This window comes from Myotis nattereri, assembly GCF_964212035.1.
Source record: "Myotis nattereri genome assembly, chromosome: 13".
In the NCBI taxonomy this organism is placed as follows: Eukaryota; Metazoa; Chordata; class Mammalia; order Chiroptera; family Vespertilionidae; genus Myotis; species Myotis nattereri.
The window spans coordinates 8,492,345-8,614,240 of NC_138088.1; the positions used below are offsets into that span (position 1 = coordinate 8,492,345).

The following is a 121,896-nucleotide window of genomic DNA, read 5'->3' on the forward strand; positions in this document are numbered from 1 at the left end:
TTATAGGAATTTTTTATATTTCACAAAGAGACACAATCTTTCACCTATGAAATTGACAAAGATACATAGAGACTATAAAATATGTGTTTGGCAAGGGCTCAGGAACCATGAGTGCTATTTTGCTGCTGGTAAAAGTGCAAATTGGTAGCAGCCTGTTTGTGCCAAAATTATTACACAAACCCAATAATTCTATCACCAAAAATTTATTCTAAGAAACAATTAAGGGCCCGCACAGATAATTATTGATGGTTATTTACTGCAATGTTATTTCAAAGGGTGGTAAGATGTAAATGTTAGCAGGGGACACTATCTCTATATATAAAACCCTAATATGCAAATAGACCAAATGGTGGAACAGCTGAACAACTGAACAACCGATCGCTATGATGTGCACTGATCACCAGGGGGTGTGTGCGGAAATGGTGGGCGTCAGCATCAGGTGGCAGAGTGCCGAACATGGTGGGTGTCAGCCCCAGTGGAATGGTGGAGCAGGTGAGCGGGGGTGCCAGACCAAGGCGGGGCGCTGGTCTCTGTCATCTGGGCGAGCCTCTGGTGGTTACTGAAAATTCTTTGCTCCTGGGCACCGTGGTCCCGCCCAGTGCTCACCTGCTGCTGGCGCCTGGCGCTGGTCCTGATCCCTCGGTGCCGTCAGCGGGTGCAAGCGGCAGCTTCCCTATCACCCCTGAGGACTTCTCCACCTCCCCCTGCTCCTGAGGGGCAATCGGGGCAGCAGCCGCTGCTCACACTGCTGACGGCGCTGGCCCCAATTGCTCTGCACCATCAGTGTGTGGGAGTGGCAGCGGTGGGAACAGGACTGCCAGCAGAGAGGGGACTGGGGGCCACTGCGGGAGGGGCTGGGCAGGGGCATGGAGGATGGGCTGAGATACACCCCTGTGCCCACCCCAGCCTCTCGGCCCACAGTTCCTTTAAAGGTGCACAAATTCGTGCACTGGGCCTCTAGTAGCTTTATAAGTCCTAGTGATAGACCCTAGAGCCCTCTGACAGAAGCATCAGTTATGGGGCATGCTTAGCAATGTGCCAGGCAAATAGCTCTGAGGATGACCGGGACCGCTTTCCAACCCATTGCCCAGAGTTCACCCTCAGGCCTATCCTGAGGGTGAACATGGAATAAAGTTCACCCATGGCTGTTTGCTCACTCACCCTGCTCCTGGGGGAGCAGGAATCCTGCTCTGAACTAGAGGCAAAATCTGAGGCAGGAACGCCAGATCCTTCAGCAGGGAGGGGTCCAGCGAGGTGGGGAGGCTCAGGCAGGTGCAGCAAAGCAGGAACAACACAGTTCCAGGGAAGTAATAGATACACACTGCAGTGCTTCCTGGGCCTGCCCCTGCACTGCCAGGGAGTGGCCTTGATGAAGCTCTTACCATGATCTCAGCTGATCTCTAGGATGGGTCTGAGATGAACATGGTCACCAAAGCTCAAAGGAGTCTTCCTTGAGGTCTGTGAGTGAAAACCACAGGCATTCACCATGCTGTGCTGGTCTACGTTCTTTAGACATATTTACTCTTTTAAGGTTCATAACAAGCCAAGGGGGCTGGGAGAAGAGGCGCTCCTCCTGATTCCATAGGAAGGAAGAGGGAAATGCAGAGTCCAGCCCGCTGTGGCAGAGCTGGGTGCCAACCGGGAGTCGTTACTCAGGGTCCATGCACTCGGTCACGGTGGCCTGGACCCAGCTGCCGTCCCCATGGGCCTACCTCACAGGTGTCCAGCCTGGCTCAAGTGCCTTCTCTGCCTCACTGCCTTGCCCTGGGGAGAGGAGCAGGCTGAAGGTCGGTAGGTGAACTGTTCTGGCTGGCTACAGCAGGGCCGCTTCAAAATGTGAAGCTGCTTCTCTTTTTTTAAAATATATTTTTATTGATATCAGAGAGGAAGGGAGAGGGAGAGAGAGAGAGAAACATCAATGATGAGAGAGAATCATTGACCACTGCCTCCTGCACGCCCCCTACTGGGGATCGAGCCCGCAACTCTAGCATGTGCCCTTGACCAGAATCGAACCCTGGACCCTTCAGTCCACAAGTCGACACTCTATTTACTGAGCCAAACAAGCTAGGGCTGTGAGGTTTCTTCTTGATTCCAAGAGTCCCTGTAGGCAGGGCTGAAGCAGAGGAGGACCCTGCAGACGTGTGAGCTTCCCTACCCTGTGGGCTGGATAAATGTGCCTGCGGGCATGAGCCCAGTCATTTATCATCTCACGAGGGGGCGGGCAGCAGGCCCCCTAGGCTCTCAGTGCGGCTGTCTGCTCACGGGGCAGGTCAGTGGAGGGCTTGGGCCTGAGGTGTGACGCGTTCCCCCTGCACAGTTCCGCCTGCACACCGAGGGCAATGCAGTGCCAACACATGATGCAGCAATGCCCAATCTCTGCGGTTTCCGAAAACACACGTCAGAGCCCCGGCACAGAGCTGTGACAATTGCCTTGTTTCTGTTCTGAACTAAGAGCCCCAGAAGCCCTCACCAGTTCCCTGGGACAGTTGTCCCGCGATGTCAACCGACACTGAGGGTCCTGGACCAGGAGGCTGTGTAGTGCCCTTGGCTGAGTACCCACTCCAGTCCTCACTCGGGCTTGGAGGCGGTCCTTGCTTGGACATGCGGTTTCTGTTTTTTTTAGCTTAAAATGGATCTTGAGGCAAGCATGGCAGGAAAGCAGAAACCTTGTGCCAAAGACAAGACTGAATGGCCTGGTTTAATTATTACGGTAACCAGCACTACCAGAATGAAAAGGTGTGAACTTCTGTGAGGTCTGAGAGAGAACTAGGTCACAGGGACATCCCCAAGGGGCAAAAACAGCACAGACAGCAGGCAAATTGACAGCCAGGTTTTCTGAGTCACCTTGTAAAGCGATGAACTCTAAAGCATTCACCATTATAAGATTTTATTAATACGTTGTACATTTTGCATATACAAGACTAACTTCCAAAGGCTGAGCTTTTCTTTTAGATTTTAGAGATTTTCCTACCCTATGGGCTGGATAAATAGGTCAGCAGGTCAGCAATTTGATGATGTGTTAATGAAAAACGTGAAGCTGATTAAATATAGAGGATGGCACTGTGTAGGTTATTTCCAGTCCCTTTGGCACATGATTGCGGGGTCAGGAGAGGGAGCAGGCTGGGGTTCTAGCTCCCCGGGAAGCACCAAGGTGGGGTGGGTATAAGACCCTGCTGACAGTCTTGCCCCCCCCCCCCCCCCCGCTAGTGTCTGATCATAAGGAAGACAACACCAAAAAGTCTCTTCTGAGGAGACTGGCCCCCTGGCTGAGGCTGAATCCCACGCCCCTGAGAGGAAGACACAGGCACAAGGCCTTGGATAGAGTATGTTCAAGGGCAAGCCCTTTCAGGATACACACAAATGTGGTAAAACTACAAACAAAAGCAAGGAAATCATTAAACTTGAGGGCAGAAGTGAACCCAGGGTGTGTCAGGGGGATATGCCCACACCTGGGGCCAACAGTTTGCACCCTTGAGCTGCAGGTGCAGACTCAGGTCCACAGATGGCGTCTCAGATGTGTGCTCTACTTCACAAGTTGAGGCCTTACTGATGAATGCACGGGCCTTATTTATTAGCGCCTCAAGATGCCTTGCTTTTATAACTTCTCATATACATAACATCATTTAAAAAATATGTTTTTATTGATTTCAAAGAGGAATGGAGAGGGAGAGAGATAGAAACATCAATGATAAGAGAAAATCATTGATTGGCTGCCTCCTGCACACCCTGCAACCTGGGCATGTGCCCTGATGGGAATTGAACCGTGACCCCCTGGTTCATAGGTAGATGCTCAACCACTGAGCCACCTAGTTGGGCAATGATATAATATTCTTTTAAGGTGAGAAGCACGATTATATACAAAAACTTCAATCACACAGCCCTTGGTTCTCCCTGACACAATACCATGTACAAATTTGATTCAGGAAAACTCACCTGCAAGATGAGTTAAAGAAAAAGAACCAGCAAAGGATCACTTTGAAGATACCACACACACACACACACACACACACACACACACACACACACACACACAGTAAGCACAAATGGATGCGTAAGAAGACTGTTGCCATGAAGCACCTAAAAAGCCTGACCAAACATCTTGTATCCAATGACACAAGCTGATGAAGGAGTCACCGCTACAAATGAGACCCATGTGGAGACATAAGAGCTGAGGGTGAGACGCAGGACTCAGGAGATGAGAGGCGACTTGGCAGAGCTCAGGAGGGGAAATGCCAAGCAGGGAAATGATGTCTTCTGGGAGCAGGCAGTGGGAACGGAGAAGGGAATCACTTGTCGCTGATATGGCATTAGAGAAATAGTTGACTATTCAGACTATATGCTATCTAATTTTGATTTGAAACATTTACAAGGAGTTTCTCTCCTCACTCCCACCAATGTCTGAGCCCTGTGGACAGGTTCCCTGCAGGAGTGCTAAGACAAACTAAAATTTTAAATGAAATAACACTTGAAATACCTATCATATTGATAATAACAGAATTTTGCTAACACATTTCCTTGGCAAGGCTGTAGATAATAAGCAGGAACTCTCCAATACTGTTTGTGGAAAAATTAAATGGTTCAACCCTTATGGTCAAAGAGGGAAAAGATACCCACAAAGGCTATTCACTGCAGCACCACTTCTAACAGAGAAAGACTAGAAACAACCCAGTTACCCATCACTAAGGATCCAGTTGATAAACTTTGGTGGATCCACTTAATGAAGTATTTATTGTACTTTAAACCAAGGAAGCCAAGAACCAATGTGAAGAGCTCCCACTGGCCAAAAATTGGATAATTTGAGCCAAGAGAATAAAGCCTATTATGGGTAAAAATACAGACTCTGTGTTAAAATTCATGAATTCATAATGGTACCAGAAAAACTGTCTTTGGCACATGCTAGGGACTGAGTTCATTATGCTGGATATCGATAAACAGGAATAAAAAATGTAACCGCCAGCTAGCCCATTTGGTTAAAGCATCATCCCAATACTCCAGGGTTGTGGTTTGAAACCTGGTCAGGGCATATACAAGAATCAACCACCCTAGCTGGTTTGGTTCAGTGGATAGAGGGTCAGCCTGTAGACCAAAGGGTCCCAGGTTTGACTGTAGTCCAGGGCATATGCCTGGTTTATAGGCTCAATCCCCAGTGAGGGATGTGCAGGAGGCAGCTGAGCAATGATTCTCTCTCATCATTGATGTTTCTCTCTCCCTTCCTCTCTCTAAAATCAATAAAAAGAATATATTTTTATTTATTCATTAATATGTTTATTCACTATTTAATCATACTCAGTAAATTCTTATAGCCTGTTTATGATATTCCTGACACTATGCTATAGGCATATAGAAGAATAAAGCTACAGCCCCTCTGGGAATGATGCTTCTCTGATGGAGGGAGAATCACTTCCACAAACTCTTCTAAGCAAATGTCATGTGATTATTTCTAGATAAACAGATTGACATAAGCAGTCAATGCTACCAAATGTTATAAAGAAATCAAAAAGAATCTGGAATATAAGACATGTCATTTATATGCTTAGTATTGAATTTGTAAATTAAAGGTTTATAATGTCTTTTTTTCTTTATTGATTAAGGTATTACATATGCGTCCTTATTCCCCCATTCCCCCCGACCCCACACTCATGCCCTCAAGCCCCTAATGTCTCTATCCATTGGTTGGGCTTATATGCTTGCATACAAGCACTTTGGTTAATCTTTCCCCCTAACCTCCACCCTCCCCTACCTTCCCTCTGAGGTTTGATGGTCTGATTGATGCTGCTCTCTTTCTGGATCTGTTTTTGTTCATTAGTTTATGTTGTTCATTATATTCCACAAATGAGTGAGATCATGTGATATTTATCTTTCTCTGACTGGCTTATTTCACTTAGCATAATACTCTCCAGTTCCATCCATGTTGTTGCAAATGGTAAGAATGCCTTCTTTTTTACTGCAGTGTAGTATTCCATTGTGTAGATATACCACAGTTTTCTAATCCACTCATCTACTGATAGGCACTTAGGCTGTTTCCAGATCTTAGCTATGGTGAATTGTGCTGCTATGAACATAGGGGTGCATATATCCTCTCTGATTGGTGTTTCTAGTTTCTTGGGATATATTCCTAGAAGTGGGATCACTGGGTCAAATGGGAGTTCCATTTTTAGTTTTTTGAGGAAACTCCATACTGTTCTCCATAGTGACTGCACCAGTCTGCATTCCCACCAGCAGTGCACGAGGGTTCCTTTTCTCCACATCCTCTCCAGCACTTGTCATTTGTTGATTTGTTGATGATAGCCATAAAAAATATATTTTAAAAAAGTTATGGAATATTAGAACATACAGGAAGTTACAGATATTGTACAAATGTAAGAGATATTGACTATGATTTTTTTTTAGAGACAAAGGGAGGGAGAGAGAACCTTGATGTGAGAGAGAAACATTGGTTGGCTATCTCCCATATGTGCCTGACCAGGGATGGAACCCACAACCTGGGTATTTGCCCTGACTGGGAATTGAACCTGCCACCTTTTGGTGTATAGGATGACGCTCCAACCTACTGAGCCACATCAGCCAGGGCAGCCACTGACTTTCTGAGTTGACTATTTCCTTTCATTGTTTTTGGACAAGAAAATTACAGATACACCTGAGGTGCTTTCCAACTCTGCAATTGTATTATCATACAATTTTTAAGTGATAAAATATTGCAAAATTTGAGAAAAAATTTGATTTGAAGATAACCTAGAGTCAGTGGGGAGTATTAAAGTTTTGTGATCTGAGAAGTAACAAAATATGTGGTCTATTTACATAAATTTCTTTTAAGAGTATCACTGTAATATATTTTGTGTGGGTATGTGTGTGCTATATATTTTTAAAAATATTTTTATTGATTTCAGAGGGGAAGGGAAGGGGAAGAAGAGGACCATCAATGATGAGAGAGAATTACCAATTGGCTGCCTCCTGCACACCCCCGTACTGGCGATTGAGCCCGCACACTGGCCTGTGCCCTGACCAGGAATCCAACTGTGACCTCCTGACGCTCAACCATTGAACCACACCAACCAGGCTGTTGTTTAAACTTACATCTTTCTGATGATTAGAGATGTTGAGCATCTCTTCATATGCCTATTGACCATCTGTATGTCCTCTTTGGAGAAGTGTCTATCCAGGTCCTTTACCCATTTTTTAATTGAATTGTTTGTCTTCCTGGTATTGAGTTGTATGCGGTCTTTATATATTTTGGAAATTAACATTTATACTGTGGGCTCCCGTTTCATTTTTAAAATATTTGTTTTTATTGATTTCAGAGAAGAAGAGAAAGGGAGAGAGAAGTTGAAATATCAATGATGAGAGAGGATCATTGGCTGCCTCCTGCATGACTCCTACTGCAGATAGAGCCAGCAACGCGAACATGTGCCCTGACCGGAATTGAACCATGAACTCCTGGTTCGACCTCTGAGCCACACCGTCCAGGCTCCCTTTTCATTTTGTTAGTAATTTCTTTTGCTGTGCAGAAGCTTTTTAGTTTGATGTAGTCCCATTTGTTTTTTTCCTTTGGTCCCTTGCCCTAGGAAATGTATTAGTGAAAATTCTGCTACAAGATGTCAGATTTTACTGCCTATATATATTTCTAGGATTTCAAAAAATACCTAATTTTATTGATTTCAGAAAAGAAATGAGAGGGAAAGAGAGACAGAAACATCAATGATTGAGAGAGAATCATTAATTGGCTGCCTCCTGCATGCCCCACTTTGGGAATCAAGCCCACAACCAGGGCATATTCCCTGATTGGCAATCGAACTGTAACCTCCTGGTTCATAGGTTGACACTCAGCCACTGAACTATCCTGGCCTGACTCTTCTAGGATTTTTTTATGATTTCACAACTTACATTTTAGACTTTTATACATTTTGAGTTTATTTTTGTGTACGGTGTAAGTTGATGGTCTAGTTGCATTTTTTTTGGATGTAACCTGTTCTATTTTCCCAAGAGCATTTATTGAAGAGACTATCTTTTTTTATTTAAAAAACTATTTTCATTTATTTCAGAGAGGAAGGGAGAGGGAGAGAGAGAGAGAGAAACATCAATGATGAGAGAGTATTTCTATAAAGGCTTTATAAAGCTTTTTAAAAGATGCTTTCAAACCTCATGTTGGACCACAGTGATTTTAGTGTGAAATAATCCATTTGGGATGAAATTTCACGATGTGACAAATAGAGTTAAAGGAAGTTTTCTGTGCCTCCCTTCAGAGAAATATTACACCCACAGAGTTAAAGTGGATGGCTACCATGTCAGAAGGCTGCACTTCCTTTCGTATGCAAGTGAAATACGCTAAAGCAGTGGTTCTCAACCTTCCTAATGCCGCGACCCTTTCATACAGTTCCTCATGTTCTGATGATCCCCAACCATAAAATTATTTTTGTTGCTACTTCATAACTGTAATTTTGCTACTGTTATGAATCGTAATGTAAATATCTGATACTCAGGATGTATTTTCATTGTTACATATTGAACATAATTAAACCATAGTGATTAATCATAAAAACAATATGTAATTATATATGTGTTTTCTGATGGTCTTAGGCGACCCCTGTGAAAGGGAAAGGGTCGTGACCCACAGGTTGAGAACTGCTGCTCTGAAGGAAACTGAACCTTATTCTGAAGTAACATGATGAGTATTTACCATAAGCAAGACTTAGGTAGCAGGTTCTAACCCTCCAGGCAGAGTGAAGAAGAAAGGCAGTGGCTTAGAGCAGACAGCTCCAGGGCAGCCCTTTCAGAGTGGCAGTTGAAGATAGTCGGATTTTAATCACTCTTTTTTCCTTAGTCTACAGCTGCTCTGTGTGATATAGAGGCCATTTATATGGTACCCACATGACTGTTGAGCACTTGAAATGTGTCTAGTGTGACTAAGGACCTCACTTTTTATTGTATGAATGTATGTATGTGTACGAGTGTCCTGGTGCATGGGTTCATTCACATTGAAAGGAAATTAATTAGAAGATATATGTTAAAATCCCTATTCGCCCTTTCTCTATAATAGAAATGTCAACCAAATTCACGATTGACAATGACAGATTGAACATGCGTGTGATTGGCATCAGTGAGAGCTTTATATGTATTGCCCATGCACGAGTCAACTTAGCCATATATATATATATATATATATATATATATATATATATATATATCAACTTGTTTAATTAGACCTGCTTTCTGATTTAGCTAAACCTTTTCCAGCCCAGTGAAGCACCCCAACTTCTCTTTTAGGTAACTGTCAGCAACTCAGCAGTAAATACCAACATGAAGCAGATTATTATTGTAGACTAGAGGCCTGGTGCATGAAATTCATGCAAGAGGGCGGGGTCCCTCAGCCCGGCCTGCACCCTCTCACAATCTGGGATGCGGCATGCAACAGTGACCATACTTTTCATACAGGTGAAAGGCATCTTGCTGCTGTATGGGCAGCTACATTTTTTTGCCCTGATTATAAAAAGTAGTACGTAACATGATCCTTCTGAGGCAGTAGTACCATTTTCCCCATCTTATGGGTGGAAAAACTGAAGCAGAGAGAAGTGAAGTAATTGGCTTTGTCACACAGTTATAAGTGTCCAAATCAGGGCTGACCACAAAATGTGCAAGCCAGAGTTCATACATGTCATCGCTGCATCATCCTGTTTTTTCAGTGTTAGAGTAGCCTTGCCAGGTTTTAATTTTTAAATCTAAGAGACTGTTCCCAATATATAGGGTAGGGTCCCTAGGTCTGGCCTGTGATCAGGGCCAATCTTTGGGGTGACTGGTGGGGTGATCGGGGGGCCCTCGCTGGCACCTGCCTTGGCTGACCTGGGGCCTGCGGGCTGGGGGCAGCTCCTGCATTGAGTGTCTGCCCCCTGGTGGTCAGTGTGTGTCATAGTGACTGGTTATTCCACCGGTCATTCCGCCATTCGGTCGATTTGCATATTAGCCTTTTATTAAATAGGATCATGCAGGGAGAAAAGGGTAAAACATTTAACTGCAGCAGTGTTTGACTATATTCTGCTCAGTGAGAAAACCTGAAGTCATTTTCAAGTTCCACCATTTCTTACTTCTTTTCAGTCAGGTCAAGTTTGTAAACTTTCTAAATCTTTGTTTTCTTGCTAATGAAAAGAAAATAGGATCCTACTGCGTCTCCTATCTACCTACTCCAGGACTTCTGTAAGGGTCAAATGAGATGAGGCATGTGAGAATGCGTCACAAACATTTGGTTAAACTGTAAAATGTTTTCACCTGGCTATAAAGCAAGTTGGTTTTCTGGGCTGAAGAAACTACAAGAAGGCTAGTCGCTAGGGAGAGGAAGCTGGGCATTGCTACTTGACGTTATTACCTGGCACCCACAGCCACCGTTTCTGGGCTGGGCTGGGCTGTGGGCCACATTTTGTGCTATGGAGTCTTGGCAGCATTGTGATTCAGTGGGGTGTCACTCCAAGGTGGTGGTGGGGCCTGAGTCCCACTTGGGGGAAGCTGAGTGTTGGTTGGTTGGCACCAGGTCTGTGGTGCAGTTTATTTTTAAATTGCCAGTGTGTATCATGGCAGCTCCTGAATTGAGCATCTGCCCCTTGGTGGTTAGTGTGCATCATAGCTACCGGTCAGACACATAGCCATATATCCTATATAATAAAGAGGTGATATGCAAATGGTCATTTCACTGTGACATGTAACGACCGATCAGCAGGAGGGCGGGGCAGTGAGCTAGGAGCTGCAGAGAGCTACAGGAGGGTGGGGCAGCGAGCCGCAATGTGGCGAAGAGCTACAAGCGGTGGTGGGCGGGGAGGCCAGCTGAGGCAAGCAGCAGCGAGCTACTCATTCATGGATTCATGCTCAGGTTCACTAGTATAATTAATAAAGCCCACGAGTGCTGTACCAAATGGCCAGGAGTTGCTAATCCCTAGACACCAGTTTCAGAAATATTTTCTTCTGTCAATCTAAATTTAGAAGAATGAAAATATTCTCACCACATTCACTGCCACTGGATCCTGCAGACAGAGATCTGGGGGTGTGCTGACATGACACACCCCGACTTTCTGCTGGCCTGTGTCAGACACTCCGGGATCTCCTCGAGGGTAAGCGCGGGGTTCCAGCCAGTGAGTGTATCCTGCTCACAGTGCCAGCAGTGGAGGAGGGACACTTTCCTCTACCCTTGAGTTCTTCCTGCTGGTCTAATAATCAAATGGACATGAGTCAGATTAGAAAGAGAGAATAATCAATAATACATATGTATGTATGGGAACCCTGCATACATGAGAGGGTCTGAGGCCCTCATGAACAGGATCCCACAAAATAATGCTTTAATAATTAGTTTTATAATTTTGGTTATTTCCAACTTTTAATTACTTACATGCAATTTCCCAATGAACATTGAATGGTTTTGCTTTCGAGTAGCAGTAAATCCAAATGAAAGTGGTTTAAACCATAAAAAATAGGGCAGAACCTCATATAACATGAAACCAGGGTGGGAGGGTTTCAGGTGAGTTGACAGAGCTCACTGATCCCATGTTTAAAGTGCAAGAGAAAGCCACCACAAAGTCTTAATGACATAGCTGCTCATAAAAGAACATCACACTTGAGACCTGAGCAAAATCTTCCAACAATATTTATTGAACACCTACTATATCCAGGCATTATTCTAGGTGCTGGGGGGTGACAGCAGGGAAAAAATACAAAGAAATTCTTTCTCTGGTGACACATTCTGGTGTGTGTGTGTGTGTGTGTGTGTGTGTGTGTGTCTAGGATAAATAAAATAAAAAGGAAAATGTATGCACACCTTAAAAAAGGACAACAAAGAAAAATAAAAGAAGTTGCAGAAAGGGTGCTGGGCCAATGTTAAGTAGGGTGGTCACTGAGAGATGACTCCTGAGCAAGGTCCTAAAGCAAGTGTGAGGACAAGCCGTGGTGACACCTGGGGAAAGGTGCTCCAGGTGGAAAGGACACAAGCACCCAAGATGGGAGAACAGCTGCAATGTTTGAGGAACAGCGGCCGGCCAGGTGGATGGCACAGAGTGAGCTGCGGGCAGGCCAGGAGAGGGATGCGATGAAGAGGGATTGGGCGGAGGGACCGTCACATGGGTGTGGCATGCACTCCTAGTGAGGTACGGTTCTGTTAACCTTTAACAGGTTCCCTCTAGTGCCACTTGAAGCAGAGATGGTGGGGTTTTAGCAGGCAGGGCTGGGGCATCCTTTAGGAGGCTGTTCTAATAATCTTTTGAGAGATGATGGGGGTTTGGACTGTGGTGGTAGCCATGAAGGAGATATTAAACTATATTTACACAGAAAAGCCAAAAGGAGTTGCTAATGCTTTGGGAATTGGGCTTGAGAAAAATAGAGCAGTTAAGGTCAATTCCATAATTTTTGGAGTGAGGAATCAAAAGGATGTAATGGCCTTTAATTGAGCAACCACAGGAAGAGCCAGTTTGGGGGAGAAAATCAGAAATTTGGATATTAGAATGTGAAGTTCGAAATGTCTCTTAAACTTTAAGTGATCAACCAGGCCGTTGGCCATAGTAAGCTGGAGTTCTGACTCCAGGAAGCAAGACCCAGGCTGGACATGCAAATTCAACATCTGTCAGAATCCACATAGTGTTGGTAATGCCAGGAGAGAGAGATCACAGAGTAGGTGGGTGCAAATAGAGAGAAATGGAGCCCAGGAACGGAGCCATTGGCATGCCAGTACATGGAGGTTGGGAGGATAAAATGAGGCCAGAAAAGGAGGCTGGGGAGAAGGAGAAACAAGTAGGGGAAGTAGGGGATGACCTGAAACAGATGCAGAAGGTGGTTCAAGCAGCTTATGCAAATGCCAATGACAGGTTAAGTCCCATCGGACTTAAGATTAGTCTTTGAACTTGGCCATGTGGAGATCACTGAGACCATGTAAGACCAGTTTTGGTTGGTGAAATTAATTGAAATGGGCTCAAGAGTGATAGGATGGGAATGGGTGTAGACTCTGAATGTAAACAAAATTTTAAGAATAGTTTACTAAAAATGGCAGTAAAAGGAGGCACAAGAGAAATAGAGTCAAGAGAATATTTTAAAAATTATTTTTTATTTTTCAGTTACACTTGACAGATATGATTATATTAGTTTCAGGTATACAACCCAGTGATTAGACATTATATAAATTACTAAGTGATCATCCTGATAAATCTAGTATCCATCTGACTCCACACATAGTTATTACAGTATTATTGATTATATTCCCTATGTTGCACTTTACATCCCCATGACTATTCTATAACTACCAATTTGTACTTTTATTCCTTTCACCCTTTTTACTCATCCTCCTAACCACCCTCCCATCTGGCAACTGTCAAAATGTTCTCTGTATCTGCAAGTCTATTTCTGTTTTGTTTGTTTGTCTATTTATTTATTAGATTCCATTGTTGATAGATATGTATTGCCATTTTATTGTTCAAATTTTAAAAATATTTTCCCCCCTTATTTTTCTTAAAAAAAAATTAAGTAACTTTTTATATAATACTGGTTTGGTGGTGATTAACTCTTTTAGTTTTGTCTGGGAAGCTCTTTATATATCTTTAGGATTTTAAATGATAGCTCTACTGGGTATAGTAATCTTGGATGTAGGTCCTTGCTTTTCATCACTTAGAATATTTCTTGCCAAAGCCACCTGGCGTGCAAAGTTTCTGTTGAGAAATCAGCTGATAGTCTTATATGAGCACCCTTGTAGGTAACTAATGGTCTTTGCTGCTTTTAAGATTCTCTTTTTATCTGTAACCTTTTGCATTTTAATTATGATGTGTCTTGGGGTGGGCTTCTTTGGGTTTATCTTGTCTAGGACTCACTGTACGTCCTGGACTTATATGTCTATTTCCTTCACCAGGTTAGGGAGGTTTTCTGTCATTTTTTTTTTCAAATAGGTTTTGAATTCCTTGCTCTCTCTCTTATTCTGGAATCCTCATGATGCAAATATTGGTATGCTTGCAGTTGTCCCAGAGACGCCTTAAACTATCCACATTTTTTTTTCTGTTCTGATTGGGTGTTTTCTGCTTCCTTATCTTTCAAATCTTTGCTTTGACCCTTTGGTTCATCTACTCCACTGTTGATTCCCTATAATGTACTCTTCATTTTAGTTAATGCATTCTTCATTTCTGACTGGTTCTTCATTATGCTTTCCATATGATTTTTTATGCTGTTGAACTTCTTGCTAAGTTCATCTACTCTTCCCCTAAGTTCATTAGCATCTTTATAATCAGTGGTTTGAATTCCTCATCTAGTAGATTGCATGCCTTCATTTTGTTTAGATTTTTTGCTGGAGTTTTGGTCTATTCTTTCACTTGGAATATGTTTCTTTGTCTCCTCATTTTGGCAGCCTCCCTATGTTTGTTTCTATGTATTGCATAGAGCTGATATGTCTCCCAGGTTTGGTAGAGTGGCCTTATGTAGTAGGTGGCCTGTGAGGCCCAGTGGCACAGCCTTCCAGATCACCCAAGCTGGGTACTCCAGGTGGGCTGTGTACACCCTCCTGTTGTAGTTGAGCCTTGATTGTTGTTTTCACATTGATGGGAGGGTTTTACCTCCAGGCTGATCAGCTGCAAGGACTGGCTTTGACCATTGTGGAGAATCAGCTGTGTGGGGCCCACCCCACAGAGCAGGACTTACTTCATCAGGGCTCTGGTGCCTGCTGAGTTTGCCCTTGAGTGTGTCACTTGTGGAGGCGGTTGCATGGTGCTTTGACGTGGTCTGAAGCTGTCCACTGCACTGGCTCTGGGACCTCGTTGGAGTTGCAGGCCATGTTCAGCTACCACCTGTGTCCTACCCAGGGCCACCTGGCATGATCTACAAAAGCGATCTGCAGATGGCTGCTGCTTGTGCTAGGCTTGAAGGTGGCCAGGAGAGGCCAAGCTGGAAACCAAGGCTGACTGCCACTAGGGCTGGGCCTAAGGCTGCTTAGCAAGAGGTACAGTACAGGACATATTGAGGCTGGGTGCTGCTTGTTTGAGAGATTTTAAGAAAGTCTGAAGCATAAGACAAGACAGGCCATTCATATAGAAAAGCCACTGGAAACAGCTTGGGTGAGCTTGTAAGGTGGGTAGGGCAGGTCTCAGTGAATCAATCATCAGGGCAGAGGTAACGGGGCTAGGTTGATGGAGAGTAAGATTTGGTGCTCACCTGCTGGCTCTGTGTGTGTGGGGGGGTGCTCCAGAAAGAAAAAATGGCTTTGGCCAGCACTTCTATCTGGGAGAAAACTGCCTCTCCAACTTTGGTTGCCTCCTGCTTGCTCCCCAAAGCCATATGTCCCTGGTGCCTTTTGAGCTACTGCTCCAGCACTGGAGCTCAGAGTGAGTGAGTCTGAGTAAGTATGTGCTGGCCCTTTAAGAGGAACACCTGGGACTCTAGCTGTCTTCTGTCTCACTCAGCCACAATCCCTGCTGGTTTTTATAGCCAGAATTATGGGGACTTCTCTTCCTGGCACTAGAACCCTGGGCTGGGGGAGCTGGTATGGGGCTGGGACCTCCTCAGTCCTCAGAGGGAACTTCTGCAGCTGAGATATCCCTTTTGATTTTTAACTGCCACCTGTGGGTGTGAGACCAGCCCATTCCTTACCTCCGCCCCTTCTACCAGTCTCAATGTGGCTTCTTTTTTACATCCTTAGTTGTAGAACTTCTGTTCAGCTAGAATTCAGGCGGTTCTGAATGATGGTTGTTCTGCAAGTTAGTTGCAATTTTGATGCAGTAGTTGGAGGATGCGAGTACCATGTTTACCTATGCTGCCATCTTGACCTGAAGCTCCAAGACAGTATTTTTTTTAAAGGGCAGGATTAATAAAACAGTATTTGTGATTGGTATTAATGATCCAGTTGAAAGGGAACGTGATTCTGTAGGGGTGAGAAGGGATCCTTGCTGAAGCGAGGTAGTGGGCTTACCCGTTTATTGGAGGGGCGGAGTAGTACCATAGTATTGCTGGAGACAGGTGGAGAGGTGGAGTGCTAGATCCAGGGGTGCAGGGGTCACACTGCAGCTGGGGCTTTTCAGACAGCAGCACTAGTGGGCAAGTGTAGCAGGATGTGGAGCAGCTCCACTGTCCACACCCTCTCGTCTACCTTCAGGCCACCATTTCCACCAAGAGCATGAGAAACCATAGCAATGTTTTATATGGCTCACAAAGCTGCAATTCGAGCAGCTCTGGTGGGGCCTTTCCATTTCTGTCCTCTCTGCAGAAGCTGGGGTAGCTTGAAAACCAAGGTGGGAATCGCCTGATGGTTCTGGTTCTTCCCACCCGATGGTTCTGATTCCTTCCTTCCTCTCTCCCATGTCTGGCAGTTGTTGCCTGGGAGATGCAAACAGCTGGTGATCTGGACACTGGGCATCCTCAGGCATTTCTATCTCAGTGGCCTCTAAATGAGTCCCGGCATAGTAGCCCCAGGAGAGTCAGCCTTCTATCAGCTCAGACTTTCAAGGCTCATGTCTCAAGAGAGGTCTAGGACAAAGCTGTGCTGCCTGGTAGGACCAATCTCAGAGGTTGATCTAGGCCAGTGGTTGGCAAACTGCAGCTCAGCAAACCGCGGCTCCCAAGGCACATGCGGCTCTTTGGCCCCTTGAGTGTGGCTCTCAACCGAGGTATGTTCTAGAATCTAGAATCAGATGCTTGGATGCAGTGGTAACAAGCCCTGACCTCATGGAATACACAGTCCAGGTGGCTGTGCCTGCCTCATGGGCTGTGGAAAGAATTCAACAAAACAATGCGTGGAATATAGGCACTCAGCCAGCCTGGCCAGGAGGACTGATTGGAAATGCAGGTAGTTCTTTCATCATCATCATCATCATCATCATCATCATCATCATCATCACTATATTCTCCTCAGTCTCTCCTTCCTACACAGGCAAAAGTAGACATGTTCCCACAAACAACAGTGCCCAGAAAAACCCTAAGGCTGGGAAGTTGCACTTCAAATCAAGAGTTTGAATCTTTTAGGAAAAAAAATAAAAAGAAAGAAAAAAGAAAGAAAGAAAGGAGAAAAACTGGCGGGGAAAAAAGGTAAGAACATTTCAAGCACACCCTCATGATATATATTCACTGTAGATATTCTCCAGTGTTATTTATAATCACTTAAGAACAGTTAGGCCCTAGCTGCTTTAACTCAGTGGATAGAGCATCAGCCTGCGGACTGAAAGGTTCCAGGTTCGATTCCGCTCAAGGGCACATGCCTGGATTGCTGGCTCGATCACCAGTAGTGGGCGTGCAGGAGGCAGCCGATCAATGATTCTCTCTCATCATTGATGTTTTTATCTCTCTCCCTCTCCCTTCCTCTCTAAAATCAATAAAAATATATTTTTAAAAAAAGAACAGTTAGGCTGCCCTTCTGGTGTGGCTCAGTTGATTGGGCATTGTCCGTGCATGGAAAGGTTGCCGGTTCCATTCCCAGTCAGGGCACATGCCCGGGTTTTGGGCTCGATCCCTGGTAGGGAGCATGCAGGAGGCAGCGGATCAATGTTTGGCTCTCACATTGAGGTTTTTCTCTTTCTCCCTCTCCCTTCCCTTCTCTCTAAAAATCAGTTAAAAATCATCAAAAGAAAAAGAACAGTTAAGTCAACCACGAAATTATCAAGGAGCACAAAGCTGTGTTCCTTCCACTCAGAACTCTGTGGCAGGCTTCATGTTTATCATGCCAAATATCACCATGTTTGCTAAGGAGCGTGTCCTTTCTTGGAGATAACATTCTCATTAATGCTAGACAAACACTGCAGGCTTCTGCAGGAGTCCCAGCCCCTGTCACATCTGACCTATGATAGTCGCCCTCCTGTGGAGAAGCCTGGGCTGGGGGCAAGGACAGAGGTAGTTCCATGTGGCTCTGCCCCGCATCCAGCCCACCCCACTTACACCGACTAATGCACCTGTGCTCTGCCTCCAGTCCTCGATCTCCTGGTCCACACCATCCCGCCTCCACCATGTCCCACGGACTGCACTAAGCCTGTCACCTGCTAACACCCTGGGATAACTGGCATAGCCCCCACTGGCACACCTGAAATGGGGTACGTGACACCCCCTCCAAAATAAGGTGCTCACAAAATTTTAGTATCACTGAAAGACGTGAAAGGTAAGTAATGGTACTGTTTTTTTTTAAATTAAATCTTTATTGTTCAGATTATTACAGTTGTTCCTTTTTCCCCCCCATAGCTCCCCTCCACCTGCTTCCCACCTCACCCTCAGCCCTTACCCCCCGCCCCCCACTGTCCTCATCCATAGGTGTACGATTTTTGTCCAGTCTCTTCCCGCACCCCCCACACCCTTTTCTCCCGAGAATTATCAGTCCACTCCCTTTCGATGCCCCGATTCTATTATATTCACCAGTTTATTCTGTTCATCAGATTTTTTTATTCACTTGATTTTTAGATTCACATGTTGATAGATATGTATTTGTTGTTCATAATTTTTACCTTTACCTTTTTCTTCTTCTTCCTCTTCTTTTTTAAAAAACATATTTTATTGATTTTTTACAGAGAGGAAGGGAGAGGGATAGAGAGTTAGAAACATCGATGAGAGAGAAACATCGATCAGCTGCCTCCTGCACACTCCCCACTGGGGATGTGCCTGCAACCAAGGTACATGCCCTTGACCAGAATTAAACCTGGGACCCTTGAGTCTGCAGGCCGATGCTCTATCCACTGAGCAAAACCGGTTAGGGCTTCTTCCTTTTCTTAAAGAATATCTTTCAGCATTTCATATAATATTGGTTTGGTGATGAACTTCTCTAGTTTTTTCTTATTTGTGAAGCTCTTTATCTGACCTTCTATTCTGAATGATAGCTTTGCTGGATAAAGTAATCTTCATTGTAGATTCTTGCTAGTCATCACTTTGAATATTTCTTGCCACTCCCTTCTGGCCTGCAAAGTTTCTGTTGAGAAATCCACTGACAGTCGTATGGGTACTCCCTTGTAGGTAACTAAGTGTTTTTCTCTTGCTGCTTTTAAGATTCTCTCTTTGTCTTTTGCTCTTGGCATTTTAATGATGATGTGTCTTGGTGTGGTCCTCTTTGGATTCCTTTTGTCTGGGGTTCTCCGTGCTTCCTGGACTTGTAAGTCTATTTCTTTCACCAGGTAGGAGAATTTTCTGTCATTATTTCTTCAAATAGGTTTTCAATATCTTGCTCTCTCTCTTTTTCTGGCACCCCCATAATTTGGATGTTGGTTTGCTTGAAGTTGTCCCAGAGGCTCCTTACACTATCTTCATAATTTTGGATTCTTTTTTCTTTTTGTTTTTCCGGTTGGGTGTTTTTTACTTCTTGTACTTCAAATCTTTGACTTGATTCTTGTGATCCTCTAGTCTGCGTTGGATCTCTGTATAATATTCTTTATTTCAGTCAGTGTATGCTTAATTTTATAGTTGGCCCCTTTTCATATCCTCGAGGGTCTCACTAGACTTATTGAGGATCTTACTAAATTTATCAGCGGTTTCTAGAAAATTTTTGAAAAATTTTATAACTGTGGTTTTGAACTCTATATCCAGTCATTTGCTTTCCTCCATTTATGTCATTTGTGACCTGTTTCTTTGTCTCTGCATTTTGGCTGCTTCCCTGTGGCTTTGTGTGCTAGGTGTCCTATAGGGCCCAGTGGCTCAGCCTCTCCAATTACCTGAGGTGGACACTCTTGGTGCACCCCTTTGTGGGCTGTGTGCACAGTCTTGTTGTAGTTAAGCCTTGGTTGTTGTAGTTATCACTGGGAGGAATTGACCTCCAGGCCAATTGGCTGTGAGAATCAGCTGTGTCTACGGTGGGAGAACTTCTGTGCTGGAGACACCCTTCTGTGGCAAGAATTGCTTCAGTGGGGCTTTGGTGCTCACTAAGTCTGCCCCCTGAGTGTGTCCCTTATGGATCTGAGGAGTTGTAATTGGATGGTCCCACTCTGACCACTGGGTACACTGGCTCTTGGATCTCTAAGGAGGTCCTAATTTAGCCTCTGCCTGAGCTTACCCAGCAGGAGCTATGGAGAGATGTGCAGATTCCTCTTCTTTGTTTGGGGTTTGGTGTGCCCAGATGAGGCCCAGCTGTGAAGCAGTGCAAGCTGCTGTGGGGCCTTGGGCCTTCTTTTGGATGTTCTGGGTCTCTCTGACCCAGCTGCAGTTTGTTAGGTAAATTTTAGATTGCAAAGGGCCAGGTCATTCATATGCAAAAGCCTCTGCGCACAGCTTGGGTGGGGTGGGGTCTCAGGGAATCAACAGGGCAGAGCAAACAGCTATGGCTGATCTTCAGCCCTGCCCTAAGAGGCCCCGGGTCTCAGTGTCCCGAGGTAATTGCTGCAAGCACCTCTGAGAGAAAGCCGCCCTCGAGTTCTGCCCATTGCCAGACAGTCCAGTTTCTCCCCGTATGAGTCTGGTCCCCAAAGACTTGCCCGGAACTGGAGTTCAGAGCAGTGGGAGCTTGAGACTCCCTCCTGATTCAAAAAGACAACCGTGTCCTCAGTTGCCAGCCCTTTCCGCGTGCGCCTCTGTACCTCTGCACTTTACTTCCGCAACTCCTCTGAGTCTCAGTGTGCTTTTCCCTTTCCTTCTAGTTGTAGAATTTCCACTCAGCCAGCCTTCCTGTGGTTCTGGATGATGTCGTTTTGTCTTTTAGTTGTATTTTTGAAGTGGTTGTGCGAGGCAGCAATTTCCAGTGTTTACCTATGTCGCCATCTTGGTTTTTCCTTCAATGGTACTGTTTTCACACTGAACCATAGACAAGAATGCAACACAACTTGGTTCCTCTACGTCTTCAAACCATAATCCCAATATCTCAGCATATATTGATGAAGTCCAACCCCTGCCAGGCCTGAGCCTATTGGATCAAATCCCAGCTCCAAGCCTGCCATCCAGGGCCCAGCACTTTCCCATCCCTTCCCCCACCACATCACTCCCACTTGTACTTCAGCCACTGTCCTCCACCCCCTGCTATTCCCAAACAGGCCCTGACCCTCCCTGCCTCTGAACCTTGGAGCATTGATCTTCCTAATTCATTATACTAAGCATAATGGATTCTTCAACCGTAAAGGGGAGATAGTAAGGAACCCACATATACTGCTGGCCCTCTTTGTGCGTACATCCATCAGTGTAGGCTCTTAGGTGTTGCTGAAATAAAAGATGCCAAATCTCAGTAGTACATGACAGCAAAGAATCACTTTTCACTCACATCAAAAGTCCATTGTATTTGGGCCTCAGCTTTGCTCAGTTAGGGCCTCAGGATGAAGAAGCAGCCAGTGTGTGGGACCCACAGGTCTCCCAGATGAGGGACAGAAGCAATGGGAGAACACCACAATGGCTCCTTATGCTATGCTTGGAAGAGGCACATGTCACTTCCACTCAGATGTCTTTGGCCAAAACAAGCTACACGGTCAAGCCTGCTATCAATGGCAGGAAGCATGCTCCTAACGTGGGGGCTGTGGAAGGGGCGTCAGACACTGAACAGATGGAACAGCCCACTGCAGGGCCACTCACCAGGCTGGGCTCCTCTTGCCTAACACCGTTAGGCTCTGAAGGGACTCTGTGAAGTGGCCAGAGGTGGCTCTGTTTTACAGATATCAATGGAGGCTCAGGGTCAGGGGGGCAGCAACTCCATACATCTGCAGCCTCTGTGATGAGCCCTGGGTACTGGCTTCTAACACGGGTTGGGAGCCAGAGGGACCTGGAGATTCCATAGGGATGCCCAGCTCTAACCAGGTTGGGCTGAGGGACATGCAATGACCCAGGGAGACAGCACACAGAGGCAGGTGGAGTTCTCTTAGAGTCTAGTCAGACTGGTCAGAAAGGGGCATGGATGTCTGAGGAGGTGGCAGGACTGCCCACAGGTGGGAATGGGGGTGTCCCAGGAGCATTTATAAAACTGGGTTGGAACAGCCTCCATTTCATTTACCTTACCTGGGGGGTGACGAGTGATAAGAAGACTGGGCTGCCTTTTCCTGCCCCCTCCCCAGATTCCCTATAGACTAATGACGTCACTAGGCATTTGGGTTTGTGGGAGAGAGTGGTTTATTTAATCAGTTTTGAAACACACACTTTTATACCTCAGCATTTCAGAAATGAGGGCACATCTCTCCATTGGCAGCCTTAACTTCCTGTTGGCCAGGAAGCCAAACTCACTTCTTGCACTGTCACTCCTGGTGGCTCAGCTGGGGGACCCCAGACCCTCAGTGTTTCTGTCAGCAAGCCATCGAGGGACCCCTGGAGGAAGTCACTGGAGTCCTGGGTGCTGTGACTCTAAAACATTCTGCTGACACCTTCTGGTAAGATCAGGAAAATTTCAGCATCAACCCTTGCAGAGTGGGGATCAGCAGCATGGAAGAGAATCCAGAACAAAGTAGCAGGCATTGTGCTAAAAAATGTCACCTCAGTCATGCTCTTGCCAGCACAAAGGATGGCATCATGTGGAAAACTGGGCATCGATGTCTCAGAGTCACAAAGTGAATGTCAACACCTCTCTCTGTCAACACACACACACACACACACACACACACACACACACACACACCCTCTGCCCCAGCACAAGGTATCTCCCATTCCCATGACCAGGCAGACTTGCGTTCTCGCCTCTTCTTTCTGCCCTGGGAGGGCCTTCACGCTGGGAAGCAGCCCAGGAACCCACGTCCAAGACCCAGCAGGTGCTTACATGTATGCCTGTTCTTTGCCTTAGACCAAATCAAGTCCTTTATAGTTAGAATTTGTTATTTTCTAAATGCACAAATAATACATGAAAATGTTCTGTTATTTAGAACAATGAAACTGCTCTCTCCTCTGCCCGCAAACTCCCTGCTACCAAGCCTGAGGCACTCCCCACAGGTGAGGTGGTAATGGTTTAGACTGCAGTGGTTCTCAACCTTCTGGCCCTTTAAATACAGTTCCTCATGTTGTGACCCAACCATAAAATTATTTTTATTGCTACTTCATAACTGTAATGTTGCTACTGTTATGAATAGTAATGTAAATATATGATATGCAGGATGGTCTTAGGCGACCCCAGTGAAAGGGTCGTTCGACTGCCAAAGCGGTCGCGGCCCACAGGTTGAGAACCGCTGGCTTAGAGTATGTAACCCTCCAGACAGTTTTTTGTTTAGTTTGCTTTTGTATGATTTGGGTTTCACCTGTGAGTTAATACAAATGGTGTTCTAAAATATACAATATCCCGTGTACTCAGGCTTTTGCTACATGCTTTCTCTATTTAATAATATAATATTGCGAGAATTTGCCATATTAATGCATATAGGATGATTTCATATCTAAACTGCTGAACAGTGATCATTTATTTACGCTTTTCCATTTTTAAAAAAATATATTTTATTGATTTTTTACAGAGAGGAAAGGAGAGAGATAGAGAGTTAGAAACATCAATGAGAGAGAAACATCGATCAGCTGCCTCCTGCACATCTCCTACTGGGGATGTGCCCGCAACCCTGGTACATGCCCTTGACCGGAATCGAACCTGGGACCTTTCAGTCCGCAGGCCGACGCTCTATCCACTGAGCCAAACCGGTTTCGGCCGCTTTTCCATTTTTTTAAAAAAATATCTTTTTATTGATTTTAGAGAGTAATGGAGAGGTAGAGAGAGATAGAAATACCAGTGATGAGAGAGAATCACTGATAGGCTGCCTCCTGCTCATCCCCTACTGTGAATCGAGCCCACAACCCGGGCATGTGCCCTTGACCAGAATCAAACCGTGACCCTTCAGTCTGCCGACCAACGCTCTATCCACTGAGCCGAACCAGGTAAGGCTATCCTTTTCCATTTTGATAGACATTTGGGTTGTTTATTTTATTTTTATAGATGTATTGTTGTTATAAACAATGCTAAATAAAATTATATAGGTTTTAGGTGCATAATTCTATAATACATCATCTGTATATTGTATTGTGTGTTCACCACCCCAAGTCAAGACTCCTTCCATCACAATTTAACTTCTACCCATCCCCTTTCTAGCTGCTAATCACCATACTATTGTCTGTCCATGAGGTTTTTTGTTGTTGTTGCTTAATCCCTTAGCTTTTTCAGCCATCCTGGCAACCTCTCTCCCCTCTGATAGCAGTCAGTCATTTCTCTATGAGTCTGTTTCTTTTTTGTTTTGTTAGTTTCTTTTGTTCATTAGATTTCAAATATGAGTAAAATCATAATGGTACTTGTCTTCCTCTGACTGCCATATTTATTTATTATTTTTGGCTCTTTTTATTGTTTAAAATATTACATATAGTATTACCTGTGTCTTCTTTATCCCCCATTGATCTCCCCCTGGTGATCCCCCCCCCCCCAGGCCCTCAACCCCTAGTGTCTGTGTCCTTTGGTTACTGACTGGCATATTTAACTTAGCATAATGCAGATCTATCCATTCTGTGGCAAAGGGTAAGATGTCCTTCTTCCTTACACCTAAGAAGTATTCCACTGTGTAAATGTACCACAGCTTTTTTATCCACTCATCTACTGATGAATACTTGGGCTGCATCCAAATCTTGGCTATCTTACCTAATAATAGACATCTTACCTAATAACAGGCAAACATGTAAATTAACTGTCCCTCTGCTATGCTCACCAGCCAATCAGGAGACTATGCAAATTAACTCAACAAAGATGGTGGTTAATTTGCAAACGTAGGGGTGAAGCAGCAAAGCGAAGACTGAAGGCTCCGGCCAGAGCAAAGGCCTGGGTCCTGGGTGCCGGAGGAAAACCAGTGCCGGCAGCTAGGGGAAGGGAAGGCCTATTGCACGAATCTCTTTGTGCAATGGGCCTCTAGTCTATCTATCTATCTATCTATCTATCTATCTATCTATCTATCTATCTATCTATCTATCTATCTTTCTATCCAGGTAATATTCAAATTAGCTGGGCGGCTCAGGAGGAGGCTGCATCACGACCGCTCAGGAGGAGCTGCGCTCACAGATGGGCGGGAGGGGGCTGCGTGCTGCCCCCATCCCAGCGGACACACACCAGGGGTGTCAGCGTGCTCCTAGCGGCTACAGCGTGGCTAGGAGCATGCCCCCGGTGGGTGGCAGCAGCAGCTGGAGCGAAGCAGGCCAGGTCCCAGGTGCCTGAGGGAAGCTGGTGCTGGCAACCAGGGGAAGGAAGGCCTATTCTTGCACGAATCTTTGTGCATCAGGCCTCTAGTTGTAAATAATGCTGCAATGAACAGAGGGGTGCATATATTCTTTCAAATTAGGGTTTCAGGTTTCTTTGGACATATTCCAGAAGTGGAATCACTGCGTCATAAGGCAGTTACAATTTTAATTTTTTGAGATAACTCTATTCTGCTTTCCACAGTGGCTGCACCAATCTGCATTCCTACCAATAGTGCATGAGGGTTCCTTTTTCTCCACATCCTCACCAACACTTGTTTTTTGTTGATTTATTGATGATAACTATTCTAAGAGGTGTGAGGTGATACCTCCTTGGGGTTTTAATTTGGATTTCCCTGATGATTAGTGATCTGAGCATCTTTTCATATGTCTATACGCCATCTGTATGTCCTCTTTGGAGAAGTGTCTATACAGGTCCTTTGCCCATTTTTAAATTAGAATGTTGTTTTTTTTTTAATTTTGTTTTTTTATTAGTTAAGGTATTAAAAATGTGTCCTCATCGCCCCCATTAACCCCCAAGAATGTTTGTTTTTTTGATGTTGAATTTTATAAGTTGTTTAGAAGTTTTGGATATTAACCCCTTATCAGATGTATCATTGGTGAAAATATGTTCTCCCATTCAGTGGTTGTCTTTTGATTTTGTTGATGGTTTCCTTTGCTGTGCAAAAACATTTTAGTTTGATGCAGTCCCATTTGTTTATTTTTTCTTTTGTTTCCCCTGCTCAAGGTGATATATTAGAAAATACATTGTTGTGAGAAATGTCTGAGATTTTACTGCTTATGTTTTCTTCTAACATTTTTATGGTTTCAAGTCTAACATTTAAATCTTTAATCCATTTTGAATTTATTCTGGTGTATGGTGTAAGTTGGTGATCTAGTTGCATTTTTTTGGCATGTTTCTGTTCAATTTTTCCAACACCATTTATTGAATAGACTGTCTTTATCCCACTTTATATTTTTGCCTCCTTGGTCAAATATTAACTGACCATAAAGGCATAGGTTTATTTCTGGGCTCTCTGTTTTGTTCCATTGATCTATATGTCTGTTTTTTATGCCAGTAGCATGCTGTTTTGATTCTTATGGCCTTGTAGTATAGTTTGATATCAGGTAGTGTGAAGCTTCCATGAACATGGTATAATATTCTTCCACTTCTTTACATCTTCCTCCATCTCTTCTGTCAATGTCCTATAGTTTTCCCAAGTACAAGTCTTTTACCTCCTCAGTTAAGTTTTTTTCCTAAGGATCTTAATTTTTTGGTTGCAATGGTAAATGGCATTGCTTGTTTAGTTTTTCTTTCTGAGAATTCATTTTTGGTGTATAAAAAGCCATTGATTTCTGGGTGTTAATTTTGTATCCCGCCTGCTACATTGCAAAATTCATTTATTAAATCTGGTAGTTTTTGGTGGAGTCTTTAGGGTTTTCTATGTACAATATCATGTCATCTGGGAATAATGAGAGTTTTACTTCCTCCTTTCCAATTTGGATGCCTTTTATTTCTTCTTCTTGTCTGATTGCTATGGCTAGCACTTCCAGTGCTATAGGGAAAGCAGACATCCCTATGTTGTTCCTGTCCTTAGGGGAAATGATTTTAGTTTTTGCCCATTGAGTATGATGTTCACTGTAGGTTTGCCATATATGTCCTTCATCATGTCGAGATATGCTCCCTTTAATGCCCACTTTGCTGAGAGTTGTTTTTTTTTTTTATCAAAAATGGGTGTTGGATTTTGTCAAATGCTTTTTCTGCCCTATAGATATGATCATGTGATTTTTGTCTTTCAATTTGTTTATGTGATGTATCACATTTATTGATTTGTGACTATTGTACCAGCCTTGCATCCCTGGAATAAATCCCACTTGGTCATGGTGTATGATCTTTTTAATATATTGCTGGATCTGTTTTGCTAATATTTTGTTGAGGATTTTAGCATCTCTGTTCATCAGGGATCTTGGCCTGTAATTCTCTTTCTTTGTAGTGTCTTTATTTGGTTTTGGAATTAGGATAATGCTGGCCTCATAAAAATGCTTGAAAGTATTCTTTCCTCTTGGTTTTTTTTTTTCCTTTTCTTTGAAGTTTGAGGAGTATAGATGTTCTTCTTTGAATGTTTGGTAAAAGAATCCTTTGAAGCTGTCTGGATCTGGGCTTTTGTTTGCTGGGAATATTTTTATTTTATTACTGCTTCTATTTCATCAGTTGTTTTTTGGCCTATTCAGGTTTTGTGATTCTTCCTGATTCAGTTTTGGGAGGAGGTTGTATTTTTTAGGAATCTGTCCATTTCATCCACATTGTCCAGCTTGTTGGCATAGTATTTTCTTACAATCCTTTGTATTTCTGTGGTGTCAGTGGTTACTTCTCTACTTTCGTTTCTGATTTTATTTATTTGGGTCCTCTCTCTTTGTTTCTTCATGAGTCTGGCTAACAGTTCATCCATCTTGTTTATCCTTTCAAAGAACCAGCTTTTGGTTTCATTGATCTTTTGTATTTGTAGTGTCTATGCCATTTATTTCTGCTCTAATCTTTATTATTTTTTTCCTTCTACTTACTCTGGGATTTTCTTGTTGTTCTCTTTTTAAATTTTTTAAATATATTTTTTGTTGATTTTAGTGAGGAAGGGAGAAGGAGAGAGAGATAGAAACAAAAATGATTAGAGAGAATCATTGATCAGCTGCCTCCCCACTGGGGACCAAGCCCGCAACCCAGGCATATGCCCTTGATTGGAATCGAACCCCGGACCTTTCAGTTTGCAGGCCGACACTCTATCCACTGAGCCAAACCAGCGAGGGCTCTTGTTGTTCTCTTTTTAGTTCTTTAAGTTGTAGGATTAAATAGTTTATTGTTGATTTTTCTTGTTTTTTGAGGAAGGCCTGTATTGTTATGAACTTCCTTCTCAGACTGCTTCTGCTATGTCCCAGAGATTTTGGGTGGTTTTGTGTTCATTTTCATTTATTTCCAAGAAGTTTTTAATTTCTTTCTCGATCTCATTGGTAGCTCATTCATTGTTTCATAACATGCTATTTAGCCTCCATGTGTTTGAATGTTTTTGGGTGTTTTTATTGTAGTTGATATCTAATTTCATTCCTCTGTGATCTGAGAAGATGCTTTATATGATTTCAATATTCTTGAACTTGTAGAGATTTGTTTTTTGTCCTAACATGTTGTCTATCTTTGTGAATGATCCATGTGCCCACTGAGAAGAATGCATATTCTTCAGCTTTGGGGTGAAATGTTCTGTAAATGCCAATTAAATCGCTCTGGTCCAGTGTGTCCTTTAGAGTCACTGTTTCCTTGTTAAGTTTTTGTCTAGAACTATCCAGTGAAGTCAGTGAGGTGTTAAAGTCCCCTATTAGGACTGTATTTTTGTCTACTCTCTCTTAAAGTCCTCTAGAAGTTTTTGTGTTTTTTTTTAAATTTTTTAAAAATATATTTTATTGATTTTTTACAGAGAGGAAGGGAGAGGGATAGAGAGTTAGAAACATCGATGAGAGAGAAACATCAATCAGCTGCCTCCTGCACACCCCTACTGGGGATGTGCCCGCAACCAAGGTACATGCCCTTGACCGGAATCAAACCTGGGACCCTTCAGTCCACAAGCCAACGCTCTATCTACTGAGCCAAACCGGTTAGGGCTAGAAGTTTTTTAAAAAATATATTTAGGGCTCCTATGTTGGGCTAATATAGGTTTACCAGGGTTATATCCTTTTATTGGATCAATCCCATTAGTATTATGTAGTGACCTTTGCTGTCTCTTGTAATGGCCTTCACTTTGAAGTCTATTTTGTCAGATATGAGTATTGTATTGTTACTCCAACTTTTTTTTCTTTTCTGTTTGCATGGAAATTTTTTTTCCCATCCCTTCACTCTCATCCTGTGTGTGTCTTTTGTTCTGAGGCGAGTCTCTTATAGACAGCATATAGTTGGATCATGTTTTTGTATCCATTCAGCTACCCTATGTCTTTTGATGAGAGCATTTAACCCATTTACATTTAAGGTTATTATTGATGTGCATTTATTTATTGCTATTTTAATTCATATGCGTAGGTTTCTCTCTCTATTTTTTCTTCTCATTGTAGCAGTCCTTCGAGCATTTCTTGTAATGCTGGTTTGGTGGTGGTATACTCCTTTAGCCTTTTTTTTTTTTTTTGTCTGGGAAGCTCTTTATTTGACCATCTATTTTGAATGACAGCCTTGCTAGATATAGTAATCTTGGCTTAAGATCCTTGCTTTCCGTTATCTTGAGTACTTCATGCCATTCTCTTCTGGCCTATAGAGTTTCTGATGAGTAATCAGGTGTCATCCTTATGGAGCTCCTTTGTAGGTAACAATTTGCTTTTCTCTTGCTGCCTTCAAGATTCTCTCTTTGTCTTTAACTTTTGGCATTTTAATCATGATGTGCTTGGGTGTGGGCCTCTTTGGGTACTTCTTGCTTGGGACTTTCTGTAGTTCCTGAACTGGTATGACTTTTTCTTTCCCCAGGTTTGGGAAGTTTTCTGCCATTATTTCTTCAAACACATTCTCTATTCCTTGCTCCTTTACTTCACCTTCTGGTACTCCTGTTATGAGAATGTTATTATGTTTCATGTTGTCTCACAGCTCCTTAAGCTGTCCTCCTGTTTTTTTTAATTGTTTTTCTTTTTGGTTCTCTGATTAAATTATTTTTCTACCTTGTCTTCTAATTCACTGATCTGATCCTTAGCTTCCTCTAATCTGCTCTGTATTCCTTCCAATGTGTTTTTTATTAGTGCTATGTCATTCTTCATTTCTGGCTGATCATTTTTCATAGTTACTATATTTTTTCTCATGCTGTTGGGCATCCTTATAATCATTATTCTGAATTCTATACCTGATAAATTTCTTATCTCCATTTCATTTAGCTCCTCTTCTGGAGAACTCTCTTGTTCTTTGATTTGGGGCTTGTTTTTTTTGTCTCGCCATTTTGACTGCATGTTTGGGTTTGTGTCTATGTGTTAAGTAGATCTGTTACAACTCCCAGTCTCTGGTGAAGGACAATGTCAGACACGGTTTGTGACTGGTCCTGAGTACTGTATGGAGTTATAAGTAATCCACAGCTTGTGGCTCCCTCTGCTGGGCTAGGTGACTTTGGAAAGGACCAAGATGTTCACCAAGATCTATTTTTCCTAACCCTAGGTCCAGAAGAAGATCAAAGACTTAAAGCCTCCAGAGATCTGCCTCTGCCTCTGTCTGCAGTCTTATTGTTATTCTCAGTCTTAATTAGCCTCAGGCTAGTGACCACAGCAAGGCATAAATTCCACAGGTTGGGGTGAGAGGTTTTTTCCAATAGGGTGGGACAATTGCTACCCGGCTTTCCCCCCCCCCTCCCCCCCGGTTAATTACTATTCTTGCTGGACTTATAATTAGGCCAAGTTTATTGAACTGACTTATTTTGCAAATAAATTAATCTTAATTTGGTAAAGATAGGTGTAATTTTATTATTATTAAACATTTTTATTGATTTCAAAGAGGAAGGGGGGGGAAAGAGCGATAGAAACATCAATGATGGGAAAGAATCATTGATCGGCTGCCTCCTGCACGCCCCCTACTGGGGATTGAGCCCAGAACCCAGGCATGTGCCCTTGACTGGAATCAAACCCAGAATACTTAAGTGCACAGGCTGACGCTCTATCCACTGAGCCAAACCAGCTAGGGAAAGATGGTTGTAATTTTAGAGAGAAAATTTGTTTCAATAAAAAGTATAATATACCTTTGTGGATATTAGATCCTAATGCTATTCATTGTCCTTTGAGTTTTTTATTTTTTCTACCTATAAACTGGATTGGATCCTGAAATTTTCTAGTTTTCTTAAATATTTGTCTGCAATTATCCAAATTAACACTTTCATTTTCTCATCTTTGACTTGGAATAATTGAGAACCAAAATTGTCCTTTTCCAAGGCAATTCAAGATAAAGTTGGGCAACCTGACATAGATTTCAGAGAACAGCTCATCTGTGAACAATCTTTGTGCCTATTGCAGAAAAATCACCAGAGACCATCAAACTGCTGACCAGGAGAATCTATCGACTGTTATCACTGCCTGTCTCCACTCCACCTGAAGATGACAGATATCTGAAGATCTTGACTGCCTGCATTCAGAACTCAGAAACTGAAATTACAGTCTGCTCCACTGATTACCTTTTGTTTTTCTCTTGTTTTCATATCGATGCCTCATAAAATACCTGAGTGCTTGCACCGTAGGCTTAACTTTGGGAGCCCACCTGCACCATCGTCTCCTGAAATGGGGCACAACTGTTTAACTGAACCAAACTTTTTTTGAATACTGGACAGATTAATAAAATATAGAACCATCTACCAACCCAACTTCTGGACTACTAGATTTCCTGGGAAGTTTCAGAGGAGGAAACTGGGTCCAGAACCAGTCACCCCAGTTCGTGCCTGTGTGGTACGCAGATTGTTTTTAGCAAAAGGCAACTTTATCCACAGGCTCCAGAGAAGCTTCTGCCCCCACCCCTTAACTACCTAGAATAATTAGAATTAGAGGCCTTGCCCATAAGAGATGATCAGAGATAACTTTTTTGGCCTATCTATAGGGCAGAGCAAACTTCTGTTTATTAATGGTCTGCTCTTCCTTCCATCCTACAATGACCTTTTGAAGCCCCCATGCACCTTACCTACTATGCCTGCCTCAGGATGTCTTACTACACATGTTCCATTTCTATCTCTGTACCTCCTGCATGCGAGGTGTCTGATTCTCTCATGTATGTGGGATACATATGTACACGTTAAATTTGGTTATTTTCTCTTGCTTATCTGCCTCATGTCTATTTAATTACTAAACAAGCCAGAAGAACCTGGAAGGTAATGAAAAGTTTGTTTTCCCACACACCTTCTAGGACTCTGACCCTCCTGTCTCCCTCTTATAAGAACCCTTCTGATTGGATTACATTACCCGCCCCTCTCGAAAAAAACAACAACACTTCCTTATGTCAAGATCCTTAACTAATCACATCTGCAAAGTCCCTTTTATTGATGTAAATAAGCACATGCACTGATTTCTGAGATTAGGTAGGACATGGACTCTCTGGGGACATTATTCTACCGACCGCAAGATCACAAGTTAGAGCACTGCTGTTACGAATATATGTTGGTATAACTACTTTAGAAAACAACTGGATACTTCCCAGTAGAGCTGAACATGGGCACTTCCTATGACCCAGCAGGTGCACTTCCAGCCTAGAGCTGAGAGAACTCTTGCACGTAGGCTCCAGAACACAGGTAATAAAATAGTCGAAGGAATCCAATTCTATTATCGCTCTGATTGCAGCTCCTTTTTATTCTTGGTCATGCTTACTCTTCTTCTAACACACATGATATATATATATATATATATATATATATATATATATATATATATTAGACTAGTTACACCAGAATGACCAACCATGTGACTAGAGGGTTGGTGCTTTGAGTCAGGTGACAATTGTCCAACTTTGAGGAGGGGAAAGGGGCTGAAGATTGAACCACGTGGACATGGATGATTCCATCATTTCTACATAATAAAACCCTAGAAACAGAAGTAAAACTCTGGACAGAAGCTCAGGTGAACTTCCCTGGTTAACAATACAGTGAGCTGGGAGGGTGACAACCTGACTCTGAGGGGAGGACGTGTAAGCTTCTTGTTGGGGCTTTCCTGGATCTTATCCTATGAGACCTTTTGGCTGGTTCTGACTCGAATCCTTTTGTCATTGTAAGACTGTAATGATGAGTACAATGCTTACCTAAGTTCTGTGAGTTGTTCTAATGAATTATCAAACTTGAGTGGGTCATTGAAACCTTCACATTTTTAACCAGTTGGTCAGTAGTTTGGGTGGCTTGAGACCCCTCAGCTTGTGGTTGGTGTCTGAAGTAAGAGGAATCTTGTGGGGACTGTGTCCTTAACTAATAAACTTTGTCCTAACTCTGGGTAGTTAGTACCTCTTGGGTAGTTAGAACTGCACTGCACAGACCCTTCTGTATTAGTCCCGCCTTGAGTCTGCTGCATGGACTCCTTCCTCTGCTAGAACACTGTGCCCAGGTGGTACATGGCACCGTCTCCACCCCCTCCCAGTCTTGGCTTAAATGTCAACTCAGTGGGAAATACCATAGAATGCATCATCCCACTCTGTACTTTTAATCATTCTCTGCTTTTGTTCCTAATTAGTATTTTCATCTTTTACCATACACTATAATTGGTCTATTTTCTTTTCCTTTTTTTTGGTGGGTGTGTTATAGAGATGGGTACTCTGAGTCACTATGTGCTAGGCAGAGCTGCTATGTCTCCTGGAATTGGTAGAGTGACATTGTGTAGTAGGTGTCCTGTAGGGCCCAGTGGCTCAGCCTCCCCAGTCACCTGAGCTGGGCACTCAGTGTGTGCCCCTGTGTGGGCTGTGTGCACAGTCCTGTTGTAGTTAAGCCTTGATTTCTGTTGGTATTACTGGGAGGAATGGACTTCTGGGCCATTTGGCTGCGAGGACCAGCTGCTAATACAGTGGAAAAGCTGCTGTGCAGCAGACACTCCAATGGAGCAGGACTTGGTTCTGTGGGGCTTTGGTGCTCACTGAGTCTTCCCCTTGATCATGTCACTTGTGGATGTGTAGGGTTGTAATCTGGTATGGTCTGAAGCTGTCCAGCCAATGCACTGGCTCTGGGGCCTTCCAGGAGGTGCAAAGTCAGCCACCAGGCAGGAGCTACAAAGCACCTGCAGATGGCTGCTCCTTGTATTTGATTTGGAAGTGTCCAGGAGAGGCCAAGCTGAGAAGCAAGGCAGGCTGGTGTCAGTGCTGGGTCTTGGGCCTCTTATCGATAGGTTTAGGGCACGCTGATGCCAGCTCCTGCTTGCTTGAGAGATTTTAGGAAAGTCTGAAGCCTGAGCCAGGACAGGTCATTCATATGGAAAAGCTGCTGCAAACCGGTTGGGTGGAACTGCAAATTGGATGGGGCAGGGTCTTAGGGAATCACGAAGACATCACGAGAGCTAAGCTGATGGAAACTCCGATATGGCTCAGTCAGCTCTGTGGTCTGGAGGTCTCAGCATAGAAAAAATGACCACTGTGGGCTTTCTCCTTGTCTGGGAGAAAGCTCTCCCTGAATTCTTCCCTGATGCCAAACAATCCAGTTCCTTGAATGTCCCAGGTTCCTTTCAAGCTGCTGCCCCAGTGCTGGAGCTCAGAGGGATTGAGTCTGAGTAAGTCCATGTGCTGGCCCTTTAAAAGGAACTACCTGGGTCTCCAGCAGCCTTTCTCCAAGTCACTCAGCCACAATCCCTGCTGGTTTTTATAGCCTAAAGTTACAGTGACTTCTCTTCCCAGCGCTGAGACCATGTCTTACGGGTTTGGTGTGGGGCTGGACCCCTTGCTCCTCAAGGCAGCCTCTGCAGCAGAGATATCTCTTCCAATTAAAAAGAGGGCACAGCCTGTTCCACGCCTCGGCGCCTCCTACCAGTCTCCCTGTGCTGTTTTCTTTATTTCTCTAGTTGTAGGACTCCCATTCAGCCAGCTTTCAGGCGGTTCTGAATGAGGGTTGTTCTGTATTTTAGTTGTAATTCTGATGTGGTTGTGGGAGGCTGCGAGTACTGGTGTTTACCTACACTGCCATCTTCGTTCTCCATGATCTAATTTTTCTGCTTATTGAATACCCATATGGAAGGGAATTTTACCTGTTTTGATCACTGTTCCATCCCAATGCCTAAAGTAGTGCCTGGCAAATAGTAGGTGCTTAAAAAATATTTGTTCACTGAATAAATGAATAATAGCAAAACTATGTCGGCTCCCTAAATGGCTACTAATGGTAGAGCAAGTAAACATGTAATAATACCAACAACAGTCAACATGAATAAACTACATTCATCCACGTGGGTGAATCTCACAACCATAATATTGATGCTATAAGCAATTGACAGTAGAAAATATAGAATATGATTCTGTGGGGGATAAAAGAATACTTTTACTCTCCCCTTCTACTTTCTTCTAGCTGGGCTAATAATTCAAACAACGTAGAGCAGAGTAACGAGAAAAAAATCAAAATTTTAATACATGCACACAGGGAATTCACAGAAGCCCCAAAATTCCAGAGATAGTGAGGCAAAATTGGGTATATATGACATTTTGATTTTCTTCTTCTTTTTATTTTTAAAAAAATTTTATATGACATTTTGGAAAAAGGAGAAAGGTGGGGGGGGGGGAATGGGATTTTAGATTTAAAAAGTGAAAATAAGCAATTTCCAGGTTTTTGCTAGGCAACTCAGAAACAATGGGCCATACAGGCCCTTGCTTGGTTTCTTCCTGTCCAATGCTAAGGTTATTACAGGTTCCCTCCTAAAGCAGATTTCTCCATCTGGCTCTCTTAGGCAGTAAAGGCGTCAAAGGTTCCTTTGGAGTCTTTTTAAAAAAACAATATTTTTATTGATTTCAAAGAGGAAGGGAGAGGGAGAGAAAGAGAAACATCAATGATGAGAGAGAATCATCATCCTGCACACCCCCTGCTGGGGACTGAGCCTGCAACCCAGGCATGTGCCCTGACAGGGAATCAGACCTCCTGGTTCATAGGTTGGCGCCCCACCACTGAGCCACACTGGCTGAGCTGAGTCTTTTGTTTCTTAATAACCAGCTTAAAATCACTATCCCAAGAGGTATTTTTTGGGTAGCAAAACTTTGGTCCCCTTAAATTCCATTCACAAAAGTCTGAAAACAGGCATATATCTAGGAATGGAAGTTTAAAATAGAGGCATGGTAATAAATATTAGTGTAACCAACCCCATCATTCTTTTAAAAAAATATGTATTTTATTGCTTTTTTACAGAGAGGAAGGGAGAGGGATAGAGAGTTAGAAGCATCGATGAGAGAGAAACATCCATCAGCTGCCTCCTGCACACCCCCTACTGGGGATGTGTCCACAACCAAGGTACATGCCCATGACTGGAAGCGAGCCTGGGACCCCTCAGTCTGCAGCCGACACTCTATCCACTGAGCCAAACCGGTCAGGGCACCCCATCATTCTTTTAACATTGTTTCTGTAAATGATGACTTGTAAATTCACATGTAGCTACAGATACACAACCTGTTTGCTTAAAACGTTCTAGGAGCTAACCTCAAAGGAACCGACTCCAGCCTTCGGGCATTTTAGCTCCAGGAGATTTGCTCGCCTTTGACTGACAAGATGTTAGCAGAGCAGACTGTGCTGACTCACACATAGCACCCTGCACCCTCCAATGAGGCTCACAACCCCTCCAGTTCCTCTGTTCTGCTTCCCCTGGCCCCGCTCATAAAACCCCTGCCTAGCCCTGGCCGGTTTGGTTCAGTGGATAGAGCGTCGGCCTGCGGGCTGAAGGGTCCCAGGTTCGATTCCAGTCAAGGACACATGCCCGGGTTGTGGGTTTGATCCTGAGTAGGGGGCGTGCAGGAGGCAGCCGATCAATGATTCTCTCATCATTGATGTTTCTATCTCTTTCTCCCCCTCCCTTCCTCTCTGAAATCAATCAATCAAACAAAAACAAAAAAGTCACCTCATTAAGGTAACAAGAGGCACATTAAAAACCAAACAACAACCCCGGCTTGCACTGAAATGTTGTATGAAAAAGGGGCCGCATAGGAAACCTGACAAACTCAAGGGAGGCCTTACAAACTCCGAGACCTAAAGCAGCCACATAAGAAGGTCTGAAATGAACACTTTCTAGCTAAAAGCGAGTTACGCAGGTAGTCATGACCCATGCCATTGTCTTCCCTGACAAAGGTCAATCTTTACCTAATTGAGCCTGTCTGTTACCTTGTTGCATCTACGATAACATACCTTTGGAACGCCCTTTTTCCAGACCCACAACTGCACCAGAGCAGAGACCACGCATCCCCACATTGTTACTGTTATTGGGTTCATTGCCGACTGCTAACTACTCTATACCCACAAATGTGAAAGAAGTGTGTATCTGTTCGTTTTACTTTTTATTCAATCCCAGAAATTTCTCTCGCTTCGCTGCCTCCCGCCTACCTACTCTATCACCAATACATTTCATGTAACCCCTTCCATCTTCTCCTTTGAGTCTGAGGTATAAGAGAAGGTGCAAAACTGCCATTTTCCGGAGCATTTTCTCAATCCGTTGAGATTTTGCTTCCTGGAAATTGTTGTCGGTTTGGCTTGAAGAAACTCATAAAATTCTTACAGGTTTGGACGTTTAATTAAAGCGACAGATGTTAAGATGGTCCTTGCGATGACAAGCTCTGGCTTTTGAATAAACCGAATTTTCCTCCCATCAGCTCCTGTCTCTTGATTATTGGCTTTCAAGCAACAGGCAGCCCAACCACCCTGGGTTCGGTATCATCAGGATAATGGTTACCTCTGGGAGGCGGGTGGTGGGGAGAGGGTACGAGGGGCAAGCCCTGGGAGAAGAACACAAAGGGGGCTTCTCACATGCTGGCAATACCCTACTTCTTAACCTAAGTCCTGCTTCCAGGTGGATTCTCATTGTGATTATTCTTGAAACTGTACACATACTTCACACACTTCTCCATATCCGTGACTGACTTCACAGTTTAAGAAAAGGAGCGAGAGCCTGGCTGGCGTGGCTCAGGGATTGAGCGTCGACCTATGAACCGGGAAGTCACTGTTTGATTCCCAGTCAGGGCACATGCTGGAGTTGTGGGCTCCATCCCCAGTGTGGGGTGTGCAGGAGGCAACAGCTTAATGATTCTTTCTCATCATGGATGTTTCTCTCTCTCTCCCTGTCTCCCTTCCTTTCTGAAATTAATAAAAATATCTTTTTAAAAAAGAAAGTAAGAGGGAGAAACCAAGATGGAGGCATAGGTAAACACCGGAGATTGCTGCCTCGCACAACCACTTCAAAAATACAACTAAAAGACGGAATGGACATCACCCAGAACCACAGGAAGGCTGGCTGAGTGGAAGTTCTACAACTAGAAGGAAAGAGAAAAGCATACTGAGACTCAGAGGAGGCGCAGTGCGGAAGTAAAATACTAAGGTGAGGAGGTGCGTGTGGAGTGGGCTGGCGGCTGAGGGCGCGGTTGTCGTTTTCAATCGGGAGGGAGTCTCAGGCTCTGAGCTCCAGTTCCGGGTGAGTCTCTAGGGACCCAGACTCACACAGGAGAAGCGGGACTGTCTGGCAGCGGTCGGAACTCAAGGGCAGCTTTCTCTCCGAGGGGCTTGCAGTGATTACTGGGACATTGAGAATCAGAGCCTCTGAGGGCAAGACTGAGAGCAGCCATAACTGCTAGCCCCACTCTGTTGATCTGGTGGGACCTGCCCCGCCCTAGCCCAGCAGGGAGGCTTTTGCTGGATAGTCTCAGGCAAAGGCTAGATTAGCACCTCCCTAGAGATCCAGGAGCCAGGAAGCCCAGAGGTCAGAGTGGGACCATCCAGTTTGCAGCTACGTGGAAACATAAAGGACACACTCAGGGGGCAGACTCAGTAAGCACCAAAGCCCCATTGAAGCAAGTCTTGCCCCAGAGGGGTGTCTCTAGCACAGAAGTTCTCCCACTGCAGACACAGCTGATTCTCACAGTCAATTGGCCTGGAGGCCAATTCCTCCCAGTGATACCTACAACAATCAAGGCTTAACTACAACAAGACTATGCACAAAGACCACAAAGGGGTGCACCAAGAGTGTCCTCCTCAGGTAATTGGGGAGGCTGAACCACTGGGCCCTAGAGGATACTTAGCACAGAAAACCACTGTATCAACACAGGGAAGCATAAAAAACGCGGAGACAAAGAAAAAGGACACAAATGACAGAAATGGAGGAAAGCAAACTACTGGATATAGAGTTCAAAACCACACTTTTAAGGTCTTTCAATAATTTTCTAGAAACTGCCAATAAACTTAATGAGATCTACAAGAAATCTAATGAGACCCTCGATGTTGTGATAAAGGACCAACTAGAAATTAAGCATACACTGACTGAAACAAAGAATATTATACAGACTCCCAACAGCAGACTAGAGGATTGCAAGAATCAAGTCAAAGATTTGAAATACGAAGAAGCAAAAAACACTCAACCGGAAAAGCAAAATGAAAAAAGAATCCAAAAATATGAAGATAGCGTAAGGAGCCTCTGGGACAGCTTCAAGTGCACCAACATCCGAATTATAGGGGTGCCAGAAGAAGAGAGAGAGCAAGATATTGAAAACCTATTTGAAGAAATAATGACAGAGAACTTCCCCTACCTGGTGAAAGAAATAGACTTACAAGTCCAGGAAGCGCAGAGAACCCCAAACAAGAGGAATCCAAAGAGGACCACACCAAGACACATCATAATTAAAATGCCAAGAGCAAAAGACAAAGAGAGAATCTTAAAAGCAGCAAGAGAAAGAAAGTCAGTTACCTGCAAGGGAGTACCCATACAAATTTCAGCTGATTTCTCAACAGAAACTTTGCAGGCCAGAAGGGAGTGGCAAGAAATATTCAAAGTGATGAATGTCAAGAACCTACAACCAAGATTACTTTATCCAGCAAAGCTATAATTCAGAATTGAAGGCCAGATAAAGAGCTTCACAGATAAGAAAAAGCTAAAGGATACAGTGGCGGTGTTCTGTGTGCTCCTTACTTCGGGCTGGTTTTGGGGGCTTTGGGGTGGAGGGAGTTCTGCAGGTAACAGTTCAGCCACCCCATTCCTGTCATACTCAGACATGGCTGGGCCTCACCACTAAACCAGTATTATATGAAATGCTGAAAGGTATCCTTTAAGAAGAGGAAGAAGAAGAAAAAGGTAAAGATACAAATTTTGAACAATAAATACACATCTATCAACAAGTGAATCTGAAAATCAAGTGAATAATCTGATGAACAGAATGAACTGGTGATTATAATAGAATCAGGGGCATAGAAAGGGAGTGGACTCACTATTCTTGGGGGGAAAAGGGGTGTGGGGGATGCGGGAAGAGACTGGACAAAAACCGTGCACCCATGGATGAGGACAGTGGGTGGGGAGTGAGGGAGGAGGGTGGGGTGGGAACTGGGTGGAAGGGAGTTATGGGGGGAAAAAAGAGGAACAAATGTAATAATCTGAACAATAAAGATTTAATTAAAAAAAGAAAGTAAGAAAAGAAAAGGAGCAAGTGAACCTCTGGAGAATGGCTGAGTAGTGCTGAGCTCTCAGTTCCCCTGGCTGGTGCGTTTACTGTGGTTCACAGCCTGACAGCAAGCTGTGTGGCCGCCTCCAGCAGCACCAGACACCGCGGGGATGTCTGGAGAAGGCACAGTTGGGTTTGTCTGTCACTGGAGTCTCGCCAGGTGGAGGACACAAAGGTAAGAGGAGCAAGGAAACTAGGGTATTGGCAAGGGAACAACTGAAAACCTGTTCTTCGGAAACAAGGCTAGAACGGGAGGCACGTGAAGGCAGGAGGGAGAAAGCTGACTTCCCGGTGACCTGGTTTGACAGGAAGGGAGGAAAGCGCTGTCAGCTGGTGCACCCATTGTGCTGGGAAGTCTTTTATTGCTTATTTTTTTTAAAACAGTATTTGAAATACAATGTTATTCCGATTCTAAATGAAAAGGAATGGGAACCATAGTAACACAAGATTTCACTGAACATTGTGATGTGACTGTGACTGTAGCGGCCTCACATTTGAAATGCAGTACTCGGTTTCCTTATTAAAGGCGGGGGGGGGGGGGGCAGCGGGGGAAGGGGAATTGAGGCCCAGCCATGTCTGAGTGTGACAGGAATGGGGTGGCTGAACTGTTACCTGCAGAACTCCCTCCACCCCAAAGCCCCCAAAGCCAGCCCGAAGTAAGGAGCACCAGAACACCGCCACTGTGTCCTGCTGGGCGGGTGCCCCTGGGGGCGCTCCTGAACGTGGGAGGGTGCATAGGAGTGCGGGCGGCACAACGGTTGTGCCTCCTCCCTGCTCTCTGCCCGAGCACTTTTGGCTCTAGCTCAGTCCGTGTCCAGCTGCAGACACTTCTCATCACCATGAACGTGACTGTCCTGGTCTAAGCCAGTGCCACTCACCATCTGACTATTGCAACGGGGCTTTCACTGCTCCCTCCGCTTCCCCTGTGTGCCCGAGAGACTTCATCCTCCTGGCATAGCGGCAATGCCCTAGTCATGGGCAGCAATGAATCATCCTGATTCCACCCCCCCTGCCAATAAGAATAGATACAGCAAAAAGGAGGGGCAAACAAAATCCTGTGGACAACATCTGAACAGAGAGAGATGACAGGGTGGTCACAGAAGCCCCTAGTGATGAAATATTATTTTAAAATTTACATACAGTAACATTCACTCTTTTTGGTATGCAGCTTCTTAAAAATTTGACAAATGCATAGGGTTATGTGACCACCACCACACATCAAGATACAGGGACACTTTCATGGCTCCTAAAATTTCCCCCATGCTAGAGCTACCCCTCCCACCTCCACGCCACAGACATCTGGCACCGCTGCTGTGTTCTCCATCTCTATAGTTTTTGCCTTTTCTAGAATGTCATATAAATGGAATCCCACAGTTTCAATCATTTTGAGCCCGGCTTCTTTCACTTTACATAATGCTTGTGAGAATCAGTCACATTGTTGCTGAGCAGAATTCAGCTGCCTGGATGTCCCACGGTTTGTTTATGCATTCACTCAGTGAAGGGCTTTCGGGTTGTCTCAGGAACTGTCTCAGGAAAGAATGTGAGATACAATTCAGTGCAACAGAGACTTGGACTTGATGAACCAATCTGACCTAACTGACATATACAGAGTGTTCATTCTTTAAAGGGCGTACAGGACGTTTACCCAAACAGAACATACTCTGGGGTACAGCGGGAAGGCCGGGGAGGGTTGGGAGGGGGTAAGAGATCAACCGAAGGACTTGTATGCATGCATATTAGCATAACCAATGGACACAAGACACTGGGTGGTAGGGGAGGCTGGTGGAAGGTCAAGGGAAAAAAAGGGAGACATATGTAATACTCTTTGTAATACTTTAAGCAATAAAACAAAATTAAAAAAAAGAATGTATGAGCAGACTTCAGAGTGTGGAAATCAGTCAGAGTATATCCTCTGCCTGTTGTATAATTAAATTAGAACCAATAACAGGACAGTAACTGGAAAATCCCCTAATATTTGGAAACTAAGGAACACCCTTCCATATAACCCATAGGCCATAAGAGTAGTCAAAATGGAAATTTAAAAATGTCTTGAGCTAACCGAGAAAAATGCACTTAAAATTTGAGACAGTAAAATAGTGCTTAAAAGGAAATGTATAGCTTTAAATGTATATAGTAGAAAAGAAGGTTGAAAACCAATGAGCATAGCTTCCAATTTAAGAAACTGGAAAAAAAGAGGATAATTAATATCCCCCAAAAGTAGAAATCATGAAATTGACAAAACCCTAACAAGACTGAGGAAGAAAAGAAAAAAGAAAACACCAAGATTCTCAATATCAGAATGAAAAGCAGGACATGGCTACAAATTCTACAGACATCTGAGGGATGATGCAGGGATGTTATGAGCAACTGCTCAGTAAATCAGAAAATGTAGGCAACAAGGAAACTTAAAAAAAGCACAATTTACCAAAAGTGACATGGGAACAAGTCTCTGCATGGCCAGGTACCTATTAAAGAATAAGAGTCAGTAACCTAAAACCCTCCCACAGTGAAAATCAAGGTGTGGATGGCTACCAATATTCTCACCGAAAATCAATCAAGCACAATTTTTTAAAAAAATATTTTTTTATTGATTTCAGAGAGGAAGGGAGAGGGAGAGAGAGATAGGAACATTAATGATGAGAAAGAATCATTGATCGGCTGCCTCCTGCACGCCACCTACTGGGGATCAAGCCCAGAACCCGGGCAGGTGCCCGGATCAGATTCGAACCTGGGACCCCTCAGTCCGCAGGCCGATGCTCTATCCACTGAGCCAAACCGGCTGGGGCTCACGGTGATTTGGGACCCTCGCTCTGACACTTACAGCTCCGAGAGCCTGCAGGGTCACTTCCCTCCCCTGAGCATCAGTCTTCTCATCTGCACAGGGGCACAAGCCCAGCGCCAAGCTGATAGGGTGGCCAGGCTGGTCCAAGGAGCCAGGATGTGCTACTGATAAACATTTAGGCTGCTCGTTACCTTATACTTTTAAACATGAAAGCCTGGCGCGTTCTCTCCCGGCGCCTCCCTCTCAGACCCCCACGCCGACCCCGCCCAGCTTCCCGGCCAAGCCTCCACCTCTCGGGGCACCTCGGCCCGCACTTCCCTCTCCACGCCCGGCCCGGCGCCCTCCCTCCCGCGGCGCCCGCCAGCTCCCGGAGCGACAGCCCCTCCACCCGCCCCTGCTTCTCGCCGGGTCTGTGCCGGCTCCGCGACCCCCGCCGCGCTCGCTCGCTCTCGCTCCCCCGCGCCAGCTGCGGAGGGAGCTGATCTGCCCGCAGCTGGCGCAGCGCGGAGGCGGCGGCGGGTGGGCGGGTGCCCGGGCGCGGAGCATGAGCCGCCGGCGCCGGCCGCGCGCTGCTCCGGGCCCGATCGCGGCGCGAGGGTGGCGCGGGAGCTCCGCTGGCCCGGACCCAGGTAGGCAGCGGCCGCCCATCCTCGGTCTCCCCGCCGGCGGGCCGTCCCCTCCGGTCGCGGCCACGGGCAGGCGGGGCGTGCGTGGGCCCAGGGTTCTGCCGGGCGCGGCCGTCGTGGGGCCGGGGCGTGGGCTGCCGGCGCGGTTTTGGGGACGCGCGTGGCGGAGGGTGGGCTGGAGCCCAGCGCGGGTTGCCCAGGACTCACCGCGGCTGCACGGAGCCGGGATCCCCAGTCCCGCGACCCTGCGGGGCACCGGCGGGCTCGGCCTGGGCGTGGCGGGAGCGCACGCGGCGGGCGGGCGTGGGCACCCACTGGCAGGTCCGCTGTCCGGGGCCCCGCATGGTAGGGGGGCTGGGGAATCCATGGGGCTCGGCGCTGCGCAATTGGAAGTTTCCATTTGCTCGTCTGCCTTCTGGGCCCCGCGATGGCATTGCACTCCCTTTGGCGAGGAATTGGGGGTGAGCTCAGCATTTGAGGGGAGGCGGCCTGGACCAGGGCGAGGCGGCCCACCCCCGCCGTGGGCAGGGTCATTTGAAGGACCGTGCTCTCTGCGCCCCAGGCCTGGCAGGGAGCAGGGCCTGGGGCAGTACAGCTCGTTCTGGTTGCCTGTGTGAATGGGGAGGGGGCTCACTGCTGTCCATGAGCGACACTCGGCAGGCCCTGGCCCCGGAATCTCTGGCTGCTTGTGAGGGCTGAAGCTGGTGGACACCCCCGGGATGGTGCGGTGGTGGCTGGGGCTCCCTGCTTCCCTGCTTAGAGTCCCTCTGGCCCACCCTCCTCCAGCGTGGTCATCCTCCTCCTGCCCTCTGGAGTGAGGGAAGGGCCCAGATGGCCACCTGCCCAGGAGCCCAGGACATGGAGTCAGGTTGGGGGGGGGGCGGGGGGGGGGTGGGGGGGGGAACCGCACAGAGGCAGCACCTGGTCTGCCCCCAGGGTCTCCCACCCGACAGTTATGCCCAGCCCAGCCTCGGGGCAGGCTCTTCCCTGCCTGGAAAGGCCCAGGGAGCAGCGGCAGCTCCTGTCACAAGCAGAGAGCTAGGGAGTCCGGAGGCCCCCCGGGCTTGACATCTGCAGGCCTCTCCGAGACTCGGTTTCCCCATCTGTAGAATGAGCCCACGGTTTCAGTGACTCAGGGAACTCCCCTCCCTGACATATGGGGACAGTTTGCAGCGGCACTTCGGGACCCCAGCCCAGGACAGGAGGCGGGGTCCTGAGTGGGAGGAAGTGGACGGCTTTGGCTTTTCTGTTCCTGAGACGTGGGTTATGGTGACCCAGCAGCCGGGGCAGGGCCGGCAGCAGAACCCACAGGCTCCGGAGAAGGAGGGAGCAGTTTGGACCCGCGTGCCGGTGCGACACTCCCAGGGCAGCTGTGCACTCTTGCAAATGGCCGCTGGGTCTGGGAGCACAAGCAGGTGTCCCCACCTATGTCCGGGTGCCTGAGAGCCAGCCACCAAGTTTCTTTTTCTCGAACTGTCAGCCTGATGGCTTCCTTCCACCTGGAAAATCGTGGAAATGGAACAGTTCACACGGAGCAGAGGGATTTTTTTTTGGCGTAACTTAGCAACTGCAGGCAGAGGAGGAGGCGGGAGAAATGTGAGATGCGGGCACACCAGCCTGTGTGCCGGGCAGGCCTGAGCAAGGCCAGGGGCTGGTGGGCCCAGGCTGAGGGGCGAGAGTGTCTCTAGCAAGTGGCCCCCCAGGCAGGTGAGCAGCAGACCACTACCCTGTCCCCTCGCCCTCTGCAGGAGAGCACGCCGAGACCACATGCTCAGGTGTGGCCCGAGAGCCCCTGAGCACCCCTGTCCCCTGCAGAATCATGAGCGGGATGAGCAGGACTGTAGTGGCTTTGGTTGACTGTTGGTTTTTAGCCACGAACCCCGTTCTCAAGCCACATGTGCCCCAGAAGCCAAATTTGTCAAATAGGTCAAGTGAAGGTGCAGGGCCAGCAGCTGGGCCTTTAAGGCCCAACCATTGCCCTGGTGTGTGTGTGTGTGTGTGTGTGTGTGTGTGTGTGGCTGGTGTAGGATGCACATTCTGTGGGACTCTCCCCCAGAAGGGGGCCCCTGGCCTCCCCATGGGGGTGGGCCCCAGGGCCTTGGTGGAAGGAACTGAGATGCAGAGCAGGCCTGTCCAGGTGGTCGTGACTCAGTTTGGCTCCCAGTCCTGGCCCATCCTCCTGGGCCCCTGCTGGGACTCCTCCTCCCTCCCCTTCCCTCCCGAGGCCATCTGCTGCAGCCCTGGTCGCTAGGGCTGGTTTTCTCAGCGCTGAGATCTGCCTCCAGTGCCTCCTACCCACTCCAGGCTGCCGCCTGTTCCTTTGCCCTCCGGAGCCCACCTCCATCTGATGAGTGTTTACTTAGCAACGTGATTGCCAGGCAGTCTGAGGAGGGAGGGAGGGGGAGGGCGGCTGTCATCATGGAGGCTGTGGTGGCACCAGCAGGGAAACTGCTGTGGGGGGAGGTCAGTGGGGGGAGGTCTCTGACGCCCATGGTCACATGTCCGGGCCCTCTGACCTGAGGGGTCTGAGAGGGCATTCTGCTCTCTTTCCAGAGGGCATGACCTTCTCACCTGTTCCCGGGCACACAGGGCTGTGTATACATGTGTATGTGTCAGGGAGTGGACGCAAAGGATGCCCTGGCCTGGCCCAGAGGGGCTGGTCTCCAAGGATCCATTCAGAGAGTCCCTGAGCTGGGGACACCAGGAAGTGCCAGTCTAACAAACCTGGAGCCAGATTTGGGAAGGTCAGCAGAGGTCAGCCTGGCAGTGGCGTGGGAACCGTGGAAGGGAGAGCCCCCGCACTGTCCTGGCTGCTCAGAGCGCTGGAGGGCCAGGGCCAGCACGGAAGGAAGATCGGGCTCCCGGGGGCAGGGCGGGCCTTGGGAATGGGTTTCCTGGGATGGGCCTCCGGCCCTGAAGAGAGGCTTGTGGGACACGTCACCGAGAGTGTGACAGTGCCAGCATTCACCCTGATGCCTGCCAGGGCGAGGGTGGACGAGGTCCAATGCCCCTGTCCCTGCTGAGGGGGGCAGGGTGGTGGCCTCCGGTGGGCAGGGTGATGCTCTCTCTGCAAGGTCTACATGTCCTGAGAACCACACAGGTGCCAGCGGCCCTGCTCTGGGAGCGTCTCCCCCTCCCTTATTTGGCGGGAGGCCCCAGGGTCTGTGCAGTGATGCTGGGATGTGGACAGCAAGGAGGAAGCCTCTTGCCCCTCCCCCCAGGGCACCTGCGCTGGGCCAGGGCCAGGCTGAGCCTGTGCTGCCCAGAGCGGTGGCAGGAGCTCACATCCGGCCCTGCCCCTTCTGAGCGGGCTGCGGAGGTCTGTGGTGCCGGTGAGTTCAGGGAGCAGCGGGCAAGCACCAGCTCACGGGGGAGGGGCCCACGGCTGGCCCTCCCGGAGTCTCCCTGACTCTCAGAGGAGAGCACCCCATTTCTCCTGTGGGTGATGCCCCTGAGTCAGGGAGCCAGCCCATGGGGCACAGTGTTGGGCACTCGGGGGGCACTTTCTCCGTTTGTCCAGCGATTGCATCACATCCTCCTAGGTGAGGTGTTGCTGCCCTAGTTGGCAGGTGGTACTTGCATGCAGCTTCTGCAGCTTAAACACAACAACCACCCCTTCCCACGGTCTCTCTCTCCAGCTCTTTCCACCCTCCTGTCCTCCCCTGCACACACGGAGTTTGCAGCGTCTCTGCTTGCTCACTCCACACCCTCACTTCCCACTCCAATCTGGCGCGCCCCCTTCGCACCAGGTAACTGGTCTTCAGGGCTTGTGGACATCTGCAGGCAGTCACTGCCCCTACTCCCAGGCGGGTGTTTCCTGGGCTCTGCAGGCTCAGCCCTGGGCCTCCATGGCCTCTGCCTCCATTCCCGGGGCGCAGTGCCATTCCTCAGGAGCTGGACCTGTATCCTCTCCTCCCAGTCACTGCTTCTGTTCCCTCCTTGGCGCTGATCCCTTTCCAACTCGTACCAGCCCCCCCTGACCTCTGGGCTCTGTCAACATTCAAGCTGGTGCCTGCTGGATGCCTCCAGGTGACCACGGGCAGCCTGTCAGCTGTCATGGTTCCCTGAACCTCTTCTGCCCTCTGCTCCCCATCGGAGCAGGTGGGGCAGCTGGGGTCTCCCTTGTGCCTCTGCCAGACTCCCTTGCACGGACTGAGTCATCAGCCAGGTTAGCCTACCACCCCAGACCTGTCTTCTACTCCCACTGCCGCCTCCCCAGGTCGGGCTGCCCTCCCCTGGCCTGACAGCTGCACAGCCTCCTCCCTGCAACCCCTTTTCACAGCACAGTCAGGTGACCTTTTAACCTTCTCGTTGTAAAGATGCTCGGACCTCCTGCTCCATGCAGGTGCCTGTTTGCCCACCTAGTTGGCTCCCAGCCTTCCTGGGGGTGCCTTTCTGCATGGGCATCTGTGCCAGGTGCCCCAGGCCTCTGCTGTGTGCTGCCCCTGCACAGTTATCGGTCTGTGACCCCTCGGGGTTGTGTCTACACCTGGCTTGGCCCCAATTGGACCCCAAGCTCAGAAATGGTGGCTGCACTGGTAGACTCAGCAAAGCCTGTGAGCAGTTGTGAGTGGGGGGCAGAGGGGCACCCATTTGTGCCTGGGAGCCTGTGGGGAGTGGGGATGAGGAGGTGAGGGATGAGGGATGTGCCTGGCCTGGGCCATGTTGCTATCCCCATTCAGGGAGAGGACAGGGGAGCAGACCCAGAAGCTCTGGGCCGAGAAGGGGGAGGTCTCTGGTGACCCAGACTTGCCCAGGAAGGAGTAATGGGGGTGGGCTGGGAGGCCAGGCTCCTGCCTGTTGTCACCACCACTTCCATCTATCCAAGTGTCACCCTCAGATGCTACCTTGAAGAGAGTTCTCCTGGATCAGTTGCCATGGCAACTCTGTTAACAAAGAGTAGCTTGCGTGGAGGAGGCTGGCTCACCCAGAAGCTGAGGGGGCTGGGAGAGGACGTGCATACTGAAGGGTTTATTCGCCGAGCCTGCTTGCCCACCCCTGCTAAGGCTGCTCACTGGATGGGCCCCTCTGCTGAACCGGTTTGCCCGTGAGGCTGAGACGCTGGCATCCAGATGCCCAATATGCCTGTCTCGGTGCCTCAGTTCCATCTGGGCATGGCCTAGATCCCAGACACAGCCGGACACCAGGGAAGGCCCTGGGTGTGGGGGATGTGCCCAGCCCTGGCACCGGGCACTTCCTAGGTGAGGAACCCCATCTTGTCACTGTAGAAACTGGTCTCTGTGTTTGTCAATTGCCCATAGCTCAGAGGCCCATACTTCTGCCTGAAACTTCCCCACAGCTGGTTCTGCGCAAGCCCCTCCCTGCTATGCACTCTGAAGGAGCCCTCTCAGGGATCGCCTCCTCTGAGGCCCGGGTCTGGGCCACCCCCCTGCTGATTGCAGAGGGTGGGCCCAGGCAGCCAGGACCCAGGTTTCCTCCCTCAGCTGAGGGACAGGGAGGAAGGGTGGAGGCTGGGTGTGTGGACTGGTGAGATGAGGGGATTAGGGTGGGATGGATCGGGTTGGATGGGGTTGGAGGCTCCCAGAGGAGAAGCCTGTGGTGCCTCCATGGCTCTCAGGAGGTAATGGCAGAACAGGCGGCGCCAGTGAGTCACTCCATTGTTGTTAGTAGTAGGGGGTGGGCCCTGCGGGAGGCTGAGGCCATTCCCAGGAGAACATCAGGCTGGCCTTGGGGAGCGCCCATGGCCTACATGCACTCCCACCCAAGGCCAGGGCCCTTCCTGCTGGGCCCCACCCCAGGGGTGTCTCCCAGGCCTGTGGCCTCCCTCCTCTGGCCTGGGGGCCCAGCTCACCCCCAGCAAGGTGAGTGTGGCTGAAGGTGTCTCTGAAAACTTTTGGGCACTGGAGCCCCAGGTCACTGCTGGGCCAGCAAAGTGGGGTTCGGAAGGGCTCAGGAGGGAAGGTTGACAGTGAGCAAGGTTGTCCAGGGTGTGAGTTGTTCCTCTGGAAAGGGCCAAGGCAGCTAGAACTGCTGTCACAAGTGGGCATCCCACCTGGGGCGGGGCCTGGAGGGAGCCGCCCACCACACGTGCCACGCCCCCAGCGGCTAATGAGCCCAGGTGCACAAGCAAACACTGCAGTCAGCGAGGGGACTTTCCCGAAAATTGCCTGCAGACGAGCTGTGAAAACACCCAAAGGTTTATCAGAGAAACATGGTGATTCAGACCATGCTGTCTGCCCACAATGCAGTTATGATAGAAATTAATAACAAAATGCAGTTTTCAAGCGTCTCATATTTGGAAAGTTTAAAGCACTCACTAGATCAAAGAATAAATCATCCTGAGTATTAGGTGGCAGTGGAATCCAGTGATAAAAATATAACGAGGGATACGGGTGGGACCAGCCATCGTGGCTCTGCACCTGTGTCGCGGTGTCTGTCTGGACAGCCCAGTTCTTTGAGAAGTTCGTGTGCAGGTGCCTCCTCCTTGGCCCTGGAGATGGGAAAGGGGCCAGTGAGCAGGCGCCTGGGAAAGGGGTTAGAGGCAGGGGGCGGTGGTCAGGCCTCCTGAGGACCACAGGGGCCGCCCAGGGGGGTGTGGAGTCCCCAGCATCTCCTTGCATCAGCAGGTCAGGTCTGGGAGCTGCCCTGCCCGCGGTCTTGCAGAGACCAAGGGTTGAGCACGCTCTCTGGCCAGGGTGGCCACCAGGACACGGCCCCGGGGCACAGCCAGGCATGTCGAATTTGGCCCTAAAGAGCTATTGTTCAGTGAGGAGGCCGGGGTACTGTTCGAGGAGGCAAAGAGGAAGGGTGTCCATCAAAGGACTGCTGCCAGGAAGGGTGTGAGGCTGCAGAGGGGCGAGGAAGGAAGGCAGCAGGGTGGTGGCCAGAGCCCTTGGACCACCTTGTCCAGGCTCAGGGTATTGGTGTGCTGGGCGTGTGTGTCTGTATGTGTGTGTGTGTGCGCGTGCACGCGCGTGTACATTCACACACAAGCACCAGGCCGGGGGCCCTGAACAGCCCTCTGCCCAAAGGTTCTGCTGTGTGTTTCAGTAAGACCTGACCTCACTTAATGCCCCACACGCCTTTTTTTAATGCTGGCATCATCACGCCAGCTTTGCTGAGGAGCCTTGGGTCTGAGGGAAGGCAGGGGTGGGGTTTTCCTCTGTGCCAAGGAGCACTTTGGAGAGTGGCCAGCGTGCTTCCCGGGTGCTCCCTTGACCTTCCCATGCCCTTCTTGTTGCCGGCGCCTCCCCATGGCCAGGACCTGAGCTGGCTCATCCACTGCCCTTCCTGCCTTTGACTGTGACTCCCCGTCCCTCGTGCTTCCCTGAACTCACATTCGCACCTCAGATTTCAGGCTCCCAGCAGGGAGGCCTCCGCCTTCGGTGGTCATTGGATGCACATGCGAGTCCAGGGAACACTAGGAGCACCAGGACTCCAAATGTCAGTATAGCGCGTCCTGCGTGTCAGGGTCTCCCCGAGGGCTTGCCTACGTCTGCTCAGCTCACTGTGCCTGTGAAGGGCCTGGCGTAGGTCAGGTCCTCAGGCACAGAGCCGAGACGGGGATGCTGATGCCAGAGGTGTGGAGGGTGTGCTCTCAGGGGACACCTGCCAGGGGGTGAGCAAGCAGGTGGGAAAGGGAGGAGGTTTGAAAGTCTCACCTCGGCCTAACCCCATGGGGGCACGGCAGTGGAGCCTGAACCACCAGCTTGTGTCACGGAGGCAGGGAGCTGGGCTCTGGTTCTCTGTGCTCCTCAGCGGCCCATAGCCGACCCCTCCAGTCCTCTGGAGAAGTTTGAGGGTGTGAGCTGTGCAGCATTCCGCAGCCCGGGGTTGGGGGTGGGAGGCATGTGCCCCAGGCCAGCAGGAGGGCTAGGAATCTGGGTGGCCCCAGCAGCATGGCCAGGTTGCACTGTCACCACCCGCAGGCAAGACATTACCTGCTTTTCCCTCACTCTCCCAGCTCCTGGCTTCTGCCCTCTCGTCCTGTGGCCTGGCTCACACAGCACTGGCTACTTTGCCCTTAGGTGCCATCTTCCTGGGCCCATCTGTGCCATCTGCTCCATGCTGCTCCCCAGGGGCTCCAGGACCAAGTACTGGGTGGTCCATGGAGGGACTCTGTCTGTCCAGGGAAGGACTGACCAACAGTCATGGTTGTCAGCCCTGGGCTCAATGGCAGGAAGCTGGCAGGCCAGGGACGCGAGAGCCGAGACAGGGCTGGCCGGAGCCCACCAGACGCGAGGGTGCCCGTCCCCAGGCCGGTGAGGGCCGTGGAGGTGGAAGAGCCCTGGCCTGGGTCTGGGGCCTGCACTCCGGCCCCAGCCACTGTCTCATCACCAAGTTGTCGTGCCCAGTGACGGTGACGCCGGGATCCCCCTTGGGCAGCCTGCAGTTGGGCCCATGAGTTGTCCCTGGCTCCTTGCCGCTCAGGTGGTGCCACATGGACTGACCTGGAGGGAGGCGTGGAGAGGCTGAGCCTGGCGGGCAGGTCGCGAGGGGCCTTGTGATTGTGTTTGGCACAAAGGGGGCTGTGGGCCTGGCCTACGAGAGCACGGGGCCCAGCAGCGCCCCCACCCCTGCAGGGCCCCCCCGAGGCTCCCTGCCCAGCCCCTCACCCCCTTTATCCCATTCTCCTTGCTTTCCCAGTCACACACGTGGGACTTTTCTCCCTGTGCTCCCAATGGCGCTCCTTCCTCTCAGGAAGGGTCGATGGAGGGCCCTGACCTCACCCTCCTGCTACCCACCAGGAGGGCATCTTCACCCTGCCCCTGCCTTTCACCTTGGCCTCCTGACAGGGCAGGGTCGTTGGCCAGAGCCAGCATTGCACCCCATGCGTGAATCTCCCACCTCAGGGTTAAACACCCCATGCCCACCTATTCGGATGACACTGAGTTTAAGTAAACGGGGCTGTGCCTCAGCTTCCATCTTTCAAGGACAGGCTGACTAGAGCAGTGTTTCCAGAGCCCCAGGCCCTGTGAGGCCCAGAGGCAGGCAGCCCTCTACAAGGTGCTCCATGCACGTGTGCACATCGGCCTACACGCCCTCCCCCCCCCCAGCAACCCTGCGCTCGCCTGTGTAGATGTGGCTCTCCCGTTGGGTGGGACGTGTCCTCCCACAGTGGCCGCTGGAACCGTTGGACCTCACAGCTCTGGCATCAGAGGCCCAGGTCCTGGCCCCAGCGCGCACCCTCACTAGACTCCTCTATGTGTCTTGGTCAGAAGCGCTGGCTGCCTGGCCCTGGACAGTGGGGGGAGAGCGGACTGTGGCCCTATGGGTGTGTCAGTTCTGAGGGGCACGCCCTGCCCCAGGCCAGCAGGAATGGCCAGTGTGAGGCCCAACATCCCCCGAGGAAACCCAGTGAAGAGGAACCCTGGTGCAGATGGACGTGTTGTTGGAGGAATAACAATGACAAACAGCCTGATGCACGGGGTGGGGTTGGGGTGAGGGTGTGCATGAGCTCTGGAAGCTGTCGTTGTCCAGCGCTCTGTTACTCACTACTGGGCACAGGAGGCGGCGGGGGAGGGGGGCGGTCTGGGCAGAAGAATGTTCCTTAGTAGGACAGTGGTGTTGGCCCAATAGGACAGAGATGGGGGCTGAGGCCTGGAGGAAGGGTGGCACCCAGGTGCCCACAGGCAAGAAAGATGTGGAGGAGCGATCAGACACAAGCCTGTCCAAGGTGGCTGTGAAAGTTGTCACCCGGGTAGTGCCAAGGTCCCGAGGGCCCGAGATCCCTGCCTGAGGCCGGGTAGCCAAGGCCTGGCCCTTAGAGCATCACTCTGGCCTCTGGAGCCTGTGAGACCCTCCCTCTGAGGTGTCGCTCACCCCTCCCCTGAGAGGGACTCAGGCACAGCCAGAGAAGAACCAGAGCACCTGGGAGGTGTCTGGTCATCGCATTCCCTGAGGGGCAGGTGAGGGCCTGCACGCCAGGCTCAGAGCGATGGGGCAGGAGGAGGGGTGGGGGCTTCAGTGTGAGCAGTGGTTAGGGCAGCCCCCTGGAGAGGCAGAGCGTGAGCAAGGCCCTGAAGGAAGGTGGAAGCAGGAGACCACAGTGACACCGGGAGGCAGGGGTCTGCCCGCAGGGGGCACAGCGAGTCCCACGATGGACAATGCTGGCGTGGCTGGGAACGCCAAGAGAGCCGGTACTTGGGCCATGGATGATGTGTCACAGGGATGAGCCGGTGGCTGTGGCTTGGCTGGAGTCTCATAGCGCCTCACAGCTCATCCATGTCCATGTGTGATCATTCTGAGAAAGGGACATACCACCCCCACTATGTCCTCAGCTCCAACATGAGAGCCCTGCATCTCCTCTGGGGAGGGCCTGGGGCTGCCACTTGGGAGAAGGGGCTGAGATAGAAGGACTAGCGCTGAGTTTGAGGTGCCCTGGGAAGCTGAGAGGCATGGCCTCTTCATGGCCACTTGGACAGGGACTCTGGGGAGGCCACTCTGGGTGACCCACGGGACCTTCACCCAAGGATATGATTTCTAATGATTTCTAGAGAGAGTGGATTTCTAGGGGAGAGGGAGAAAGAGAGAGAGGTAGAAACATCAAAGCGAGAGAGACACATCTATTGGTTGCCTCCTGTAGGCACCCCTACAGGGGCTGAGTAACCTGCAACCAAGGTTCTTGCCCTTGAAAACTGGGAATTGAACCTGTGGCCCGTAGGTCTGCGGGCCAACACTCCAAGCACTGACAAAACTGGCCAGGGCTGCACCTGAAATTTTTTTCTCTTCCTCCTCCCTTTCCCTCTCCCCTGCCCTCTTCTTAATGTAAGTCCTGGTGCTGCATTTATTTGAATGTATTTAAGAAGGACAGGGCCCCCGTCTGCTTCCATCCCTGCAGCTCCCGGCTCCTCTCCGCAGGCCCGGTGGCTGTTTCTGAGGAGTCCCCGGACAGTTCAGGTCCATGCACACGTGCAGTGCGTTAGTCCTGGTGATGCACACTCGCAACATGTCCCGGGCTGTGCACATCTCAGTGCACATGGGGCGGCCTTGCTGCTTTTAACACCTGCCTGGTCTCCCTCGATGGGTGTTTCATCACCTGTTCATCCAGACACTGAGAGGCGGCCGTTCAGACGTGCGCACTCTCTTTTCGTCAGCAGTGCTTCAGGGAGCATGCTTGCACATGGAACATTTGGGACACGTGTGAGCACATTGGTAGAAGAGAATCGCGGGGTGAAATGGAGGTGCGCTTGTCATTTTGTTAGACTTTGCCAAACTCTCCTCCAGAGCCATAGTCACGGATCTCCTGCTGCGGAAGTATGTGAGCGCCTGTTTCTCCACCCCCTTGTCTTTGCCAAATTGATGGCTGAGAGATGGTGTCTCATTGGAATTTTATTAGCATTTCACTTTCTAAGAATGAGACCCACCCGTATTTTCTTTTCTGAGAGCTGCTGTTTGTATTACTAACACTTTCTGTTGGGTTTATGGCATTTTTTTTTTTATTGATTCAGAGGAGGACTCTACATATATTAAGGAAACTGAACTTTTGGAGTATGAGTTGCAGATCTTTCCCCTAGTTTACTGTATGTTCATTTTGTTGTGCTTTTTGCATGAAGAATTAAAAAAATTTATGTAGCCAGAACCACGAGTTTTTAAATGTATTTTTAAATACATGTTTGGTTTAACCTTGTGAAATTACTGTTTCTGTAGGTCGGAAATGATTGTCTACCAGTAATTTCAGGGGCTTTTCTACTCAGAAACTATAAAGAAATTCTCTCGTTTATCTCAGAGGTTTATGGTTTCATTTTTCAAATGTGAATATTTGATCCATCTGGTAGGACTCCAAATTAAATTTTTTTCCAGATGGCCACCCATTTGTCCAACACCACTCATTAAATAATTGCCTTTTCTTCACCGATTTGAAATATTACTTTTGCCATGGACTAAGCTGCCATATGTGTTTGAGGCTATTTCTAGATTTTCTCGTTTGCTGTGTTGCTCTGACTGTATATTCATGTGCTGATACCCTGGTTTAAATTTAATTGTTGTTATGAACATTTTCAAACCCACTGAAAGGTAAAGAGAATGGAATAATGAACCCCCATATTCCCCTTTCCAGGTCCAGCAGTTAAGATTTTACCAGCTCGCTTCGTGTAATAATTTTTCTCTCACCCTCCATCCTTCCCTCCCTTCATCTTTCTTTTCTTTTCCTTTGCTTCTGTTCTTTTACCTTTTGGCTAAAGTATTGAAGCAAAATCCGTGCCCCCAGTGTGGTGGGCCTTGTCCTCCAGCATGGACCTCTAAAACGGTCAGGGCCATTTTCGAATAAAACCACACGATCATGATCACACTTCACAAAATTAGCATCCATTCCTGGCCATCACCTAACACCCAGTACATATTCCATTTTCCTTATCTTGAAAATGCCTTTATACAGTTGGTTTGTAAAATTGGTAACCAAATTAAACCCATACGGGCACCTGGTTTTTATTTTCCTTAAACCTCTTTAATCTTGCCCTAGCCAATTTGGCTCAGTGGATAGAGCATCGGCCTGTGGACCGAAGGGTCTGGGTTCGATTCCGGCTAAGGGCATGTACCTAGGTTCCAGGCTCCTCCCCGGCCTGGGCACTGGTCAGGGCTTGTGCAGGAGGCAACCAGTCGATGTGTTTCTCTCACATCGGTGTTTCTCTCTGTCTTTCCTTCTCTCTGAAAATCAATGGAGAAAAAAAAAAATCCTTGGGTGAGGATTAAACACACACACACAAACACCTCTTTAATCTAAAGCAGCCCCTCCCTTGCCCACTGCCTTTTTACACCATCGGTGGGTGAAGACCCTTGGTGAGTTGTCCGTAGAAGGTCCTGTGCTTGTGACTTCTGTGTCTGCTTCCTCACGATGGCACTGAGCTAGTTCCTCCACTCCCTTTCCTTCGGGACCGGAGTTTAGCGCAACAACTTCATTTTACGGGGATTTATGCTGTTTTGGCAAGAATGCTTTGTGGTGCTGCCCTGCTCTTGGCGTGGCGTTGTAGCGAGTATAGCACTTCAGGTTGGGCTGCGGTGGTTGTGAGCCTGGGGTGTAGACCCTCATCCTGGCATCATTCATTTCCTTCTGACGGTTCCAGCCTTTGGTAACCTCGGTGGGAGTCCAGGTGGCACCAGGGTTTCCTTCCTAATGTCATTTCTCCCAGAGGCGTCTGTGGAACCCTCTGTAAAGAACGTTCCCTCTCAACCGGGCTGTTTGGTTTTGCCGAAATCGTCTTATTAAACAAAGCGAGACACGTGCTTAATTCTGCCCTTTGCCAACACATGGCGCCCCCAGCCACACTCCTTTTCCTCAGGTGGTTACCGTTGTTCCGGGCACCGCTCTGTATTGACTGTCGTATCCCTTTACCTGTGGGGACTCTTGTGAACTGTGCCGGTGTTTGCTGTGGTTGTCACCGTGGCTGACCAGTCTCTGGTTATGACATTGCACCCACGGGGGTGGCCGGCCCGACCTGGCTTTCCCATCCGTCCTGCTATGCTGAGGGATGGCCTTCAGCAGCGGCGGCTCTCCCCCCGGACACCTGGTCCTGCTATAGCAGAAACGCCTGCACATTGGAGGGGAGTGAAGAGCCTGCATAGAGCAGACCTGCCTGGGGTGTGGGGATTAGTGCACCCCGGCTGTCTTTCCCTGTCCATTCATGACGTTATGGATGTGAGCCATCTGTGCTCAGATTAGGAGAGAGGGGAGAAGGGGAGGTGCAGACCCCAACAGGCCCATGACGGATGGACACCAGGGGCGCCTCTGCACGGCTGGGAACGTCAGGGCGTCAGACAAGTGGCACTTCCATGAGATGGCCGAGTTCACAGCTGTAGAGACGCTGGGCCCAGAGCATTGGGGAGGCAGGGCACACCTGGGGGCCAAGCAGGAGCTGGGTATTCACAGCGAAGGGCCTGAGGAGGTGCACATGTGAGATGAAGCTGGTCTGACCTAGGCGGAGGCCTGCGGTGCAGGGCAGTGAGGGAGGGTGTATCTGGCAGGTCCCTGGGCTCTGGGCCCCAGCTCAGCACCCGCCCCATCGGTGCTGACTTTCGGGGATCTGAGCTCTGCCCCTGCCCTGCTGTGCCTCCTGCAAGGTCTGATGAAGCCCCTTGTGGGTGGGTTGATGCTGGGGTGGGTCATGGGCAGTAAGCATGGGGTCTCTGACTCGCTGGCCAGAAGAACCCAGTAGGTGTCGAATGCACACCCGCCTTGACCTGCTCTAGGCGGAGTGTGTGGCTCAGTGTGGGGGCACCGGCAGCAGCGGCGAGGATGTAGTGGTGCATGAAGGAAGGGTTCCCAGCGTTCAGGCAGCCTCCTGTCCCTCCCCGCCCCCCCCCCGCACCCACCATGATGTTAAACATGTGAACTGGCAGGTACTACCTGCCTCACAGCAATGTGCTGAGGCCACATAGGTGACCGGACAAGCCTCTGCCTGGCAGGCTGCACGTCACATCCAGTCTACACTGGTGGGGGGTCCGGGGGCATGAGACCAACGACTGGGGCTCTGCCCGGTGGGGGCCCGGGAGTGTCCCCTTAGGTGAAGTGCTGAGAGCAGCAGAGTGGCAGGCAGGGCCCAGGCAGGAGAAGTGCATTTCTTGAGGCTCCCAGGACTGCCTGTCCGAGTGCGTGTGGGGCTGCGGTGCTCCTCCCAGCAGCAGGGTCGTCTTCTTGAGGCCCCTGCTTCCTAGCCCTGCCCCGCTGGCCTGACTCAGAGGCAGAGGCAGCCTCTGGCTGGGCCAGCAGGGGCTCTGGGCTCTGTGGGCAGCAACTTCTTTCTCCTGCTATCCTGGCCCTCACCCAGCTGGGGTTTTACATCAGTGATCCTCCAAGTGGGACCCCAGGACGCGCAGCACCAGCACCCCTGGGCCTTGTTAGAAAGGCAGGTTCTGCCCGGCCGGCATGGCTCAGTGGTTGAGCGTGAACCTATGAACCAGGAGGTCATGGTTTAATTCCCAGTCAGGGCACATGCCCGGGTTGTGGGCTCCCCGCCCATCTCCCCCCCCCCCCCCAGTGTGGGGCGTGCAGGAGGCAGCTGATCAATGATTCTCTCTCATCATTGATGTTTCTATCGTTCTCTCCCTCTCCCTTCCTCTGTGAAATTAAAAAAAAAGAAAAGAAAGGAAAGAAAGAAATGCAGATTCCCAGGCACCACCACAGACCTGCTGAATGAGAAACGCTGGGAAGGGGCCATAATGCATCTTAATAAGCCCTCCAGGGGGTTCTGTTCGTGATAAAGTCTGAGAACCATTTCTCAAAACCAAACAGCCCCGCCCAGGGTCTCAGGCCTGGACAAGAATAAGACCTGTTCTTTTGGTTCTGGAACCTTCCCAGAGCCCAGCCTGCATTGCTGAGCCCACTGAGCCCTCCTGAGTGCAAGCCACTCCCAGGTGCTGCTCTGCCAGGTCACCCAGAGAGTGGACCGAGTTGGGTCCGGATGCTCACCACGCGGGGCCGCAGTGCAGGGACCTTTGAGTCCAACACAGAGCGGGAGCTCTTCCTTTCATCGTGTTTGCGTTGGTCCCTGGAGGGCGGCCAGTGGCTTTCAGCGACTCTCAGCATCAGTCACAGAATATGGGATGGGAATCTCTCCCCGACACGAGACTGCGCCCTTGGGATGGTCCCTCGGGGGCTGTGGGCCCTGCCTTTCCCTAACACCCTCCAGGGGCGGCTGTGGCTGGCCCAGGGCCAGGGCATGGGGGAGCTCACTTCCAGACCACACCTGTCACCCCACACATTTGCTCAGACAGTCACTCGGGTGCCACTGAGCCCAGTGACTCGGAGCCTCGATCCGTTAGTCTCCCGATCATGGGCGTCCAGGGGCTGGGACACTCCGGGGCTGACTGTCTTGCTGGCATCGCCCTGCATCGGAGGAGGCTGTATGGGAGGCCTTTGAATGGACCGTTTGATAAAGGATCCCGACTTGGGTGGGATGAGAGGGGAGCGCTTCGGAGGAGCTTTTCATTCTCACGGAGCCTGAGTTGAGGCTGCTCTTCAGTCCACGGCAGCAGAGTGGGCCCAGGGAGGCTGAGAGAGCTGACAAGCTGTGCAGCCCTGGGGTCAGAACTAGGACCCGGGCCCTGGACCATCAGGCAGAGCACAAGCCTCGGACTGCGGGAGCCAGTGCATGACCTGGGACCCCCACCCAGAAGTACAGGGAGAACTAGTCACCATTAAATAGCAAGTTAAGTTGGTGCTTTTACCAGGAGCTTTGCCAGACGGTTGTATGTTTGTGTGGTTTCTGAGGCTTTGGGAAGGGAATGGAGTGAACAGAATCTCCACAGCCTCCTGGGAGGAGGGGCCCTGGCAGGTCACCCGCGGGCACCTCTGGGAGTGGTGGTGGAGAGGCTCACCGTTCTTCTGGTGTGCCCACCGGCCAGGCAGCCAGGGCACGGGGTGCTGGATGTGCCTTAGCAGGAGAGGTAGGCTCAGTGGTGTGGCCACGGAGACCACAGCCTGGTCACCCCTCTCCCACTTGGCGAAGGTCTCCCTGGACATGAGGCGGCCTCAGACCTGGCAGGTGTCTGTGTGGGTCTCTGTGGGGGAGTGGACAGCTTCCCAGGAGGTCCAGGGAGGTCACCTGGGAAGCTTCAGGTCCAGAGGCTCTGTCTGCTCACAGGGCCCAGGCAGCTCCTTCCCTTTCCCCACTGGCCCAGGGCACACACCACAGGTCCCCTTCATGACGTGTAAGGGGCATGTAAGTGGGTCCTGGGTGGATGTGGGCAAAGACAGACCCTGGAGGGGGTGCATGGGGCAGGAGCCCCTGACCTTTCGTAGCACACGGCAAGTCCCAGGAGTCAGAGGGCACATCTGATGCTGCAAAACTGCACCCACAGAGCAGTGCTCACCGTCCAGGGAGCCATCCATTCATTCACCCACAGAGCAGTGCTTACTGTCCAGGGAGACAGCCTGCTGCCCACCACACCTTTTCCCTCCTACCCCTTCTCTTGTCACCCACAGCGTCTCTAATGGTTTTAACTGTACCACAGGTGCCATCCTCCTTCCTGGCCCCTGCCCACCCTCAGCCCCACCCCTTTGGGCCTTTGCTTACCCACTGCACCTGAAGGCCTCCCCTCTTGCCCCAGCGGCCTGATTCTTGGGAGCCTGTGCCCTGGGCTATTTCAGGTCCAGGACCTGGTGCTGAAGTCCCAGCAAAGCCCTGCATCTTTGGGCCAAGGCCTGCATGGTCCTTAATGCACCCTGACCCAGACCAGCCCTGCCCTGTGGCTGCCCCGACTAGAGCTGGGCGCAGCCTCTGTCCTGCATCGCCGGCCCCCACCCACCCCCAGCTGCGTCTCATCCTCCTACCGGTCACCACACCCTGTACCGAACCCCCTGACCTTCCTCTTCTCCCACACAGCTGGGCGCTTGCCTTCACCCTGCCCCTACCGGGGGAATAGTGCTGGGCACAGGCTAATGGGAGGAAGCTGAGGCGCAGGCCAGCAGTGACCTGTGGGGCTTTTCCCTGAGCCAGAGGAAGAGGGACAGGCAGCCTCTGCAGCCCCTGCAGCCCCTGCTCCTCCCTCAGCCCAGCACAAGCAGTCGGGCTCGCCCTCCTAGTGCCAACACGGGCTGTGGGCACAGGGCTCACGGTGGGCAGCCCGGATATGCCCCAGGGGCAGGTGCTTGGGGTTTGGGTAGAGGACGGATGGTGACGCCAAGGCTTACCTGGGCTTGCTCCATGTGGGGCATGGCGGGCACCCCATCCGCACTCATGCATCCAGTTCCTTCATAACCTGCGGGCAGGCTGCTCCAGCCCCATTTCACAGATGAGGAACCTGGAGAGGGTAAGGGATGGGCCAGGAGGTGAGAGGAGAAAGGGTGCTGAGCCAGAAGTTAACCCCAACCCACTGTGAGTTGCCTGTGAGGTAAGAGTCTGGCGTTGGTTTCAACTTTGATCTTGAACAGACTGTTTTACATTTCAGTCCCCAACTTGCACTCCTGTAAAATGGACCGAAGCACTCTTCACAGGCGTGACTGTGACAAGTGAATGTCAAAGCTGTGATGTTTTAATTCAGTCCTCAAGGGCACACTGAGCACCACGAGTGGTATGGCAGGACTCAGGGGCTCCGTGAGGAGCAACCCCTGCCCCCAGGAGCTTACAGTATAAGAGAAGATGAGGAGGACGGGTCCCCCAGACGCTCCCTCGACTGGGGACGAACTGCACAAGGTGCCGCCGGGCACTGCATCGGCGTTAGAGCCGGCGTCCCCCTCCAGCCCTCACTGCTGTCCAGGACATCCCTCAGGCGGCGGGGCGTGGGAGGGGTCCAGACCCAGAGTGACGAGCGAGGAAAGGTGGTGGCAGTGGGCAGGGGCAGGAAGACGTGAAACCGAGCAGGTAGCAAACTGGGGCAGTGAGGACATCAAAATGAGCCAAAGCGAGTGGGGTGGTGGTGCAGCAGGCGCGGGTGCTGGGGGGCGTGGCCGGTCAGTGACACTGGGAGGGCTTCCTGCAGCCCAGACTTCCCTCTGTGTCATTTCCACCTCAGCCCCGCCAGAGGGCTGGGCCGGCAGGGCTTTCATCTGCGGGGACTTCCCAGGAGCTGCTGGGAACCCCAGTGACCTCTTGGCTTCCTCCCCAGATGTCTGGGAATTTGGGAGCCTGTGCCCAGGAGGAAAGTCCCCAACTTTCCCTGCTGTGCTCGGCGTCCAGGCTGCTGGATGGGACAGTGCTACCAGCCGCACCAGCGGCCTCATGTGCTCAGACCCCAAAGTGGACATGCCAAGTGTCTCTCAGGTCATTGCGTATAAGCCATGAAGAAGCTGCCCCCTTGGGTCCCCCCTCCCTTTAGCTACGATTTTGGGGTCACCAAGGAGAACCGCTGCTTGAAGCTCCCCCCATAGTGATCTTGAGCTACAGTAATGGTTCCAGACTTGGCTTTAGCAAAAGGCACTCTGCTTATTAAACACAGCCTCATGGAGGGGCACCGCCAGCTGATCAGGGCCGCCTGCTAGACCTCCCAGTCCCCCATCCAGTCCTGCTGCTCAGGCCCAAGAGACTCGGCGTGGTATGGCAATGGTGTGACATGGGTGTGAGGTGTCAGTTCTAGGCCCTCGAGAAGCAGAAGTCAGACTAGACTAGACGTATGAGAGGGAGCTGGAGAGCCGCTGTGAGCCCTGAGACGGAGAAGAGCAGAGGCAGGAGCAGACAGGAAGCGTGCAGATTCCAGGTGTAGCCTGAAGTCCGGGCTAGGCCTGCGGAGCCCAAAGGGAAGGCATTCTGCCGGGCGGGAGGGGCGTGGGGCTGGGGCTGCCAGTGCCCTCCACGGGAGCAGCCCCAGGAAGTGTGGCCTCAGCAGGCACCATGGCAGCTCCAGAGGGAGCATCCAGGCGCCCTCACAAGGATCCGGTGCCATTGTCACGGTTGGGGACCTCCCTCTGCACCGCTGCCCTCTCTGCATCCCCTCCGACTCCTGGGCTTGGCACGTTGGGCATTTCCGCTCAGCTCCGCTCCCTCGGACAGCTGGGATCACGGGGGCATTTCTGGAGGGAGCACGTTGGCCAGGTACCAACGCATGTTGACACATTCCAGGTCCTGTCTGTATGGCCTCACTTTTCACAGCAGCCCTGCAGGGAGGAGGGGATGGTGCCAGACCCAGGCCAGCTCCTGGCATGGCAGCAACAGAGGCAGAGCTGTCAGCTGTGTGTGTGTGTGTGTGTGTGTGTGTGTGTGTGTGTGGCTGCAGGTTGACTGCTGGCATGGGTGGCCTCCAGGGCTGTGCCCCGCGGGCTTGTGGCACTGAGCCAGGGGTGGTGCTCTGAAGCAGAGCTGGTTGCCATGGTCCCAGGCACCTGTTGTGCAGGCAGCTGCCCTAACAAAATGCTATGCACATGGCGGCTGCAGTAACACATTTATCATCAGACGGTGCTGTGGGTCAGAGGCCAGTGCAGCTCAGCGGGCTGAGGCCACGGTGCTGGGCTTCCTCCTGGGCCTCAAGGGGAGGACCGTTTCCTGCCATCTAGGCGCTGTGGATGGAGGCTCTGCTCCCTGCTGGCTGTCGGCAGGGCGGCCCCCGCCTCTCAGCGCCCCTCCAGGCCTCACACGCGGCTCCCACACCAGCAGTGGGGTGTCCAGTCCATCTTTCTGCCCCGCTCTGCAGTCACACCTTTTTCTCTGACCCCAGTGGGAAGGCTCCCGGTTTCATGGACACATGTGATTGGATTAGGCAGCGCTGGGCCGGAGCAGGCTTCTGTCCTTGTCCTGCACCGCCCTGTGCTCGCCCACGATCCAACCGGGGAGCCCGTGGGGTTGAGGAGGTCGCTGAGCTGAGCGCTAAGGCAGGAACCCAGATCCCTGCCGGACAGTCCCGCGGCTCGGGCCCTGCAGCCTCCACAGTCCCGCGGCTCGGATCGCACAGGGGACGGGGCTGCGCTGTTCCCCGGCCACGCGGGGGGTGGGGGGGTGGGGGGTGGGGGGGGTGAGATGGCGCGGCTGTGAGCCCTGGGTTGACATCTCAGCTTTCACAACTGCCTGTGCCAGGTGTGTGCACACCTGCGCCTCCTGCCCTGTTGCCTGTGAGGAACAGGAGACCAGGCTGTGTGTTTGCTTTTCCTTTCCGTTCATGTGTGATATGTTCCCGCTCCAGCGTTTGTGCCTCCTGGGGAGTCCCTGGTGTAGCCCCGAATCACAGGATGGTGGGGGGTGGGGGTGCGCCTGGGAGGTGCAGGCAGGCAGCACGGGGCTGCTCCCCGCCCCGGGGACGGAGGGGCGTACGGTGGGTGGGCTTCTCAGGGTACCGCGGTGGCTGCTCCGGCGGATCCTAGCCGCATGTCTGGACTGGGGGGCGGGAAGGGAAAGCAAGTCTCAGAAGCGGGATCAAAGGACAGGGAGGCCAGGCCCCAGCCCCAGAGCAGCCTCTTCTCACAGCGCCCCCTGCTGGTGTCTGGGTTCCCAACGCCTCCCCGCCCTTCCCGCATGGCCTGGTCCATTCGAGGGGTGACCCCTACCTTCCATGCCCCACGGCCAGGGAGGTGCCCCAGAACATGGGCTTTGCAATCCAGTCGGCACTGCTGTGTGTGGCGCCCAGGCACTGCCCACTCTCACTCTGCTCCTTGGGGCAGGAGCCCCTCCCCACCGCCTTCCCAGTGCTCAGCAGGCGCAAGAGCCTCTGCTGCTCCAGGTTCCTGCCAGTCCACCCATCCTGCCCCAGCAGGCCAGCCACCCAGCCTCTGGGCCTCTCTCTCCTGCCCTGCAGGGACTGCCCTGGACCTGGCGGCAGGTGGGAAAAGCACTGAGCCACATGCCCCTCAGAGCCTTGATGGTTTGGGCCTGATCTAGGGGCCAGGTGAGGGCTGAGAGTGAAGGGCTCCCTGCAGCAGCTGGCTCGCCTTCTGAGGGGTTCTCCAGGCTGGCTGCACTTTAGCAGATTCCTGGGCCACAGCCCTGGGACTCAGGTGTAGTTGGATGGGGTGGGGGGTGGGGTGGGGGGAGAGGGGGGCGAGGGGGGAGCCCGGGAAGCTGTTTTGTAGCAGTCTTGCTGGGTGGAGGTGAGGGACAGTCTGAGAGTGAATTACGCCAGACAACAGGCAGACACTGGGCTGCCCTTGGTGTGCTGGGTGACGGTCTCCTGGTGGTGGTGACAGGTGCATGCTGAGCTGGGAGCCGGCTCTGCACCACCCCAGGCGGAACAGTCCCAGCTGCTCTGAGCTCCCTGTGGCTGGGACCCCCCTCCTTTGCAGTCATTCTCTGCCAGGCTTGGGACCTGTGCCTCACCTGTGTGTGTGCAGTGCCAGGAGGAGGTGCTGGACTGGCTGCACCGCCCTCCTGGGTGCACAGCACCCACTGCGTTTTCTAGAAGAAGGCACTGAGGTTCGGAGAGATCAAAGGGGGGACAGCTCCCCCAGCGGGTGCGCAGCTCTGGGACCTCACAGGCTGCAGGGCGTTCTGTGCAGCTGTGTGGCCGCCTTCAGGGGCTTTGCCTGAGAAGAACACTGAATAATCCCGCTTTAAAAATAAACTTCAGACCCACAAATGCAAGCATTTGTAACCGCACTGTCACTGATTAAGGAACTATCAGACCCTGCAGCCAGTGCATCAATTAGCACCACCTGACTACTGGCCGTCTTCTGTCCTCCGGTCCAGGATACAGTCTCCTACCCCATCCATTCCCACCCGCCCTCCTAGGAACCCTGGCCAAGACCCGGGGCCTCAGTTCCTTGGGGGCAGAGGTGCTTCTTGAGAACGTTAAGCACAGATTTCTGGGGACTGAGAGTAAATTATTATTTTTTTAAAATATATTTTTATTGATTTCAGAGAGGAAGGGAGAGGGAGAAATAAATGATGAGAATCAGTGATTGGCTGCCTCCTGCACGCCCCACACGCGACTCAGGCATGTGCCCTTGACCGGAATCGAACCCGGGACCCTTCAGTCCGCAGGCTGACGCTCTATCCACTGAGCCAAACTGGCTAAGGCAAGAGTAAATTATTTTTATTTTTTTAAAAATATATCTTATTGATTTTTTACAGAGAGGAAGGGAGAGGGATAGAGAGTTAGAAACATCAATGAGAGAGAAACATCGATCAGCTGCCTCCTGCACACTCCCTACTGGGGATGTGCCCGCAACCAAGGTACATGCCCTTGACCGGAATCAAACCTGGGACCCTTGAGTCTGCAGGCTGACGCTCTATCCACTGAGCCAAACCGGCTAGGGCAAGAGTAAATTATTAATACACCTTCTATCTTACTCAAAATCTGCCCTGGGGGCCAGACTTTAGGGAGCACAGCACACAGCTGCCCGCACGCGTCCTGGGCTAAGCCAGTTACTGTGAGCACCACTCCCAAATTAGAGGCAAAGTGGCGGATGGTCCCAGAATAGCATAGCTGTGACCTGGGAAGTGCCACGGAGAGAAGGCTCCAGGTCTGTGGGTCCTGGCAGGGAATGGGGGCCAGGGAGTCCTGGCAGGAGGAGCACTTTGAGCAGAAGGAGCAGCCCCTGAGGGGCCCAGTGAGGGAGGGAGCAGAGCCACTCGACAGCAGTGGGGAATCCCACCCAGTGAGTCTGGGCCTTTGCAGCCAAGTCACCAGGTTTCCTCCGCTCGAAGCAGTGGGAAGCCATTGAGGTTTTTAAGAAGGGGCAGGTGGACGCCACACACAGCCCCATCTATAGAGTGGTTAGCTTCTTTCAGGATTTCTTTTGTTGACTTATGGGTATAGGCAACAGTATGATGATTGCCAGAGGGAAGTAGGGGTGAAGGGAGGTAGGAGAGGGTAAAGGGGATAAACGGAGATGGAGGAGACTTCACTTGGGGTGGCAAACACACAGTACAATATACAGATGATGTATTATGGAATTGTGCAGCTGAAACCTGGATAATTTTATTAACCAATGTCACTCCAATAAATCAATTGAAAAAGACTTCTTCAAGTATCTGTTTCCTCTGGGGATGGTTCTTCCCTTGGCCATTTCTTTCTTGCTGTCCGTGCATCTCTCCTGCCTGTTCATGCCTTCTGCCCATTTTAAGGAGGGAACTAGGGGCCTGGTGAGCGCTGCCTCTGACCCCACAGGGTCTCTTTCCTGCCAGGGATTCCCAGGCAGACGTGGTGCAGTGAGGTGGGGTAGTCAGCACTTTGCTGCAAGCTGCGCCACCCCGCCCCTTAGGCCAGGACACAGGGGGCTCCACCTGGGGCGCCTGGCTCCACCCAGGAGGCTGGCTTGGAGGGCAGCGCGCGATGGGGTGTCTGCCCCACTCCCAGCCCAGTAATGACCTGCACTTGCCCTGTGTTCGGACAGGTGAGCCCTCCTGGGCCGGACCTCCACGTGGCCTTGCCTCTAAGCCTGCTTCTCCCTGAGGCGGGCTTCCTGCTCGGTTGGGCACCTCTGTGGCTGCACCTGTAGCCGTCTGCCTTCCGTCTTCCAGAAATGTGTCACCTCGGCCGCTGGTGCCCCCTCTCCCACAGCCTTTCCTCGGTTATCTTCTCTCTCACGGAGGCGGGGAGGGTAAAAAGCAAATGCATGTGCCCAGTTCACCATCTCAACTAGAAGTCGGAGGATTTCTTCCTATAAAAGTGCTCTTACAAATCCATAGGTTTTGCTTCCTTTCCTTAGGCCTAAAGTTGCCCAGCGCCTTCATTTCTCTTTCTCTTTCTCCCAAACCCACATCTGAGCAGTGAGCAAATCCTCTGTTTCTGCCTCAATAAAGTCCAGAATCCGCCCGATCTCGCTCCTGCAGTCCAGCCTACTCCCCAGGCACGTGGGGTGTTTTTTTTTGCGGGAGCTTCTAACAGGTTTCCTGCTTCCAACTTGCCCCCTGGTCTGGTCTCTTGAAACCAACCAGAGTGGTTTGATCAGATGGTGTCATTCTCCACTCAGATCCTCCAGTGGGAAGTGAAGAGAGTGTGTGGGTATATGAAAGGGGACGGGAACGCTGCAGACACATGCGGACTCCGGGGCTGCAAGAGGAGCCTGTGCAGGGTGAATAGTGTCCCCCAAATGCATGTCCATCTGGAGCCTGTGATGTAACCTGATTGGGAAAGAGGAGTATGCAGAGACCATATGGATTAGGGTTGGCTTTAAGTCCAGTGACTGGTGTCCTTATCAAGAGAAGCAGACAGTAGAAACACGAAGGCAGAGACTGACGCGATGCATCTATAAGCCAAGGAAAGCCCAGTATTGCTGGCAACCACCAAAAGCGAGGGAGAGGCAAGGAAGGACTCTTCCTAGAACCTCAGAGGGAACATGGCCCTGCTGGCACCTTGATTTCAGACGTCTAGCTCCCCAGACCGTGAGAGAATACACTTTCGTTGTTTTAGGCCTCTCTGCTGTGGTAAGGTGTACTGTACCCCTAGGAAATTAATGCAAGCCCTTATCCTGGCCTACACGGCCCAGCAGGGTTTGCTCTCACCTCTTACCACCCTCACTCCACCCCAGCAGCATTGGTCTTGGACAGGCCTCTTCTCTGCAAGCCACATATGATTCTGCCCCAGGGCCTTTGTACTTGAGGTTCCCTGGGATCTCCATGGAAACTTCATCCAGGTCTTGGCTGGGAAGTCATCCTACACAGAGGCCTTCCCTGACGGCCTATGTAACCAGCAAAGCCCCTTTAGTTCTCTTCACAGCATTTACTGCCAGCTGGTGCCTGGTTCCTTGTTTAGTATTTGTGTCTTCCCTCCACCACGTAAGCCTCATGAGAGCCAGGACTTGTCTATTGTGTTCATGGCTATCGCTAGTGCCTAGAGTGGTGCAAGGCATGTGCCCAGCATGTAGTCAGCGAATGAGTAAGAAGAACATCCACAGCCAGTTGAATATAGGAGCAGATTCCAAACAGGCAATTCAAGGGAAAAAAATGCCTCTTTTTTCCTCCACCTCAGTCTTGCTCATAATTAAAGAAATACAAATTAAGTCTGCAATGAGATCATTATCACTTTATTGTGAATGTGAGGGGAATTGGGGTGCTGGCCTAGGAATGTAACTTGGACCATCTCTTTATGCTTTTAAAAATTGAAATATATAATTTACATAATAAAATTCACCCATTTAAAGTGAATAATTCAGGGTTTTTTAGTATATTCACAGAGTTATAGAACCATCACCATTACTTAATTGCAGTACATTTTAACTACCCCCAAAAGAAACCCCACACCCATTAGCAGTCAGTTCTCCTTCCGCACCAGCTAGCCCGGGGTGACCACTATCAAGTTTATGACTCTGTGGATTTGCCTATTCTGGACATTTCATGTGTCTGGTATCTTCTGCTCAGAATGAAATTCTCAAGCTTCAGACATGAAACATGAACATCATTCCCTTTTTATTGCCATGTAATCTTTCACTCTATGGATGTATTACAGGTTTATCTATTTATTAGATGATGGACGCTGGGTCGTTTCCACTTTGTGGCTAATACGAATAATCCTGCTATGAACATTTGCTTATAAGTTTTTATGTGGGCATGAGCTTTCAAATATCTTGGCTATAGATCTAGGACTGTAATTGCTGGTAGTTCTTTGGCAACTCTATGTTTACAATCTCAAGGAACTGCCAGACTGTGTTCCAAAACAACTACACAATTTTACATTGTCACCAGCATCATGCTAGGGTTCCAATTCCTCAACAGCTTCAGTAATAGTTGTTATTATTCACCTTTTTTTATTATAGTCATCATAGTAGGTGTAAAGTGGTATTTCATGAGGATTTGATTTGCATTTCCCTAATAACTAATGGTGTTGAGCAACTTTTATTTTTAAATAAATCTTTATTGTTCATATTATTACAGTTGTTTCCCTTTTTTCCCCCTATACCTCCCCTCCACCCAGTTCCCACCCCACCCTCTGCCTTTACCCCCTCCCCCCCCCCCTGCTGTCCTCATCCATAGGTGTATGCTTTTTGTTGCCGGGTCATACACATGGAAAATGTAGCTATTTCCATCTGCGACGTGTCCCTGTGTTCGGCCACACAGGGACTGTCTCAGCCTCACAGGGGCCATCTCAGCCTCACAGGGACTGTCTCAGCCTCACAGGGGCCATCGCAGCCTCGCAGGGGGCGCCGCATCCCACGTTGGGGGTGAAGGTGCGAGACAGAAGCTCCTCTCACTGTCTCTCCTGCTGCTCCCTTGTGTATTGCCGATGTTGGAAGTTTCTGAGAGCAGTCTACAGGTGCTGGACATAATACTTTAACTGGTCAACACGAAGTTTGGTATTCTGTCTTTTGTTGGGCGGCTCCTTGATGGACAAAATCTCCAGGCATTCTTGCTGGTGGAATATCTGGTATGCTTGCTTGGATTTTGTTTTCTACTAAGTGCACAGACTGCTTGTCTGCCGTCTCCCGGCATCCCATGTGAGACTGGATCTGTGACCTGTTTGTGCGTTTGCTGGTACAGCAGTTCCATGTTGCTGGCCCAGCCAGGTCCGGTTCCGGCTTCCTCTGAACCTGATTCTTCTTCTTGAGTGTGTCCCTTATGGGTGTGAGGAGTTGAAATCTGTAGTTTGTTGGGTTAAGCTGCAAAAGCCCAGATGGTTCCTTTTGTGCCACTGGCACAGCTTGGGCGGTGATGTAAATTGAGTAGGGCGGGGTCTCAGGGAATCACCAGGGCGGAGAAAACAGCAATGGCCTCTCCGCAACTCCGTATCTCCGTGTCCCCGAGTGCCAGTGAGCAGCTCCGTGAGAAAGCCATTCTCGCTTTCCGACCAGCTGCAAGGCCATCCCACCTCTCCCTGTAGGGGTCTGGGACCTCAGAATCCCGCCCCAAACAAGCTCAGTGGATTCAAGAGTTTGTAACCCCTTCCGATTGAAAAAAACCGCTTCTTGAGTGTGTCCCTTATGGATGCGAGGAGTTGAAATCTGCAGTTTGTTGGGCTATGCTGTAAAAAGTGCTGGTGGTTCCTTTTGTGCCTCTGGCACAGCTTGGGCGGGGATGTAAATTGAGTAGGGCAGGGTCTCAGGGAGTCACCAGGGAGGAGCAAACAGCAATGGTGTCTTCGTGACTCCTCGCCTCTCTGCGACTCTGCGTCTCCAACCCTTTCGATTGAAAAAAATCGCGCATCCAGTTGCAGCCCGCCTGGCGCGTGACTCCGTACCTCTGTTCTTGGTGCCTCTGCATATTCTACTCAGTCTCAATGCTCTTCTTTCTTTCCTTCCAGTTGTAGAACTTCCACTGGGCCAGCTTTCCCATGGTTCTGAATGATAGCTGTTTTGTCTTATAGTTGGTATTTTCAATGTTGTTGTGGGAGGCAGCATGCACAGTCCTGTACCTTACGCCGCCATCTTGGTTCTCCATTGCAACTTTTTATGTTCTTATTTGTCATTTGCATGTTTATTTAGAGAAATGTCTATTCTGATTCTTTGCACAATTTTAATTTGCCTTTTATTGTTGAATTGTCAGAGTTCTATATATATTCTGGATATTACATCCTTATCATATATATGGTATACAAATATTTTCTCCCATTTTGGAGATTGCCTTTCAATATCTTTATAGTGTCCTCTGAAGCACAAAAGTTTTAAATTGTGATGTCCGGTTCATCTCTTTTCTATTTGGTTTCTTATTTAAGAAACCATTGCCTAATTCAAGGTCACAAAGATACACACCTGTGTCTTCTAAGAGTTTATGGTTTTTGCTTGGTCTTAGATCCATTTGGAGTTAATTTTTGTACGTGGTGTGAGGTAGGGTTTCAACTTCATTCTTTTGCATATGGCTATCCACTAGTATCATTTGTTGAAAAGATTATGCTTTCTCTCATGAATTACCTTGCCACCCTTGTTGAAAATCAATTTTTATAGATAAACGGGCTTGTTTCTGGACTCTCAATCCTATTCCTGTGGTCTATATGTCTATCCTTGTACCACTACCATACAGATTTTATTACTGTAGCTTTGTAGCAAGTTTTGAAATAGAGAAAGTGTGTCCTCCAACTTAAAAAAAAAAATACACACACACACACACACACACACACACAGTATATATACTAGAGGCCCGGTGCATGAATTCGTGCACCTGGCGGGTGGCAGGGGGCGGGGAGGGGGAGTCCCATGGCTTCGCACCTGTGGCTGCGCCGGTCCCGGCCTCCCTCCAGCTATGACTGGGCTGGTGGCTGGGGTCCTGATCCACCCACAGCCTGCTCACTTGTTCGTGTGCCCCCTGGTGGCCACTGCACATCATAGCACCTTAACTGACACTGGCCTGGATAAACATTGTGACAGCAACCGCACAATTTGCATATTAGCCTTTTATATATATAGATTTTTATTGATTTCAGAGAGGAAGGGAGAGGGAGAGAGTGCTAGAAACATCAATGATGAGAGAGAATCATTGATTGGCTGCCACCTGCATGCTCCACACTGGGGATTGAGCCTGCAACCCTGGTATGTGCCCTTGACTGGAATCGAACCCAGGACCCTTCAGTCAACAGGCCGATGTTCTATCCATTGAGCTAAACCAGCTAAGGCCTCCAACATTTTTTTTAAAAGGATTGCTTTGTTTATTCTAGGTTAGGGGTCCTCAAACTTTTTAAACAGGGGGCCAGTTCACTGTCCCTCAGACCGTTGGAGGGCCAGACTATAGTTTAAAAAAAACTATGAACAAATTCCTATGCACACTGCACATATCTTATTTTGAAGTAAAAAAAACAAAACGGGAACAAATACAATATTTGTATTTGCATGTGGCCCGTGGGCCGTAGTTTGAGGACCCCTGTTCTAGGTCCTTTGTATTTCTATGTGAATTTTAACAACAACTTCTAAATTTCTGCAAAAAAACAAAAAAAGCACCTAGAATTTTGATAGGGATCACATTGAAACTGAAGATCAATTTGGGGAGTATTGCCATGTTAACAATATTGTCTTCCAATCTATGAACATGGGATGCCCTTATTTAAGACTAAATTAATCTCTTCCAACTTTGTTTTATAGTTTTCAGTGTACAAGTCTTGCACTTCTTTTGTTAAATCTATTCCTAAGAATTTTAATTCTTTTTGATGCTATTGTGAATGGGATTGTTTTCTTAATTTTATTTTCAGATTGCTCATCACCAGTATATAGGATTACAACTGACTTTTGTGTATTGACCTTGTATTCTACAATCTTGCTGAACTTACTTATTAGTTCTAAAAGTTTGTGTGTGTGTGTTGATTAGGATTTTCTATATACAAGATTATGTCATCTGTAAATAGAGATTGTTTTACTTCTTCCTTACAACGTGGATGACTTTTATATCTTATACATTGCCTAGTTGCCCCGATTAGAACTTCCAGTGCAATAGTGGATAGAAGTTGAGATCTTTTTAAATGCAGATGTTTACAGCTAGAAGTTTTCATCTAAGCACGGTTTTAGCTGGATTCCATAAGTTTTGGTATATTGTGCATTCATTTTCATTTATAGTTAGCACTTTAAAATTCCCCTTGTGATTTTCTTCTTTTTCCTGTGGTTATTTAGGAGTGTGTTGTGTAATTTTCACATACAGGGTAGAATAAAGGTAGGTGTACAGTTGTGAGTACAGAAAACACAGAGTTAGGCCCATTCCCGTATTTGTGAATTTCCAAGATTTCTTTCTGTCATTGACTTCTGCTATTCCATTGTGGTCAAAAGACATACTTTGTATGGTTTCAGCTATTTTAAATTTATTAAGACTTGCTTTATGACAGCACATGGTTTATCTTGGATTATGTTTCATGTGCACTCGAGGAGAAAATATGTTCTGTTGTTGTTAAGTGTCCTATACATGTCTGTTAGGTATAGCTGGTTTATAGTATTGATCAAGTCTTCTATATCCTTACTGGTATAGTTGTTTTATCCATTATTGAAAGTGGGGTGTTGAAGTCTCCAACTATTTTTGTTGATTTGTCTATTTTATCCACAATTCTATCAGATTTTGCTTCTTAAATTTTGGGGCTCTGTTATTAGGTTACAGCTTCTTGACCGATTGACCCTTTTATCATTAAAAAATGTCCTTTGACTCTAGTAATAATTTTTTCTTAGAGTCTGTTTTATCTGATAAAGTTTATTTTGTTGATACTAAATTCTGTTTTGTTTGATAGAGCCATTTTAGCTGTCTTTTGGTTACTGTTTACATGGAATATCTTCCATTCTTTCACTTTCAACCTATTTGACTTTGAATCTAAAGTATAGCGTATAGATAGATGATGTTTTTAAATCTATTTGCCAACCTCTGACTTTAATTGAAGTGTTTCATCCACTTGCATTTTATGTAAATTACTGATAAGACAGGGTTTACTATTTGTTTTTCATATGTCATTTTTGTTCTTCTATTCCTTCATCATTGCCTTCTTTTATGTCGAGTAGATATTTTTAGTTCCATTTAAACTCCCTTGCCTTTATTTTATATATATTTTTGAGTTATTTTCTTAGTTGTTGCTTGGCAGATTACCATTAACATCTTAATTTATAACAAGTTGTTCAGATTAATACCAACTTAATTTCAGTAGCACACACAAACTTTGTTCCTCTTCAGTTCTAATACCTCCTCTCTCCTTTGTGCTCTTATTGTCATAAAATTTACATCTTTATACATTGTGTACTCATCGGCACGTATTTATTTATTTATTATTATTTTAAATAATTCTTTATTGTTGAAAGTATTACATATGTCCCCTCTTTTCCCCCATTGATCCCCTCCAGTGCTCCCGTCCCCCTCCCCGCCCCAGGCCTTCGGCACCCTATTGTCTGTGTCCATGGGTTATGCATATATGTATGCAAGGTCTTTGGTTAATTACTTCTCATCCACCCACCCTCCCCCACCTTCCCTCTGAGATTCCACACTAAGTTCCATGCTTCCATGTCTCTGGATCCACTTCGTTTATGTTGTTACTTAGATTCCACATCTGAGTGAGATCATGTGATACTTGTCTTTCTCTGTCAGGTTTATTTTACTTAGCATGATACTCCCCAGGTCCCTCCATGCTGTCTCAAAGGGTAAGAGATTCTTCTTTTTTACTGCTGCATAGTATTCCATGGTGTAAATGTACCACAGCTTTTTTATCCACTCATCTACTGATGGGCACTTGGGCTGTTTCCAGATCTTAGCTATTGTAAATTGTGCTGTTATAAACATAGGGGTGTATATATTCTTTCTGATTGGTGCTTTGGGTTTCTTAGGATATTATCACATTTTCTCTATCCATTCATCTCTTGATGGACATTTAAGTTGTTTCCATCTCTTGGCTATTGTAAATAATGCTGCAGTGAACATGAGGTGCAGATATCTCTTCAATATAGTGATTTTATTTCTTTTGGATATATACTCAGAATTGGGGTTGCTGGATCTATTTTTAATTTCTTGAGAAAACTCCATACTGTTTTCCATAGTGTCTGTACCAATCACAGTCCCAGGAAACATGCACAAGGGTTCCTTTTTCTCCACATCATCAATCCTCAACCACATTTGATAGCTCTTGTCTTTTTGAGGATAGCCATCTTAACAGGTTTGAGGTAGCATTTCATTGTGGTTTTGATTTGCATTTCCATAATGATTAGAGATGTTAAGCTCCTTTTCATGTATCTGATAGCCATTTGAGTATCTTCTTTGGAAAAAAATGTCTGTTCAGGTCCTTCGCCCATTTTTATGTTGGATTATTTGGGGTTTTGCTGTTGAGTTATGTGAGTTTCTTATATGGTTTGGAACCCCATCAAATGTGTGCTTTGCAAATATTTTCACTCATTCCATAAGTTGCCTTACTTACTTTCTTTGAATATATTTAAAGTAGCTGATTTAAAGTTTTTGTTTAATAAGTGAAATGTGCTTCCTAGGGGCAGTTCTGATTGCTTTTTTGCTTGTGGGTCATATCTTGTTTCTTTAATGCCTTTTAATTTATTTTATTTTTTGTTAAATCTGGACGTTTAAAATAATTCAGTGTGGCAACTCTGGAGTCAGATTCTCCCTCCTCTTCAGGGTTTGTTGTCATGGATGTTTTTTGAAGTCATTGTTGTTTGTTTAGTGACTTTTCTGAATTAGTTCTGCAAAGTCTGTATTTGGTGGTGTGTAGCCACTGTAGTTTCTGCTTCATTATGTTAGTTGTGATTTAACTAAGACAACTTAGAGGTTTCCTTAAATGCCTGGAACCAGAAAGTCTGCCGGTCTCTGCCCAGAGCACTGTGTGCCTGGTGGGGCACCCCTCACTCTCAGCTGGTAGATGAGGACTCTGCCTTAGCCTTCATTTCCCGTTTGCACAGAGCCTCGAAGTCGGCTAGAGTGAGGGCTGAGGATCTCTCAGGGCTTATGTGAGCACGTGCACAAGCCTGGGCATGCAATGAACGTGGCCTTCTGGATTTCAGGAACACACTGCAACCTTTTAAAGTGCCTGTGGACATCTCATTCCTAAGCCTTGTCTTTTAAGCTTTTTAATTATTGTTTGCTCCAACTGTTATCTACTGCCCCAGGCAGCTGAGAAGTTACGTACCTGCAACTGTTCCGACAGTCAGTCCTGGAGAACAGGCCTTTTGTACCAGTGAGCTCTGAATCAGGTCAAACACAGAGATTCATGCCAACGGGATCTTCCAGGAAACTAGTGGAAATAATGACAATTTTCTGGGAATGAGACCTTGGAAGCGTTTCAGTCCTGTTTGGCTCCCCACAGTGGCTTCCAGGCTTTTCATGACGCGTGTGGGGGTCTTCGAGGCACTGGGAGCTAATGAGTTGGGGGAGGGACTAGGGCAAGTTAACACACCACAAAGCTTATGATTCTTACTGAGGTTCAGCTACTTTCTCTGTGTCAATAAATACTCCCTCATCTATCCAAGCCCTTGATTAATTTCTGAAGTTCTAAAAAAAGGAGTTGATTCTGATCAGATTTGCTAGTTTTCTTGCTGCTTTTATGGGACAAGAGAGAGTTTTCGGAGATGATTACTCTGACCTCTCCCTGACATGGGGCCATGCTCTTTTGAGAGCATGTCTGTGATATCTCTCTAAACTGAAAATGCACATAATCTTTGATCCAACAAGTTCAATTTCAGGAATTTATTCTTCCAATATGATCACACATTTGGCTAAAGACCTTTGGTCAAGAATGCTGGTGGAGGAATATTGTGGTCACTGTATCATGGCTGAGTGCCTGTTGCCAGGGGACTGACAGTGCATGGGGCAGCCCAGCCACCCAGCAGAATGCCCTGCAGCTGGTACAGATGTGAGGGGTTGCCCAGAGAAAAGAGCATATTGAAAACAGTGTGTGGAGCATGAGCCCTTCAGTTCAGAAGACGAACCCTGTATCGCATGTAAATAATTTCATGAACACAGAGACATTTTGGAAGGGTGCACACAAGAAACTGTTAGTAGTGGAAGTCTCAGGGGGTGGGGGCGGGGAGGGCTGGAGCCTGGGGTGGGAGAGGGCGTACTTTTCTCTGATCTTTTGTATGGTGGAGTATTTTCTCATGAGCATGGTAGTGCATTTTCAGTTTTAGAATGGGTAAAATGAACAAGCAAACTAGGCAAGTAAGTGTGTGGGCTCATGGGTGAGCCCTGCGCAGGTAGGTCTGGTCGCCTTCTCTTCCTGGGTTCTAGGTAGAAGAATGAAGAGCACTCCTCTACCGGCCGTGCCCACACCCAGGGGTCCCCGGGACAGAGGTGGCAGGGCACATGCTCTTGTCTTACCGGTGTGACTTCACCTGGTATTCTCAGGACAGGCCTGGCCAGCCGTGGCCACGGTCACCCCTCAGTGATGGCCAGGAACTGGGGCACTTGCCAGGGGGCTGCAGCTGCCTGGTGAGGGGAGAGGGTGTGGCAGCTTCCTTCCGAGCCTAGGGTTCTGGGGACGGCCTTCCTGGGATGTTTGTGCTGTTCTAGGAACAGGCTGGTGCACAGAGCCACATGGGCTCATGCACACACGACTCGCCTCGTGTCCAGGGGCATCGAGTCCCCTTCCACCAACCTGGTGGAACTGCCTTTCAGGGAGCCTCCTCCGACCCCCACTCCGTGCCGTAGCCTTTCTCATCACCATTTTCTCTCTCTGGCTCAAGACAGGCTCTGTCTGCACAGATCTCAGGGGCAGGCAGGTGCACGGGAAGGGGGCACGGCTCCCGAGGCCCGTCTCCTGCTCACACCCGTCAGCCGACCAGCCTCCCTCTGACACTCCCCAGTGCCTCTCCCAGCTCAGAGGTCCACGTGGCTCTCAGGGTCTCCGTGTCCATCACAGTGAGGACAGAGAGGGCTAGGAGGCGCTCATGGGATTCCCAGGCGCCCGGGTGCCTTTTCAGGTTGCAGGACCTTTGCAGGACTGCGTGCAGGTATGGAGATGGGACAGTGGACGAGGAAGTCCGGGGAGGGACCTGCTCTCCCCAAACCCAGGATAATGTATAAGCAAACCGTCAAAAGCATAATGCGACTCTCCCAGAGAGTGGAGGCCAGTGAAGTAAATAGGGAAGCTCAAGCACAGGGGCCCCTGTCCTGCTGGGGTAAAGCCTGTCCCTGAAGGAGGCTCAGAGGCACCTGCCCGGACCCTGGCACCTCTGCTCTTGGCTCCTGCTTCCCACAGGCCCGGGGCCCTGCTGGGCCGAGCTCATGCCCAGGGTGTGCAGGGGCGGGTCTCAGTGTGCCTTGGCCCAAGCAGTCGCAGGGCATGTGTGTCCAGAGAGATGTCTTGGTGGCTGGGGCTGTGTAGGTGAAGGGGTCACTGGGCACGCCCGCAGGGTGATGCCCAGGAGGAGGAGAGCCCCGGCCAGGCCAGCCCTGACCGCCTCCTCCTAATCCAGGCAGGTTTGACGGCCTTCACTCCCAACCACACCCAAGCCAGCTGGCCCCGAGCATCCCCTACCCCTACCCCTGACACACGATCACACTCACCAGGGATCGCAAATGTGTGTTCTCCAGCTGGGTCTCCTCTGAGAACTGTGGGCAGCAGCAGGCGACCTTGTGGGAAGGAGGGGAGGGTGGCACTGACCCGGGCGTCCCTACATGGTTGCAGGTCCCGGGAGTCTTCCCTGATCCTGCAGCAGACAAAGGCGAGCCTGACCTAGGCATGTTTGCGATGGGCACAGCACTTGACAGCTGTCCGGCTGCCTCCAGCCTCTGGGCCTTCGCCACAGAGCAGGAGGGACGTGGGCCCAGAGTCCCTGGGACTGAAATTCAGGATGGCCCCTGCCTTCTTCCTGGCTGACCAGAGGGCAGTGACCTCAGTCTCCACCTGGCCGAGCCCCTGCCCCGGCAGGGAAATGAGGACAGAGAGGGCACCGGAGGCATCGTGTCCTCTCCTTGCAGGGCCCGACGAGCCATCCTAATGGGGGAGGGGGCGCGAGAGCAGTGGATACGAGGACGGGGTCCTGTGCACCCCTAGCAGGCAGGACAGAGGGGTCTGCCTGGGACCCACGAGTACTGACTCTTTGGAGCCAGAGGCAGGGATGCAGAGACATGGGAGACCAGGCCCCCCACTCAGTGTGGACCCCGGGCATGTTCTGCCCAGACTGGGGTCCCATGGCCCTAATTCCTGAGGCGGAGGAGATGGGGAGCAGCAACAGCGGCACAGCTGAGTCCCCACACAAGGAGACCGACCACAGACCTGTAGAGCGTGTGCTGTTCTCCGGGGGGCTTCAGCTCCAAGAGGAGAGCGGTGTGAGGGGGCGGCCCCCAAGCAGCTCAGCTCCCCCTGCCAGGCTAATTGACCTCCTGGTCCACCTCTCTGCCCAGGAGCCTCAGGGCTGTATTCTGTATTATCCGAGGTGGCCAGCCGCAGGGCCCTTAAGAAATTACCAGTCCAGATGGGGAAACTGAGGCACACAGAGGGGCAGGGCTTGCCCAGGGATCCACAACAAGCCTCATGCCCCCAGTCCAGCGGGGGCCAGTCCCCTGCCTGAACTCAGATCCCAGTGCCATGCAGCAGCCTGTGTCGCTGGGCTGGTCCTGCACCCTTCCTCGTGTGCCAGGAGGAATGAGCCATGGATTCTGGCATCTGTTCATTTTCCATGAAGAAGGACTTTTGGAATATTGAGATAACCAAAATCCGCACAAGCCACGCTTGCATTTCATACTGCAGGCGTTTGGACTCTGCCCAAGAACACGCCAGCAGCCCAGAGGCCTGCCCCTCTGGGTGCAGGGGAGGGTCCAGGGACAGGCAAGCCCTAGGTTGGGGTCCAGAGGAGAGAGACAGTCACCATGAGGGTCTTGTAACTGGACAATCAGTGGGTCCGTACTGCCTGTCACTACCTGAGCCAATTAGGCAGAGACAGGGTTGAATCATATGAGCGTTTATTCCAATCCTGCCAGCAGGTCATCCACAAACGTCTGCTCTGCACCCCCCACAAGCCGCTGCTTATATTGGGTAGGAGGACAAAGATCACCTGGGGAAGTAGCCAAAGGGAAGGCCAAGTGGGCAGTTAACAGGTCAGCAGAGGTCTGGGTCTTCAAAGGGCTGTGGATTCTGGCTTCTGGCTCTGGTTTTTGCAACAAAGTTGTTAATCTTTCCATGATAACAGGCCGCTCCCTGATGGGGAAGGGGCTGCATCGCCAGGTGAGCTCTCCGGTCCCAAGTGCGGCTGCCAGCCAGGTGAGAATGTGCCGTCTTTAATCAGAATAAAACAATGGTTAACAGAGCATGATTCATATTTCTTACAATTCTAACTGGTTCCCCAACATCCTGTTTCTGCCTCATCAGTCTTGGGGCATCTTCTGGGAATGGTGTCTTTCCCTTGATTTCAAGAGTAAAAGGGAATACATATTCCCAAGATTCACATCCCCAACCTCATCTGCAGCTGTGGATTTTGAGAGATTGGGAAGTGAGGGTTCCTAACTCCGATTCACAACCTAACTAAATGGCCTCAGCCTTGTTTCCCCCTTTGCAAGTGGAAATAAAGCTTTGATCTGCAAAGTCAGCCCTCTACTGCAGGGGTCTGCATGAGCCCCGGAGGAGGCCAGATGCTGGGCTGGGCTGGGCTGGCCTCAGAGGGCTGTGTGGGGAGGCTGCAGGGAGGGTGGCTAGCCGGAGGCTGTTGGTGGAAGGCTCGACCTGGTCTGAAACAGTGAAGTGCTTCCAGCCAGTTGGGAAATAGCTCCTGCAGGTTTAGCCCCAGGAGGTTAAGGCTGTCAGCCCAGCTGCCCTGTGAGTGCTGAGGAGGTGTCAGAATCCTCAGGGCATTCTCAGCAGGTGCACACCTCTCAGGTAGCATGCATCCCCGGATCCCACCTCCAACTCGGCCCCCTGGAACTTCTGGACAATGCCAAGGACAGCCAGGAGCATCCAGGTGCCTTTCGCTGCAGCCACCCGCATTGGTCTCTCTGTGCCTCACATGCACCAACCTCCTTCGAGCCGTGGGGCATGTGCCCTTGCTGGGCTCCCTGCCTGGCATGCCCTTCTGGTGCCTCCACAGGCTGGCAACCCCGCATGGCAGTCTCTGCTCCAGGCTCTCCTTCCAGGGAGGCCTCCTCCGACCCCCACACTCCGTGCCGTAGCCTTTCTCATCACCAGCCATAATTTTGTTCATTTGTTTACTTGCTGACCATCCTGCATCCTACGGCCCTCAGATAAACCCTGAGAGCAGAGCAGGGATTGTGTCTCTGAGAACTTAACACATAGTAAGGGCTCATCCGCCCTGGCCAGTGTGGCTCAGTTGGTTGGGCATCGCCCTGTGCACTGAAGTTTGCTGGTTCGATTCCCATCAGGGCACATGCCCAGGTTGTGGGCTTGATCCCCGGTAGGGGGCGTGCAGGTGACAGCTGAATAATGTTTCACTATCACATTGACGTTTCTCTCTTTCCTTCTTACTTTCTCTCTCTCTCAAAACAATAAAAATGTGTTGTTTTTTTTAAATGACTAGTCTAGTGGAATGCAAATTACCAGCCAATTGCTGAAGAACCCACAAATGAGGAATGCAGCTCCAGGGCCCTAGTGATTCCTTCCCCCACACCCTCACCTGGTCAGACATCACTAATCTAACACAGAACATTCGATTCAAGAAGCCTAGACAGGTGCTCTGATTCTCCCAGAGAGGCCCTGGGGGGAGCCACTAGCCCTCCCTGAGAGGTGGTGGGAGGAAGACTAGGGCGTAAGGTGCATGTTGTGCGTGGGCTGGCTGTCCAAGGTGAGGCCCTTGAGGCTGCTCCCAGGGTCAGGAAGACTTCCTGCAGGTGGGCCGTGCAGGCCCCGTCTGGGGGGAGTCTGACCTTGGGGAGCTGCTGGCACCTGCCAGGGAGGCTGGTCTGGGCTTCAGCAGCCTCACTCCAGAAATGGCCCGACGAGGGGGTGCTGTGCAAAGGAAGTTCTGCTTTGAGAAATGAATTCATTTCTTCGTGAGCAGGAGCCGGATGTGGGCTCTCTGAGATGTCGGGCGGGGCGTGGAAAGGGCTGGAGCGAGGCCTCAGACAGCCCTGGTGGCACTTGCTGGCCCACCCCTCACACTCAGGTTTGGAACCCAAGCTCTGCCTGCAGCGTGGGGTGGGTGGTTAGTGCTCGCCCTCAGTGCCTGCTCCTGCGTGGTCCCAGGGGCACAGTACAAACTTGCACCCGTGCTGCTGGCAGCCCGGCCACCCCTTGGCCTCCCCCATCCTGAAACCCAAGCCCCGGAGGTTCTAGTCTTGTAGGGTCTTTGTCTGATCCTGTCCACACCCCCAGTGTTGGAACCTCTGTTCCAGTCCCCAGCTACCTACTTCTGTTCTGCCAGGCCCATCGCTCTGCCCTTGGCCACCTTCCATCTTCCAGACCCAAACCTTCCGGCTGCACCTTTGTGAAGGCGGGAGCGGTGCCTGCACCAGAGGCGCCTTAGCCTTGGTCTTTGGGGCATGAGGAGAGGGAGGCCAAGGCCCAGTGTCCCCAGATGCTCCTTCCCTGAGTCATCTGCTCTGAGGTGGCCCCGCAGACGTGGGAGGGGCGCAGACAGCTTTGCCGGCCGTGTCTGGCACATCAGTTCTTGTTTGTTTGTTTTCTCTCTCAACTATTTTTAAAACATAATTGTTCCGAAGTGTAACAGACATACAGAGACGTGCATGAGTCTTCAGTGTGTAGCTCAGCGATTTTCCGGGGGTGAACATGTGGGTAACGGGCATCCAGCCCCGCAGCCCCCCCTCAACCCTCCGCCAGCCCTCTGACCTGGACGTGCATGGAGTCCCGATGGCTGTGCGTGTCTGTTTCTGGTGGCCCGCGTGATGGGTGGGCAGTCCTTGCGGCGGTTGTCTCTGTCCATCCTCATTGCTGTCAGGGCCGCCTGGCAGCTCCGCCTGGAGCCGAGGTGAAGAGCACGGCTCAGTGCTCGGGATGTGGCTGCTTGGGAGTGAACAAGCGTTTCTGGTGGGTCTCCACCCGGGAAGGGAGTCTGGCCTGCATATGCTCGGCTTCCACACGCACCGTGGGACCCTCTTCCCTGCGCTGTCCCAGGTCACACCCACCAGTGGCTGGGCCTTCCCATTGGGCCACACCCTTGTCAGCACTTGGCATGTTCTGTCTTTCCGTTTTAGCCACTCTGGTGGGTGTATGGCAGTGTCACACTGGTTTTGATTTCCCTTCCTGATAACCAATGAACTTGAATATTTTTTCTTATGTCTATCATCCTCTTGCATATCCTTTTTTTGTGTGACATATCTTCTTAAGTCTTATGCCCATTTTTAAACACTCAGGTCTTCTGACTTTTAATTTGTTTGAGTTTTTTATATTCTGGATATAAGGCCTATACTAGATATACTTAGTATACCAAGTATTTCTACATCTGCACACGCGCGCACGCGCGCGCGCACACACACACACATTTATTCAACAGATAGGTGTCACGCCCCCGTGTGCAGACATGTCACAGTCACTGGGGCACAGCCGTGAACAAAACGAAGGCCCTGCCTCATGGAGCTCGGACTCTCCCTAGGGGAGCCTCACGAAGGCGATGGGTTCCTGTGTGAGCCCACAGCCCTCCCTGCAGGACCTGCTCCCTGTGCCCAGCCCCTCCCACAGCTTCGAGCAGGGGAACGCCCAGCAGGGGTAGCGCTGGCACTCCTGTCTCCCCGCCTCCTTGGGCACCAGGAAGGATGTAGATGTAGTCCAGGTGCACACAGAAATGCTGAGCTCACCCCTGTGAGCGGAGAGGGCCATCGTGTCTGCGAGGATGTCCTGGCAGAGACAGTGGGCAGGGGGCCCTCCTTCCTCCCGGGGAAGCCTGTGGGGAAGCAGGTGGGTTCTGTGGGTGAGCACACCTGGGAGACACTCTGTGCCGTACAGGAAGGCACCTGGGGCTGCAGGTCAGCTCAGCCACCTCCTCTGGCTGTGTAACAGAGAGGCAGAGGGAAAGGCTTTCTCGGGGTGCCGGTGGCAGCAGGGGTTTTAACTGCCCACATGGGCTCCCTAAGACAATACTATGGACACCTTAGGGACCAGATGTCCTGCAAGGCTGTGGGGCGGGGCTGAGGACGACGGGGCCAGGTGGCTGGAGGCGTCTCCAGGCCCAGGCCCAGGGCTCACCCGCTTTGGTGCTCTGTAGCCATCCGTGCAGGCCCAGGACCCAAATGCCCGACTGGCCTGAGGGTGCCACAGTCCCTGGCAGAGGCCACTTTGCCTGACGTGAGCAGCAGAGGCAGCAGGGGAGCAGTGTGGAAGGTTAGGGGCTGGTGTGCTAGCAGCCTGCAGCCCTGGCCATTTATTATTATTTAATCCTCACCCAAGGATGTGTTTGTTTGTTTTTTAATTGATTTGAGAGAGAGAGGAAGGGAAAAAGAAAGCAAAAGCGAAAGATTGATGTGAGAGAGAAACATCCATCAGTTGCCTCCTATCTGTGCCCCAACTGAGGATCAAACCCACAACCTAGGGATGTGCCCTGACGGGGTATCAAACCCACCATCTGTTTGGTGTACAGGATGATGCTCCAACCAACTGAGCCCCTCAGGGCAGCCATGGCCATTTCTGCTTGGTGCCCCCTCTCTGCCCCCCCCTGCCCACCCATGGTTAGGTCTGCAGGCGCTGAAGCCGTGAGGGCTGAGTTCCAGGCCCAGAAGAGAAAGCGGGGCTGGGGCAGAGCTCGAGGAGGAGCTGCTCCAGCCTCCGCACCCTCCTGGACAGGCCAGCGCCGGCCCAGCACAGCCCCTCATGCCCTGGGCAAATAACGGTTTGAGGCTGTCCCCCTTCTGCATTGCCTGGGGACAGGGGCTGAGGTCCGAAACGGGCCTTGTCCCGGGCCCACAGCCATGGAGGAACTGGGAATCGCCATGGAGGAACTGGGAATCGGGCTGTCAATTATTTTTTAACTTGTGTTTTCAAAAATTAATCTCGTGACTGGCAGGCAAAGAAGAAGGGGTAGCCAGGAGGAGAGACAGCGTCTCCTACAGCTCCCAGCAGAGGGTGGACATCCTGGGAACCCCCTGGATGCTGACAGGGGTCCCCACCTCCCGCCGGCCCAGGGCTGCTCCTGAGCTCCCAGGGGCTTGGCTCCGCTCCTCTGGGGCCTCCCTGCTCCCCCTCAGGAGGAAGAAAGCATGTCCCTGCTCCGCTCTGGTGATGGGTCCCCGGGATCGCACTCCTGCTTCCTCTCCCCACTCAGCCTCTGGGCTCCCAGCTCAGGTCTCCAGAGAGGGCGCTCTTGGGCGGTCCATCTTCTTCATAGGAACTGGGAGCCTGGGTGGGGGGCAGGAGCGCGGTGGAGGGGAGACCTGTCACCTGACAGGATTCCTCGGAGGGTTGGGGCTCGGAGGGTTGGGGCTCGGGGGGTGGTGGAATGAGCCTCAGTGTCATGTGCCAGCGCCGCCCCGCGCGTGTCTCAGATTGGTCCTCCCACCGGAGCAGCTGGTGTCCCCGCGTTCACAAGAGGAAATGGAAGGGCAGAGCTGGTGGAGTGAGCACCCCGTCAGGGGACGCATCCAAGCCCCGCGCGGGGCCAGCGCCTCCGTGGCTCTGTAGTGGACATCGAGAAGGCGAGCTCAGGTGAGGGAGGGAGAGGGGAGGTGCTCGGGAAAGGAAAGGGGGCTCAGGGCTCTCTGAGAGCGGGGTCCCACCCACACCACCGCTCCCTTCCCACAGCGCCCTTGCCGGGCACAGCCGGCGCGCCCAGCACCGCTCCGATCCGCCGCCGCCGGGGCGCCGTGCATTTCGCTCGCCCGCCCATCCCCGCGCCTCCCGGCGGCCCTCCGGCTGCCGGCCCCATCCCACCCCGCCCCGGCCCGCCCCCCACCCCGCCTCCGCCCGCTTCCCGGCCTGGCTTCGCCTTTCCCGCCCCGCGCTTCCCGGCCCTGGCCTGGCTGGTCCCGCGGTCACCGCCCCCCGCCCCCGCCCCGCGGAGGCTGCGAGCGGCGGGAGGAGCGGGGAGGAGGCGGGGAGTGCATCGCGCGGGGAGCAGGCTGCGGGATGGTTCTGGAGTCCCAGGTAGGGCGCGGGGCGGGACAGGCAGGTGGCGGGTCCTGCGGGGAAGCGCCGGCGGGCGACCCCCTGATGGCAGCAGGCCGGGTGCGAGCGGTTTCTGCGCCGCAGGCCTGGGGAAGGGGTTCTGCCATCGGGGAGGGAGTGCGACCCGACCGTCCCCTCCGGAACCCCTGGCCCAGAGGGAGCCGCCCCCCCCTCCCCCAACCACTTCTGCGTCATCTCCAGGGGCACCTGCTGCCAGGTGGGCGGCGCCCAGGGCTCAGGACTGGGATGGCCCGGCTGCCACGGCCCTTCCTGATGGGCTGTGGCTGAGGGCACCAGCAAGCCCGGTAGGGACTCCTGTGGGTGAACAGGGCCAGGGGAGGCAGGAGAGGGCCGTCCTGGGAGCAGGTGCAAAACAGGATGGCTGCCCCGGGCCTGGCACAGTCAGGCGGGTAAAAACCAAGATTCCCCGAGTCCTTCCTTAGACTCCAGGGCCCCTGAACCGCCTGTTAGCCCCGGAGGAGGGGCAGGGAAGGGGCAGCCTGTGATGAAGTGGGCACGTGGGCGAGATGAGAGCATGTGAAACTTCTGCTGCTTATGTAAGGGTGTGTGTGGGAGAGAGGGGAGGCCTGTGTGGGGCAGGATTCGCGGGGGCCCACAAACGCTGGTGGGCTTCAGGAGAATGGAGCTCCAGGTGCGGGCAGCTTCCTCTCTGCTGGCTGGAGGCCACGGCCCTGCCCTAAGGTTAGTCCTGAGCATGAGTGTTGCCTGCCCATGGCTGTTTCCCAAGGCCCTGCCTTGGAGCCGCACCCAGCAGTGTGACAGGTGCTCCCTCTGTTCCAATCCCCCTTCGCTCGGAGCTGACCTGCAGATGGGGCACCAGGGGAGGGCCAGTGCTGACAGTCCTGCTCAGCCTGGCTCACCGGGCCGACAGTGTGGTGCCCAGGGTCCTGACCGCCAGTGCGGGCAGCTGTTGGCACCTTGGGTAGGTGGACGAGGAAGGCCTCAGCGTGCGCTGCCTGTGCATGGAGACAGACCAAGGGGAGACCTGCGGTGCGGCCGCGGGAGCAGAGGGGCGGGCAGGAAAAGACCCAGCGGGGCTTTGAGGAGGAAGCCACCTGAGTGTCCAGGGGTCAGCCTGGAGGCGGTGTCAGGAGCAGAGCAGGTGAGGACACGGGCCAGCGCAGGTGCAGGGGCTCAGAGGCGCTAGGCAGGGAGGTAGCCGTGGAGGAGAGGAGGTGATGCCCAGGCCTCACTGATTGCAGGGGTGCGGTGCTGCAGGTGGAGAGGTGGGAAACGGTGCAGGTGGAGCAGGGGGGTGGGGTGGGAGGCAGTGGACAGACTTGGGGAGCAGGCATCCAGGATGTTTCTGGAGCCCCAGGTAGGGCTTCCGTGTGTGACATGCAGGGTGGAGGGTCCTGGAGGTGGCAACAGGGACAGACTACCCACCCTACAGCCAGGTGGCATCACCCGCAGGAGAGTCCTGGGTTCGGGAGAGGTCTGGCCTGGAGGGCTAATTTGGAGCCTGAGCTTGCTCCGCCCTGTGGGCCCCCTGCCACTTCCTGGCCACACTGCCTGCACCTGTACCTGCTGGCTAAGGACAGCCTGGCCCTGGGCCCGGCCTATCCAAGCACCACGCTCCCATCTTGCTGGGCTTCCTGCAAGGAGACGGGAGGCCCTCCAGTGAGCTTCACCTGGAGAGGCAAGGGGAGCCGAGGGAGCCGCTCCTCGGGTATGACTTGGCTGCTGTGTGCCTTGGGGGCTGGCTGAGGTGTGGGAGTCAGGGGACAGCCCCACCTGCAGGTCGCATACCCATCAAGCCAGGGCCCACAGTCTTCCAGGGCTGAGCAGCCTGGGAGGCCCCTTTGGGGAGAGAACCACACATTGGCTTTGGGATGGGCAGGGTTTGCCTTGGGCGCAGGATGGAGCTGTGGTGCCTGTGGAAGCTGCCTGCACCCTCCACACCTCTGGGCTCCTTGGCCTTCGCCCTTCAGGCTAGCTGCTGGAGAGTGTCCAGAGGAGGGCTAGGTCTGTTGGGACTGGGGTGTCGGCCTGGAGACCTGTGATGTTGCCCTGCTTTTCCTTCGCTTAACCCACTGGAAAACTCCTGGTCATCCTTAGAAGCCCATCTAAACAATCACCTCCTAAAAACAAACATAAATCATCACCTCCTCCAGGCAGCCTTTCCTGCTTTCTCTTTTTAGCATTAGTTCTCCCGCCCTTGTTCCTCCTCAGCACCCAGCAAAGACCCCTCATCCCAAGTTGCTCACACTGCACTGTGGTGTTACATTCGTCTCCCCTGGCAGACACGGAGCTCCCTGGGTTCTATTTCCAAGTGTGAGGCACAGGTCAGCAGGGCCCCGTGGATGTTTGTTCACTGAATAAGTGAGGGAAGAAAGGACAGAACAAGCCTGTCGTCAGGAAACAGCGTGTGGCCTGTTTCTGCCTAGTTCTGCCTCCTTGGTTTACACACAGGGAAACCAAGGTGCTCAGGGCCCCAGCTTGCCTGAGTTCAGCCAGGAGGTCAGGGGTCAGAGCTTGCAGCAGCACCAGGAGCAGGGGGAGCCCACATGCATTCTCGGACTGGCTGACCCCAGAGCCTGCTCTCCCTTGGGCACCGGGCTAGGAGCATCATCCTTAGAAGAGGGAGAGCAAGTTCCTAAAGGAGGCTGGACATCTGCAGGGCCCAGCCCAGAGGGCGGAATGGTGCAGTGTCTGGGCCAGGAAGGAGGCTATAGGCCGGCTGGCAGGCCAGGGTGACAGAGCAGGCCACTGGGGAGAACGTGTCCCGGGCCAATGGCTGAGAGACCCACGGAGCCAGGGGGACCCAGGGCCAGCAACATGCAGGCACCTGCTCACACATGCCCCTCCCTCACGGCCACTGGAGTGAGCATTACAGTTTCTGCTCCTGGTGGACTCAGTGGGAATGTCTCCTCTGGGGATGGGAACCCCTATACCCAGGGGAGACAGGTAGGTAAGCTATTTATTTTTTTAAATGTATGTTAAGTAATTGATAATGGAACTTTCTCATTAGCTGGAACAGATTTTCAGTTTGGATTCCTGGGAAAACCCAATAAATTAATCCCATGACAGCACATAAGATACGGTCTACCTCTCCATTTCTAACGTATTTTTTATTTATTTTCTGTGTTTTCCAAAAGGTGCAGAGCAACATTAAATAATGACAGTTGCCTTGGCTTGCTTTTATTTTAATGAGAGGGCCTCTAATGTTCTGCTGTTAAGTCTGAATTTGGCCTTAAATTTCAAGTAAATATTCTTCTTCATGAACAGTATGCTCCATTCATACATTAGTCGCCAAGAGTGTTCACCAAGAATGGATATTCATATGCAGTTTCATCAGAAGCTTTCCTGTGCTCAGCAAAACCATCCCATTTCTGTCTCCGTGGGCTTGTTAACGTGTTGACGTATTAGCTCTTCTGAGCAAAATCATCCCGCGTTCCTGGCCCGAATCCCAGGGGTCAGGCTCGGTTGTGCTTGAATGTGCTCAGGTGCATTCCACTGATTTGATGCTTAGGGTATTTCTCGTCTGTCCTTTCCTTTTTTATTGTTATGGATTGGTTCTGGGTGTACCGCTTAGTGGTTAGACAAGCGTCTACTTTACATAGTGTTCCCCTCCCTATGGCTCCCACTGGCACAGGCACAGCTATCACAGGGTTATTGACTATATTTCTTCCTTGGCTTTACTTAGGGCCCATGTAATTTTCTATTAGGGGACATATTTGTCACATTTATAAATCATAGTTATGTTAGCGTCATACAATGAATAGGAAAGGTTTTCAACATGAATTGTGTAGTTGAACTAGTTTAAATATAATATAAAATCATTGTACTCTCCAAGGCTTGAAGTAATTCATTTTAGAAACTGTATCAGCTATGGCTTGCTTTTATTTTTCTCTGAGGTTTAGTTGGCTGTCAACTTACTTAATTTGCACTACGGTTATTGGTCTTTTTGCGTTCTAAACATTTTTCGTGTATTTTAGTTACTTATATTTTCTAGATAATATCCCAGTTCAAACTGCTTTCAGTCTTCTAGTGCAGGTCTGCATCGTGTGTTTTTCTAACTTTCTTCTCCATATCTTTATTCCCAATAGCTATATTTTTGCATTTTTCTCTCCCTCCCGGTTTCCTCCCTCCCTCCTTCCCTCACTGCCATTCTCCTTCCTTTCTTCCATTTTTGTTGTTGATTAGAATTGCCAGAGGTTGATTTTCTAATTTGTGTTTTCAAAGAAAATCAGTTCTTGAGTGTAATCAGCAAGTTCTATTCTCTTTCTTTCATTAAATCCACTAATTTATCTCTTAGTAATTCCTTCCTCCAGTTTGCTGATGTCTGTTTTGTTTAGAAGTTCTTTTCAACTTTTTGAATCAAGAGCTAATTCATTTGTTTTCTTTGTTCTTGTTTAAGATATACTGAATTCTATGAATTTTTCTCTGTGTACAGCTTTAGCCGCATCAAATTGCATAAGGAGTTTCCTTATAAGATGTGTCGGCAATTGGAGTTTGATTGTTTGGAACCCAAACATGATTTGGGGAGGATTTTGTGAAGTGGGTGAATGCTTTGGGTTCACCGTTCGCTTATTGATGATGTTCAGGGCGTGTCCATGTCACGCTGCCCTGGACGGTCCTGCCTGGGCCTCCGCAGGGCTTCGCTGGTGCTGTGCGAACGCTGCGATGGGCACTCTGATGCAGGACGTGCCATCCTGTGTGTGGGGCGTGGTGTTTCCTGCATTTGTCTCTTCATGGTTCCACCCTCCCCACCCCCTTGAGAAAATGCACTGCAGTATTTCCATTCCTTCCCCCCAGTATCTCCTTGGGTATCTCCCAGTGTCAGGAAGCGTAGAAAGTTCTGGTTGTCCTGGCTCCTGTCTGGCCCATGGGGAGGAGCTCCCTGCTTTGTGCTGGGCACTGGGCCCGTTTCCTGGGCACAGCAGCCCGGTGGCCTCAGGCTGTCCTAGCCTCCAGGGCTGCCCCTCATCTGTGGGCAGCAACGCCCTGTAGGGCGCCCTGGGGATGTGTGGGTGCCAGCAGGGGGGCAGTCCTCTGTGAACGTCACTCATTGGCAGTGAGAAAGCTGGGCTGTTTCAGGAAGGGCCCCTCAGGGACACTGCATGGCGGCCTCTGGCTCTGGCCAGGCCTCATCCATCTTGAGGATGGCAGCCCCCACTGGCCTTCACCTGCTGCTCTCCGTCGTTCTCCTGAGTCTGTGCAGCTGGCCCTGGGTTCGGATCAGATCGTGATGGCCACACTCCCCAGGGTTCAGACACCAGCTGCCCGGCTTCTGAGCTTTTTAACCGAGGTTGATGGCTTCAGCCCTTTGGGCCTTGTTCTGAGGTCCCTGAAGGGCCCGTCCTGAAACAAGAAAAATGGAACTGTGATGTGTGGGGAAGTGCGCTGCCCTGGGGGGTGGGGCTGGAGGGGCTGTGCTGGGGGGACTTCTGGGGGCTGGGCAGGCTCCAGCCGCCTGGCTGTAAGCCTCCAGGGCCAGGGGACACAGGGCATGGAGCAGGGAAGCTGCCTGTGTACAGAGAGTGGCACCGGGGGTGGCACTGGGGGTGGCACAGGGGTGGGAGAGGTTTCTGTTGGAGGGTCAGGACAGGTGTCCTGGTGAGTCCCTGAGAGACTGTGGCCTCTGGATGAGGCCTTGGCTCTGGGCCCAGTGGGGGGCTGTGTGTTCCCTCCCCCCACCCCTCGGGTGGCACCAGATGCCCCTGCACCTGAAGCACAGTGAGGTCCCAGGGACAGGAGGATGAAATTCAAGGGAAGGGAATGGATTTTTGTTTGTTTTTAAGGAAAAGTATTATTTAAAGTATCAGCCTATTTGGATGTCATTTAAAAATAAGAGAACTGTGTTCTTTCTTTTTGTACCCCAGCACCCCAGGTAGGCTTGGTGGGTAGAGGCCTGCCCCCCACCTGTTCATCCAGAGGGCCCGCCTCCCTGCCCTCCAGGACCCTCAGCTCTGACAGCCCTTCATTGTCGGGCTCGCTCAGGGCTCAGGGCCATGCTGCTTGGGAAGGGGAGCTGCCGAGCTGCTCCCTCCTGGAACCTGGGTCCTCCCCCTTTCCTGGTGGGAGCACCTGTTTGGCCGGAGCCTAGAAGGGGTCCAAGAGGAGCACTTTCCATTGAGGTGGGATCTGCACCGGCCCTACCTCTGCCTCAGAGGCACCTGGAGGGGCCAGCAGAAGTGACAGGCCTGGCCTAAGGTTCCCTCCGCTTGCACGCGCTCTTGTCCTAGCCTGTGCCCCGCTCAGCCTCCAGGAGCTCGAGTCACCCACCCACATGCGGAGCGCTGGGGGCTCCCCTGAAGACTGATGGCATTGGCTCAAGAGGGAAAGAGGCCAGAGGTGAAGGGGAGAGGAGGCCCCAGGCTCCCCTTCTCTGCCTTGGGCCCACCCCCCCAAACCTGAGTGGGAAGCCAGTGGCTCGCGGGAAAGGGCAGGGATTCTCTGAAACCCTCCCTGCGCCTCCTCGGCCGCTCCATCCCAATAACGGGATGTTATTGTGGACAATGACATTTTGTCCCCTGGGCAGCCGCATAAGAAGCTGAGTGGACAAAATAGAAGAAAAGAAGGAGGGGAAAGAAGACGAAAACCCCAGACTCGGCAGAATTTGTGTTTAGGAGTGTGAAGAGGAGAGGGCGCGATTCCTCAGTCAATACAGAGAGTACTGGGGAATGGGAAGGGATTCGGAAGAAAAATATGAATCACGCATCTGCAACAAGGCCTTACTGACCAGCATCTGTCCCGGCCGCCCGGCCTCTGTAGCGGAGGTGCTGGCGAGGTGCTGCCTAGCTCCCGTTCCCATGGCAGCGGCCTCCTGGCTGGAGTCTGGCTTACAGCCCAGAGGGCACGGGAGGGTGAGCCTGGCCACCCTCATGGCATCTCTGAATGTGAGTTCTTGAAGCTTGGTTTATACGAAAACGTCCCCCGCCGCCCTTTGGCCCCAGTGCCCACTGGGCTGGAAGGATGCAGAGGTGGGAGCTGCAGGGACGGGGCCAGCGTGTCCTCCCAAGGACTTCCCTGGGGGAAAGTCCAAAGGGGTGAGTGGGAGGAGGGTGAGAACTGAAGAGTCCTGTCAGAGGCGGGTCACCCCTGCCACTCCCCAGCCCGAGCATCGGCCGAACAGCCACCCCTGGGCCAGGGCTGCTCTGGGCCCCACGTGCCAGGACAGGGCAGTGCAACCAGGCCATGAGCTCCACTGCTGGTTCTCCCCATGTTTTCCTTGTCTGTGGAGGGGCACACTGGCTGTGCTGGGCATGGTGGCAAGAGCACCGGCCCCCACAATCTGTGTCTGAGAAAGCAGCAGGTGACCTTGAGGACAAGTGCCTGTCAGTGTCCTATGTTCTGGTGTTGCCCAAGCCAGCAGGTCCCAAGCATGCCCTGAGCACGGTGGCCTCATGCCTTGCTCACTGCCACCTGTGAAATAGGTGCTGGAGGTGCAGAGGAGGGTGCTGGCTCCCGCTCATGGGGTGCCCAGGCCTCCCTCCCAGCCTGCTGGGCCCCAGCTCCTGCTTGCAGCCAGACCCTGAGTAGCCAGGGCTTTCTGGAGCTCAGGGGGACACATTTCAGCTCAAAGTTAGGAAGAGCCGAGAGCTGGGACTTGGAGGGGGAGGGACAGCCCCCAGCGGGGAGCTTCCTGCCTGGACCCCTCAGGTGCTGGGGGTTGTTGCGGTCGGGCCCTCCATCCCTGTGGTTGGAGGATGCAGAGGAGAACTGGCAGCAGAGCTGCAGGAAGTGGGTCCCCAGGGTTCTGGGATCCAATCACCTGAGCTGCAGGGCAGACAGACCCGGGGCCACCTGGGCAGATGCAAGGCCTGGCTTGCAGGATCCTGGCTTCTAGAACCTCTTGCACCCACTGGAATCTCCGGAAATGATGGTGAGCTAAGCAAGAAGACTCTCAAGCAGGTGTTGCTTGCCTGTGCTCTGTGCAGACGCTCCCAGAGGGCCTGGCACTGGCAGGTCCCTGGGCGAGTGCCACTTTGCCCCAGGTGGGGATGGAGTGGAACCGCATCCTAATAGTTCCAAGAAACTTCAGGTCCCAGAGTGGGAAGGGGAGGGGTGTGCAGTGAGGAGGGAGGGACACGGAGCTTTCAGGAGCAGAGAATTAGAGAAGAGGGGAGAGGAAGGAGGACCTGAGATCGCAGGTGGTTGAGCTGGGGGCGGGCAGTCCTGTGCTCCTCCAGCCAGAGGGCCCAGCGCCTGCTGCCTCTATCTGCCCCTCCCCCAGCACCCTGCACCGCAGGTGGGACCACAGAGGCCATGGTGAAGCCACCGTCCACTGCTGGTCTGCAGCTTTTGCCGCATTTTCTGGTCTATGAGCCCAGCTGGGGACACCAGGATCAGAGGATGGGAGACTACGTGACATGAGGAGGGGATAAGGTGGTGCTGCTGCCTCTGCCACATGGCCTGGCCTGCGTGGGGTGGGAAGCCTGACTCTTGCCATCTTGTGTGGCCAGAGGGAGGAAGCCCAAGACACAGGCCCCCGCCTCACAGCGCAGAAACGACAGGCACAGTGCACTGCAGCCTGTCCCCGGCGTCACCTCTGTCCAGACAGGATACCTCCCAGCACCCTCACCTCTCCCTCTGTGATGTTGCCAGGGGCCCCTAGACTCACCAGTGAACACCCAGCTCCCACCCCCTGCCCCACGTAGGCAGGTTCTTAGTTACAATTTAGTCACAGGTTCTGGAGGCCGCCTTCGGCACCCGATGGCTTTAGGAGGGCAGGGTAGCCCTCTCTCACTCCCCCCTCGGGTGGTGTGAGTTCAGGGTAGGCCCACATCCTCACTCCTGCAGAGGACCCCCTAGAGTTTACCCAAAGGTTTTGCATTATTTGCTCAGAGAATCTGGGGTTGGAGCCATACACTTAAATAAGCATTTCACTTACAAATTATGTTGACCTGAAACTTCCTGCTTAGAGTTCCCTGCTATGTAGAGTGAGGGCCCCCTCTGCTAATCCCGCTCCCCAGACTGGCCCCTAAAGGGGTCACCTGCCAGATCCTGCAGGAGGAGCCCACCTGAGGCCCATGCAGGCCTGGGCTGGGCTGTGCTGGAGGAGGGCAGGGAGGGCGCCTCCTCCCCCCTTCCCTTCCCCCCTCCTCCCTCCCTTCCCCCAGAGCTGTGGGAGGAGACTCCATGTGACCTGACTCCAGGGGCTGGGGTGGGTTAGGGGCAGCCTGGCACAGATCCCCGTTTAGCAAGAATGACACAGGCGATTAGGAAATAGTGATCTTGGAGTGAGTGAGCGAGCAAGTGGAAGTGCTCCAGGGCAGACTTTCCAGAAAGCAAGTGAGGTGGGAGGCGGGCAGGTCCGCAGGCCTTGGCACCCGCCCGTCCTCTCTCGCAGGCTCTTCCTTTCCCAGGAGGCTCCTTCAGGCTCAGACGTCCCCTCCTCAGGAAGCCAGGGTCTTCTTCCTCTTTAGGGCACCATCAACTCAGGGCTTCTCCTGTGGTCCTCGAGCAAGCCAGCCGCAGCCGGCTCCCGTGGGCTCCGCAGGGCTGAGGCCCGTGTCCTCCATTGCTGCACCCCCAGTGTCCAGGCAGGCCTGTGAGCGTGGATGAGTGAGTGACCGAATGGACAAGGGCAGGGCTCTGTGGGGCACCCCACCTCCTGCCACACCCCAGCGCACATGACTTCAGAGAAAATCAGTCAGCCTTTAGAAGGTGACAGAGTTCACTCTGCAGATGGGACAGGAGGCCAGGGTCCCTGGCAGAGCTGGGCTCCCTGGCCCTGGCTGGGTCCCACCGGCCAGCACGGATCTCTCCCCCGCAGCGTCTTCTCGCTGCAGTGTGGCGCCTGCCCTGCTCCCCTCGAGGCGGGAGTGTTTGGAACCAGGATGAAGCTCGAGACAGCTCCGCTGCAGCACCCATTCCAAAATCTCTGCCGAAGTCAGGCCTCTTGATTAAGTGGCCGCCAGGGTGGGGACACAGGGCTGGCACCTGCTCCCTCCCGGGCGCCGTCCCAGTGTCTCCCAGATAACAGAAGGGGGACTGGCAATGTGTGTAATTTCCAGTTGCTAATTGTGATGCCTCACAGCTTGCTGAGCTAAAAATACTCTCTGTTTTGTTGAGCAGGTTAAAAAATAGAAGCGCGTGTGAGTGTGAGCGTGTGCGCTGCCTCAGAGAAGCGCCCTGTGCACAGCCTGGCAGGGGCGCGGCTCCTGGCCCCTCCTCCACCTTCGGGAAGATTCCTGGGGCCTCATGCAGGATGGGCCCTGAGGGCCCTTTATGTATTTATGTATTTTTGGTTAATCCTCACCCAGGGATATTTTTTCTATTGATTTTTTTGAGAGTGGAAGAGAGGAGGAGGGAGAGAGAAACATTGATGCAAGGGAACTCGTCGACTGATCAGGGCTGGGGAATGAACCTGCAACCAGTATGTGCTCTTGACTGGGAATCAGACCCGCAACCCTTCCGTGTGAGGGCTGATACTCTAACCACTGAGCACACTGGCCAGGGCCCTGAGGGCCATTTCTGTCTGGTGTCCAAGGGCCCTGAGGGCCATTTCTGTCTGGTGTCCGGGAAGCTGAGAGCCTCTGGGAGCCTCTTCGTTCCTGGAATCATGCAGAATGCCCAGGAACGAGCCTTTTCCCTTGTGCACAGCTGAGGGCTTCTGCCTGATGCTTAGAGTCGTGCAGGCCAAGGACAACGATGGGGGAAGTGACGGTTCCAAGAAGGAGCAGGGCTGTGAGGCGGGCAGGCCTGGGCAGATGTGTGCCCGTCCTCGTCTGGGAAATGGGGGTCTGCATGCCCCCGGGTGAGAGGGGTTGCATCGGGTGAGATGAGATGTGTAACGCTCAGCACACAGTGGCTCCAACTTCCGAGGACGAACAGACGAAAGAAAGCTTGACTCTGTGTCGTAAGTGTTTCCCTCCACGTCCTGCGTGGTTCAGGGTTCGGGTCTGGAAGAGGAGCCGCACAACAAATGAAATAGAAAAGACACGAGAATAATTTGGGAATATTGGGGGACCAGGTCTGAGAGTCCAACTCAAGAGGAAGGACTTCCCCTGTGCTGAGCCTCACCAAGCTTTTTATAGTGAGCGGTAAGCAAGGTAGTGGTTACCAAGGTTACACTGTTCTTGTGAGTTTCACTTGTTTTGACCATGGTTATACTTCCTGCACTTCCTCAGCCCATTAGCTTCCCAGATAAGATCTAGGGAGTGTTATAAGGTCAAGCCTAATTACGCTAAGAGGACTGTGCCCTCTAAGCTAGGACTTGTTTGTGACTTTGCCAGCAGGTCAGTCCGAGGCTTAACCCTATATCAGTTTCCCACAGCTCTGCTTCCGTGTTTCTCAGAAATTTCCAGACTGCGGACTATAAGATCTGGAAGGGGTCCGAAAATTCTGGCTGTGCCCTGGAACTTGCCTCAGAGCTCCTCTTTTTCACGGTTGAGTGGAGGCCTGACACTGTTCCTGTCCGCTGAGCAGGAGACTCCCCTTCCCACTGTCACCCACCGTCAGCTGGGGCAGAGCTGGCTGTGCCTGAGGCCAGCAGTTACCACGGGTGCCACCTTCCAGTGTGTCTCCTTCAGGCCATCTGGGCCGAGAGGCGGGCTCTGCAGACACCGGGTGCTGGGGGTGGATGCCCCTGAGCCCTGCCTCTCTCCCTAGCACGTGCCCTGGAGCAGGACTGGTCGGGGCAGTGGCCCCTCCCATGCGGCTCCTGAAGGATGAGGCCCTGTCCCTCCTGGCCACCCTGAGCCTCTTTCTGTCCTCCCCCTCCCTGCCATCCTGCTCCTGGGCAGGGACCTCGCCCTTGAGGGCTGGAACGCAGGACTGAGAGCTCCCTGTGAGAGCAGACCCTGGCAGGGGCACCCCAGGGAGGTGGCAGGGCTGCCCCGAGCAGCTGTGGGCACAGGGATCCTGCAGGGATTGGCGGGTTTTAGAGTCCCCGTCATTTATATCCTTTCCCAGGTACTGTTTGTGGCTTCAGCTATGGGAGGCCACTGGGCCGTGTCAGGCCTCCCAGGACCTGGTGGGGCTGGGTACAGGAGGCAGGAAAAGCACTGGGAAAGGATGTCACCCTTACCCGGGGGACGAGTGCAGTGCATGGAAAGGGATGTGAAGGTGTAGTGATTGTGCTGTTGGGTGCTCTCAGCAGGGCCTGACTGGGTGCTCTGACTGGGTGCACGCTGTGCGCTCGCTGTCAGAGGGAAGCCGGACTGGGCCTCTGCCACAGCTGCAGCTCCTGGGACCAGGGGCTCCTGGGATGATGGATGGGCTGTCTGTCTCTGAAGGCCATCTCAGGCACAACCCGAGTTTGGGACTAGGACGGTGCCCCAGGCCACAATTGTGTACACGTGGGTGTGCAGGGCTCTGGTACGCTCCTGTCTCCTTTGCTGCCCGATGGAGAGGCATGGGTCCCCCAAGGCCCCGTTTGTTTAGACCACATGAGAAAGCAGCGCAGCAGGGAGTGGGCCTACATCTCAAGCTAAAGTCTCTTGAAGAGGCTGCAAAAGGGAATTTCATTCGTAACCATCTGCAAAAAGCCCCTAAAACTCTCTTTTCCCCTCTCCCAGGGTCTCTCCCAGCACTGGGGCTGCCTGAGATCCTCCTCTCCCTCTCCTGAGAGGCTCAGAAGTCTCCAGACCCAGGCTGCCCCGCTGAGCTGCCCTCTTCCCCCCTGGGCCCTCAGTCCAGGCGGCTTCCATGCTGCCCATGCTTTGGTGCAATGTGCTCCTCAGCAGGTGTGCACACACGTGCATTACACATGTGTACATGCACTGTGCATGCTGTGTGTGTTATGTATGTGTGCACACTGCATACACTTGTGCGCTGTGTGCATGCTGTGTGTGCTGTGCATGTATACACACTGTGTATGTGTGCTGTGCATGTGTGTATGCAGTGTGCATGCTGTGTGTGCTGTGCGTATATACACACCGTGTGTGTGTGCTGTGTGTGCTGTGCATGTGTGTATGCAGTGTGCATGCTGTATGTGCTGTGCATGTATACACACTGTATGTGTGCTGTGCATGTGTGTATGCAGTGTGCATGCTGTGTGTGCTGTGCATGTATACACACTGTATGTGTGCTGTGCATGTGTGTATGCAGTGTGCATGCTGTGTGCGCTGTGTCTGTGTGCATGATGTAGGGCAGTTGCAAATGCTCAGAAGCTAAAGTGTTTTGTCTGAGGCCCCACAAAGAGCTTCTGACCTGAGTTGTGTTGACTCAGCGCTCCAGACTGTGCCCCCTGCAGGCTGGACCCAGGGTGGTCTTGCCCTGAGGGACCCTCAGGGACTGTGTGAGTCAGTGGGGCAATAGCGCCCCTCCCCTGGTACCTCCTGACCAGAGGGTCTGCAGCTTCCACAGTGGGAGAGGCCAGTGACTCAAAAAGCACCACTGACCAAGGAAACGACCCACGGGTCACCTTCTGAGACCAGAACTAAGTGATCTGGGGGAGTGGCCGCAGCACGTGGGCCTCGGGGGGAGGGCTGGCCCGGGAGGCAGTGACGGCGCCACAGAGCGGCTGAGGTTGCTGAGGTGCCTGGGGAGCCTGCCTTTGTTATTTCATCCCACAAACAGCACACTTAAATGTCAGCAAACTGCTATTCACACCAGTAATAAATCCCCTCCCAGCGGGCACCATGGGCCAGGCTCAAGCCGGCAGGAGGATGTGAGGGTCATTTTCAGCCTCAAGCATCCTGTAGTCTAGGGATTCCCCCCGGGAGGCTTCCTGGAGGTAGTGACACCAGGACTGGACTTGGAGACCCGAAGATTTCCTCAGCCAGCTTCCTCCCCACTGAGCTTCTGTTTCAACATCTGAAAAATGCAGGACGGCTCTAGTCAGCGGTTCTCGGCCTAACCGGCATCGGAACCCCGGGAGGCCGCAGGGCCCGAGGGTGTGCATGTAACGTGTTCCTCCCCCCATCCTGGAGGGAAGCCTCCGAGGGCCGGGGCCTTCCCATCCTGCCACGTGCCGGGACTTGCCTTGAGCTCTGCCCGCCTGCCAAAGGGTTCCCAGAGGATTCTAAGGCGCCTCCAGGTGTTTGGCCAGGAGGCTCAGTTGATGTGCTTTGGGAGGGAGTTTGCTCTGTTTGTGCCCTCCTAGGAGGGCAGCAGCCTGCGCCCTCTCATGGCAGGAAAATAATCTTGACTATGGTTTGCTCTGCACAGAAGAGAAGCTGAGGCCAGAATGGCTCAGAGCTCAGCCCATTGGGCCAGAGAGCAGGCTGGGGCGAGGGACAGTGGCATCATTGCAAGGTCAGCACCAAGGGCCAAGGGAGCCCTTCCCTGGGAGGGGGAGGGCACGTGGCTGCCTGGGGAGGCGGGCACTGGGGCAGGGCACCTGCTTCCAGTGACCGGACAGGACACAGCCTGACCATGGCGCCACCAAGGCAGGAAGGCCCGGCTCCTCCACTCCGACCTCAGCCCGCCTGCCCTCCCAGTTGGGGCTGTCTGAGCAAGGGTGTGTGAGTGTGAGTGTGTGTGTGTATGTATGTGTGTGAGTGTGTGTGTGTATGTATGTGTGTGAGTGTGTGTATGTATGAGTGTGTGTGAGTGTGTATGTATGTGTGCGAGTGTGTATGTATGTGTGCGTGTATGCATGTGTGTGAGTGTGTATGTATGTATGAGTGTGTGTATGTATGTGTGTGTGTATGTGTGTGTGTAGGTGTGTGTGTGTATGTGTGTGTGTGTATGTGTGTATGTATGTGTGTGAGTGTGTATGTAGTGTGTGTATGTAGGTGTGTGTGTGTAGGTTGTGTGTGTGTATGTATGTGTGTGAGTGTGTATGTAGTGTGTGTATGTAGGTGTGTGTGTGTAGGTTGTGTGTGTGTATGTATGTGTGAGTGTGTGTGTAGGTGTGTATGTATGTGTGTGTGTAGGTGTGTGTGTATGTGTGTATGTATGTGTGTGAGTGTGTATGTATGTGTGTGTATGTAGGTGTGTGTGTGTAGGTGTGTGTGTGAGTGTGTGTGTAGGTGTGTATGTATGTGTGTGTGTAGGTGTGTGTGTGTGAGTGAGTGTGTGTGTGTGTGTGTGTGTGTGTGTGGGATTAGGCCACACCTGCAGCATGAGGGAGAGCTAGCCTTCAAGGCCTCAGGCTGGCAAATCCCCAGAGAGCCCCTTCCCGGTGCGGCTGCTGCCTCAGGCAGTGAGGACACTGCCGTCCAAGGGCTGGACCCTCCCAGGCCTCCTGAGAGCCCGGGGACAGTGAGGTGGGACCCTCTGCTCCATCACACATGGCCAGGCCACTGGGACAGCCCCAGCACGGGAGCACCCAGTCCCCGGGCTGCTGCCCGACATCTACGTGTAATAGGCATGTCGAATCCAGCATGCCCCAAAGCACGTTCCAGATCTTTCCTCAGCCCCACGCCCAGGCTTTCCCTGTGCTGGTTGGTCGCCGGGCCGAGGCCATTCTGTAACGTCCAAAGTCGGCCCCTCCTCCTCTGCTGTTGCTGGCGGTGTTGGCAGCGACGTTGGACCTCGGTTCTTGAGTTCGGCAAATTCTAAGAGAGTTTATTTAGAAAGTTGCAGAGGTAGTAGAAGGGCCCTTGGAGCTTAGGAGGGAGAAAGGCAGAGGTAACACGCTGGGGGGAAGGAGGGAGGGAAAGGGAGAGGCCTTGCTGGGTCCTTCTCTGGAGGGTTTTAAAGGCTGGCATTGCCTTAGCTGGTTTGGCTCAGTGGATAGAGCGTTGGCCTGCGGACTGAGGGGTCCCCAGTTCTATTCCAGTCAAGGGCACATGCTGGGGTTGCAGGTTCGATCCCCATTAGGGGGCGTGCAGGAGGCAGCCAATCAATGATTCTCATAATTGGATGTTTCTATCTTTCTCTACCTTTCTCTCTGAAATCAATAAAAATACATTTTAAAAAATAAAAATAATAAAAAAAATCAAGGCTGGGCATTTAGGGAATTGAGGGGAGGATCTCAGTAGAATATTCACCAGCTTTAATCTGATGAGCCCAAATGAGATTGATTCCCCTGACTTTGTCCGTCCATGGCAAGTGGCACTAACTGGGTTTCTGCTCTCTGTCCCTCTGAATAGGGGGTTTAAGCTATTTACCCTCTGGTTGAGAGGAAAGGGGAAGCCATCTACTCGTAAGTGTCCTTGCTGAGGGGAGATGGGATCTGGGGATTTACTAGGTGGCTGTAAACTTAACCAGGTGGGCTGGTTAAGCATCTGTCTCAGCTTCCCTATTCCACTTTTCCGGGCTGACTACCTGTCTCAGCACCACCTGAGCTGCGCAATCTCTCCACCAACTGGTTTTCAGGTCCCTCATTTGCTGGGTCTCCACATGGCAGCCAAAGTGACCTTCACCCTGACCTTCATCCTGTGAAGGACCTTCACAGGACCTTCGCTCCTGTGCTCAGAGCTCCCACACCTCCTGCCTCTTCAGAGAAACAGCAGGCTGCACTCTGGCTCTGGGCGTGTGCATGGCCCGGCCAGTCCCTCTTCAGACCATTCTACCTGCTTATCCCCTCCACACACACTGGCCTCAGGACCTGGCACCTGCTCTCTCTCTGCTTCAAATGTTCCTTTCTTATCCCAGAGAGCTGCACAGCTGGCGCCATCCGTGTGTGCCAAGGCCCCCTACCCCAGGCGGCCTGGCCCACCCCCACCTCGCGTGCTCACGTTCTCCTCCAGGCTCGGGCATCGCTTTTTTCTGCCAGTGCTGGCTAACCCCAGGGGGCACGGCTGTGTGTCCGTCACCTGGAATGAGGCCTGGTGTGCACGGAGCAGGTGCTGAAGACACCTAGCGGCGCACACCCGTCCGCTTGAGCTGATGTCTATGATTTTTTAAAAAAAGATTTTAAATTGATTCTTAGAGAGTGAGGACGGGAGCGAGAAAGAACGAAACATCACTGTGAGAGGGAAACATAGATTGGCTGCCTCCTGCACCTGCCCTGACCAGCGACCGAGCCCGCACCTCTCAGTGCACAGGAGGATGCTCAACACACTGAGCCACACTGGCCAGGACTTGAGCTGACGTCCGCTGGCACCCTACTCACCGTGAGGGCCAGGGGGGGCCTGGCAGAGGCTCCTTTGATGCCTTATGGCCGGTTCTTCTCTTGCAGGAAGCTATGCCCCAGACGTCCATCATCTGCCCCAGCGTACTTGGGCCCAGCTGTAGTGGACAGGTGCCGCCGGGCATGGGGGAGCGAGGAGGTGGGGCCGGCGGCTCCGGGGACCTCATCTTCCAGGATGGCCGCCTCATCTCCGGGTCCCTGGAGGCCTTGATGGAGCACCTGGTCCCCACAGTGGACTATTACCCTGATGTGAGTGCTGGGCCTGGAGAACGGTGTGGTGGGGGAGGGGGGTGACCTGGGCTGCAGGGGAAACTGCTGCCTGACAGGGAAGGAGTATCAGGGGAGGGGCATGGCGGGCCAGGGGGAGGGACTTCCCTGTGGCCCCCAGGAAGGTGGACGATGGCCCTAGTGGTGCCAGCAAGTGACAGGTTCTGTGCAGGGCCCGGGGGAGGAAGAGGAGTCTGAAGGGCCAGCAGGTGCTGTGGAGTCCTGTGAGGCCTCACCCTGCACGTGTCCCATCCCTGAGCTGGGAGGTTTGCCTGGTGCACGAACCGCCGTAGTCCAAAGTGAAGAGATGACAGCCTTGCACGACCGCCAGCATTCGGACCCGCCAGTGCCCGCACTGCAGGGGCAGCTTCCACCTACCGTCCAGAACCGCCCTCTTCACCGCAGCATGAGACGGGCATGGCCGGACCAGACGGGACCAGAGAGAAAGAATTCCCTTGTCACATGTGGGTTCCTCTGCCTCTGGGAGCAGCGGGCCTGCCTGCTCCCTCTGAGACCCAAGCTGGGCTGGCCTTTCCGGTGCCCACTTCGTCCCCAGGGCAGAGCTGGGCTTTCTGGCCTTTGTGAGTCAGGCGTAGCCTAGGGGACGTGGGGGAGATGCTGGCTGGCGTGGCTCAGTGGTTGAGAGTCAAGGTTCAATTCCTGGTCAGGGCACATTCTCGGCTTGCGGGCTTGATCCCCAGTGTGGGGCGTGCAGGAGGCAGCCGATCAATGATTTTTCTCTCATCATTGATGTTTCTATCTCTCTCCCTCTCTCCCTGCCTCTCTGAAATCAATAAAAATATATTTAAAAAAAGAAGGTGGGGGAAGAATCCCCCCCCCATGCCCTCCAGCTTTTATCTGAGGGTGCTGGAGACCATTGAGCTTCCGGGGAGTCCTGGCCTCCCACCAAGTCAGACACCACCTCCCTCCTGGGGTGCTGTCTACTCTTCCATCCACAACTTCCTCCTTCCATCCCATAAGCCCTTCCTTCCATCCAAACCCCCTCCTTCCATCCACACCCCCTCCTTCCATCCACAACCCCCTCCTTCCATCCACACCCCCTCCTTCCATCCACAACCCCCTCCTTCCATCCACACCCCCTCCTTCCATCCACAACCCCCTCCTTCCATCCACACCCCCCTCCTTCCATCCACACCCCCTCCTTCCATCCACAACCCCCTCCTTCCATCCACACCCCCTCCTTCCATCCACAACCCCCTCCTTCCATCCACACCCCCTCCTTCCATCCACAACCCCCTCCTTCCATCCACACCCCCTCCTTCCATCCACAACCCTGTCCTTCCATCCACACCCCCTCCTTCCATCCACACCCCCCTCCTTCCATCCACACCCCCTCCTTCCATCCACAACCCCCTCCTTCCATCCACACCCCCTCCTTCCATCCACAACCCCCTCCTTCCATCCACACCCCCTCCTTCCATCCACAACCCTGTCCTTCCATCCACACCCCCTCCTTCCATCCACACCCCCCTCCTTCCATCCACAACCCCCTCCTTCCATCCAAACCCCCTCCTTCCATCCACAACCCTGTTCTTCCATCCACACCCCGTCCTTCCATCCACAACCCTGTCCTTCCATCCACACCCCCTCCTTCCATCCACAACCCTGTCCTTCCATCCACACCCCCTCCTTCCATCCACACCCCCCTCCTTCCATCCACACCCCCCTCCTTCCATCCACACCCCCCTCCTTCCATCCACACCCCCTCCTTCCATCCACAACCCTGTCCTTCCATCCACAACCCCTCCTTCCATCCACAACCCCCTCCTTCCATCCACACCCCCTCCTTCCATCCAAACCCCCTCCTTCCATCCACAACCCCTCCTTCCATCCACAACCCTGTTCTTCCATCCACACCCCGTCCTTCCATCCACAACCCTGTCCTTCCATCCACACCCCCTCCTTCCATCCACAACCCTGTCCTTCCATCCACACCCCCTCCTTCCATCCACACCCCCCTCCTTCCATCCACACCCCCCTCCTTCCATCCACACCCCCCTCCTTCCATCCACACCCCCTCCTTCCATCCACACCCCCGTCCTTCCATCCACAACCCCTCCTTCCATCCACAACCCCCTCCTTCCATCCACACCCCCTCCTTCCATCCACACCCCCTCCTTCCATCCAAACCCCCTCCTTCCATCCACAACCCCTCCTTCCATCCACAACCCTGTCCTTCCATCCACACCCCCCTCCTTCCATCCACACCCCCCTCCTTCCATCCACAACCCCCTCCTTCCATCCACAACCCCCTCCCAGGGCCTGCTGGGGTTGCTCCCTGCCTCCCTTCAGCCCAGATCTGAGGAACCCTCTGAGCCTGCACTGCAGAGCCGGTGGTAGGGTGCATGGGGGTGGGACAGGGCCTCGGCATGGCAGCTGGCACAAGCCCACTGCTGGTTAGTGACTGCACAGGGCCTGGCAATAGTCCTTGACAGAGGTACAGGCCCCACCCCCACCACCCCACTCCCCGCACCAGCTGGGCCCACGGGCAGGCCAGTGAGGGTCTGGAGAAGAAGCTGGCTTGGAGCCAGGCCAGGGGGCACGGTGGGCTGGGCAGCAGGCTCGCCCAGGCCGGGAGAGTCCTCCCAACATCCAAGGCTGGTTAGCGCCCATCTTGGGGTAGGACAGAGGGTGAGGAGAAGCCCGTGGAGTGAGACTGCTGGGAGCTGAGCTCACTGGGAAGGCCTTGAGCCACTGCGAAGTGGGGTGATCTGTGCCTCGCATCCACGGGCATCCACGGTGAAGTACGCCACGCGGAACCACGGCCGCTGCCTGGCGATGCTCGGCTTGGGAGCCAGCAGGGCCGAGGGGAGCAGCAGGCATGGGCCCCACCAGGCTTGACCCACACTTCGCCCTCCCTCCTCCCCCTTTCCTTTTCTTCTTCTTCAGAGAACATACATCTTCACATTTCTCTTGAGCTCCCGGGTCTTCATGCCCCCTCATGACCTGCTGGCCCGTGTAGGGCAGATCTACCTGGAGCAGAGGCAGCAGCTGGAGGCCGGGTCTGAGAAGGTAAAGGCGTGCTGACCTGATGCTACCTGTCCGGTGCCCCTGGCTGCCCCCACGCCTGCTCTAAGAGAAGCATGCTGAGTGCCAGCTGGCAGCATCTGGCTGAGCCTGGCCGGGCCCTCCCTGATGCCCTGGGATGTGCTCAGGGTGCTGGCATAACTGCTGTGGTGGGCCTTCACCCCCCTCCTGCTCAGGGCCAGTACCCCCCAGTGGAGGCCTGGCTCCATTGGTGCAAAAGAAGCCAGAGGGGCCTGGGTCCCTGCCTCCTCTAGGGGGTGGGGTGCAGCACCTCAGGCTGGGGTCTGCTCCTGGGAGTTCTCAGCGACTCAAACGGCCTTTGCCACTGTTGTCCCTTCGACAGAGCCAGGCTGTGGGCAGTCAGGATGGTCAAGACACCGCAGCTCCGAGGCCCTGGGTCTTAGGGGAGGTGTTAGAAGCCCAGGGTCTGGTGCAGAGGGTGGCAGGCAAGCTGTCAGCCAGCTGGCAGGGCCTCCTGGGGCCGCGCAGAGCGAGCCTGACCCCTGACCGGGGACTGATGACCCTCCCTCCACCTTCCCGGGGGCCGCGCTCGGCAGGCTGTGCGGCAGAGGCCTGTGAAGCTGGGCCCTCTGAGTCCTCTTGAGAGGGGCCGTCCCGGGCGCTGTGGGCACCATGGGCACAGACACCGGCTGAAGCCTGGAGTTTCTGAAAATGAGTTCACTTAAGTGAAAAAGAGAACTACCTTAAGGGTGTCAACTGATGGTCCTTGGCACCAATTCAATGCCAACGCGAATCTCTAATTAGGGGTGTGGCAAAGAAGGAAACTTTATTCAGTGCAAGCAACTCAATTATGAAACAGCATGGCGTTGGCTACAGAACAGCTGTGGGCCAGCTCAGGACAGAGCAGTGATGGCGAACCTATGACACGCGTGTCAGAGGTGACACGCGAACTCCTTTTTTTGGTTGATTTTTCTTTGTTAAATGGCATTTAAATATATAAAATAAATATCAAAAATATAAGTCTTTGTTTTACTATGGTTGCAAAGATCAAAAAATTTCTATATGTGACACGGAACCAGAGTTAAGTTAGGGTTTTTCAAAATGCTGACACGGCCAGCTCAAAAGGTTCGCCATCACTGGGATAGTGTCACAGCTCAGTTCTGAAGCAGCACGGCTCTGGGGGCTCTGGCCAGTCATCGATGTTTCAGCTCCAGCCAGGGAAACAATCTTCAGTGGAAGGGGAAGGTAAGCCCCCCAAGCAACAGGGAGCTGATTTATATAGAGAGAGGTCCCCGCCCCTGGTCCCAGATTGGTCTGTCCTTATGCAAATGAGAACTCCAAATCCTCACAGTTTGATTGGTCCAAAAAGCACTGTCCTGATTGGCTGGAATGGAGCAGCTCTGACTGGTGCTAATGGAGAGATAGCTGTGCAGTTCTGATTGGATGGGGAAAGTGTCAGTCCTATTGGTTGAACTAGGATTCCAGGAGCTCCTCTATAAGGCTGGGCTCCCACGGCAGGAGCCCAGTGCAGATGGGCAGTTCAGTGCTGGCTTCTCCCTGATGTGTGGCATGCGTGAGAGACCCCATTTAGAAACAGTTGCCTGGCAGTTTTTTAAAAATGTGAGCCCAGTTAGCTACCAGGAGCCCTCTGGGTAGGCATCTCCTTTCTCAGGGTCCCCAAGGCGAACACACAACAACGCAGGTATGACCAAACTGCTGGTGGCCCTGTGGGGGTCGTCCCGCCGAGCACAGCGGGCCTGGGTGGTTTACCACTCCTTGTCTTGTCACTCACTCTGGTGGGTCGGCCTCCCCTGTGCCTACCTCCAGGCCATGCTGAAGTCCTTCTCAGCCAAGATTGTGCAGCTGCTAAAGGAGTGGACAGAGGCCTTCCCCTGTGACTTCCAGGACGAGAAGGCCATGGCTGAACTGAAGGCCATCACCCACCGGATCATGCAGTGTGATGAGGTGAGGGCCTCCCTCAGCTCAGGTGGAGCTCCTTGCATGCGTGTGTGTGTGTGTGTGTGCGCACACACACGCGTGAAAGGGGTGAAGGTTCCTTAGGGACAGCTCTGGCCCTGCTCTGGCCCTCAGATCCCTTCTTCACAGGCAGCCCGCTAAGCCACCTGTCCAGAGGGCCTCAGAGGGGCCCACACTGTGCCCCACTCCGTCAGGCCTAGGTGCTCAGGGCAGGTTTGGGTCGGGCATGTGGGCTCAGCGTTGGGTATGTCCCGGGAGATGAGGCAGGTCCTCCTGAGAGGTGTGGTCTTGCCGCCAGCCTGTGCTGGCGCCCCCATGCTCCCTGCCCCGCAGGAGAACGGCACGGTAAAGAAGGCCATTGCCCAGCTGACGCAGAGCCTGCTGCTGTCCCTGGCCGCCCGGAGCCAGCTGCAGGAGCTGCGGGAGAAGCTCCGCTCGCCGGCTGTGGACAAAGGGCCCATCCTCAAGGCCAAGCCGCCGGCCTCTCAGAAGGACATCCTGGGCGTGTGCTGTGACCCCCTGGTGCTGGCCCAGCAGCTGACTCACATTGAGCTGGTCAGTGCGCGCGAGCCGCTCTGGGTGGGCTGGGTGCGCGGACTCCTGCTTGTCCAGGGCCGTGAGAGCCCCCACAGCTTTCTCAATGTCAGCACCACAGGCTTCCCTGCTGGGCGGGCGGGGTGTCAGGAGACCCCGATCACTGCCTCTGGCCAATGTGTCCACTTACAGCAGGTTTCTCTGTGCCTGGCCCCCAGGCCTCCGGGGGGCACAGCAGCCCTGTGTTAAGGGGAGGGGGAGGGTGGCTAGGACTAAAGTGGCCCCAGGATGGAGGTGAGGGACTTCGAGGGGGCGAGCCAGGTCTCCCACCCTGTCGCCTCATCCCACCTGTGCCGGGCTGGGCAGGTCCCCTGAACATGGCAGCCACGGCCCGAGGCTTCCACCCCACTCCTTGCAGCCCTGCTCCCTCCGCTCCAGAGGAGGGCCTTCCAGGCCCTGGGTGCTTGTGGAGGGGCCCGGGCAGGGATGGCCCCGGCGGGGTGCTCGGATCAAGGAGGGGCCCTTGCACACGCCTGCAGACTAGTTCTGACCGCCGCTCCGAACACGCCCTGCACGCCGAGCGGGGGCCTCGAGGCCGGAGGCTGACCACTCTCGTGCTGTCTCCCGCCCGCCCCAGGAGAGGGTCAGCAGCATCCACCCCCAGGACCTGATGCAGATCGTCAGCCACACGGACTCTCGGGACAAGCACAGGGTGAGGGGCTGGCCTGCGGGTGGGCCTGGACCTGCATCCCGTGCAGGGTGGGCGGAGACCCCAGGCAGCTCGCCTGAGCTCCGCTGGAGTGTCTGAGCCATGGATGTGGTCCGGCTTCCTGGCGCCTGCTCCAGGGGGTCAGTGGAGGCCGCACCGGGAGATGCATGCTGGGGGGGGGGGGGGGCCCGTATTCCCAGGGGCTGGGGCACCCAGCCTGGCCTCCAAGGCAAGCCCTGGGCATTGTGGAGCCCCAGGCTGGCCTAGGGGACCTGTCCAGTGGCCCCCACTCACTATCACTTGCAGTTTCCTCCTCGGGACAAGGTCCCTGCCCCTCCGTTCTGGGCCAGGGCTGGGCAGCGGTGCCAGCAGCGTCCTTGGGCTTCCCGTGACCTGCTGTGTCCTCCTCAGTGCCGAGGGGACCCGACCAAGACCTACAGCCTGGAGGCCTACGACAACTGGTTCAACTGCCTCAGCATGCTGGTGGCCACCGAGGTGTGCCGGGTACGCACCGCACAGCAGCCACGGGCGGTGGCGTCTCCTCCCCACCCCCACAGGGCTGCCCCAGACACGCTCATGTGCTCCTGCCCCCCCCCCCCCCCCCCCCCCCGACGTTGACAATTTGCAAGTGGAGATAAGGAGCCTCCATTGTCAGGGCCTTGGAGCTGCTGCCCTCCCTGCCCCCGACACATCTGACTGTGATGCCTTAAATTGCGATGGAGACCCATCATGGAGGGCACCCTGTGCCCAGCACAGTCTGAGCTCATCCGGGCCCCTCAGGCCTCTCGCCATCCTCCTGTCCGCATCAGACACGCCACAGCTGTGTTTCCTGCCTCTGCAGTCCCCCTCCCGCCCCCCCCCCAACCCCCGGGTCTGACAGCTCTGTGGGCCCTGGGGCAGCTCCAAGCAGAGGCCCTCAGGGGCCGGTGGTGGGGGGCGCGGCCCTCGTGGGGCCCACGCTGAGGCTGCTGGCTGCTGCAGGTGGTGAAGAAGAAGCAGCGGACCCGCATGCTGGAGTTCTTCATCGACGTGGCCCGGGAGTGCTTCAACATCGGGAACTTCAACTCCATGATGGCCATCATCTGTGAGTGTCCGGCCGGGCTGCCCACCCAGCTCCTCTCTGCCCACCTGCCCGCCCTGACCCTTCTCGCTTTTCTCTGCAGCTGGCATGAACCTCAGTCCTGTGGCTCGGCTGAAGAAAACATGGTCCAAAGTGAAGACGGCCAAGTTCGATGTCTTGGAGGTAGGCACCGGCCTCATCCTGTGTTGGCCTGAGGAGGTGGGCCTCCCCCACACTGTACCCTTTGCTCAGGCCTGCTGCCCGCAGTGCAGGCTGGGGCTGGGCTGTCCTCAGCCCTGCCTTCAGTCAGATCTGGCATCGCCTAAAGATGCTTCTGGGAGTAGTTGCTAAAGAGTTTGACAAAAGTGGGCCCCTGAGCCCTGCAGTGGTTGATGCTGACTCAGCAGACGTGGGCCTTTTCTTGGCCCAACTTTCTGCGGCACTAGACCCTCCGGGTGGCCCAGGGCTGACGGGTGAGTTCACGCGCAGCCTGGCCCAGATGTATTTGATCACAGAGTTCTTTTTTTGCCATGTGTGTCTGTGCAGCTGGTCAGAGTTGGGAGTTGTCGATCTAAGCAGGGGGGCAAAGGAGGGCTTGAAAGGAAGGAGGAGAGAGCAGGCCCAGGAGGGCAGGGAAGAGGCGTGGGGGCTGTGCGGCTTCTCTGCAGCTCTCCTGTGATGCTCAGACCCAGACCCAGATGGCCCTGCGCTCAGCCGGCACCTCTGGGCCCCTCCTGGAAGGGAGGCCTTTTCTGGGTGACAGTCCCAGTTGCCCAGAGGGGAAGTGCCTTCCTCATCAGCGGGCTCTCTCCTCTGCAAAGGGGGCGGGGGAAGCACTGCACACCACATGCATCCTCCCCCCTCCCTCCCTCCCATCCGCACACAGCACCACATGGATCCCTCCAGCAACTTCTGCAACTACCGCACGGCCCTCCAGGGGGCCACACAGAGGTCCCAGATGGCCAACAGCAGCCGAGAGAAGATTGTGATTCCTGTGTTCAACCTTTTCGTCAAGGACATCTACTTCCTGCACAAAATCCACACCAACCACCTGCCCAATGGGCACATCAACTTCAAGGTGAGCTCAGCCCCATTGTGGCCCAGAGGGAGGGTCGGGCTGTCCCAGCACAGAGCAGGGCAGGCCTCCCGGCCGCCCAGGGCAGGCAGGACCCACCTGTGCAGGAGAGCGGCAAGGCCATGGCCCTGTGCAGAGGGCCTGTCGGACTGGCAGCTCCAAGGTGGTCACACTATGTGACCTCGAGCTGTGAGGTTGGCCCCACCCTTCTGGGTGGGTGCCCTGGTTATAGGGCCTGGAGCCACAGGAACCTCCATTTGCCCAGGACACTGGTCCCACTGGGAGAACCAGGAAGGCTTTAGGTAAGAGGGACTCGAGCAGGGAGGAGGCGGCAGCAGAACTCCAGATGGAAACAAAGACCTGCCTGGCCAAGGGCAGGAGGGTGGGACAGAGGTGCTTGGGGAGGGGCAGGGGGAGCTGTGTGCTCACCTCACACAGGTCAGGGGTGGGGTTGGGAGGTGCAAGGAGAGCTGGGTATCCAGCGCTCACCTCACACAGGTCAGGGTGGGAGGGGGTTATGGATTCCCACACGGGCCCCAGAGAGTGGCATGATGACATGCTCAGATGGGTGGTGCTGTCTGGTCTGGCTGGTCTGACTGCCTCAGCTCGGGGTCAGGGGTGGGGCCCTGTTGGGTCCCTGAGCAGGGGCCGCCAGCCTGATGGCCCAGGTGGAGGGCAGGACGGTGCGTGCTCTGGGACGCCTGCTGGCTCTGACGCTGCACAGCGTGCTCGTGCTCGTGGCCACGCAGTCAGCTGTGCGGAGCCCCCGCCTCCGGTGCTGGCACTGGGCAGGGAGCAGCACTGGCCCTGACCGAGGTGACGGGGACACCGCTGTCCTCTGCCCCTGCAGAAATTTTGGGAGATCTCCAGACAGATCCACGAGTTCATGACCTGGACGCGGGTGGAGTGTCCCTTTGAAAAGGACAAGAAGATTCAGAACTACCTGCTTACGGCGCCCATCTACAGCGAGGAAGGTGAGGCCGCCCCGCCTGGCAGCAGCCCCCACAGCGCCTGGCCTCGACTCCCCCTTGTTGGTCTCCATGGGGGGCCGATCACTATCCCCACACCACACAGGAGAAGCCCGGCCACAGGTGAGTTTGTGAGGGGCGTGGTGGGCAGAGGACAGAAGGATAAGGACAAAGGAGACCAGTCTCTGAGGCCACTTGAGAGCCAGGCGGGTTCGGGCCAGCGCTCAGAACCCAGCACCAAGCAGGGCCCCCGAGCAGGTAGCTGGGAGCGCGGGGCCTCGAGGGGCCTGGGACCTCCCACGGCAGAGATCTGTGGACGAGCCCCGCCAGAGGCCACTGCCCCTGGGTCCCGGAGTCCCTTCTTAGCCTCGCTGTCCCTGCCATGAGGGCTGGAGAAGGGACAGGGGTGGGCTGACTGCATGCGGACATGCGTCTGAGCGGCCCTCCGTCTCTCAGCACTCTTCATCGCCTCCTTCGAAAGCGAAGGGCCTGAGAACCACATGGAGAAGGACAGCTGGAAGACCCTGAGGTAGGAGGACTGAAGGGGCCACCCAGGCAAGGAGGGGAGAGGACGGGGACGGGCATCACGGACCTGCCTTCTGGAAGGCAGCCGAGGGCGCGGGAGGAAGGGGTCTAGGCAGCTGCCAGTGGAAGGAGGCTGAGGACCTGGGTTTGAATGTCCCGTCTCCCTCCCCACCCCCCCCAATGGCCGGGGCCTGGAGTCCAGGCCTCCGGACTGCTGGGGAGGGGCCTGCCAGCCGCTGACTGCTGTGCCCGTCCCCTCTAGGACCACTCTCCTCAACAGAGCCTGAAGCGTGGGTGCGGCCTGTGACCGAGGACGCGCACGTGAACCGAGCTTTAACCTTGACCTGGGTGGAGATGGGGCGGCCTCACTGGTTGGGGCCCATTTTGTATATAACTTTTATGGAAAAAATGGTAATTATTTCATGCATCAACCTTTGGCGCAAAGTGTTTTTGTTCCTTTTAAATAACAGGGCAGCGCCCTGGTTCAGGGAGGGGTGGGGAAGGAGTATCATGGGAGATGGCATCCATGATAACATCTTGGCCTAATGAAGCGTAGATTTTTATTTTCTACTTTTGATTATATTCACCGAATGAGAAAATATTTTAAAAAACCCAACCAAAACCAATGTGAGCCCTGCCTGCTTGGACGCCCTTCCAGCCAGTGTCTCGGATGTCAGGGCTGGTGCCTTAGAGGGTCCCAGAGGGCGGCCCGCTCTGCTCAGGCCGCAGCGCCCGCGGCCGGCGGCGCCTGCCCGCAAAGCCTGGGCCCACGAAGCCAGGGCCGCAGCTTCCAGGTTCCCACAAGGCCTTGGGAGGCCAGGAGGTCTCGTTCGCATACTTCTGGAAGCAAACCTTTGAGTGCGGGCTTTCCAAAGTTTACATTTCCTTTTCCTTTATCAGGGATTTCTGGGGTCGGGGGGGAGGGGCAGGGGGACACCTGGCGGCATATTTTTCTGTTGGAACATGTCTGGCCAATCTTTCTTCAACTACATTTTAGGAAAATAGAAAATCTAAAATAACGAAAGGTGAGGGAGTTGTGCAATTGTCCGTTTTCTCGGTGTACGTGGGACACACTCTGCCCCGCATTGGCAGGCAGTTTCCACTCCCAGACGCACGGAGCACCCTCCACGGCGACATCCTGGCCGTGGGCCGGGGCGCCCTGCTCCCTGAGAGCGGGAGGTGGGCCATCCACGCGGACTGCGTGGCCCTCGTGGTGGCTTTCCTTTGTGGCGCTCCTCACCCTGGTCTCTCCATACGCCTGGCTCTGCAGGCGCCTCCAGCGGGAGGCCTGCCAGCTGCTGCTCCCACCGCTCCCAGGACACCCGGAGGTGCGGGCCAGGCCTCAGGAAGGGGTGGCTCTGTGGTCGCTGCTGCCGTCGCCTGTAACTGGGTGGAGCGAGAATATTTACACTGTATTGTCACAGTGTTTTTGCACTTTCCAGATGTCCTAGATAGTACATATTGTATATTGATAGTACATATCGCTTTGTTTATGTATTTGAGATAAAGGCTTAAACCTGAGAGTATATATTTGGAATACGCGGTAGAGCATTTTCTGTCCACGTGTAAGCAGTTTCCCGTCGCCTCCACGTCGGGGGCCAGTTGTGTGCTCACCTCGCCTGTCTGTGCTGCCACTTCATCTTCCCAGCTGGGTCCATCTCCTGACTGTGATGTGTTGGTATTTTGAGATGAACTGTGAGCATCAAGCTGTACTGTAACACAGCATGTCAGCTGTTGGTGTGACTGGACATACTTGCATCAATAAAAGAACATGTTGCTCCCCTCGTGTGCCTGTCCTCTGCGGCCGGGCCGCCAGCTCTGCCAGGGCCCCGCGGCCTTTTCAACGGGAGCAGGCCGCTCTCATCCACACCGCTTCCTGGCAGAGGGCTTCGCAGGTGAAAAGTGCGAAACGGCCCTCCCACAGGTGGCAGGTCCCAGCCGGCGGTCCTCAGAGTTAGGCCCCAGATGTCAGCAGCTGCTGTGTGACACGGCCATGTTCAGTGTGGGAAGCCCAACTTCAATGAGATGGTCAGGGCTCCTCTACTGCAGGACTGACCGAACATGCAGAGTCGTGGGCTCTGTGGGCTCTTCCGGGGCGGGGGAGGCTGGGCGCCTGTGGCATCTCCCTAAAGGGCAGTTGGCAGAACGCAGTCCCGTTGTAATGAATCACCTACAAGAGCACTAAAGACAAGGGGGTGGGGGCACGTGAGGGCCTGTGGGACTGAAGGACAAGGAGACTAGGGGGGAAGCCGAACTCCCACCTGCTTTTCTCTGGCCGGTCCCACTGCCACCTGTTTACAGCGCCCGGGCCCCACGAGGTTCACGGTCAGAGCTCACCAGCCCTTCCTGCTCCTCAGAGTAACCAGCCCACTTGAATGTGTGCAGGGTCTGTCGTGCCCACTAGACTAGCGCTGCCCAACAGCCCCTTGTGCTGAGACGGAATGTCCTGTGTCTGCGTGTCCTTACAGCAGCGTGAGTGACACAGCAGCTATTGAGTGACAGCAGCTACTGAGTGACACAGCAGCTATTGAGCGACACAGCAGCTACTGAGTGACACAGCAGCTACTGAGTGACACAGCAGCTGTGACACAGCAGCTACTGAGTGACACAGCAGCTACTGAGTGACACAGCAGCTGTGACACAGCAGCTACTGAGTGACACAGCAGCTACTGAGCGACACAGCAGCTATTGAGTGACACAGCAGCTGTGACACAGCAGCTATTGAGTGACACAGCAGCTACTGAGTGACACAGCAGCTACTGAGTGACACAGTGGCTGTGAGTGACACAGCCCTGAGCACTGACATGCAGCCAGGCGACCTGGGTGTGCCTTTAGATAGCTGGTGGCCACTGTACTGGACAGAAGGCTGCCTCCTTCCCCAGGGCCCATGGTCAGCACACACTAGTTGCTCAGGGGCTTGGGGAACAAACAAGAACACCTGTGAGGATGTGAATTTGGGGTAAATGGCATCACTTTTTAGGTCTTTAAATTCAGTGGCCTCCTGATTTCTTGATAAAGTTAATTTTGGAAGTTTCTACCCATCTCATCTGAGAAGAGCAGCACATTTTGGGTCTGTGTCTTGAACATGGAGCTTTGGCTGGGAGTGGACAGCCGCTCGCTTGGCTGGCTGGCTGGCGCTCTCCCCGTCACCCACAGCCTGGGAACTTGTTTGGAATTAATGCCCAGGGCCCCACTGCACACCTGGGCGTCCGGGCAGCGGGGGTGGCGGGGAGTTGTTCTGCAGGAATTGGCTCCTGCTCACCCTCACAACCCCTCCCAGGAACCGTCTCAGACACAGCACGCTGAAACCGGCCGCACGCCTGCACCGCACGGCTGTCCTGTTCCCGCACATTCACATGCTTGGAGCCTCCTCACATCTTCCTGGTGGGGCACGCTCTGCTCCTCCAGGCCCTGTCCTCCTCCACATTACCCTGCTGGCGCCTGCCTCCTGCACACGCCTCGGCTCTCGCTGTGTGGGAGCCCCGTGTGTGGCTAGAGGCCAACCTCGCGTGCAGTTGCTAACAACGTCATATGATGACTGAATGTCACCCCTCACTTCACACACATTTCAGGCACAACTCTGTGTTACAGATCAGATGTGACTGGTAGGTAAGCTAAGGATCTCCACTAAGGCCAAGGAGACTTCTGTGACAAAACTAAGATTATTTGTGAAATACACACCTACTACCCCTGTGAGTAAAATGTATGTCTGATTCCTTAGGGAGGCGAGACAGGCTACCAGGTGTACCGGTTAATAATGCGGATTCTATCATCAATGAAAACAGGATAATTTCAAGAGAAGCATCAAAAGTGCTTTATTCAAAGTAATGTCCATCGCTAGCTACACATTCCCCCATCTTTCAGGTAATTTGTAGATACCGTCACAATAGAACTTTTCTTGTTTGAGGCAAACCATTCAGAGACCCAATTTTCCACTTCTTCATGTTTTGACGTGCTGCTCAGAAAGTGCGTGTGCCATCGATCAGAACAAGTGGCAATCTGAAGGAGCAAGGTCTGGTGAATACGGTGGGTGGGTTAATACTTCCCAGGCAAGATCTTCTAACGTGTCTTTAACTGGTTTTGAAGTGTGTGATGGTGCATCATCATGAAGCAAAATTACTTTGCCATGTCTTCTGGCACATTCTGGTCATTTCATGATCAAAGCGTGGTTCAAATTGATTATTTGTTGTTGGTAGCGATCAGTATTAACAGTTTCACCTGGTTTTAGAAGCTCATAATACACCACACCTTCCTGCTCCCACCAAATGCAGAGCATTGTCTTCTTTCTGAAGTGATTTGGCCTTGCAGTCAATGTTGATGGTTGACCTGGATCAACCCATGACTGTGCATTTGGGATTCTCAAAATAAATCCACTTTTCATCGCCAGTCACAATTCAATGCAAAAAAGACTTTCTTTCGTGCCGTTGAAGCAACATTTCACTGATGACTTTTCGGTTTTCCATTTGTCTTTCGTTCAGTTCATGTGGCACCCATTTTCCTTCCTTTAAAATCTTTCCCATTGCTTGTAAATAATCAGAAATTGTTTGCTGAGCAAAGTTTAATCTTTTTGCAAGTTGTTTTTGAGTTTGACACGCATCTTCATCCAATAATGCTTGTAATTGTTGGTCTTCAAATTTTTTCAGTTGACCTGGATGTAGTCTTTCACATCAAAATCATCACTTTTAAAGAGTTTAAACCAGCGTTCACAAGTATCTTGAGATGGAGCGTGTTCACCATAAGCTTTCCAAAGTATTCAGCAGCACTTTTCTTCAAAATAAATGAATTAAGACTTCCCACAAATGCTCTTTTTTTGACATGAAATTTGACATTTTTAAGCGTAAAAATATGTATAATGTTAACACCTTCAGAAAAGTTGATATATGAAGTTTTGAAGCTTGCTGTCAATACAACAAAGTAGCATACATATCAAATCGCATATATATCAACATATGTCTAACTCCACCAATTGAAAAGAATCCGCATTATTAACCTGCACACCTGTAAATGTAAGACAATTTGAGTTCCAGTTCCCAGTTCCCAGCAGAGTGCCCTTGGACAAGCTTTTTACATTTTTATGTCTCCATGTTCTCGTGATGAAAGTGGAATTACAACACTCTCCATCTCATGGGCTGCTGTAATGTTATGCGGCAGGAAGTATGCACCTGGGTCCTGAGCAGCAGTGGTGGTAGCTGGGTACGCGCAGTGGCACCTCTGCTGGCACTGAAAGCCGCGCCTCCTGCAGAGAGCAGGCGCTTCTGGGAAACGTGAAGCACAGGATTGCAAGTGCCCTTCCCAAAGGACGGCGGAAGCCCTGGCCCATACAAACACTCCAACGCTACCGAAGAGTCACTGCACGTTAAACTTAACCAGTGTGTAAACATTTGCACAAATTGGGGAGTTAAACTACCTTCTGAATGAAAAACCTACTACCCATTCACAGGGTGGTAACCTCAGATTATGCCAACACCATTTATATCTTTTTAAAAAATATATATTTTTATTGATTTCAGAGAGGAAGAAGGAGAGAAAGAGAGAAACATCCATGATGAGAGAGAATCATGGATCGGCTGCCTCCTGCAAGTCCCCCACTGGGGGTAGAGCCCACAACCCGGGCATGTGCCCTTGACCAGAATCGAACCTGGGACCTTTCAGTTCGCAGGCCAAACCAGCTAGGGCACCATTTCTATCTTAACTCCCAAAAGGGAAGTCATGATACTGAGAGGAAAGTGAAGAGCTGCCAAACACCCCACAAAGATCCCCCCAACCAGGACCCTCAGGTACAGATCAGCAGTAACGTGGGGAGGAAATGACGTCAAGGATGTAAGAGAGTCGTGCACCTGTCCGTGTCTGGAAGTGTGGAGGACCGAGTGCTGGCCTGTGGAAATAAATAGATGTTTTGCGAAATTTAAAAAGTACAAGTGGAGGTAGGAACCCAGAGGGTTAGGGACTCTGAAAATGGCTTTTACCCTGAGGATAGAGAACAGCCTGCTTCAGAAGGGTCAAATGGGAGGCCCCCGGGCATAAAGCTGGCACCCTCTGCATAACAGTGAAGTTGAACTAAAATACTCCACTTCCAACCCTACCAAGGTTAAAAAAATGGCCTGTTTTGAACCTCAGTACGAATGAAGATGAGGACAATTTTACCCCTGATAGTTTGTAACCACAAGTCAGTGAATTTTATTACATTTTGCAACACAAATCACACTAGTCAAAAAACTAGTAAAAAAAAAAAAAAGGCGAGGATTTGGTTAACGTGGCCCTGAAATGGCTCTGCCCCAAGTGACTCAGTGGAAGCGAACATTCTGACCTGTATTCTAGTTTGAAACAGTGTCTCTCCCGAACTGTGTCTAATCTGTTAAACCCACTGGTTGGATTTAAAAAGTAATTTTCATTTCTAGAAGAACCAAACAAGTTGTTGTTTTTTTTTAAATTATATTTTTATTGATTTCAGAGAGTAAGAGAGAGGGAGTGAGAGAAACATCAATGGTGAGAGAATCATTGATCAGCTGCCTCCTGCACATCCCACACTGGGGATTGGGCCTGCAACCCAGGCACGTGCCCTGACCGGGAATCTAACCGTGACCTCCTGGTTCTAGGTCGATGCTTCACCACTGAGCCATGCTGACCAGGACAAATAGAAGTCCTTTCCCAGATGCATTTGGTCACAATTCTTAAGAAATTACAGAATGTAACACAGAGACAAAGACTGGGAAAAGTGAAACTGGTTAAGAGACAGAGGATACAGCAAGTTCAACATATGTCATCAGGATTACAGGAGAGGGAGAAGGAGGCCAGAGACAATGGAAACGTAACAGCTGAGAATCTTTTAGAATTGATAAAAGGCAACCATTTAAGAAGCCCAGAGAATCTCAAGCAGGATCAGAAAAAAAAAAAAATCTGCACACAGATATGTCAAAGTGGCACAGAACAGAGATAAAAAGGAAAAAGAAGTTTGATTACCTACAAAGGAGTATCATAGCTCACTTTACAACAGAAATAGTTGAAGCCAGAAGACAATGAAGTAAACATCAATGTGCTAAAACAAAATTTCCCAATCTAGAATTCTATATCCTTCAAAACACAATTTAAAAATAAGATAAAGATATTTACAAACAAAAATGAAGTTTTCGCTTAGATCTTTACTAAAAAAATTCTAAAGAATGAATTTGACCCCTACTGCATACTATACACAAACATTATTTCCAAATGAATCATAGATCCAAATATGAAAGGCAATACAATAAAATGTCTAAAAGAAAATATAAAAATTTCTTTACTTTGGAGTATGCAAATTTTTTTTAAAATTGGACACCTAAATCACTAGCCATAAAAGAAAGAAAATTGATAATTTAAACATTGTTAAAATTAAGAACTTTTGATTATTAACAGATAACATTGGGAGAATCAGAACAGTCCCCTCCCTGGTAGAAGATATCTATATATCCTATCTAATAAAATAGAAACATGGTAATTAGCCATACATCTGCTACCCTTCCCATTGGCTAATCAGGGCGATATGCAAATTAACTGCCAGCCAAGATGGCGGCTGGCAGCCAGGCAGCTTGAAGCGAACATGAGGCTTGCTTGCTTCAGTGACGGAGGACTCCAACGTTCCCCGCCTGACGCTGCCAGCCTCTGAGCTTGCAGTTTGAAACATTGTTACAAATATAGAAGCTAAACAATACCCCAGAAACCTGCTTTCAGCCAGCCGGGATCTCAGAGCTGGAGTTGAAACAGTGTTTCGATTATAGAACCCAAACAAACCAGATACCTGCTTTCAGCAGCAGAGGCCTAAGAGCTGGAGCCAAGCCTCAGAGCTAAAGCTGGCCCAGAATAAAAAAAGAAAAAAGAAAAAAAGGAGCGGTTGGGAGCTTCAGTCACCTGCCAGCCTGAAAACAGCCCTCAGCCCCTCACCCATACTGGCCAGGCACCCCAGTGGGGACCCCCACCCTGAAGGGGGTGTGACCAGCTGCAAACAGCCATCATCCCCTCATCCAGGCTGGCCAGGCACCCCAGTGGGGACCCCCACCCTGATCCAGGACACCCTTCAGGGCAAACCAGCCGGCACCCACCCGTGCACCAGGCCTCTATCCTATATAGTAAAAGGGTAATATGCCTCCCGGCACCGGGATCAGCGTGACAGGGGGCAGCGCCCAAACCCCCTGATTGCCCTGCGGTTCTGTGTGTGACAGGGGGTGGGGCCACAACCTCCCTATCCACCCTGCTCTGTTCGTGACAGGGGAAGGCGCCCCAACCCCCTGATCAGCCCTGCTCTGTGCCTGATAGGGGGGAGCTCCCCAACCCCGTGATCGCCCTGCGGCTCTGTGTGTGACAGGGTGCAGCGCTCCAACCCCCCCCCCCCAAGGGCCCTGCTCTGTGTGTGACGGGGTAGAGCCATAACCTCCCCATCGGCCCTGCCCTGAGTGTGACAGTGGCGGCGCCCCAACCCCCTGATCGGCCCTGCTCTGTGGGTGATAGAGGGCGGCGCCCCAACCCCCCCACCCCATGGGCCCTGCTCTGTGTGTGACGGGGTAAAGCCATGACCTCTCCATCGGCCCTGCCCTGAGTGTGACAGGGTGCGGCGCCCCAACCACCCCCCCCCACGGGCCCTGCTCTGTGTGTGACGAGGTAGAGCCATAACCTCC

The 121,896-nt window shown here is 52.0% G+C and overlaps 1 protein-coding gene across 11 annotated transcripts; it reads left to right on the plus strand.

Moving 5' to 3' along the window:
• The first annotated feature begins 43,405 nt into the window (after positions 1-43,405).
• RASGEF1A (RasGEF domain family member 1A) lies at positions 43,406-115,032 on the plus strand. 11 transcript variants are annotated; one of them, XM_081104462.1, is made up of 13 exons: positions 43,406-43,561; positions 103,176-103,376; positions 106,305-106,427; positions 108,231-108,368; positions 108,714-108,935; positions 109,552-109,626; positions 110,035-110,127; positions 110,605-110,707; positions 110,787-110,866; positions 111,570-111,761; positions 112,609-112,732; positions 113,183-113,255; positions 113,514-115,032. In XM_081104462.1, exons 2-13 carry the CDS (start codon positions 103,182-103,184, stop codon positions 113,536-113,538), a joined length of 1,443 nt encoding a protein of 480 aa, XP_080960588.1. In that variant the 5' UTR covers positions 43,406-43,561; positions 103,176-103,181; the 3' UTR covers positions 113,539-115,032. The 11 variants fall into 11 exon arrangements, with proteins under 11 accessions (XP_080960588.1, XP_080960584.1, XP_080960582.1 ...); XM_081104458.1 differs by having other exon boundaries at positions 43,444-43,561; positions 112,609-112,849; XM_081104456.1 differs by having other exon boundaries at positions 43,444-43,561; positions 110,035-110,118.
• Positions 115,033-121,896: the final 6,864 nt, after the last annotated feature.

Excerpts from the sequence above, each read along its gene's own strand:
- RASGEF1A (XM_081104455.1), top strand. Across the intron at positions 106,428-108,230 it reads TGGAGGCCGGGTCTGAGAAG|GCCATGCTGAAGTCCTTCTC; the intron begins GTAAAGGCGTGC and ends GCCTACCTCCAG. Across the intron at positions 112,850-113,182 it reads CAGGAGAAGCCCGGCCACAG|CACTCTTCATCGCCTCCTTC; the intron begins GTGAGTTTGTGA and ends TCCGTCTCTCAG.